General features: G+C 43.4%; 8 protein-coding genes across 14 annotated transcripts; 3 read left to right on the top strand and 5 right to left on the bottom strand.

The window, feature by feature from the left end:
- Nucleotides 1–807: 807 nt before the first annotated feature.
- hmgxb3 (HMG box domain containing 3) lies at nucleotides 808–13,387 on the bottom strand. Of its 3 annotated transcripts, XM_075481282.1 has the most exons (21): nucleotides 13,215–13,387; nucleotides 12,466–12,618; nucleotides 12,189–12,363; nucleotides 9,790–10,281; nucleotides 9,549–9,656; nucleotides 9,323–9,457; nucleotides 8,998–9,242; nucleotides 8,632–8,741; nucleotides 8,456–8,536; nucleotides 8,212–8,294; nucleotides 8,011–8,115; nucleotides 7,735–7,875; nucleotides 6,873–7,180; nucleotides 6,603–6,730; nucleotides 5,248–5,379; nucleotides 4,939–5,123; nucleotides 4,598–4,820; nucleotides 4,235–4,368; nucleotides 3,713–3,832; nucleotides 3,096–3,305; nucleotides 808–2,779 (listed from the first exon to the last, which is right to left on the bottom strand). In XM_075481282.1, the coding sequence occupies exons 2-21, from the start codon at nucleotides 12,603–12,605 to the stop codon at nucleotides 2,219–2,221; spliced, it is 3,816 nt and encodes a 1,271-aa protein (XP_075337397.1). In that variant the 5' UTR covers nucleotides 12,606–12,618; nucleotides 13,215–13,387; the 3' UTR covers nucleotides 808–2,218. The 3 variants fall into 3 exon arrangements, with proteins under 3 accessions (XP_075337397.1, XP_075337396.1, XP_075337398.1); XM_075481281.1 differs by lacking the exon at nucleotides 13,215–13,387 and having other exon boundaries at nucleotides 12,466–13,093; XM_075481283.1 differs by lacking the exon at nucleotides 13,215–13,387 and having other exon boundaries at nucleotides 12,189–12,388; nucleotides 12,466–13,092.
- A 1,097-nt stretch (nucleotides 13,388–14,484) lies between these two features.
- On the top strand, nucleotides 14,485–17,203 carry LOC142397709 (SLC35A4 upstream open reading frame protein-like). The gene is made up of 3 exons (XM_075481280.1): nucleotides 14,485–14,591; nucleotides 16,203–16,301; nucleotides 16,632–17,203. Exons 1-3 carry the CDS (start codon nucleotides 14,577–14,579, stop codon nucleotides 16,827–16,829), a joined length of 312 nt encoding a protein of 103 aa, XP_075337395.1. The 5' UTR covers nucleotides 14,485–14,576; the 3' UTR covers nucleotides 16,830–17,203.
- Nucleotides 17,204–17,295: 92 nt separating this feature from the next.
- On the top strand, nucleotides 17,296–18,700 carry LOC142397708 (putative UDP-sugar transporter protein SLC35A4). Its single transcript, XM_075481279.1, has one exon. The coding sequence runs from the start codon at nucleotides 17,314–17,316 to the stop codon at nucleotides 18,289–18,291; it is 978 nt and encodes a 325-aa protein (XP_075337394.1). The 5' UTR covers nucleotides 17,296–17,313; the 3' UTR covers nucleotides 18,292–18,700.
- A 62-nt stretch (nucleotides 18,701–18,762) lies between these two features.
- Nucleotides 18,763–22,187, bottom strand: LOC142397150 (uncharacterized). The gene is made up of 8 exons (XM_075480493.1): nucleotides 21,867–22,187; nucleotides 21,699–21,764; nucleotides 21,485–21,611; nucleotides 21,276–21,400; nucleotides 19,903–20,022; nucleotides 19,528–19,695; nucleotides 18,925–19,075; nucleotides 18,763–18,836 (listed from the first exon to the last, which is right to left on the bottom strand). The coding sequence occupies exons 1-8, from the start codon at nucleotides 21,936–21,938 to the stop codon at nucleotides 18,763–18,765; spliced, it is 903 nt and encodes a 300-aa protein (XP_075336608.1). The 5' UTR covers nucleotides 21,939–22,187.
- Nucleotides 22,188–29,109: 6,922 nt separating this feature from the next.
- Nucleotides 29,110–33,962, bottom strand: cd74a (CD74 molecule, major histocompatibility complex, class II invariant chain a). Its single transcript, XM_075481273.1, has 9 exons — nucleotides 33,809–33,962; nucleotides 32,142–32,311; nucleotides 31,496–31,584; nucleotides 31,278–31,334; nucleotides 31,108–31,188; nucleotides 30,893–30,971; nucleotides 30,271–30,471; nucleotides 30,111–30,170; nucleotides 29,110–30,013 (listed from the first exon to the last, which is right to left on the bottom strand). The coding sequence occupies exons 1-9, from the start codon at nucleotides 33,895–33,897 to the stop codon at nucleotides 29,994–29,996; spliced, it is 846 nt and encodes a 281-aa protein (XP_075337388.1). The 5' UTR covers nucleotides 33,898–33,962; the 3' UTR covers nucleotides 29,110–29,993.
- Nucleotides 33,963–38,512: 4,550 nt separating this feature from the next.
- Nucleotides 38,513–81,902, bottom strand: LOC142397703 (bifunctional heparan sulfate N-deacetylase/N-sulfotransferase 1-like). The gene is made up of 15 exons (XM_075481270.1): nucleotides 81,741–81,902; nucleotides 53,090–54,111; nucleotides 50,817–51,299; nucleotides 49,950–50,037; nucleotides 49,401–49,555; nucleotides 48,059–48,244; nucleotides 46,848–46,976; nucleotides 45,925–46,107; nucleotides 45,571–45,667; nucleotides 45,153–45,276; nucleotides 44,409–44,583; nucleotides 44,128–44,298; nucleotides 41,350–41,459; nucleotides 40,509–40,611; nucleotides 38,513–40,415 (listed from the first exon to the last, which is right to left on the bottom strand). The coding sequence occupies exons 2-15, from the start codon at nucleotides 53,633–53,635 to the stop codon at nucleotides 40,296–40,298; spliced, it is 2,670 nt and encodes an 889-aa protein (XP_075337385.1). The 5' UTR covers nucleotides 53,636–54,111; nucleotides 81,741–81,902; the 3' UTR covers nucleotides 38,513–40,295.
- A 2,469-nt stretch (nucleotides 81,903–84,371) lies between these two features.
- rbm22 (RNA binding motif protein 22) lies at nucleotides 84,372–89,112 on the top strand. Of its 2 annotated transcripts, XM_075481272.1 has the most exons (11): nucleotides 84,372–84,475; nucleotides 85,720–85,773; nucleotides 85,874–85,903; nucleotides 86,010–86,142; nucleotides 86,250–86,350; nucleotides 86,650–86,822; nucleotides 87,004–87,204; nucleotides 87,366–87,530; nucleotides 87,880–87,968; nucleotides 88,206–88,334; nucleotides 88,411–89,112. In XM_075481272.1, exons 1-11 carry the CDS (start codon nucleotides 84,422–84,424, stop codon nucleotides 88,563–88,565), a joined length of 1,284 nt encoding a protein of 427 aa, XP_075337387.1. In that variant the 5' UTR covers nucleotides 84,372–84,421; the 3' UTR covers nucleotides 88,566–89,112. The 2 variants fall into 2 exon arrangements, with proteins under 2 accessions (XP_075337387.1, XP_075337386.1); XM_075481271.1 differs by having other exon boundaries at nucleotides 88,206–89,112.
- On the bottom strand, nucleotides 88,036–93,796 carry LOC142397707 (myozenin-2-like). Of its 4 annotated transcripts, none has more exons than XM_075481277.1 (6): nucleotides 93,675–93,796; nucleotides 93,347–93,441; nucleotides 92,225–92,382; nucleotides 91,113–91,266; nucleotides 90,344–90,527; nucleotides 88,036–89,617 (listed from the first exon to the last, which is right to left on the bottom strand). In XM_075481277.1, exons 1-6 carry the CDS (start codon nucleotides 93,785–93,787, stop codon nucleotides 89,434–89,436), a joined length of 888 nt encoding a protein of 295 aa, XP_075337392.1. In that variant the 5' UTR covers nucleotides 93,788–93,796; the 3' UTR covers nucleotides 88,036–89,433. The 4 variants fall into 4 exon arrangements, with proteins under 4 accessions (XP_075337392.1, XP_075337390.1, XP_075337389.1 ...); XM_075481275.1 differs by having other exon boundaries at nucleotides 93,347–93,434; nucleotides 93,663–93,748; XM_075481274.1 differs by having other exon boundaries at nucleotides 93,347–93,434; nucleotides 93,648–93,733.
- Between the last annotated feature and the right edge of the window lie 14,158 nt (nucleotides 93,797–107,954).

Here is a 107,954-nt window from a genome sequence, read left to right as displayed (position 1 = left end):
GACCAGTTTGTCTCACCATCTGGGGATCTCGCCCTCTGCCAAGCAAAGCCACGATGTTGAGGATATCTGAAAAATCCCTTCGTATTCTGACTGGTATGAGAATGATAGGAATTCAGGGAGGAAATGTTGATAAAGCCAGAAGAAAGAAAACTCAAGTCAGATGGCTTGGAGAAGCCTGCAGAGTTTGTGCTGCTCCACTTCAGAGCAACGCAATCATAAAACCAAAATGTTGCTGTCATTTAAGATTAAGCTTTGCCACTGTTCTGTGAGGTATACACAAGCAATTACTATTACATTGAGTAGATAAATAGGATATTAGTTGCCAGGGAAAATGCTTGTGCAATGACTGTGAAGTTCTCAGGGAGGTTTTATGGCAGTTTAACCATTTTGTCCCAAAGATGATGAGCATAGTAGCAATATAATCAAAAATTAGGCTCTTTGTTATAAAAGCCGATACTGTAAAAATACTCTTAACATTGAGAACTATCATACCCTCATCACTGACATTACTGGCATGGCTATTTTGAACTTCAAATAATTAATTGAAACAAATACATTTTTCTTTCTCTGCAAGTGCATCTTATTGTGAAGTTTGGACATTCAGGCTGTTACCTGTATGCCTCAGCTAAAGGGAAAGTGCTTTGGCAGATCAAGAGCTACTCAAGACAGCAAAAATATATACTTGCTTTTAGTTAATGCTCGCAAGTTTGTTTGGAATGCTGGATGTGGGTTTCCTCTGAAATGTATGCCATGTGTGTACAAGATGCGATGCCGAGGTGACTGATGGAGGAAGTCTACGGCAAAAAATGACCAGAAATCTGCCATCTTTTAATCAGAAGCCTTGAACAACACCAACAGTATTGCTTTGTGTGCCACGATCGTAACATCAACCAAATACTAACCTCCCTCACAGTCGTCATGATCACTGTTTACATCTTGCAAATCTGGAAAGTTCAGCACAGTCCGAGTCTGCCGGTGTGTCCAAATGTTAACTCCTCCAGTATTAAGGCAATTATGTGAACAACTACCCTGACAGAATGGTCAGTCGTGTACATCAGCACAAGGTTAGGAAACAAGTGTATTTTCGACATTAAAAACCAAGTCTTCCTTTAATAGAGACTGCTGGGACACAGGTTGAAGCTCTGCTGAGGTTTGCAGCTGATCACATGTTTGGCCACAACGACCAGAGGCATATTTGTCAGAGAAAAAGGTAAAAGCACGCGATCCCACAAACGGTCCATCAATTGGTAAGCATGGTGGTGGCAGCATCGTGCTCTGGGTTTGTTTGGAAAACCCTGCAGCCACAGTTGAGAAGGAGCAAGTAAGTTCAGCGTGGATTTTCATTTATATTGAAATCTAAGAAAAAGTGAATCTTCCTGAAGTTCTTTGTGCAAACAAAATGTAATCCTTTTCTTCCAATTCACACAAAGTAAAACCTGCCAATGAGTGGAACTCCCAGAACAGAACAATGCGAATCAAAGCGAAGACCAATCATCACACTGGGATCTGATACACAGAAGTGCAACATATTTTCAGATCCTCACTTCTCAAAACGCAAATATCACTGCAAAAGGCAGCAAGTGGCAAACGAGAGGTAGCAGAGTAAAAAAGCAAAGCAGGGACTTACGTAGAGGTACACAGGAAGGCAATAAATACTCCAAACCAACTGTGGACTCAAAATAGATGAGTTAATAGAAACCTTTTACAATTTGATTTCAGCCAGAGAAAAGCACCCAGCTTTATATCATCTGTACGTAAACCGACTCTTTTTTCCCCCAACTGCTGATATCCTCTGGTGAAAAAAAACAAACACATCATGGCATAGTTTTTTTGTCACAAAACACTGATCATTTTCATATCATGTGTGCATCAGCTTTAGTTACATTTATTGATATTTAACGCAAACATGAGTTTAAAATGAAATATAATAAAAATAAAATTACATTCAATGATAAATTGCATTGTGAAATAAAAATTATTTTTAGAATTTTAGCTATTTTTATGCTACAGGCTAGTGCTTCATGTCAAATATCCTCTTCACTGTGCTTCCTCACTGATGTGAGGGTTACCTTTGCACCATGTCACTTAAAATCCTTTTGATATCACTTGCGTCTATTGTTATGCCGCCATCTTGTGCTTCACAGCCGTCTCTCTCGTATAACGGCACTCCGCTCTTTTCATTCGTGGGATTTTTACAGCCCGTCAAGACCAAACTTTTTTATTCCGACAGAACTATTTCATGCGTCTCTGTCCCTTCTACCTCTGTCTGTCCCTCTACCCCCTTTATTTCATCTTCTTCTTTCTCCGTGTTTATCTGTGCCACGCCCAGTCGATACAGAGCATCCCTGATCACTACCTCTCCAGGCTGGCAGGCCTTCACAACTTCGTTGATCTGCTGGCCTACAATGTCTCTGCTGGTGAGGAAATCCACCAGACGGTTGTGCAGGTAATAATAAGCTGCGTTGTTGAAAACCATGGCTTGCTTGCCCGTACAGCTCGTTGCCAAACTGTCCTCAGATTTTTCTCTGGAGTCGTTGCCAGCGAGATCTGTCTGTTCCTTCTCAGTCAGCACTTCCACAACCAGACTTAAGTAAGGCTCCAGTTCTCTGCAAAGGACCATGGAGTGGTGCTCTGGAGCTGGAGCCTCCGGGACCGATTCTGGAGGACAGACCAGCCAACGTGAGCAAGATTTGGTGATGGGATGGACAGGCTGGTTCTCTGCAACCAAGGACAAGTCAGCGCTGTAGGGTTGATCCTGCAGCTCAGCACATGAAACAAACTGAAAAAAGAAAAAGGAAAAAGTCTGTCTGAGGAAAGAGCTGCTGGACCGTAGAGTTGCTTCGTGTAAATGAACGTACTAAAAGCATTGAGACCAAAACTTGCTTTTCCTTCAGCTGAAATGACAGGTCCATCGAATACAAGTCTATAATTTCAATTAAACTTGATCCTCGTTTTTAACTTTTCAATCCAACCAGAAGGTGACATTTTTCCCTTTTCCGTTTCCCATGTCACTCCTCAATACTTGTTCCAACAAAAAAATAAATAAATAATTCAATGGTAGTGACGTGGCATTTCGTGAATTTAGGATTACCCACCTCTGGGTTTTCGAACGGGTCAGAGAAACAGCCTTGGTTCCGGCCCCACATCTGGGTTGCCACCTCTGGGTACTGCAGGTCTGCGCAAAGAGCCACCCGACGAGCACAGTCACAAACATAAACCGGAGGCCAGTAGCGAGAAGACAGCAGCAGGTCGACGTGATCTCGGGCCGTCTCTCCTCTTACTAAGTACTTTGAAGAGCACACCACCTTGGGATAAGCATAGGAGAGAAAAAAAAAAAGGAAACACTTTCAAAGGCAAACACACAGTGAGAAACCTGAATGTCATGTCCAACTTTATTTGTCAAACAGATGTGAAAAGTAAAATAAAAAAAATTAATTTGAGGCTTTAAGATATAACACTGCTGGATTTACTTGTTTGACATGATTGGCTCGTGCAAGAACACGCCTGCAAGGCGGCAAATCACGTTGCCACATTATTTGTGGACATTTACAACAATTTCACTGGAAAAAAGAAAAAAAAACAAGGCAACATCCAGCAGTTTAGGACATCTTTGAGGACACTGCTATACGAATGCATGGCCAAGCTTATCCCACCAGCCAGAGTCCAGCGCATCCTGCTCCCAGTTATACGATGACGAGGCAACTATTTTCACCTTGTGGGGGCAGACCTTGGACAGCTTGCCAGCAGTGAGGTGTGCAGGGGGTTGTGGGGCAGTGGAGAGGCCGCTATGAACATGGCTGTACAAGTCGATCAGAGAGGCCAGCAGCTCATTCTAACACAGAGGGACACAGAGAGCATGCTTTCGTGAACACAAAGTCTCACAGAGACAAGGGAAATCACACCAAGAGAAGAAATTAGAGTAATAATTAAGAGAAACAGATTTTTGACCAAATTAAAGCTCACAAGCAAAGTGGCACTCTTGCGTAAGACACTGGGTCTACCAGCCCTGAGGTGCAGATGGGGAATTTTCTGCTTTTATACCAACAAGTTATCATGTGATTTGATGATTGGTGTCATCACATTTACTGTAACAGTCCTTTTCTAGCAAGCATGACCAGTGATCATTTTCATCACATTCATTAATATACAACAGTTAAAAACTGAGAGCACATGAAGCATGATGGCCCACTTTTCTCCCTTCCTCACATACACACACACATACACACACACACACCTTGGTGGAGCCTGGGGTGGTGTCTGCCCCACAGCGGTTCAGTATTGCTCTCAACTCGGCCTCGTTATGATCCTCAGTCTTGTCGAGTCTCAGCTGACCATCGTGAATGAGTCGGACCAAAACTGATGGATCTCCTTACACAACAATGAGAACATTTTGATGTAATCCATTCCATGAACACATACATGACATTTGCATCATCACATCACAGTTATCGACCCATGAGCAACAAAGACAGTTTTACACGTTCTCTATGAATTTGCTTTCATATTTGCAACCCTCTATCTATCAGTGCCAGAAACAGTGGCAGGTTTAATGACTGTAAAAGTTGAAATTCAGCAGTTATCTAAAGGAAGTCTGTACCTGAAGGCAGCTGTATCTGTGACAGGAGCTTGTCCTTCTCCGTGTTAATAACAGTGGGACTCCTCATCAGGGGGGGCGTGAAGGGAGCGATGATGGAAGCGTCCACCCGTGTGATTGGGATGTCTGTTGGGAAAGCTGCTTGCTCAATCGCCTCACTCTCCATGGTCAGCCAGAAGTCATCCACATGCACCTCATCTGAGATGGAACATTCGGGCCAGGTAAACTGCAGAGAGATCACCACAGGATGGAATAAAGAGGCCCGGAGCCCATCCCAACAAGCTCCAAGTATGAACAGTAGTTGTCTAAAGTTTGCAAAAGTAGGTCTATCAACAATCCGTCACCTCCACGTTCCTGAGCTCCAGGATGTTGCTTGTGTCCCTCTGTGCAATCTCGAACTTTGGAGCAACACCACAAATGCCGCAGATCATATCATTGTAGTCTCTTACTGTCAGACACTCAAAGGCCCAGTAGCCACTCAGGAGGAGCTCACGAATTTGAGATAATTCTTCGGAACTAAGCGAATGTACTGATGCAAGGAAACAAAAAGAAAGACTGAGACAGAGTATTTATGAAACATATGACCATTTAAGAACTGTAGATTAATATAAATTGGCAGAATGAATTCAAGGAGAGTGTGGGGCAGCGTCTACCTGGATGACTCGGGATGTGGTCGAGCAAAGCCGTGGCCGCCTGAGAGGGGGAGTGGCCGAGCCTGATGTTGGCCCTTATTTTCAGGAACATGTCAATACTTACTAAAAGTCTGTTCCCAATGTTGAACAGACCTGTCAAAGAATGAACAGGGAAAGATCAATCGAATTCACAAAGAAATCTGAGACAGTCCAAACAAGATTTAGCAATTAAAATGATATTATTATTCAAATGTGGCTTCATCATTTCATCTTGTAAGACAAATGTACAAGTGCTAATTAGTCTAGCAGCTTGCAGATCAGTGCAGTTTTGATGGACCAAAAAACCTCTGGACAGAGTTGGGTAGATCTGAAACTGATCTAACATCTGCATTATTGTGTAGATAGACAGGAAAAAAGGAAAAAAAAACGTGCGGTGGCAGATTGGTCTGGCTGAGCAGACACATCAGTTTGAATTTTTGTGCAAAGTTTGCCAACAAATTTGATTACGGTCTTCCTCTCGTACTGCATTCACGAGAGCTGAATGTGCGGATACAGATACAACACCGGAAGAAACATCTGTTGCCTTCAAAGAGGCATATTACCTCCTGATCGGGACAAGCAAATATACGGTGACAGAGCATTGCTGTAACCATAGACTGAAAGAAAGATAAAGTCTGAACTTTTGCAGTTGAAAAGCAGAACATAATATTCACCCAACTAGTTCTTATGCTAAGCTACAGGAAGATAAACTGGTGACAGCTGCTGTTAATAGTAGTCATCCCAAAGCATTGATAGTATTCTGATGCCAAAATGTGCAATGATGCTGTACCTGAAGTATCTACTTATCAATTTAAACAGCTACTTGCTAGTATAAGCTAGAGTACAGATCTTAAATAAAAAAATAAAAATCCTTTGGCAGGTAATAATCAACACTTGTATAGAAGTTGTTAAAGGTTTTGTAAAGAATAAATGAGCCTTTCACAAGGGACGGGGTTCAAAAGGGACGAGGTTCAAAAGGGACGAGCACAGCTTGCAGAAGTGGAATCCTATCTGTATTGGAAGGAAAACTCATCTCTTGCAGTTGTGGTGCCCCCTTTTGGAAAAGACGGTGAAGTCCTGACAGTGACTGAGAAGAATTATGTTCTCGATTTTTCTCAAATGATCAACCTGACCACACCATGACCACACCAGCACTCACAGCTCACCCCCCCCCCACTTTGCCCCGGTTTCTGATCCAGTCTAGCCTCGGTGATGTCTAATCGACGAGCCTTTTGCTGTTTATGTCTGACACACGTAGTTCCTACACAAATAGCGTATCTTTTTGATACTGTTAGTGCTTGATGACCAGCAGTGGTTTTCTGGAAGCGTCTGTTTACCTGGATGGAGGTCGGTGAAGCTGTGCAGGGCCAAACACTGAACGTTGAGACAAACCTTGAGCTGGACAGAAGCTGTCTGTATCAGTGTCTCAGTCAGTAGCCAGCAGTCCTCTTGTCCTGCGACAGTACTGCAATACACAAGCAGTACAATATCTTTATGCCAAAAAAATCCTTATACCAATGCACCGACATAATAAAAGGCAAAAGCAGGAATAATAAGAAACAAGGAAGACAACAAGTAAGCCGTAAAGACTCAACAACTCTTCTCACCTCTGCCCTCCTTTGAACAAAGGGTAGTTACACAGGCCACAGTGAGTAGCTACCGATTCGTAGAACTGAGGCCACCCAGATTCAACCACAGTCTCCGTCTCTGTGACGTTTTCCTGCTTCTGCTCACCCGCTTGAACAAAGACAATTTTAAGACTGTTGAGCTCCTGGATGAGGGAAAGAGTTTCCTGAAGCTCCGTCTCGCTCTCAGGAATCTGCAGGGAGCTGCGGAGCAGCTGCACAGTGCTCTGGCGTTGGATGTCCCTCTGCACAGGGCTCAGGGCCTGATACGGGTCCAGCAAAGGCTCAGACTGAGAGAGGCAAAACAAAGAACAGATCGGTTCAATTGATAAGGTTTAATATTTCAACGTAATAATGCAGTTTATCCACATTTAGAGCTAGAAGAGAGCGCTTTGAAGTGCAAACAACAGGAAAATAGACAGCAGGGGCATGATTTGTGTAAATTTGATAATATATTGATGAACTGCTCTGAGGTGAGATAACCTCCTGCAGTAATTTATTGTTCAGACTTTCAAACTAATGACCTACAACTACTAGCGTTACAGGTAAGATCAATAATTTCTACAAGAGTAAAAAAATCTGCAGCTCAGAGAAACCGATCAGACGTGAACAATATCACAAAATAAGTGAGTGGTAAAATACAAATGGCGACGTTAATTGTGCTTGTTTGGAAAGAAAACATCAAAGATATCAAAGGCCTGTAGTTATCTGCCTCAAGTCTATAGAGGTAGTTCAGGGATCCATGGCTGTGCTGAGGCTCATAAGAGGGATCAAGAGGTCAGCTGAAAACTAATCCTACAGCGTCTGCACTTCAAGCAATGTGAATGAGGTACGTTCTTCTTACCTTTGCAGCTTTTGTATTTTTCTGGGCCAGCTCGCAGCCACATTTTGGGCACACCGCAGGCTTATGTCTGTTCTTATACATATAGTCACAAGATGGATTCTTACAGCGACCTTTGCCTCGTGCTGTGGACAAACCCAAGTCCTAAGACAACAACCGAGAGCAATAATTACCCAAAATGTGGACAACAGAGGACACACGGGCGAAATATTGCAAACTGAACATGGAGTGCGAGCTAATAAAGAAAAAATGTGCGGCGTTAGCAGCAAATATACTGACAAAACTGGAAACTGGGTGTTGTTTGAAAGGCACAACCGACACGACGTTCACTCTGTCAGCCAGTGAAGACGCAGGCTGGCTTCTGCCTGCTAGCACAGCAGAGTCCTGTGGAGAGGCAAGCAGAGAGTGAGGAAACTGCACGTGATCATCATTTTCTATTTGTGTGTGGGCTTTTTGTTAGGTTTAAATGCACGTGTCAACCTGGCTGGCTGTGGCTGCGGGGACTGCCTGGCCGAGCTGCTTTAAAGTGCTGGGTTTGAGACCCGAGAAGCTCTCTCGAGGTGCTGCGGTAAGAAGCACAACCACATCAGGCGAGAGCAGAAACCTCTGAACACACATCCCTTCCTCGCTGTACTACAAAGGCAGTCTGCCTATTCCAATGTGAACTCAACAAACACCTGCAAAAGCTTCTGTTTTTAAGAAATAAAACTCCATCGCTCAGTACCTGTAGATGACTTATTGTGGTTTACACCTTGGAATTTTCCCTTGTCAGGTGGGACAGTTAAGATCTGAATCAAAGCACCACCTAAACACAAGCAAAAATGCACATCCATGTAGAAACAGCTCTTCATTTTTAAATACCAACAAAGCATTTTCTCAGGGTTCCATGTTGAACTTCACCTGTGTTATAAAGGGCAGGGAGGATGGGTCTCACAGGCCTCCTCTGCACAACAGAGGAGCTGAAGTTTTGATTGAGAATCATGGCACCTTTAGGATTGTCTTTTGCGGGTCTTTTTAATGACGGAAGAAAAGTGAGTCGAGTTAGTCAAGTCAAAATAATTTGCAATAGACAGCTGCGAAGTCAACACACAGCTATACCAATATCATGCTCGCTTTGAAAGTGAAATATAGCAAATAACAAATATAAATCAGGCAATTGTGCTTTTTTTAAAAATTAATTTTAAGCCAAATACATATATATAAACTGCATGTACATGAGGACTTTGTTCTGTGTACCAGTCACATAGGACCGGCAGTCAGACTTGCCTTGTTTGAGTTTGTGGTTTGGTGTTGCTGCCCTCTGGTGGCGTTCCAGCTGAAGCTGCACCCTGCTTTCTGGAGCACTGCTGAACTTGCCTTTCCTTGTTGCTCTCATTTGTGTTTGTTGTACAAATATCAGCATTCCCCCCGTGAGCAGATGGTGTTGTGGCTTGACAGCTTTCATCATGCTTAGTTTCAGCAGTCTGCAGCAGCTGCTTGGAAGTTGCCCTTTTCTCTTGCGTCCTCTTTGCCTAACATAATGTACAATTACGGCAAGTGCCTTGAGCCACGCACATAACTGGATGTTAGGAGTGGATTGTTTGACACTTACAGCAGGTATCCATTTTCCACCCAAGTGGCTCCCACATTCAGGACATGTTGGAGGCTTGTGGCGGGTGACATATATAAATGAACATCCGGGATTTAGACATCTCCCTCTACCCCTCCTGGTGTATGTCTTCACAGACTGCCCAAAAAAAACAAGAGGAAAACAGGCAAGCTGATATATTTTTACTGCCCCTAATCAAAATTTCTGGTGCTACCCATGGTTTGTTTACCATTTTATATGAAGGTTTGGCACTTTGCTCTGATTTGGCTCCTAAAGAGATCATCATCATTGGGCAGAATGAGCCAACACCTGCCACAGACTTGGACTCCAGCAGGTTCTAAAGTGAGATAAATAAGCGGAGAACTTTTGTGGCGATTAAACTAGAAAGCTGTATAGGTTTTTAACTTTTAATTGGAGCCCCTATCCTGAATTTCAGTATCGGTACAAGGAGAAAGACAAACGATCCTTACCTGAGTAGGTACGACGGTTACAACCTGTGTAATTTCCCCTTGTGCCTGCTGTGCCATCGCTCCACTGTAGCTACTATTGGGAACTTTGGTCTCATTTTCTTTCAGTGTGAAGCCATTTTCTGTAAAGTCAGCACAGCCCTGAGAGAAACTGGTGTCAATGGAGGTTTTGGATGAAGAAGAGGCTGTACTTCCTTGAAGGGCCATGGACGAAGACACCACTGCTGTCTCCTCTGCTACATGATCGGCAACAATGTGGTGCTCAGAGAGAACCACGTCTCCAGGCATCCCAAGAGGAGTGAACTGGGACTTCTGGGTAAGGGAGACTGAGGGCAAGCATCCTTCAACTGAAATGTCCAGAGAGTCAACGCTCACCACTGACTGAGAGCCTCCTGGCTGATGATTTGCGGAGCAGCCTTTGGGTAAGAGAAAGCAACTGGCTCTGGGTAAGATTTTGCGGAAGCCTGGCAGGTGTTTGCAGGGACTGAGAGATGACTGAGGAAAAAACACAATCGTTCTTAGATTTCCATGGAATAAATGAAAAAAAAAAAAAAAAATCCAACTGGACAGCAGTGAATAAGTGCATTTAGAAAAAGATGTTTTGTCTCTGCTGTGAGAACGTCATCTCATGGATCACTTAAAGGGGAACTGCGGGGCATTTGAAGCGCAATCCCATTGCTAGAGGTTGTGAAATACTGACAGTAGGACACAGACTGGTGCAAATTGGCGCTCCCTGTGTGGAGATAGTGCTGTTTGCGCAGCCTGTCATGCGAGGCTAATACGTGGTGGCTAAGGGGCAAGTGCTAACCCTTCCACGTAAAACAACAACTTGCACACTGCAGAAACGTCACACCACTTTATAAACCATCCGACAATAAAGTCACAAGCCTTACCATCAAAACCATATGCATGGTTCTCACATTACTGGCATGGGGACGTTACAAAACAACTTTATAAACAGCATGTCACTTACCGGTTGTTGGTATGCTCGCGCATGTGAAAGCCCAAAAGAGTCAATGGACGATACTCCCATATACAAAACAATTATCTTCTCTAGAAAAACTGCATTCAAGTATTTAAAACATTACAACAATATTACTGGGCATGTATTGTTGTAATGTTTTAAATACTTGAACGCAGTTTTTCTAGAGAAGATAATTGTTTTGTATATGGGAGTATCGTCCATTGACTCTTTTGGGCTTTCACATGCGCGAGCATACCAACAAGAGGTAAGTGACATGCTGTTTATAAAGTTGTTTTGTAACGTCCCCATGCCAGTAATGGGAGAACCATGCATATGGTTTTGATGGTAAGGCTTGTGACTTTATTGTCGGATGGTTTATAAAGTGGTGTGACGTTTCTGCAGTGTGCAAGTTGTTGTTTTACGTGGAAGGGTTAGCACTTGCCCCTTAGCCACCACGTATTAGCCTCGCATGACAGGCTGCGCAAACAGCGCAATCGCCGCACAGGGAGCGCCGATTTGCACCTGTCTGTGTCCTACTATCATTATTTGACAACCTCTAGCAATGGGATTGCGCTTCAAATGCCCCGCAGTTCCCCTTTAATTATTACTTATTCAATTGTATGATTGGCCAAGAGCATTCATCTCAAAGGGAATTCATGCAGTTGTCTACATGAGTACTCAGTAGTGCATAATCACAAAAAGGGCCCTGAAGTATTCAACAGACTCGAACAAATTTTCATGGCGAATCTGAAAATATTCGCTCTGTCTGGATGCTTGGCACCATGGTTTATCTAAAGCTGTTTCCACTGACACAACACTTAGAATATACATTATTATCTCTCCGTTTACAAAGATATGGGTTCAGCTTGTTTTTTTTTGTTGTAACTTCTTATTTATTACTTGGTGATCAATGACAGCATGATGCTCATTGTGTGAATAATGATCCAGAGTGTATGTACAAAAACGCAGGGCACGCCCATTTAGTTGCTGACGTCTGCCATATGGACAGAGTCCGTAATTAACTTTTAGGCAATAGTTAGAAGTAGATAGCATGAAATATGAGAAAAAAAAACACACTTGAAAAGCTTGAAAGGTCTTATTCTCCTTGTCCCAAAAGCACTGACAGGCATCGTACAGTTAAAATGCTATATAGCTTGTAGCTGCTCTGTTTTTTGTTATTTTTTACTTGTTCTGTGGGTACTGTGGACATGTCACTAGAAAGCACAATTTGCATGTATGATCTAGAATAGAATACACTAATTAAGGACATATGTGTCTTCTTGTATCTTCTTGAGATTTTCTAGTGGGTTTTTTTTTATACTTTTTTGTGAAACACTCCTTTTTAAAACATGTTACGAGCCAGTTTGGTTGCGGTGCTGCTGAAAGGATTTTGTATTTCTTTATAGATAAAAAAAAAAAAGATGAGAATGTGGCTTACGGTATCTATACCCTCTTTCTCCAACTTGGCTCTCTCCAGATAGTAGCTCTTCTCAGCCACGCTGAGTCTTTTCCAGCTCTCACTGATTCGTTTGTTGACCTCTGACTGTGGCATATTTGGGGTTCCAAGTTGCATGATCTGGTGAACATCAAAGTAGTACAGCAAGTAGGCAGACCTAGGACAGACAATCAATTCCACATCTACAATTAAAACATGACAATTGGAGAGAATCCATGTTCAAGTCAAGCCTGCAAGCTCCTCAGGTTATGCGCACTACCTGGGCTTCTTAGGTCTCTCAACACTGTCTTCTTGAGCTTTGCTCTTCCTCTTTTTGGGAACAGCCTCCTCCATCGGGCTGTAGTCGCTCTCCACCTCTTCAGTTACTTTTACAGCATCTAACAGCTTCACTTTGTCCATGCTTTGCAGAGATCTAAGACACATTCGAAAACATCATGTGATTAGTTTGCTGTTCATGCATGAACCTTAAATAAGGACTATGTAATTACAAGGGTAATGATTTCCCACTTCACCATCCCTAAAAGGGGGTAAACTACAACAATAGCAACTTAATGCAACGGTATGGGTGCAGTTTTGCTTCATAATATGCATATGACACTATAACCTCTAGACTAAACGGTTTAACTGTAAGGCATGACATAGCATGATATAGCAGGGTCACTCATCTCTGCTCTGAACAAAATGACAGATTTATCAAGTGCATTATAGCTTATAGGGTGCACGATGTTCAGCTGAGACGAAAATAGATACATGTAAGGCCTATGACTTAGAAATACTACACAATACAGGACAATTGACTGAATAAAGCCCAGCAGAAAAATAGCATTGCCAGCTCGTTTTGCTTATCGCTCACAAGGAAACTAAACCACAACACTCGCAAGTCAAACAAAAAAAAATAAAAAAAATACTGGTTCTTCCTTGCTTTAAAGGCAGGTTTAATGGCATGTGTTAATACTGCCAGCACAGCCAGTCAGTATCCAATGAAATGCAGTCTTATTGAAGCCTTACCCACGATGGCCCGAGGCTCTAAAAACTGCCCTGAACAATCATTGGAAGCCACTGAAGAAGTCAGGCATGGCGTTGGTGGTATTTAGTGCAGGAAGTTGCCTTTGAGTCGTATTATCGACAGAATTTACGAGGTGTAAATGTCTGTAAATGCTCTAAAGTAGGTTCGTTACTCGTCGTGTAGTAAAAAAAAAAAAAAATGGCGGTTTGTTGCCATGGTCATCCAACCAATCACAGGCTGTAATGGATATGCGAAGGCCAATCATGGAAGACGTTTTTGACACGTGAATACAGCTTGCGTGCCATAAAGTGTGGTGTGTGTTTTTGTGTGGCCATAGGTCGGCGCAGTTTCTGAAATTGAGTCAGCTGCCTCTTAGTGCGTCTGATTGAATTAAGTGTTTATGCGGCTCTAAAGCGGTATAACAGGACGCAGGTTGGGTCATTTCTCGAATGAAAAACAATGAGCTAATCAAACTGCTCGTAAATGCTTAACCTAATTCGACGCGCTGTTTAGAGAAGTTAAAAAAAAAAAGAACAACCAGAGATCCTAATGTGTGGAAAGACCATATTTTTTGAGAGACTTCTTTCAACACGCTAATCTCATGATTTTTCCTTTTTAACTAATATACACTGATGGATGACATAATTAAATTGTGGCTACAAAATTATGTTTTTAAACTTAACTGAAATACCTTAATTTGTTGCTTCATGTCTTCTTGGTCTGTTTTTAACCACTGTAAGAATTAACCAAATGCAGTTACAAATAAGAGCAAAATCCGAATATACAATACAGCGAAGTAAACGTGTTATATTAAAAGTAAAAGTTCTGCTTGAAAAATAATTATTAAGTAAATGTACTTTAGTATTGGAATAATGAGATTGAGATTGCAGGGGTCACCCTGAAATCCTCTAAATGATATGCTGTTTGACACATCCAGTCATTAGTAGTGAAACATCACTGTGCAAACACCATGTCTCTTTTGTAGCTGCTGGAGGTCAAACCGATTTGAACCATTTTATGTGCGGTTTGATACAGGGGGGGCATCCAATTCAGCCGAGAGGCCTTTAGATTACTTCTGAGAGAACACAAAAGAAGGAAAAAGTTCTGATACACGTTTGTTTTAATTTTATTAAAATATTTTTTCCCCCTTTTTTTCATTTTAAAACAACAATCAAATCTACGCTCGTTTTTTTTTTTTTTTTTAATACCTCTGAACGGAAAATCCAATGACCCAGACCTTTAACGGTATGTTATATGCCCCCCTCTTATTTTTATTGATCTTTTTTAAAATCGGACCAAACTAATCGAGCTCAACGAGCAGCTCAGTCCTACAAGTCGAATGCTGATCCACACACCGAGCAAACATGGCGGATGACAAGGTGAGTGACTTACTCTGTTCTCTGGCTTTGAACACATCGATTCCAGTTGTTTTGTCAGAAGACAGCCACACCTGGAAGAGTCTGAAAAGTCGTTTTCAATAAAGTTTAAGAGTAAATGATGGAGAAAGAATATTTTGATTGTGAAAGCTCGCTCCGTGCTCTGCTGCTAGCAGCGAGGCAGAAACTGTGCGGTTGTAAGCGGTTAACTAACCAAACTCTCGGGGGGAACTGCTATTGGTAAACTCGGGCTCTTTTTGTAAGATAAGATAAACCTTTATTGCCCCAAAGGGAATTTGTCTTGTACTTGGAAGCAACATACAGTATAGCACAAACAGCCCATACAGAAAACACACAAGACGTACATATGCAGACAAGACAGAATGACAGACTAATAAATAAATATACAAAGAGCAAGAATTTGGCATTTCAGGTGCCTAGTACATATCTTCGGGTGGCTCTCTACTTGAATTTAGCCTGTTAAGCAACTGAATGCTCCTGGGCACAAAAGATGTCAGTGCTCTATTTGTTTTCACCTGAGGCATTCTATAACGAAGACCAGAGGGGAGAAGGGAGTACTCAGGGAAGAGGGGGTGAAACGGGTCATCTAATATCCTCAAGGCCAAATTAGTTGTGTTTTTGTCTGTAATGTGACTAATGCTTTTCACCTCAGTACCTGTGATTTTCCTGCCCAATTTTGTGACCTTGTCCAGCATATTCCTGTTCTGGACAGACAGACCTCCCCCCAACACTGAATCGCAAAGGTCACAACATTTTGAATAAAAGTTAAATAGAATAATCTTAAAATTGCTGTATCAGCCTTAAAACTACGCAGCTTTCTCAGGAAATAAAATCTTTGTTGTGTCTTTGAATATCTTGCCAGAGTGTTAGCCTTCCATGTTAATTTGTTGTCAATGATGGTACCTAGGTACTTATATTCTTCCACCATACCTATATCATTCCCTTGTAAGGTGACAGGTAAAAGAGGGGGCCTTTTCCTAAAATTGATGACCATTTCTTTGGTTTTCAGAATATTTAAAATCAAGGAATTAGTTTGTTTTTTTAAGTGGGTTAGCACAATCAGCTTGGCTGACAGACAGCTTGGCTCAGTCCTCTCACCGCTCTCCCATCTAGAAAAATGTTCATTCATTGCATTCGCCTCTTCAACAGTGTGTGCCGGGATTTTTTGCTGATTATTTTGTCCAATCATAGTTTTAATTCCTTTCCGTGCCATCCGCGAATTATTGTCCAGTAACAGTTGTTCACCGTTTGATTTATATATTCCTTTGTTATGATTGATTTTCGCCTGTATTTCCCTTTGAATCAACTTCCCCCCGCGTCTATCATTTGCTTTAAACGCTCGTTCCTTTTCCACCAACAGTTTTTTAATATCCGTTGTGATCCATGGTTTTGAGTTGCCAAACATTTTTACGCTTTTTGTAGGGATCAGACTATCCACGCAAAAGTTGATATATGCTGTAACTGTCTCCACATGAATGTCCAAGTCGTCACAGTCAAGGGTACGCCGTTGTACAACGGCGTACTCTTATGTTGGAGTTTGTCGTGCTATTTCCTAATAGGGGGTTTAATGATAAGCTGTCCTTGTCACTGTAGGATCCTCTGAAACAGTTAAAAGATCTAACGCAGCTCAAGAATCAGTTGGAGGAGATCCAGAGGCGAGTGGAGAGCGAGGTGTCCGCAGGAATCCCACAGGTAGGCTTTTGAAGGCGATACCTCTTCACCTTTTTACATGAGTAGAAGACCCCGAATTTGTCCTCACATGGTGGATGAAACCTCGTCCTAAGTTATGTATACATTCATCTCAGATATATGTATACAAATAGTAACATTCAAAACGTTTTTGTCTTAGTTTGTGCGTATTTACATGCGTTTCTGTTGCCTGTAAATGCTGCCCTGTGATTTTTGTGTTATTAGATTGTGGACAATATGTCACTGAAGATGTGATAAATCTCCAGGTTCCCTACAAGTTTACTTCTGTGTGCTTAAAGGTCGTGCTATTCTCTTAATTTATTCTCCTTGCAGGGAGGCACCGTGTTAGGATCCCCGTTTCTGAAGGGCTTTTTAGCCGGCTATGTGGTGGCCAAGCTACGCTCCTCCGCCTTCCTGGGAGTGCTGCTGGGAACGGTCACGGGTATTTACGCTGCACAGAGCTACAAAGTGCCCAACGTTGAAAGGACAGTTAAAGAGTACGTGAACGGCCTGAGAAAAGGACCAAAGTGATGTGGGCAGACTGAAGAACTGGCTTGAGACATGTCTATGGATGCAGTCTTTCAACTGGAATTTCACTCTGGACTCAAGGACAGCCTTTTTTCTTTTTGTTTTCTTCTTCAAACTTGTGTTTTTGTTTTGGGTTCAATTTACCACTGCTGGGTGACTACCACTTTTATCTGTCCATCGTTAACCCATCATGCAAGACACTGTGCCTACAACATTTTAAGGTTTATTTCTCTAGATTATGTTACATGACTTTTGCTGCCTGGAGCGGCTACTTGGAATTGCTTGTGTGGATAAAAGGCCATATTTCCTGCTGATGTTCCCAGAAGAGTTATTGTTCAGTCCAAAGTACAAATAAAGATAATATTATGTAATTAGTATTTAAATGGCAGAGAATTATAATTATTCATTTTAAGAATTGAAGATATTTTGCACAAAAATAAGAATCCATTTTCGGTAGAAATCAAGTGTTCATCGTTTATCGTTGAGGATGATTGGGATTCAGAATGTGGGGCCCAGTTCCCCGACACAAATTAAGAGACAGTGGGTGCAGAGGATCAAATGGGGTGCCCTCTTGGGGCTGATGGTCCTCATTTACGGCTCTCACGCGCCGCTCATCACCCTCACCAAGGTAGACGGTCGAGTCCCGTTCAATTCCTCCTCGTGCGTCGTCATGATCGAGTTGGCTAAACTCTTCGTCTCCCTGCTGAGTCTTGTGCTCACTGGAGGCACGTCGGCCCTGCAGGCCGCTCCGCGTCTACTACTCGTGGCCCCCTACGCAGTCCCCGCCGTGCTCTACGCCCTCAACAACAACCTGGTTGTTCTCATGCAGGCCTACATGGACCCGAGCTCATACCAAATACTCTCTAATCTTAAAATAGCCTCCACGGCCCTGCTGTACTCCCTCTGTCTGGGAAAGAGGCTTCGGCTTGCTCAGTGGTTGGCTCTGGGGCTCCTCATGGCCGCGGGGGTGTGCCACAGCTACAGCAGCCTGGAGCTGGAGGACCCTGACGGGGCTGAGGCCAAGGAAGATGCCAGGCTTCATATCACAGCTTGGGGGATTTTCCTTGTGCTGGTGTACTGCTGTGTGTCGGGGCTCGCAGCAGTTTACACAGAGAGGGTGCTGAAGAGCCAGAAGTTACCCCTCGGTGTGCAGAATCTCTACCTCTATGTGTTCGGTGTGGCCATCAACGGGCTGTCCTCCTTCTCCTTTGTAGCAAGTGACGAGAGCTTTTTGGAGGGCTACTCCGGGGTGGTTTGGGTCATAATTGCAGGGCAAGCAGTTAATGGGCTCCTGATGTCCGTGGTTCTGAAGCACGGCAGCGGGATCACAAGGCTGTTTGTTATTTCCTCCTCCATGCTGGTTAATGCTCTGTTGTCCTGGCTCTTCTTAGGTTTGCAGCTCACTTCTTTTTTCCCAGTACCTGTTGGTATGATTGGACTGGCAGCTTACCTTTATTACAAATAGTAGAACATCCCTCAGAGGAATGGCATGTTCTGCTCAGCCTCAATACATCTGATTATAGTTTTTGAGATGAATTTTTAGACGCTTTTTTTTTTTCTGCCTTTGTTCAGTCTGCCTTCTCTCCTGAGACTGGACTGCTTCAGCCAGAATCCAACACGTACTTGATTCGTTAACCATCCCAGCCAAAGTGTTACCAGCCAGCTAATGCCTAAAGTTGAGAAATTTGAATCTAATGTTTGATTTCTGATTATATAGCATTGCAGTAAATCCGTACAGTGATACAGGTAAACCTCATATCTTGACTTAAAGATTTCTGAAGAGTGCTGTTGTTTTTTCTGTTTTGTACCATGCAAAGAACAAAGTCAAAGTGTTACACATCGTGTGAATGAACAATAAAATGTCGAAAGTGTTATTTATTTGACTTTTTTTGTCACACGCTACAGTCGGAACGCACAGATTTAACAACGCACGTCGTCATTGTTGCTGAGACATCAGCTCGGCCATAGGGTCACCCCGCACTGCTAGAGTATCCTTTATCTCTCCCAGCGCTGTAAAAAATGACATGAGAATAAGAGTTGGTGGCACATTTTGTTACATCGGTGCCCGTCTGGGAGAAACTTAGAGGTACACACTGACCTTTTCGTAGTTGTGCGTTGTCAGCCTGCAGTTGCTGGTTCTGAGCTGACAGGTAGATGGCATCCTGCACAGCCTCCAGCAGCACGCTTCTGTACCTGCCCTCTGACATCTTCCTCTGCTCCTCACTTACCTGACGAAATGCTCTGAACACCTGCAGCACGGTGTAACAGATAGTAAAATGTTGGGTTGGGTGGTGCTGCCAAAAATGCTCTACGTAAGAAATGTACCTAGTTTGAACAAAGTAGGGAAAAACAAAAAACTCTTTTATACTGTACAGTTTTAGCTATTTTGTTTTTCAGATATGCAAAAATACTCAATCTCATGTAGCAAGTCCGTAAAGCCTCACGGTTTTTGATTCCATCCCCTGGGAAAGATTAATTGCTGTGACGAGCAAGTGTTGTGGAACGTGCACGTAAAAGCTTCCTCTTATGTAACTGAATAATCTCTAATGGCATGACCCGAGGGATGAGCCGCATTTAAATAGCCATCAGGACCTTATGGGCACCTTATTATGCACCCTCATCAAACATTACACATGGTTGAGTTGAGGAAGTCAATGGTCAGCAATGGTTGAAATCTCTGGCTAACCCGGTGAGCTCCCACCTGCAGGCTCTCCTCCCTCAGACAGTGCAGCTCTGTTTGGTGCCTGTGATGCTGATCCTGTAGGTCTCTCTCAGCCCGCTGGGCCTCAGCACGCAGGGCCTCTATCTGCATCACCAGGACCTGCCTCTCTCTGGTCAGCACCAGCAGTTCTCTCTGAGGGCTTTCTGTCTGAGAGGGCGATGGATGGAACCCGTGATTAAACCATAAAAGAAAAACGCAAGGAAAGAGTAGATTTAAGTTTTGAAACGCATTCGCCCCCCCCCCCCCCCCACCTACGATAAATCCAACCTTGCACTGATTTAAACTGACTCAGCATTCTTATCTGCGATGGATCACACACTGCATGTTAAACAACGGTGTATCTCATTATCTCACCGGTAGCTGCTCCTGTGCCAAGTCTCTCTCCATCTTCGTCACCTCCTCCTGAATTAATCTCCCATGATCCTCCTTAAGTTGCCTCCTCCGCTCCCGTGCTTCACTGTATTCCAACTGAGACTAATCATTAAATTGGCAAAATAAATGTCTTCGTGTGGGTTGCCCACTCTTGCACACATTAATCTTATTTACATGTTGAAAAGACTATTGACTCAGCCTTGTGAAAGTGTTCTCAAACCAGGGGCCGCAAACACAAAGCTTCCCACAAAGAGCAGCTCCCAGGGGCAAGAATTTCCTTCTGAATTGAATCAAATATCCTGTCAAAGATGTTGTTTACAACACATCTTAACCTTTAAGACAACTACTACTACTGATAGCAGTAGGGGGGAGGGGGATTTTTAAGAGGCTTAGCTGTTTGTCATCTGGAAGAGGAAAGGTTGGAAAGAAAATGAGTTAATGAAAGATAAAGATTCTATCGTTCAGGGTTGGTACTTTGGGCTCTTCAGGAAGATGTTATCGGCCAGCTAACCCATACACCGACGAGCCATTTTCCTTAGTTTATATCAAATAGATCAAAGTTTGTGAATACAGCCCCAGTCAGAGGAGAGACATGCAGCGTAAACCCTTCATCCATTGCACACTTTTTTTTTTGTGCTGCCTGTCAAGATAAAAAAAAAAACTATGCCATGAAGTCAAAGGAGCTCACTGCAGACTTTCACTATAAAAATGTGATGAGCCATCAATCATTGTGAGGTTAGAAAACTTTTCCTGAGCTTTGAGTGTTCCAGTGGCATATACTCGATGTGTTAATGCAACACGTAAATTGTTAAACAGACGTTCGGACACCCAAACCGAATACATGCCCAATAAAACAAACTTCTATGGTCCTCTGCATAGACGGAAAAATGACTAATCACACCTGCACTCCCCAACCAGGCCCTTCATGGTAGAGTTGTTAAATGGAAGCCGCTTTTGACTAATCGCAACACGACAGCTTGCTGGAAGTTTGCCCGACGGTATTTAAAGGACCCCAATGGCATGAGGCAAAGGATTCCTGATCGGAAGACCAAAATATTGAACTCAGTGGTCAAAAAAGAATTTGTCTGGTGAATGCTCGGTGCTGCTCATCACCTGGCTGACATCCCTGTAGTTAAGCATGGTGATGGTAGCGTAATGCCACAGGACGCTTCTTGGTGGCAGGGACCGGGAGACTGTTTCCTGCTGAATACAGGGCATGTGATCTACAAAAGTACTACCCTGCTTCATGTCCAAATCTGCAACGGTCAGTATGCAATAAATGAAGGGTTCTGAATACTTTCTGAACAATCAGTGTGAAAGACAGAGACTCTAAAGTGTCAGGTGACACGTGTCACCTGTTGACAGAGCATAGATTTCTCTGCGATGGCCCCAGTCTTCAGGGTCTCTTCCCTGAGAGACTCTTTCAGCTGCTGGATTCTCTCTACCCTCTCCTGGACTTTCTCCACGCTGCCTTTGCCTTCTGCGAATATTAGAGACACACATAATATACTGATCATGGTTGCCCCTCTGGACAAAATTACACTTTTGAACCTTAGCATATTACCTCTAATATGTTGTTCCATTTCCTGTCTTAACTGGTCCTGAAGATATTTCCTTGTTTCTGTGCTCTCTCTGTGGTCAATGAGATGCCCTCCAGAAATCTGCTGATTGCTATTTGAGGATTTACAGCTCTGCGGAGTTAGAGCAAAACACGGGTCTTGTTTCTTATGTTGAGAGCAAGGACGGCTCAATAATTGAGGTAAACGAGCGATTCAAACCTCCATTTTTTCTTTAATCTTCTTTGACTCTTCCCTCCTCTTGTCCCATGACTTATTCTTCACAATCTGTTGTAGAAATCACGCAAACGCAGCACGTAACATTTCCAGCCGTGAGCTGAAAAAGGCCTCGTGCAACACGGGGTGAGAGCTCCGTGTCATGTCGGTTACCTGCAGGTTTTGAGTGAGCTCAGCCAGCTTGTAAATGTTGCGAGGCTCACTTTCCCCCTGTGACATGATCATGTTTTGTAAATCAGTTATGCCTTCGCGAATCTCTCGCTCGGTCGTCCTTGGACTCCAGCACCCAGTGGTGGTTGTGGTTTCCAGTCCTCTCACTCTCTGGGCCAAATCTAAAGCACAAGGTGTCTCATCATCCAGAAGACCTGTAGGGAGGACGTGACCAGAGTAACTTTGACGTCAATTCAACAGCCATTTTTCATTGCTTTTGTTAGGTTGGCGCTCCTACTTTGAGGGTTAATGCAGTAAATGAGGAATGTCCTGGTATTTCCTGTTAAGGCGTCCTTAAGGAGGAGGAGGAGGAGGTTGTCGCTGGCTGTTGCAGCAGAATCTGACATTTGGTCCAAAACCTTCATCAGTGGGCTGACTCTGGAAAACATTCAACCGCTGCCAGTGAATAGACATGCATGCATGAACAACACTTCTAAATTCCTTAGGGCTCAATATTCTGCCTCACAATTGTTCATTTATCATTGATATTCAACATGACTCAAAATGTGTGTGTTTGCTGCTTTCACAACAAATACAGCTCTCATTTTAACCTCTGACACCCAGAATAAACCTTTTAGTCACGCCTCAGCACATTGCTTACCCCGAGGCTACGGTGCCACTGCTTCTAAGTGCATTTCAAAAGAGTCACCCTCAACCCAGCGTCCACCTGTGTGACTCAAGTCGAGCTTCTTTGTTCTCCCCTGAAGAGTCAGTCTTTTGATTCATCACTAAAAATCTTCAAAACATCTCTGGCTGCGGCAGATTCGTATCCTTGAAGTCTCAACTTCTATCACGAAACACAGAGTCGTTGTCTAAAGTCGCTCCTTCTGATCATTGTGCTTCTTTTGAAGAATAACTCCTCAAACTGGGAGATATCAGTCCTCAAAGAGTTTGTCAGTGTCTGAACTGATTGACATGCCTGGTAGACTGTGGGTAAGAATGGCGAGCTTTTCGGGTAAAGACGGGCCAGGAGCTTCATCCCTCAGCGAGCTCATGCTGCAGCTGCATGGTCTTGATTCATGGCGGTCATTCTGTCGTTGTTTGTCAGTGCAATAGGCAATACATCTTTCTCAGACCTTGTGGCAGTGATTCACTTTGTACAGCCAAGGCAGCAAATCTCAGAGAGACTTACGCAAGAACACTGAAAATTGCACTCGCTAGAAAGGGGGTAACTACTATTGCTGAATAAAAACAATCATGAAAACTCATACTTTCATATTTTATTTTCAGCATTTATTTTTTACTGATTGGCAAGATCCGTTCAGATTAAATCTGCATTGGAAGGTATGCCATAAATAAACAGGTATGCATGTTTTCTGATTGATCCCAGGGTGTACACTTGGAATATGAGATGATGGGCAATGCTTGTTGACACAGTTGAGATTTACTTCTCACAGTTCCACCCTTCAGCCCCTCCTCTGTGAGAGCTGCCTGCAGCAGCAGGATTCTTACCACCCTCTCCAGCGTCGCTGTGTTTGTCAGTTATAATCAGTTCATACAGTAGTAATTGCTTGCTCTTTGATTAACTAGCCGTACAGACTCTCAGGAGATGCTGATTTACAGATTTAATTCAGCAAAATGACTGTGATAAGAACAGCATTTGACTGATGTATGGATTCCACTCTAACTCCCGACCTCCCCTCAGTATTGTGAATGTTGATAATTAAAATCATTGATTTTTTTTTCAGGAATAGTGACAACTTATTAATCTGACATAAGGTGTACTATATTACCAAATGAGCACGTAGTATAAATGTTTGTCTACATCTCTGTGATGTGATCGTGGTGTAATGTAACCCATAGTTAGAGATCATGAGATGGCAACTTATTTATAGCCATCCACATGAGATCGCCTCAGCTTTGAGCCATGCATATCCGTGTGAAACCTAGCCATGTGTATTTTTCTAAATCAAATCATGTGTTTTTTTTTTCTTTTTACAGCTAAACTTAACCACATACATTAATTCTAATTGCTTGAACCTAACCATTCTTGAGCAAGAGCAAAGCAGTCAAAGATGGTTATGGAAAATGTTACATCATCACCACCTCTATTTGTCCTCATAGATGTCCAATTCAGGACTTTCTCAAAATGTTGCATGTGAAAGTCAGCGTGTAGCCACACATGTAACTGCGACATAGTTCTTGTGACACATGAGGAGCTTGTCGGTATCGATAAAGGAAAAAAAGAGTGAAAAAAAAAGAAAACAATGTACATTTTTTCAGTTCTTAACTTTTAACCGAAATGTTTTGCTCTGTAACACGGTTTGTTATCGGCTTGGATAGCTTGAGTTCTTTTATCAAATCCCTAATGAGTTCTGTGCTTCACTGCTTCCGCGTGACTACTATGGCATACTGAATTAGAAAATGAAATAGTTGCCTGTGCACTGGACGGAGTGTAACAGTTGACAGCTGAACATTAGGAAATTGCATCATTTTTAGTTTCTGTGGCTCGTGTAACCGATAGCTTACTGACAATGTCACTGACCCTCTGAGGTCAGTCCTGCTGGCTCCTCCTGCCAGGCTGAACAGCTGCAATCTGCTGCAGCAGACATCTGACTCCACCTGCTCCGGATTGAGTTTCCGCTCAACGGCCACTGAGAACAGGGAACTGCATCTGAGGGAAACGCACAGCGTGAACAGATAATGAGTTTGTTCATTCAGAAGTTTGAGGAGAGGGCAAGCTGAATAACACTGCACCAACCTCATCGTTTGGCACGGAGGAAAAATGCGTTATGCAACAGTCCAATCCCTCATGTAATCGTAATACAGCTGGCTTTAATCGCTATATTAAATCAGTTCACACTAGCTGATTTTAATGGATTAGATGACATGGGGTTTATTTGACCTACCGGCTGGAAATGGAGCCACCACTGGTGTTCATTGTGTCCCTGCAGCTTTCATACAGAGCACAGGCTTCTTCTGCTGAACACACACATACCTCACACAATCCTCCCACAAGACTGAGAAAAGGAGAAAGGCCGATCATTTAGTCAACAGTTCAGGCACATATATATAAACATGAAGTGTAAGTCTCCCGGAAATACTGCATTTCAGTATGTATATGTGTTGCTCAGTGGGTCTCGGATTGTCAGTTAGAAAACTACGACACACCTTCCGAGGACTGGATGTGGTACAAATTGTAAAGTCTGTTTGTTGAGACTCAGGAGATCCACTGCGCTGCCGTCTGGGTAAAACTAACACAAAACGTTATCCTGTATTCTTCTGTGCCTGATATGATTTGTGACCGTGCCAGTAACAAGGAAAACAAACCTGAAGAAATGACACAGAGATGAGGAACTCTGCTGTCCCTCCTGATGTTAAAGAACTAAACAGATTTGACAAGACCTAAAATCAGAATCAGAGTTTTAGAATAGTAATAAGCCAAAAAACACAAAAACCTGCTTATGTATGGTGTATTTTGGTTTTGGACTCCACCTGTCTGATGATACTGTGGTCAGTCAGTGCTCTGGTCATTTCAGTGTTGACTCCACATAGCAGTAATGTTCCATTATACCCACTCGATACGGACCCAGCGAGAGGCTGCAGGACCTCAGAGTGGAGACTCTGCACATTTAAGGTCAGGTTCTTAGTTCCAAGCATTATAACATGTAGTGGTGAACAGAAGCAGAGAGGTTTGGGTAGAATGGAGTACAGCCCAAATGGAACAACTGCATCGGAGGTCAGAAGCTATTTTTTACCTCCACGTTGTCAGCAGCAACAACTTGGTCAAACGCGAAGGACTTTGTGTCCTAATTGGAACAAAATAAAATCACTTTTTGGCAGGGAGAGTTTTCAGATAAAAACTGCAGTCTGAAGCAGTAAGTGCAGTAACTTTTACCTCATTCTTTGCAGATTTGTAGTCAACTCCATATCCATCCTTGCCAACAACTACACGATCTGTGCTCTCTGAGCATTGATAGACATGTAAGAAATATATTACATCATCACTTACAACACTGCAGATGTATAGATTTCTGTACTTGCTTCACCTGAGTTTGCGGTGAGAATAACCCCCACTCTCACTCTCTGAGCTCCTTCACATATCTGGGAATGCATAGAGATCAGTGAAGGGTTATCAGATGTTCAAACACACCAGCCTTCTTTCTTTTAAATCCCTCTATCTTCGCCTTAACTAATGTAAAAAGGTATATATCGTAGTGTAAATATATACTTACTGGTGCGCTGATGTTCATTGTAGCCATTCAATGCGTATAGCAAACGCAGCCACTGGCTCATCTGGATATAATTACACAGGGCTGAATTATTCATAAGCCAGAATCTACTTTCACTGGTCCAAGTGATCAGGGTACAGTTACAAAGATGGATAAAAATGTCTCAAATGGGCTTATTGATGGGCAAAATCATTAAAAAAAAATTCCAGTAATCTTCAATATGTCATTTAGGAGACACTGAACACCGGTCAAGTATCTTCATCACCTCTATCTATCTATCTGGTATAAAGCGATTTATCTTTAACTGATTTCACATTTTGTTGCCCACAATGATACCAATGTCTGCAAATGTATCCTTTAAAAGGGAGTTTTTATTTATCAATTAATCATTTTATCAACCACTAATAAATTGTACTTGATGTCAATTGCATATAATGAGTATTTAGAATGTTTTACCTGTTGTGATTAGATATATGCTTTACAAATCTGTTAGATATCATGTCGGGTTGTGAATATCTTGTTTCGGGAACATGTATTTTGTAATCAGTCGATTAATAAATGAATAGCAAATTAACAGTAAAAGTGAAACGCTAAAAATAATAATATACTCTCAAAATTATACAAAAGACACACAGAATTACCACAAAATATGCAAACAAAACTGAAAAGATACAATATAAGAATATGCAGAAAAGGCCAAACATTCACAAAGTGATGTGAAATTATACACAAGAGTTAAAAAGCAGCGACAAAGAAATCCCCCCAAAAAATTTGCAAGACAAATACAGACGCCATTACATTTGTGTGCAGTTAATTTGTGTCTCCTGTGCTTTTGGATCTTGCTCCTCTGCTGTGTGTTCCCGTAAGGTTTCCTTTGTTTTATTCTTCTGTTCGTGCTTAAACCTTATCTCTACACAATAATAAATACTTTATTCATCAATAACTTTACCCCCCTATATAGGAAGCCCAGAAAATTGGACGCCCACACTGATGTCTGCCGCAAAGATAACAAAATTAAAAAAATGTCCAAAGTTATTTGTGGTGTTGTGTCCCAGAGCTCTACTTGACATATTTTCAGATACAAATTCATTATCTGAGCCCCCTGCTGCACTGCTGGTGTGTGGCAAAGAAATTCTCAGGCAAGTCTTCCGCAGCGACACCATCTGCACCATCCTGGAAGATGATGGTCTCACCCTCACAGGGGTGCCTCCCTCCGTAGGGAACATCAGAGCTGCTCCAATTTGCTCACAGCTCCAAAATCTGATAACAAATGGACCTTTTTGATTGTGAAAAATCATATCATTGTCCACAAAATCGCAGTGTTGCTGAAACAGTCGAGTACAGTGGCTAAAATATCAAGATCCACGATTTCAGTGGGCCCTAATGGAAACATTTTCAAATGTCTAATTGTAAAAAATAAAATCCTTGTGTTTCATTTTTCTTGAAAATGGTTTGTAGTTTAATTCCCAGTTCATAGCAGTTAAGTATCTCGTGTGTGACTCCTAATAAACACGGTGTAAGGCAAATGTAACAATAAAAACAAGTCAAAGTTGAAATGTCTCGTCTGGATCTACCTTCTGATTTTCTGATAAAGGTGTTACCACATTTACTCCACAAATCTTAACAGGAGGAAGATATGTGTTCAAGGATGTGCAGGATAACCTCCATGCATGAATGACTTCCTTACAGTAATCTCAATGGGCAGATCTTCACTACCGAGATGAAGCTCCTACTGGCAACTCTGAAGTCTGAGCAAACAGCTGTGACAGAGCAACGTGGTTTTGTGTTCAGTTCCTGTTAATTGGACTTTGCATATTTTGTTTCTGCCTCATACGTATGGAGGATGATTCAGGTAACTTTATTCTTGTTAACCTGACCGTGTGGTGTTTTCTTTTCAGTGCAAGAAGAACTATTATGAGTGAGGGGTGGCTGTGGCTCAGGAGGAAGAAAGGTCGTTCACCGGTAAGAGGGTCGGCATTACCGCCCCCAGCTTCTCCCGTCCCACATGTTGAAGAGTACTCTGTCACGCCCGAAAAGGGGCTGTACACACAAAAATAACCCAAAAGCAGATAGGGACTGAGTGGGAAGATCAAAAATCACTTTATTAGGAGGATAGGCTGGTGTGTGTGTGTCCAAAGAGAGTGGAATCCTGTTCAGGTGCTCACTGGGGAGAAACAGAGTGTCAACTAAAAGCCAGCCAATAATGGAGGCAGATGGACTACAGGTGTGCAGACAGGAGCATACCAGACTCCGCCTGGACTTCCTGGATGCCTGCTCGCCCCGCCTAGAACTCGGAACACGCCACAACCTACTAGTGACTCATGACATTCTTCACCATTACACCGAACCTCACAAAAACTGCTGATGCGTTTATTGGTGTGTGAGTGGTCAGGAAGGTTTTAGAAGCCCGGTATAAATGCACTCACCATTTGAAAAAAAAAAAAAAGATTCAAAACAAAGGCCGAATATTTCAACTTCTGACCCGTATCGATGACAATGACATCTTAAAATCAATGATTCAGACTGCTAGTGCTTCATTCTGAACAAAACAAAGTAGCCTAACCCGCTGGTTACCTTTTCAGGATCAAAGTTTATCTAATGATGGATTTTATTACATAGTTAAGCTGAAGCTTCAAATCTTAATTTCAGCCCACCATAAGAGTCTCCACTACTGTTTTCGCTGCTTTCTGCTGTCTCACATGCATGCGCATCTTCCTGTTGACTCTATGGCTCCTTTCCACCCTCTCTGTTTGCACTACTGAAGTACATCCCGAGACCGTCCTGAATTCTGACTCAAAGGATGATCTGAGTTTTGGCACAATAAGCAGATCAAAGAAGTGTGGAAGAGTGGAACCACAGACGCATACAAACCACGAAGAGGCCACGAGGGACAGGTGTAGTTCAGATTATTGTTGCAGTTGTTGACAACAGTTGAATTCTTTCCCAAGTGTTAGTCAAAAACACACTGTCATTATTCTCCAGGAGTTCTGAGAAGAAAAAAAACTAAAACACTGTTACTGCATCTAACCATATTTTATTCAAGCATTATTTTGTTAAAAGCTTTTACATTTAATTAATCACCGAGCAACAGGACACATATAACAATGCAGTTGTAAGGAGAACTTTATTTAGCTTTCACAACACAAACACCTTCTTAGAAGAAAAACTTTCTCAAATATTCACATCCTTTTAAAAGATAGGTCCAACCAAATCATAAATCTCTCAACTCTCCTGGGGCTCAACTAGTTTGATTTAGTCAAGCTTTAAGTTATTACATGACTGATTTTTTTTTAATCTTTTAAGAAAAAAATCCCTTATTCCCTTCACTTTGAATAACCCACAAACCTCACTGTGAGCAGTTTTCAGTTTAACTAATTTAATACTTCTATGAAACCTGTCTTCTTGTAGATTTTTGGAATATTAAGAGTGACAGGGAACACTGTTTCTGCCAAGAGTTATATCATTTTACAGTCCTCTATGCACCACAAATAAGCATCCATGTCCCTGCTGTGTGCTTCACTGGAGGCAGAAATTTAAAGATGTCTCAACACATGGCAGGTGAAACTAGAATGAGCTCAGACTCTTGTGATTTGGGTGAACCAGCCCTTTAAGCCTTCATCTGAAATCAACTCACTGAAACACTTGTATATTGTGTTTATTGTATATCAAAAGAAGACACCCAAAATAAATCTGTCACACAGGAAAGAAATTAAAGATACTGAAAGCACCAGAGTGTGAGCAGCCAGCAAAATTACAAGAATCAAGAGATTAAATGTGGAGTAGTTAATTGGGAATTTAAACTGCTACAGTTGGCGAATCAGCTTCGAGTTTGAGATGACCAGCTTCACATGTCTACAAAGACATGAAAGAAAAGAAACATCCCGCTTCATGCTTTGGCTCATGCTTTGGCCAACTCCTCTGTAAAACAAAACAGAAAAAGAAACCATGTATTTCAAACCAAAAAAAAAAAATTCTTGCAAATGTACAGATGACGAGACTTGTCCTCGACACTCACCTTCGCTCATGGTCTTCTGCATGAGCTGGGGTGCAACCATCATGCGGCGAAAAGGTACCCCTAAAATAAACCCAATGAGGAAAGAAAAGAGGAGTCAGTGAGTTATCGTTTGAGACCGCCTCACGTGATAAGATGAAGCCCTTTCATCTGTGTCCTCTACCTCTGCGACAGTCAGGGCGGCCTCGCATGGTGGTGCCCTGGATGGGGTTGCCAGACTCATCGACACACCAGCAGAAGCCAGTGGCGTGCCAGCACTGCATGGGCTTGTAGTGGCCCTGCTCGTCACACTGAGGCTTGTAGGAACCGATCTTGCCGGCTCCAGGTGCGGACTCCAGCTGGCATTTGGTCCTGATCAGAGAGGCTGTTTCGAACATCCAAAGGTTTGAGAAGTTAAAGAGGGCTCCGTTTGCTCTTAAAATGCAGGTGATTGTGCCGCATCATCAACACGTGGATAATTTCTGAAGATGTCAATTCTTTACTCAGTTAGACGAGTAAAGCTCTGTTCAGAGATCAGAATATCTACCTACATTCCAAGCTGTGCAAAGTCTTTTTTAAAACATTGTACATCTTGTTGTATCAAATATGTACTAAAAGAACAATAATCCAGCCTCCAACTCTTTCTGTCTGACATTAATATTATTGTAGTTAGAAATGATAGCCACAGGGCCTTTATTGACCCACCACTGGATAACGAAGTTCAGGAAAATCAGTATGTATTATCCCAGTCCCTATCTGGCTCAGCACATTGGTTTAATACCAAAAGGAAAGAAAGGTCCAGTAACCTGGCTGAGGAGTAGGGGCTGCAGGCTTCTGCTGGGCCATATGGAAGATCAGCCAATAACGCATCCAGGACTCAAAGCTCTGCGGAGTGCAACATGTTAAAACAAACATGGCTGACGGTATAATTTAATTTGATTCTTTCCCGGTTTAGTGTCATTGGTTCGGTCATGAATATGTGTGTGTGTGTGTGTGTGTGTGTGTGTGTGAGAGGCTTCACCTGCCACTCGCTCTCATTGGTCTGGTGCTTCAGGTTCTGCAGGTTGGCCAGGAAGGTCTCATTGAACTGCGGCAGACTGACCTGCTCAGAACACATTAGGGCCTTAGAGACAGCCGATCGCCAACCTAAAAACATAAGCGACAATGACGAAGCACAGGAGTGCAACATACCTGCATGAGATCCATCAGCTGTTTCTCCACACTCACAACAGCAATGTCCTGCAGTTTCTGGTGGGAGAAGTCATTCAGAGTGTGTAGATTCCCATTTCATTTTATTATGTATGGACAGATTTAAACATTTGCTATTCAAGTCGGAAATAAAGACAATCACTGCCATTTCAGATACAGTTAAGAGTTTTTTTTTTTACTAGCAGTAGACATAAACTTACTGTCAAGGGTGTCTCGGAATCCTCATCTGTGAAGTCCTTCAGCAGTGGCAGGCTGTTCATAGGCATGGCCATCTTCATTGGGGACATGGCTGGAAAGCAGCAAGAACAGAACAATCCCTTTGAGACTCAGCAAAGTAACTAAACACTGCATTAGATTAACGTATATAGCTGGAAAAATAGAGCCCCACAGAAACAAAGTGAGAGTTTAAATGAGATCTGAAAGCAATAACACAACATAAATAAATCATTTAAAGATATCCTGGACTTAAGACAGATCACTAGAAAAGTGAAACTTATTAATACAATTGGATCAATCGCATGACTTTGATTGGAAAATCTGCATTTTTTTCTCTCTACATCCTTTATGCTCTCGGCAAACAAACATAAAGGATATAGCATTTATTATGATAATTGGAAATGCCACTGCTTGGGAGTCTCAACATTAAAATTTCAGTTCTTCACATGAATCACCACACTTTCATTTCTCTGTCGAGCTTTACAAACAGAACTTCTTTAATTCTAATTTTCACTTCCCCCTCTAGCCCTCCTCCTTGCAGATGACGACTTTTAAATGAAACATCCTTATGGTAATACAGCTCCTTCTCAGAGTGATGAGTGATGAGATGCCCCCCCCCCCCCCGTGTACCATGGGAGGAGCGTGCCATCTGTTTGCCCATTCTTTCAGAGCTCTTCTGAAGTGTGTGGATCTGCTGCTTCTGATCGAACACCACGTAAGCAGTGAAGACCTGGCTGGCCAGCAGCAGACATGCCAATGTGGTCAGGCCGGCTATCTTCAGAGCACGACCGTTGGAGCCCCTGCGAGAGAAATGGGAAAAAAACACACACACACAAAAACGGCGGTCACTTACAGAAAATAAATCAGCAGCAGAAGGAGTAACAAGTCTGCAGGTGGGGGTGGGGACGGCATTATGGATGAATTACAGAAAAAAAGAGAAACTACTCTGAATTCTAACTTCCTTCTTATTAAACTTGTTGACCTGAGGGGATTTCCAAAGTTGTGCGTTTTGAGTATTGAAAGCAACAGCACTGGTAGGTGTAGTTTGACCACTACACCCGACTGGTCTTTTGTTTTTGGGTGGGTGAGTGACTTTTAACATTGCAACTATTCTGCTGTTCTCTCCATTTTCCATTCTCATCCATCCTGGATCACCTTCGTATGCCTTTTCACCTTTTTCAAAGTGGTTTCTATTATTGCCTTACGATTCTCACAAAGTGAAAGTGAAGTGAGAAAACATTACAAAAAAAAACCTCATCAACACATCTCAATAAAATAGAAATGTGCTTTCATACAAGCCGATGATTATACTGATGCACTGATATTTGGTCACTTAAATACCCTTTTCTGCCACTTTTTAATTTTTTTTTTTTAAACTGTGCTGATTAAATAAATAATAATTTTTTGTTTTACTTTTCAAACTGCTTATTTTGACACCTTGCAAGTTTAGGAAATTAATTAAAAAAGACTAAATATTACCACTGTTTGTATTAGTAGCCTTTAAGTTAGATTTAAAAAATCCAAACTCCTTTTCTGCTGCTTTAACCAATAGTATGCGTGCATCACTCGTTACTAGGCAGGCCTCTCCTGGTGTCAGGCGGAAGTATACGCAGATTTAATTCAGAGCCTATTTGAGATATGAAGATATGTGTAAACTGATTTAAAGCTTGACAACATCAACTGTACTTTCACTATTCCATAAACAATTTTGATATAGAGACGTTAAATGACGTCACATAAACTATATAACCTATATGTAAACAATATCAGCACATCAGCTGGGTTTATTTGAATAAGATGTTTACAGGTTACTTCTAATATCAAGTGCGACATTATTAGACACATAAATAGGAACCACATAGCATAGTTTTTTGTCCGAAATAGCAAGCATTGTATTATCATTTAACAACATTTTTCATAAATTATCAACCAACCGGAATGACAACGTCACTGGTTGCTAGGCAGACACTTTTCACTGTGGTACTGTAATAATTATCCTAAGGACTATGCAAAATAACTATGTTCGAGATTTTTAAAATGCCATAAAGGTAATCCTTATGTTCATACATATAAAAGGTAATAAAGAACAATGTTTTTGTTTTTTTTTCTGAAAAGAAACCACAAACCTTGTACCTTGTATCGTTCAATTAATTGAATGAGAAAAAAAAACATCAAAACTTTTCAGTCTGATTATTATTGATGATCATCATTATTATTTTATTTCAGTTGAACTTAGTGAGAAAAATACCCTCAGCGAGCATTGTGAGTAAAATGTAAAGATGATAGGCTGTTCTCACCCTGTTGGGACTGCACGGCGAACGAGGGTTTCCTCACTGCCTGCCAGGCTTCCACTGGCCAGGGGAGCATCATCTACAGAGTGATCCATTCCTCTTCTGAGTATGTCGCAGCTTCTTCAGGCACAAACTAAAGGAAAACTCAGCAAGTCTACCGCATAATATACCTTTGGAATAAGGAAGTGGCATCACACAGGTCCTACACAAAAAGTTAGAAGACGCTGTGGGATGGATAAGCGGGGTGAGCTCTGATTGGTCAGATTTCACATCATCACTTGTTGATAGAGGCAGACAACAGGGCAAGTGTGAGTTGGTTTACTCATAGGTTGTAGTTTAATTTTTTTCTTTTGAATCATTTGAGGTTTTATTGTGTTTTTTTTTATGACGGTTTGTTCAGTGAATTATTTTAGTGCTTCAACCTGTATCTAGATAAACAGAGCTGTAAACGGTCAACTTTTCAGTCTATTCCTTTTATAGACTGAAAATAAACAAGCAAGTGGACAAATAATATGCCTTTCTACACCTTATTGCTTTTACCTGCAGCAACACAGTCTTTATTCATTATTCATATTTTTTTGGGGTGTTTTCCCTGAGAAGAAATCAAAATGAATAAGCATGTACAGCACATAGCCTAAAGCTTCTCCCCCAAGTCTCACATTGGGATAAATAATAGTATTTAAAAAAATAAATAAATAAATCTGAAGTTTGTTTTCTTTTGCTGTTCAACAGATCTTTGCTTCAAACCCAGCAGGTTCCAGAAATCTCTGCACAACAGCACCAGTTTTATACCATTATCATAGCTAGGTCTGACACAAAAAAAGTTTTATAATGTATATAAATTCAAATTCAAATTCAAAAATACTTTATTTATCCCAGAGGGAAATTAAATGTTGATGTAATTTAATTAAATCAAGGAGTTATTATAGATGCTGATGGCTGGGGGCAGGAAAGATTTCCTGTAGCGGTCCGTTTTGCATCCAAACTGAAGAAGCCTTTGACTGAAGAGACTCTGTTTTCCGATAACAGTCTCATGGAGAGGATGTTCAGGGTTGTCCATAATTCTCTTGATTTTATGCAAAATCCTTCTTTGCATTATTGTCTCCAGAGGTTCCACAGTCGTCCCCAGAACAGAACCAGCCTTCCTTATCAGGTTGTTGAGTCTTTTTAGGTCCCTGGTTCTGATGCTGCTGCCCCAACAGATGACGCAAGAGGAAATGACGCTCTCAACAACAGACTTGTAGAAGATCTGCAACATCTTGCTGCAAACCTTGAAGGACCTTAGCTTCCTCAAGAAGTACAGTCTGCTCTGTCCTTTCTTGTAGATGGCTTCACTGTTGTGTCCAGTCCAGTCTGTTGTCCAGATGAACACCAAGGTATTTATATTCCTCAACCACCTTCACTTCTTCTCCCATGATGGAAACAGGGTTTGATCTGACCCTGTTTCTCCTTAAATATACAATCATCTCCTTTGTTTTGTTAACATTCAAGATGAGATGATTGTTCCCAAACCATGCCACAAAGCGGTCAACCAGCTCTCTGTACTCAGCTTCTTGTCCATCTCTGATACACCCGACAACTGCAGAGTCATCTGAATATTTCTGTAGATGACAGGAGTCTGACTTGTACTGGAAGTCTGAAGTGTACAGAGTGAAAAGGAATGGTGAGAATACAGTCCCCTGTGGTGCTCCTGTGCTGCTGATCACCTGGTTAGACACATAATTCTTCAGTCTGACAAACTGTGGTCTGTTTGTCAGGTAGTCATTAATCCAGGTGATTGTTGAGGCCTCCACCTGAGTCTTCTGGAGTTTCAGACGAAGCAGATCAGACTGAATTGTGTTAAATGCACTGGAGAAATCAAAGAACATGATCCTCACAGTGCTGCCTGCTTTGTCCAGATGACAGTGGGTTTGTTGAAGCAGGTGTATGATAGCGTCTTCAACTCCAACTCCATGGCCATAAGCAAACTGCAGGGGGTCCTGATATGTGCTGGTTTGCTTACACAGGTGGGTCAACAGGAGTCTCTCCAGGACCTTCATGATGTGGGATGTCAGGGCAACAGGTCTGTAGTCATTGATGACTGAAGGGTGAGTTTTCTTTGGTACCGGAACCAGACAGGATGTCTTCCACAACAGTGGTACCTTCTCTTGGGTCAAGCTAAGGTTGAAAAGGTGTTGCAGAATCCCACAGAGCTGCTCTGCACAGGCCTTCAGGACTCGGGGGCTGACACCATCTGGACCTGCAGCCTTGTTCCGGTTCAGTCTCTCCAACTGCCTCTTCACCTGACTTCTAGAAACAGAAAAGTGGGAGGGGGAGGCAAAGGGGACAGCAGCATCTCCTGATTTGGTTGAAGACAAACTAGTGGAAGCGGAAGAATCCATGACTGAGGTGGAGGTGGAGATGTTACAGGAAAGCTGTGGGTCAGAGGAGGGTGGGATGTCTCTTTGGCTGGGAACAGGAGGGGAGGATGGTGAGCTTGTTCCTGAACTGAACTTGTTGAATAATGTGTTCAGCTCATTTGCTCTGTCCAGACTTCCATCCATCCGATCCTCCCTCTGCTTGAGGCCTGTGATCTTCTTCATTCCTGACCACACATCTCTGATATTGTTCTTCTGCAGTTTACTCTCAAGCTTCTTTCTATACACCTCCTTGCTCTCTCTGATCTTGACTTTGAGCTGCTTCTGTATACTCCTCAGTAACTCCCTGTCTCGCTCCCTAAAGGCTCTTTTTTTCTTGTTCAATAGTTCCTTTAGCTCACTGGTGATCCAGGGTTTGTTATTAGGGAAGCATCTCACTGTTCTGGTGGGGATGGTGTTGTCCACACAGAAGTTTATATAGTCAGTCACACACTCAGTCATGGCATTAATGTCCTCTCCATGTGGCTTACAAAGAGAAATCCAATCGGTTGTATCAAAACAACCCTGTAAGGCTTCTTCAGCTTCCTGTGACCACTTTCTAACAGTCCTTTTTGTGACAGGTAGTCTCTGGACAAGGGGTTTATATGCTGAACAGAGAAAAACAAGGTTGTGATCTGATTTACTCAGGGGAGGTCTTGATTTGGAAATGTATGAATCCTTGACATTTGTGTAAAACAAATCCAATGTCTTGTTTTCTCTGGTAGAGCAGCTGACAAACTGTTGAAAAGTTGGCAGTGTAGCAGAGAGTGAGGCATGATTGAAATCACCAGATATTGCCACAAAAGAATTGGGGTGTTGTGTCTGTATCTTAGCAACAATGGAACTGATGACATCACATGCAGTGTCGGCAACAGCTGAGGGTGGAATGTAAACAGCCACCAAAACAACACTGGTGAACTCTCTTGGCAAATAATATGGACGAAAACTTACTGCCAATAGTTCAATGTCAGGACTGCAGAGACGACTCTTCACAGTAACATGTCCTGGGTGACACCATCTGTTGTTGACAAGTACTGCCAATCCACCCCCTTTCCTTTTCCTGCTACTCTTTAAATCTCAATCTGCTCGTACAGTCAGGAAGCCCGGCAGAGAGACACTGGAGTCGGGGATATGATCCTGCAGCCATGTCTCAGTAAAACACATAATGCTACATTCCCGATATTCTTGCTGAGTCCTTGTCAAGGCTAGAAGTTCATCCAACTTGTTAGCTAATGATCTTACATTGCCCATGATGATGGATGGCAGAGATGGTTTGAACTTCTTCTTTCTCTCTCTCCTCTTTGCTCCTGCTCTGCATCCACGACGCCTCCTTTTCAATTCCAGTGGGATTTCTGGCTTCAGTTGTCGAATTATTTCTGCTTTTCCAATGTTAATCAGCTGCTCCCTGTTGTAAACCACCCTGTTGCTATGGTTATGCATCATAACAAAAAAGCAAAATATACAAAAGTATTGGGAAAAATCAAACCAGCTGCACAGCATCCAAGGCAGGAAGGAACAGTTGTCGTCTTCAGCAGATGGAATGCAGCTCGGCTTTAGCTCAGAGCATTGATTTGATGACTGCAGATTATTCAGAAACTTCTGGGTTGGTTACGCTGTACGTTTTGGGCCATCGCCCATCTGTACAGCGAAACATGTCCAATCAACTTAGCTGCATTAGACCCCAGCTAAACAGACGGTATATCCCTTTCAGCTTTAGAATCTATCTGTCCAAATATGCCCTCTGTTGAACACTCAGGGCCCAGCTCCACTGACAGCCATGCCATCATACTGCCTCGGTGCGTTTTACAGATGAGGCTGTGCGTTTCAGATCATTTTTCAGTTTGTTGGATATTTCTAAAGTGAAAGAACATGAATGGTTTTCAGGATACAGTGAATTCTCTGCATTTGTCAAAGTGTTCTCTTCATGGATGATCATTCATCAACCTCCTGAGGTGTTCTTCGCTTGGCTGGATACAATTGAGGCACTTTTCCTGCACTACAAAAGTAATTCTGATTATAACAAAAATAACAAACAGCCCACTCCCTGTCCATGAAACATTTTACCTCAATTGTCCAAGTACATTTTATCCCTGAAGTATGGGGATCTACTGATCACAGAGGTATTATTACCTAACCCTTCCTTGATTCTGGAGTCCCTGGAGTACCCTATAATTAAAGCAGAGAATCAGCACTTCAAACCCACATTCATGGCATGAGTGCTGCCTGAAGACCATTTGGTAAACAGCCAGAGACACAGCTTTGTCAGCGTTCGGATATTTCCAGGACTCAAAAAAAAAAAAAAAAACGATCCAACTACTGAAAAATACAGTGGTGTTTTATTTGCAAATTAAAAAGCACCGACAATATTAGTTACACTGTAAAAATTATAGACAACAATTACAAATCTTTATCATACAGTCCAGGGGATTAGTACCATCGTTGCTGTTATGCGTCATCACGTAATACTTTATATGCAGAGACTCAGTACCTTTGTACATCAGTTGGCAGTGAGAGGACACGAGAGGAAAAAGTCTAAGCGACGCCTCCGCACGATGAAAGAGTCCAAACTGCCCTCAGTGCAGCACTGACGTTTCACACTACGACAACGGGCTGATGGAGCGCAAACCCAAACACATTCAATAATTTAGGTCTACTGAGGGTTTCGCATTATGTACATTTCAAAGTCAGGAAATGATTAACCAACATGTGCATTGTTATTACGTCAGAACAACATACAAAACTATTGCAGTAAGAGCAGCTTTTTGTTATCTACGCTTGACATCTAGTTGCAGTGATAAAACGTTGACTGACAACCAAACGTCCCTGTGTCGTCACCGGGCAGACTGTCCGTTTGCCTGGTGACCCAACTTCCTAAACCTAGAGCTTTTTACCCACAATTTTAAACTTCTCCAATATATTAAATGAAAATGAAAAAGAAAAAAACAAAAACAAACAAACAAACAACCCCCCCCTCCCCCAAAAAAATATACATTTTTGACAAAAACCCCCAATGCTGAAAACAGATTTTGAAATGTACACCGTCTGAATCTACAGGACCAGAGTACTCAATTAACATACAGTAGCTAGCTTATGATCTTCTTCACAGATTGTAGTAGGAGCCATTTAGTTAGTGTGCTTTCCAGTTTCCTGTACGTTCGGAAGCGACGCTCACTGGAGCGCCTTTGTGCTTTCAACATCTATTCCTTCTGTTCCCGCTTTGGCCCATTCGCTGGTCATGAAACTGACCAAAGAGCAGGCCGAGCCAAAAACAGTATACATAACTGCACTGTACACCCTGCTTATGTGAAAACAGCACAGCTAAGATGTTTTAGTTTTGGTACATTCTACAAATTTGCATTTCCATCAGAGTCAAAGAAACGTTAAAATCAAAGAAAACAAAAGAAAACAAAATTAAAAATAAAAAGGAACCCTCAAAAGTCCGTGTGGTGATAGTTTGAAGAAGATTCTGTCCTGGCACTTGTAAATGCAATAACTAGATTCTACCAAGGCTTATTGAGTAAGGCTACAAGATGCGGCCCGAGTCTACTGCACATGTCCCACTTGCTTCTCATACAAACACTTATATCAAAATGAGTTTAAACCGCGGCTCCTCTCATCATCAGGCTGCCATCCGCTGAGTCAGTATCATGTTGCTCCAAACGCCGCGTGTTGTCGCTGGAGTCACACGCGATAAGTGTTTACAATTCCTGTCGCCCATCTTTCAGGACCGATACTGCGGACGACTCAAGGTTCGTTTTCCTTTTCTTGAATTTCCAGCAACAGGTTCACATGATGAGAGGAAGTTTGATTAAGGAGTACGGGACTGTGGTTATTAACACTGAAGTTCCCCCGAGTGCATCAGCGGGTCCTCCCAGTGAGACGTGCGCCCTTCAGGGTAGCTTTGTTTTGGAAGATCAGTTTTTTTTGTTGTTTTTTTGTTCTAGTTTGATATCCCATCCTCAAACTTGAACAGATTGCAGTATCTGTCGAAACAACTCGGGATCTTCAACATTTCAGGCCACTTGGCCGGTGAGCCCCTGCAGAGTCGAGCAGCGGTGCAGCGTGTGGAGACGTTTTCTTCCCCCGCGGCGGTGCTGCTACCTGGTGTGGACCAGCTCTTCTCTGAGCCAGCTGGGCAGCGGCTGACCCATCCTGTAGAGCAGCTTCGACAGCTCAATGTTGTGATCCCTGTAGTACTCCCTGAGGAACTCCAGGGACTGAAAGAGACCAGCAGTTGGATTAAATTAGCTTTAAATGAAAAACGTATCGAAAGCAAAATAAACTCATTATGAAGAGGAGCATGATCATACCTCAGGGTCCATGTCAGGGTACCTGCGTCCTTTACTCTTTCCCAAACACTTGGTCTTTCCCCCCTCCAGAAGCTGACACCAGAAACCTTTCTTGGGGTCAAACCTGCAAGTGAGATATAAAAGAATGTGCTAAGAACTGCAAAAAAAACCCCAAAAACACTCAATTCAGAAAAAAGCTAACCAGTCCGATATATTTCCTCTCCACTTCAAATATGTTTTAGCTGGCATTTTCTTTGTTTTGTTCTCTGTTTCTATGTCGGAATATTAGATTCGCAGTTTGCCACGAGAGAGAAAATTTTCAGAGTTTCTCGGAGCTCCCCTCAAAGCTACCCCCTCCATGTCCAATAAAACCTCCATGTCCACTAGTTCACATGTCAAAAGTGAAAATACTGAACCCCCCAAACTGCACCTCAGTATATAAAATCGATGCACACTTACAAACGTACACTTAGAACATGTAAAATGTGCAGCAGGTTGAAAGTTGGGGAATGTGGCCTGTACAGTGCTGTGGGTGGTCAATATGGCGAGAAAAGCTCTAAATAAATAAAGACCATTTACACTCTTTATGAACAGAATATTGCATTCATGTCGATGGGAACTAATAAACCCGACACACTGTAACAAAAAGTCTCAAAAGCCTTTACAGGAAAACTGCTCCACAGTGGATGGTTTTTTAATGTGACAAAACAAGAAACCTGATGCTGCTTGGTGAATATAATTAAGTCCTTCACATCTAACTTTGCATTGGAAAACAGAAAACAAAGCCGCAGCGTGGATCCAGCTCTACATCGGCTTGCAAAGTTGAAACGGTCACTAAACAAAGCGACTGAGGGATACTCACGCCAAGATCTTGTGGTAATTGATGGCGTTGGCGAGGGCAAGAAACTTCTGGATTTTATCCATGATGGAGGCAGGCTCAGTCTTCAGCATCTGTCCGTCCAAAACCAACAGCTGGGCAGCGATGAGAACAGGAGAAGAACAGCCGTGCATGTAAAAGCCACAAAACAATGTTAAAATGTTAAAACAGCTAGCTTTTTAGCTTTTTCTTTTCCTGATCCACGATGCGCCCTTTGGGAAAAAAAACAAAAAACAAAAAACAAACTTCTTGAATATGTTCTCCTAAAAATATTTCTTTCGACACCGAATCAGCTTGTAGGAAGTGAGCTCATCATCACGGCATTCCACACCTTTGAAAAAGTAGGAAATGTAGACGATCCCTTTGACAAGCACACATGGCCATCATTAATATGAGACTTGATTTCCTCCCAAAGTGTGTTCTTATGCAGAGTAAATTGCTGTGTGAAGGCGCGCACACGGTGCCGCCACACTGCTTCCAATGCAGTGGAAATCGCTGTGGGTTCATATTTTTCCGTCGCGTCTTTGCACTGCACGACGTTTGATTCAGAGCCCCTACATCTGCTTCCAGGTCTCATGATGAAGAGTCCATGGGTTCTAGAGGTTTGCCGTTTTCTTTGGAAACAAATTAGTCAGATGTTTGTGCAGAGTTGCAGATGCGCCATTTCGAAATGTCTGCCAAAATTCTCTTCCACAGAACATCTGGCGCAACAAGCTACACCCTCACACAGTCTCCGGAGAATCCAGTAAGTGCGGAATGATTCTGACGTAGTCCCCGAGGGGGGCAGGAACGCCAGGTTAGGAACCAAAGATCTAATGAGTTCCAAGGTAAAAACAAAAATGACAAGCTCCTCAGTCACGTATCTTTTCAAAATGTTACCGTTCATTTTTCTTTTTGCACTCACTGCATCTAGAGGGATATTTTTCATTAGGGATATTCATTAGGGGTATAGTTGGGAAATTTGATTTATTCAAACCTGTATTGAATGTTGGAAACAAATCTACTTTTAGAACAAAAAACAGAATAGTAAGCTTCGTCTATAAATATAAATAGCTTGTTCATTGCATCAAATAGCAAAACAACGGAGTTCGTCCCTCTCTCTCTCTCTGTGTGTTAAACCGTAGAAACTGCTGACAGTTTTCCCTGGATACTGTGCAGAGCTGAGCTAATCAATAAGAATAAATCAGGAGTAAAATTAATTATATTGTCAATTATCTGTAGATTATAGGGTTCAAAACATAAATATATGCGTGCGTGACTGTCCCTGTAATATCATTTCATCGGGGGGCTGGATAGTCCAGACATTGAGTGCCTAATTGACCAAGTTGTTGAAATCTAATTGTCATTTTTGACAAGAACATGTCAAATCATTCTTTAGAATTGCCAACATTTAATACCCCTTAGAAACGCCGCAGGGTCATTTTTCTACCTCCCGCTGATGCAGCATCAACAGTGCCAGAGATGACATTTACAGAGGCACTACTTTGTTCCTTTTCAGCAGTTTTATCAAGTGTAGGTATACTAAGACTAAAACCTGCATGTAGGGACAATCTATCTTAACAATACAAACACTTTGGGCTCGGGTTGAAAATGTCAAATACTTACAGCCTGCACAGGTAGGCTGGGACCACAACAACGCGTTCAAAAAATGTTTAGAAGAAGAAATCAATAAAAAAATATTTATTAGCCAGAGATTTTGGATCACAACCAATAACACATCCGATTATTTGATAACTGACAAATAAAGGTTTTATATCGAACTTATTGAAATTGGGGGAAAACTAAGACAAAAATCAACCAAGAGTGAGCTGCAGACTTCCGAGCCAATCCCCTAAATCCATAGCAAAAAAAACAAAAAGGCTTGAGATAGATTTTGGATGACAAAAAGTCTGATTCATGCAGTAGCCCTCTCCCCACATCCAGCCCACACTGTACCTTTTCATCGAGCGCCCGCCGCTCGCTGCGAGCTGGCACTTGGTGCTTCTGGTGGTTTTTATTTTGGAACGCTTTTCTTTGACGCCACAGTTCGTGGTGTTATTTCTTCGCCTCAGCACAGCTGAAAGGCTGGGCACTTTTGTTGCTTTCATTGGGCCAGAAACACGCTCGCTGTTCAGCTGTTTACGGAGCACAAGAATGAACGCACACCTGGTCCATTCTGCCACCACTGCAGCACCAGCAGAGGACGCGTGTTCAGTACGGCCTCTTCTGCTCACAGCTCTGTCGCCTAATCAAACTAATAAAGCCGATCCATAAATGTAGAAATGGAATATCTAGCACTCGAATCAATGCACCAAATCAGCCGAGCCCTGCCGGTCATCACGCCGCAGGCTCAACCTGCCTAGCAACAGCGGTGGCTTACTGAAGCATTGCTGCGTTGTTTTCTACGGGGGTTAGAATGACCTCCTGGGCGGTTTTAGAGTGGAACAAATTTGGACAGTTTGGAGCTCCAAGGGCTTGTTTCTTTCCTTTGAGAGACTCCCAAAAGGGACCCCTCTTCCACCAAGGTCAGCTGGATTGAAAATACTCTCTGTAAGGAATATAAAAGCGAGAATAAGCCTCCCTTACCTCCGCAACAACTGGTTGCCATGAATCTCAATTATACCCCACTGGAATTCATTATCTTTCTCTCTCTCTTTTTTTTTTTAAATATCTGACCCTGAGGAGATCTGGGTTGCTGAGAAATATTCAGAGCTGGTGTTTGCTCACTGATTGCACATTGCCCACCAACTGACATACATATGAAAAAAAAAACACCCGTAATACCTGGCTGGAGTGGTAGAAATTGAGCCAGCGCTCCAGGTGGACGGCGTACCAGCCTGGCACCAGACAGCGATTCTGGAGGACCCGTAATTTGACTGGGGCGTCGCGTCCAGCAGTGATGACTTCCCGGAAGGAGTATTTCAATGCCACCGGGTCATCGTGCGCTCTTTGATGCTGTGTGAAAAAAAAAAAAAGAAAAAAAAAAGTAAGACTTGGATGGCTTAGCATGAAAGATGCAGACGTTAACTGAGGATGTGTGAAATTTAGGGCCGACCGTGACAGACCTGGTACCAAGAGTACGCTCTGTCCGCTGGGTTGATGAGGATGGTGATGATTTTAGCTTTGGGCAGGAGAGCGGCAGCCCTCTGAGCAGCCACCTCAGAGTCAAAGTAGTTGGCACTCTTCTCAAAGTAGTAGTCTGAACTGGTGTTGGAGGGAAGAGGGAAGTATTCCATATACCTAAACACACAACAAACACACACACACACAAAGAAAATCAATGCGTTACAAGCAGCCAGAGCTGCCCAAACTGGATAACTTCTCGGTTCACTGTGTGGGTGATCAACCACACAGACGCACAACAGCTTGCCACCCCACTTACAAAAAACATCTAACATTGTGTAGTTATACAACATTTGGGGAACATTCAAGTTTATTTAGTGCGGCGTTCTTTCCCAGAGCTGAGGCCAAGCACAAATGTAGCTTGAAATAAATCAAAGCAACAGGTAACGTTAAACGGCCCTTTTCTTAAAAAAACCCCAAACAAACTGGTTTTAACTGGAAAGTCCCCAACGAGGTAGTTTCATCCTGGAATTATTTGCAGTTTGGTTTTTACTCTGATGAGAAAGTCACAGCAAACGTGTCACTATTCTACCCACAACATTCAGAAACAAAGAAAAACAAAACAAGACGATAAAAAATAAATAAATAAAAAGATATGAAGATGAAATATATTCCTCATACTGTCACAGCACTCATTTACCTACTGCTGGTGCGCAGAACAATTGGGTGAGGCTGAAGCGTCTTACCAATCGATGCCTCTGTGATAGTTATGCCCGTTGAAGAACTGGATCTCCTCAAATGTCTCCTTGCTGGGGTAGTTGCTGGTCAGGTCGGGGTGCATGCCAAGAAACAGGAAGAGCGCGGTTGTCCCTGAGAAGAGAGAGAAAAAGCAAGCGGCATGGAGCTTTTTTTACATTGTACATTCATGTTAGTATGCAATATCTAAATATGTAGCATTTTACACGCGTGTTCCCTGCTCGAATATAAACTTAATCTAAAACAACAGCTTATTTCAACAAACCAAACATACTGAAAGCAGTCATAATCAAAGAAAGCTTATCAACATTATCATCACATCGTTCATGGCACGACACGTCTTTTGAATGACTAATCATTTTTATCTCCGTCCTGCAGAGGGTGTTAAAGTGCTGCATCTTATCTTACCAGTCTTCTGAGGCCCAATGACGAGCAGTTTGGGGAAGCGGTCACATGTTTTCTCCTTGGACCAGATGTCCTTGTGCCTTTTGTCCTCACAAGGATCCTGCAGCCCACCAGAAACACAGAAACAATCCTTTGTTGTCTTAAAAAGATCCTGCTCACCGTGTACAAGTCCCAGCAAGAGAGATGGCGGGCGGAATCGAAACGCTTCGCGGATGCAACAGTAAGCCCTTAGTAACGATACCCCTCAGCAGCCATTGACAAAGCATTGTACGTGCATGTGAAACAAACACATTCTCAACATATCAAGAAAAAGAAATGTAAAGAACTTCGATGTAAGAAAAAGTCTCTTCATCCCACCTGCCAGAGGGGATCTCTTTCGGATGGGAACAGGGAGAAGTACTTCTGAGCCAGCTGGATGGGCGGCAGCGTCTGCATCTTCAGGTTCGTCCACGTCTTGACAAACATCACCAGGCTTTTGAAGGTGTACAGGCCGAGGCGGTCGTTACCGTAGTTGGACAGGTGGGTCATGAAGATACTGATCTACGAATTGGAAAGAAGAAGAAGAGTAAGGTGCACTGAAGGGAGGCAAGTTCACTTAAACTTTTTTACCACCCATACTTTGTTCAAATCTTTATTTAAAAAAAAAAAAAAAAAAAAAAACGACATTCGCTGTACGACGTTAAACTAAATTGAATGTGAATGAAAGAAATGTGTGTTTTCATCATGTCACAGTAAATCAGGAGGTCTGAGAAATTCCAGTTTTTGTTGCATACTGACATTTTCTAAATTGAATTATACATTTAATTAAATCTAAAAGATGGGGAGATTAGTCCATCGTGAAAAAAAAAAAAAAGCGAGAAAGTGAATTTTCCTTTGTATTACTGTGCATTAAATTTGAACCGACTCGCAGGGAAAAATGGACACAAGAAGACAAAGATGAAACTGCAGAACCAAACGTTCCACATTTAAACAGCCGTAACGCCCCGAGTTTTTCCTTCTTTTTTTTTTTTAGCTGCAGTCTAAATAGAGGAAGATGTCAAACAAAACACGCTGACAAGTACAAGCAATTTACAACATCTTATTTGGCTCTATTAAAAGGCTCTTTCGTGGGAATGTTAAAAAAAAAAAAGAAGAGGAAGCATGACGCACACATCGCTGCGTGAGCCTGTGACAAGTCATTGTCCTGTCCCTTGTTTAAAATTCAATTTGTACCACCAACTAAATGGGTTTCCAAGTGTGCGAGACAAAAGCGGTGCTATTTGGACGAGAAGTTGACTCACAGGGTTCAGCAGAACAGTGAGGAAGAGTTCCCCTCCATTGATGAGCTTGTCCAGTTCATTCGGACTGCCTGGGTAGTCTTTATAGAAGATGGTGTGTGTGAATAGGCCGCATGTCTGCCTGGGCAACACCTGCAATACAAACAAACACACACACACACACACGCACACAAAGTCACCAACCGTAAAAGGAAAAATGAAATACATATATTTATTACAAACTTGAAAAACAGAAAGGATCACAGGAAAAGCATGCACACAACCCTCCATCAGCACTCCGCCGAGAGTGGAGCTGTCAGTACTCCAGGCTGTTGCCCCACACATTGTTTGCTCTCAATAACATTCATATTATGCAGCTCATCTAGCCAAAGTAAACCTCTTATTCACTGAGTCTATATGGAAATTCATGGAAATGCATTTACAGTTTGGAGTGTCTGGGGAACCGAATATCAATCATCAGCCGGCAGTGGAGACCGGCCATTCAGACGGCGCTATCTCAAGGACAGGAGCAGAGCTCTGAGACCACACAGAGCCGGCTGAACGCCAGCACTACAAAGGAAGTGGACTGTGGGGCCGCACTGTTTCTTATCAGCGCTGAAGGTCAACCTGGGAAAGAAATGGATAAGAATTCCTTTTTCCATATTCTGCGCCCCTGGAATCTATTCAAATTCAATTTTGCTCTTCCGGCGGTGTTATTCAGCACAGACTAAGGCTGAATAAAGTTTTTTCGGGCGTTGACATTTCAGAGATTGGTTATGTGCGTGCACTTGCTTTTGCTGTTGCCAGAGATGTCAGTCTTCGTTTTGCTGCTGAGGCCTGCGAGGCAGCACTACCCAGACAGGTGTCTCATGCAAGACTGCTTCCCTTGACTACATTATCGGTTCCCACTCCGGAGAAAAACCCAGCAGGACAGAAGAGATGCCTGCCTTTTTCAGGACATCCGTTGCCTCGACGATACGCGGTAAATTAAAATGAAATTCCGCTCGCCGTCCTCGGAGAAAAGACTAAAGAAAAGCATGTGTGTACGGACCAGAAGGTTGTGGAATACATTCAAAGGAGGATAAGATGGAGAGATGAGGCTGGATAGTGTAGGTGGGGGAATAGGCAGCGGAGAGCAGACGGCAACAGGCCAGAAGTAAGAAACTAATGAGGCTTCCTGAATGCCTGCGAGTGTAAAAAGAAAAAAAAAAAGAAAAAAAGAAAAGAGGACTTACACTAATACCGCTGTGGATGAAACCCCTCCGAAAGCGAGCAGGCTTCAGGTGTGGGTATTCCTCAGTGCTGGTGACCTTGATGCCCCACACCTTCTTCCAGGCGTCGTACAGTTGCATGTGTACAGGGTAAACGCCCGAGTGGTGAGGAGCCACCGCGTAGCCCATGTTAGTGGGGATGCCATGCTCCTGGAGGTGAAAGGAAAGGATTTAAACAAGGGCACGAGTCCTCAACATCTGTCAAGTGCTTTGGATGCTAAATTAGAATCCTTTTTTTTTTCCTCCCTCTCTCTCTCCTCCTGAAACCACTGGTGGATTCTGACATTCCTCAGCTAGATTCACTCCACCTAAATAAGCACATGAGATTCACAGGAAAAAACAAACAAACAAACATTCAACTCATCTAATTGCTCGCAGGTTTTTTTTTGTCGTTTTATTTAATCTTTTGATCAGGGCTGCATCGGGGGACAATTATTTGTGGATCTACAGAGCTCGGAGAAGTGACTGAATGTCAATACCGTGTCAAACAGCCATGGCTGTCAACCTGACTGAATCCATTTTAACCCTGTCAAAGTGTCACTGTCCTTACGTCAGTGTGAGAAGAACTAAGAAAAACCAAGAAAAATACTGATGCACAAAGAATCATTATTTATCAGTTCATTATTATTAGTTAAACAGGACATGCTGTGCTTTTCGAACAGACAATGCTTCAGAACTTGTCCTCTTTTACATGATGAGTCTTTGTATAGTGGCTACTCTGGCAAACCTGGGGGGGTTAAAGAGACCAGTCAGGAGTAATCAGTATAATATGGGCTTTTTGATGCTTGTGCAAACCTAACAATGAAAATGTCACATTTCCACAGGCTACTGATAAACTTGATGCCCTTTAAACAATGTCGTCATCTTGCGTCGGTCTTCGCTTCCTTTACAATGTATGAAAGACGACCAGAAAAAATTGTTTTCCGTTTACGCTCGAGTATTTATCGCCAATAAACAGTGTCATTAAAACGACAGCGTCAATAGCAAAGGACCATCTAATTTCAGTATTAATACCACATCATTACCAGGAATAACAGTTTTTCGGTCTTTCATTGACAATGCAATGAGACGCAAGACATGACCTTTGAAATCTATTTAGAACCTCTAATCCTCACCATGACGACTCCTTCTACTGTTCATCTGCTGTGGTAGGGATATCTGGTTTACAGGTCAAATCTCTTCATTAGATAACATCCAATGAAAAGCTTGCACATCCTAATTCGTAAAACTTACAGAAGATGGAAACAGTAAGATGGGAGTGCTCACTGGAAGCTGCGATGTGACCCCTTTACCCCCGATGACTCACCATAGCAAATTTCTTGTTGAGCAACATCTGCTCGGCCAGCACGGACTGGTTGTGGAATAGATGGGGCTGCATGTGGCTCCACATGTGAGGAAACCACCAGAAATCCTTCACATAGGAAAGCAGCAGGTCATCCCCTTTGTCCTCCTCATCGGACCCTGGATATGACGGAGGACAATCAGATGGGAGGGAAAGAGGAGAGTGAAGCAAACCAGATGGGTTGATGGGGAAGGGGGAGTTTGATGGGGAAGAGGGAGGGGGGTGTAAGAGGAAATTGAAGAGATAAAAATGGAGAAAGACAGAGGAGAGGCAAACGTAAAACGGAACCGGTGACAAAGAGAGGAAATGAAAGTCAGCGAAGCAAAGGGGGAGAAAGTTCAAGTAGTTGAGTGAGGCATGTGAAAAATGAGTAACGGAATAAAAACACAGTCGGGGAATGGCGGGGAAGAAAAGAAGAGGTGAAATCAACTTTAAAGAGTCTCAAAGTGTTTTTCAGCCTGGTGCATGCGCCTCTCTCTGCCCGAGCTGACGGCAACAGAAGCCGCGTCTTACCAGCGTGGAAGAATTTCCCTGAGAAGCCCAGATTGAAGGTGAAGTTGGGCACGTGGGTGCGCAGCTCCCTCTGCGTCTCCAGCAGGGCCTGAAACGGTGCGAGGGAAGAAGAATGAGTCAACAGGTGACGCGCTCAAACCGGTGCGGCATGAGATGACGAGGAAACGTGAACGCGCGGACCGCCGCGTGCCCACATGCATCTTTCATTTAGCGAGTTTCTCTCAGTCAACATAGAACATCCACTCCCAGCCTGCCTCGCTCCTCTCCTCCATTCCGTTTGATATTTTGCTCTCCTCTGATTTGGGTGTTTGTTTCATTTGATCTCCATGACTGAATGAGACTCCCTGCACTCTCTCACACACACACACACAACCCCTCGCTCTCAGATTTCTCCATCTTGTCAAAAGTGTGATTTGTTTCTAGAAGCTTGCTGTTGGGCTGCCAGCGAGGAGGGCTTGATGTCTCTTCCATAACTTTTTATTTTACCCTTTCTCATACCCAGTGCCTCCACATGCGAGTCTGCTCTGAGCGGACCCAAGCGAGCAGCTTTTCAACATTCTTTGTATGTCTCTGGGCCCCTGAAATATTCATCGCAGTGGCGTTTCGGTGACAGTGTGAGCGGTGGGGCCTGTCAGCTTTGAGCAGCCTACTGGGACGAATGCATTCTAAAGGAGAAGAGGAGCGAGAAGAAGGGGTTTCTGCGTGACTGGCAGAGAGGATAGCACACGCCATGTGTGAGGGCGTTGGTTTTTCCTCTTTCTTTTAATGATAGAAAAGGGTATTGAAAACATTGGTCGATAAACAGACTAGTGGTTTCCATTTCTATTCTGATATTTCTTTTATTCTGGAACACGTGCGCAAACTCACCTTCACGTCGGGCACCTTCATTCGGGTGCCCTCTTTGCCAACAAAGATGTCATCAATATCCACTAGGATGTAGCGCTCCAGGGACAACGAGAGCCTTTTCCCGGTGAGGAAGGCCACCGCGTCCACAAACACCAACTTGTGCAGCCAGAAGCCCAGATTGTTGCCAAACAGGACCCGCTGGATGCCGTCGTGAAGCCCCAGGTCCTGCACCACCGACGGGAGCATAGCAGCGTTCTGCCCGATCGATGCCACACTCTCAGCCGACTGGGTCTTGGCCAGCAACACGGGCTCGTATGTAGAGTGGTTGGACTGAAACACGGTCCAGTCGTCGCCCGGGAGAGGACCTGGCAGGGGCTGCCCGGCTCGAGTGATGAAGAGAAGTGGGGACTTGGGGTTGACCGTGCAGTCCTTCAGACCCAAGTTGGAGTGAAGAAAGAGGGGGAAGCCTTTGAGCTGTGCACTGAGCAGACTGTTTTCATTGGCCTGATCAACACAGAGAGAAATGACACAGATTCATCAGACACCACAGTGATGAATACTGTAATGCTTTGGATATAATTCCCCAATTTCTCCAGTCATGTGTGAAATAAGGAACGTCGGGTCTACTCAGATGTGAAGGCGTGACGCAGCTCCTTCCCGCTAAGCTCAATCTGCTGTGCTCTGAGTTTACAGCCTTATATAAAAAATAAAAAAATAAACTCCTGCAGAGACTGAGGGTTATCATTGCAGCTTCCCCGACCGAACTTGTTGTTCTCCGATTCTCGCCTTTTTTCTTTTTTTTTTTCCTTCTTTGCACTTCGGCACTTTGAATTTTACCACCTCGTGTGGCGACGGCATTATAAGCATGACGCAGAAATGGATTGTCAGGTGGCTCCAAATGACTTCTGTTCATCCACTGCAACTGGCAGATTAGAGCCTGACAGATGTTGAATTTTTTAAATTTTCACAATATTCAAAAGCTTAAAAAAAAAGAAAAAAAACCCACGATTTTTATTTCAGACCAGTTTGAATATTGGCTCTTTTTCCACACTGGTTGGAGTCCCACTGCTGTGGGGGTAAGTATGAGATTCGCTGCAAAAAACCCAACCGATTTCATTTGAATTTTATTCTTGCCTTTGATTTACGACTGATGAACACACTCAATGTGTGGAAAAAGTCTTTTGAAGACCCAGAGTTCTAACTTCATAATAAACCTTTAGAAAGCACTAATAGCAGAAACCCAAATAGATGTAGACGGGTTCTGCAGAGTTAATGTTACATAAAGACTGCACGAGTCAATTATAGAAATGGAGCAGAAGGAAAATTCCCTCCATCTTACAGCTGGAGTCTCTTCGACCCTTTATAGAAATAACACATCTGTCACTGCAGCGGACCTCTGAAACGCAGAGTGAGATTCTAACAAAATTGGTTTGAGTCGACAACTAATCTGTTAAATCAATGAGTAGCATAGAAGGATCTGATCCAAAGTCCGTCAAAATAAACATATCTGATACGCAACCTTTCACTCCGGTTAATAAAAAACTAACTGTTGCCCAGGGATGTGCTTAAGACAACCTTTTAAATCATACTTGCACCTGTGAAGCCGTTTCTAAATGACCTTGAAAATATCTTGTCACCCACCAGCTAACGTAAAGATAACGACGGGCCAGAACTGCGTGAAACTGTGTCGCATCAAGTTCCACCAAACACAGCAACGCTGCTGTGTGACGGGAGCCATTGGGATGCACATCCTTGTTCTCCTTCCTTCTCTCTCAATAGGTAGTAAATCCCACCAGGCTAACCTTCATCTACACCACCCTGCAGCGCCAGCCATGCCTCCACACTTTCATTTCTATATTCTCTCCATGGTTGAGATACGGTGATTAAAACCATAAGACCTGAAAACTGGCCTCGGGCAACAGGGGGGGCCTTCAGGGACAACTGACAGAGAGAAGGAGAGGAGGAATGAGAGACAGAACTTGAGAAAGAGGAGGAGGACTGAAAAACTAGAGAGACTAAGACAAAAGCAGAGAAAACATTTGAAAAAAAGGAAATTAACAGACTCTAGAAGAGTTGAGGAGCCCAGATTGAAGAACAAAAGAGGAAAACAGACATAAAAGGAACAGAAGTGAAACATAAGAGTGCGGAGGTACTGAGTGACATTAAACCAGGCATGTGTTTCCAACTCTGTAAATCCCATCTCCTTAGAGACGGGGGAGCCAGATGGACAGGGCAGAAGGTGTGAGTGAGAGGAGGGAGGGAGGGAGGCACAGGGAGTGTGGTGTTGTCCTAACCTTGAAGAAGCCAATGATGCCCACTCCATACTCCACACAGTATTTGTCCAGCAGCTCGCGGTTCCAGGCATCCAAGTTGACATACTTGAGAATGTTCTCGTAAATCACGAGTGTGAAACGCCCCCTCTCTTTGTCTGTTAGTGTGGGCATGTCCCCTTTGCCGGGAGAGATCTCAGTCCGGTACCTGAACCGGCCAGACTCCAGGATGGCCACGATCTCCTGCCCCAGTTGAGAATACTGGCTTTCCACAAACACCAGAACCACAGGATCTGTCCTGGCCCCAGTGGGATCCAACCCGGGGCCCCCTGAGACGCTCCGCAAAGGCAGCAGCCGGGACGGAGTGACCCTCGGGTCGTACGAGTCGGCGGATGCTCCCTCGGCTCCGGACACGCCCCCTCCTGACGGCTCCGGCTCCCTCTTGACGCCATAGAGGAAGTAGGAGAAGATGAAGACGCTGACGGTGCAGAAGAGGAAGAGGAGGAGCAGGGAGGTCTGCAGTGGGAGGAGGCGGACCAGCCGACGGAGGTGTGTCACGCATCCCAGCATCGTCTCTCGCCGCACCGCTCCGCCCCACCGGCCCAACAACACGCCTTGGGGACGGTCTCTCTCGGTGTGGGTGGAAAAGAGCGCGTAGGAATTATTCACAACAAAGTCGCCGTTGTTATGGAGCTAAATACAAACAGCATCAACGTAGCAGCTGCAGCAGCTACTGGAGAAAGTAATGAGACGGTCATGTCGGCGCTCCCTCATGTTGCAGCACTGCTTATGTCACCATGGCAGAGAAATGGGGGGCCTTGGACCGCTGGTACACGCTTGTGCCCCGGAGGGAGGGCTGGCAGACCGAGTCACTGAGTGAGAGAGATGATGGAAGACTCCATCACCTGTCCATCACGCAAACCTATCAACCATATCCATTCTCGAGTCTGTCCCCGTCGTTTGATTGGAGAATAATCTCTTTGAGGAAGGCAAGGCCACACAGGTCATCTCAGCAGCACCATTCCCCCAGAATCAAACCTCCTGACCTGTCAGAGCAGAAAGAAAGAGAAAACCCAGGTTGAAAATATATAGCAGCATGGCATCGGCTCCTACAGACAAACAGGGCATATTGTATTCATTTGATGTGTGGGTTAAGCAGTGTGTGGGAGATTTGTGTAACTGCTGGTGCTAACAATCCAAAAGTTCACTATAAAGCAGTCCTTGCAGTCACCTACTCAAAGTAAGAGCTGCCAATTTCCCCCTACACACACACACGCACCTAATCTCTGCCTGCAAACTAAAACACACATACATTTTTTTTCTTTAAAAAAATTAAAAAAATAAATAAATAAATCCCTTATTCAAGCAGCCTCCTCACAATCAATGGGCAGCATGTGAGTGACAACAAAGCTCTAGGGCAAGCCAAGTCCAGATTCAGTCCGGAGGAACAGTGGGACTTCATACAAGTGAAGCCATCACCCGCGGGTACCCTTACCTTCCATTTTCCCTAAAAAACCCTCACAGCGGCGAGACAAAACAAACTCATGGAAGGAAAAGCAATTCAAGAGCAGAGGCGTGGGCAACAGTGAAAGACGAGCATGGCAACAATAGGAACCTTTCCTCTCTGAGAATATCTCTAAGCGCAATATGCATATCCGTACCCTCTGGAGACCTAACATAATATTCCAGCCCTTTAGTCTATTTCCATCAAGCCAAGTGTGAAAGGACCAGGATGCAGCATGAGAAGGGTGTGAGCTAGGCACTTACGAAAACATCTTTTCTCCATTTAGAGTGCTGGTGAGAGAAATGAGACGGCATCATTACCTTTGCATGGAAATCCTCTGACCATTAGGCTGGAGAGCGATCGCGGAGCGCAGATTTTTTTTTCTTTATAAAGCCCTGGGCACCACATTAGAGAAAAATCCTTCTCAACACAAAAGGCATTTGACACTGACCACCTAACTCATCAAGACTCGGACACAAATGGGCATAGAATAGATGTAATAATGCCATTCAGAGGTTTGCTAGCTGCACCATAAGCCGAGGTTTAATTAAAGGTGAAAAACATTACAACACAAGAGTGGTCATGATGCCTTCAGCATAACAGAATATGTTAAAGATAATCCTCTGATTACTGAAGTGATCACTCACCAAGACACAGTGTGACAGAGAGGGGGGGTTAAAAAAAAAAAATAAGTAAATCAGGCTCCGAGTATCCCTTTAATGTAATCAAGGCCATCATTCTGGCAAATATCTCTGCACCCTCCACCCTTCAAGCTAAGATTAAGGACGCCTTTAATCTCCCCACGAGTGCCGAGGTGGAAATGGCACTTCTTTTTCCTCTGAGTCGTGTCCAACTTTCTTCTTCGCAGTGATGCAGAGCGTAATGTAAAGACAGGCCGTGAAAACACAGTGGGCGTTCCGAGAATGTATCACAGCAGAGCAGACAAAAACCAACAGCCCCAGCCGCGTCGCCATCCCCCCGGGTACCCTGTTTGTTCATTTCGGAGGGAGCCGGGGTTCGTGCCACGGCATATCAAAGCATGATTAGCCACAGGAAGTGACTCCCGCCGGAAACAGTGAGGCAGGAGAAGAGACGACGGGGACAACTTTTAACGCGCCACAGAAGCTTTACTCTCCTTTTCTATTTTAGACTTCTTGGCCAAAGAACTTGTGAAGCCACTTCAAGAAGAAAACTTGATGCTAGATGCAGTAACAGGAGATGATTAAACATTATGATTGATCTCCCAGCTTTATCATCTTTTGTTTTTTAAAGTAGAAATACATCTTTAATAATCATTGGCAGATATTACAAAGCAGCTAAAGCTAAATGAGAAAATACTTTGTACAAGTACAAATACAAAGTCCACCGCTAGCTCTTTAGTTTTGATGATGAGCTGAGGACTAAAGTACACCGGCCTGCGAAACAGTCCTCCACTATCTGATACGTAAAATTAAAATCAGCATTTGATCAAAGGTCAGACAAATTTGTGTTTGTGTTTTATGAGAGTTGGATTACCCCCGCTAACAAATATCAGCTGAGCGCACACACAGCTTCCTGCGACATATGCTGGAGAGGATTAATGTCAGCAGATGCTCAAGAAGCACCCAGATGTACAAATCTATACTTTTATTGATTAAAGAAATGTTACAAACAATCATAATGCAAGTATTGCTAAACTGCCTCGCTCCTTGAGGAAAAAGAAAACCAAATCATTGATATACTCATTTTCTGTTAATAAGCACTCAGACTCGAGACGTGCTATCTTTGCCAAACGTCTGCGAGGACACAATAAGCTCCGCTGCGACTCTAATGACCCCGCTGACACGACTTGGGAGCAAACTTAATGGTGACAAAACACACACAGAGCAGAGGCTCGCAAAGCCTCACTTCTTGCCCAATTCACAGCAGAGATGACCGCCTCCCGATGCTGACCTTCAGACTGAGATGCAGAGAACTACAGCTGACGGAAGGGAGGACGAGGGCGTGAGAGAAGGACGGTGGAAAAACCTCAGGGCCTTGAGTGTGAAGCACTGACATCGGGCAGGCTAAACAGATTAGAATACATTAGACAATGATGTGGATGCAGCGCTGAGTGAACAGAATAATGGCTAATGGATCTTATGTCAGCATACCCATCTCACCCAATACATCTTCCACTTGCTGTGCTACATATACTTCAGGGGAAGCCATGCCCACTTCAATGCTCTCATCTCCTCAAAATAATTGATACAAAAATGCAAAGAGGGAAGAGGACATGAATATTTCAGTTTTTTACACAAGCCAGTGAGAGGTAAAGCCAGCAGTTGTGCTGGTAAGGTAAGGAACAGCGAAAAGGTTCACAGAGAAAAGGAGCGTTTCAGATGGCCAAAGATGCCAAAGCCTTAAATCATGCATTAAAGACAACAGGACAGACGAACATGTATCTGCGAGCCAACCTCTTCATTCTCAGCGTTGGAAGGAGCTCCGACTGAAAATGAGCTATGTAAATTGCACACGTGGACTCAAAGTCTCCCGAAATAGAGGTGGCAGGCAGACTGTGGAGAGGGGGGAGAAAAAAAGAGCCGGAAAATGAAAGGATCGAGGACAGGGAGACAACAGGAAAGGACGGGCAGTAGGAGAATAAGGACAAAAATAAATAAATAGATAAATTAAAAAATAAATAAATAAATTTAAAAAAAAAGTTAAAAAAAAAAAAAAAATCAGCCCCAAGGGCTGCCATCAATCTCAAAGCTTTCAAAACCTCAATTAAAATATTCCCCTCGTTATTTTACAGCAGCTGAAAGGTGGCGAGAGAATGAATTGGAGGCATAAACAATAGCAGGTGACGGCCAGGAGGATAGGCCAATGCTTCTCTTCGGGGTGGGTGGTCACTCAAACTTGCTGGCTTTACTGCTCGGGAAGCAGGCCAGAACCATACTGCTAGATTAATGAGAGATGAAGAGGGGCAAGGGAAGCGGAGGCTGGTCCTCAGCTGTATCAACTCTTGGGATAAACAAGGCTGCGTTTGGCCATATGTAGCCTCCTCACACCTCCTGTTCCCCGCTTCACCTCGCTGCCTCCCTGGCGCCGCCGTTGCACTTTGTTTAAAGTGTGAATAAGACTAAGTGGCCCAGGGATTTGTGAGGAGAGTCAGTACATTAACACCATCAACCAAAGTCAGACTACCCATAGGTGCTCCCTTGGACAAATAAACTTTTAAAGGATAGCTGGACCCTCTGCAGCCCTCTGCAGCCCCCCCCCCCCCGCTGCTCCTCTCTCCAATCTGTCCCCTTGCTGCTGACTGACAGAAATAAACGATGACCCTCTGTGTTCAGTCGCCACAGGCCTTGGCAACCACACGTTCTCCATGGAAACGCTACAGATACGTCGTGTTCAGAGGCACGGAAACTGTACAGAAGGAAGGGGCAATAATCCATAGGACACTCATCAAAAGGCTGCTGCTGTTGTCACTTTTCTGTCTTAGTCTGTGTATTGATGTGGATAAACCAAAGGGGCCTCAACCACAAAAGAGACCGACCCAAGAGACTCATTAGAAGGTCTACTTGTTTGTATTTATTCCCTTAACGGTGTTCATGAGCTTTTTTTCAAACACTCGGGCCTTACAAAAAAGACAAAAACAAGTCAAGTCTGACCATATGAAACGTTTCAGCGGTGCATGGGTCAAGGTTAAATGGGGAAGAAAGACGCAAATGTAATCCCTAAACTGTAATCCTTTTAATCTCGACACTGCAAACAGTACCAAATGTGCTTATACCAGCTCTGTCACTGTGTGAGATGCCTCAAAGGGATTAACAAATGAGACACATTAGAGTGACTACAGAGCATTTCCAGCAATATATCAGCAAATAGGTTGAAATGGTATCCATCCTTACCCACTGTTCTGCTTTCAGAGGGCGAATTCTGCTCATTTAGAAGACTAAAGGCAACAAACTTTTCTTCCCATTTAGAGGTGCCATTTAGGGCTAGCAGCCGATTGTTCACAGCTGCTAGCTTCTACCGCGAGCAGGGAGAAGCAAAGCTAAGGCAAATTTCCGCATTTGCATTCAGCCTCCTACCCTTTCTTGCAGGAGATTAAACTTCAAAAAGCAAAGAATTTTCATATTTCTTTAGAAGCACATCTAAGGTGACAACAAGCACATGAGAGGAGCAAGGACTGTGCTTCTTAAAGAGGTTACATTTAAAAGCCACTGTCACAGATTTTTTTTTTTTTTCCTTCCCTCTTATAAGCCAGCCTTGGCAATCATCAATATAGAATCAATCAATCTGAAACTTGAATTCCATTTTTTTGTGCATTCATTGTGGGTGCTGCGATTCAAGGCTTAGGCCGTGAAATAGCGTGGAAAGAGGCGCCGTGTCCTCACTCTGGCTTCCGCCTCCCACCCTTCAGCCAATCTGAACGCGCATGCAGGCGGCTTCATTTCAGCTGCAAACATCTATGGAGACATTTTCCCTCTCTCTATCTCTCTCTCTCTGAGTCTCATCAATTCATTTCTTGCCGCTGCGTGAAGGACAGCAGACTCGGCAGGGAAATGTAGTTTTGCCTCCTAATTCTCCAGAAAGTGACTTTCAGGCAATTTATCCGAGCAAACCATGCGGCTGAAATATCGCATCATTTTTCAGCAACTCAATTTACTGTCCCCAAGACTGAGGCAATTTCACAGAGGAAAAATGCCTTTCCTCAGCTCGTCCCAGCCCCTCCAATTACATCTCAAGGCCCTACTTGAAGCTGGCGATCCCAGCGCTGTCGTAATTGAAATGATTGCAGTGTTATTCTTTGACACGGTAATGGGACAAAGAGTGAAAGAATCCTCATCTAAAACAGACACAGGGAGAGCAATCTTTCCCTGAGAGCAATTATAAACAGAGCGGGAAGACAGCAAAAGTTCATTCGGCAGTAATTAAAGAAAAAAAATCTTTGCACCACAACAGATGACACAGCAAGATCCTACTCTTCGACTTCCACGAATACAGATATCACAAGGGTTGGGAATAAAATATACATGGCACTGCCGAGTTATTTTAATCTTAGATAGGTACCCTGAAACCTGCAGTCTACTTTAGATCTCTAAAGGAGGAAGAGGAACAGAGGGACCCGAGAGCATCGGGAGGAGTCAAATGGATTTTTTCACAGTGGGAGAAGCAGCGTGGATGAGACACTGGAGCCATGGGAAAACTGTTTCTGGGTGAAGACGGAGTGGAGAAGGGTCACCGGGGAATGGAGTGGAGTGGAAACAGTGGAAGTAACTTTGTCGATAGCCTTGATCAGCTCCACACACACACACACACACACACACACACACACACACACACACACAGATGTGCACTCAAACCTTCCCTCACCCTCATAACCACCCGCAGCCTGCTGCCACAGTATATCTAACTATAGACACTCTGTGCCCCATTTACAGACACAGGGACACTGGATGTGGGCAGCGAAGAACACACCATTAAAATACGAAACTCATTTAAGACAGACAGTGGCACCATTGTTGCATGCAGAGTGATGTCTGAATTAACTACCCACTAATTGATTTGATTCACGGTGGACAAATTATCCAGATAATGATCGCATAACAAGAGAATTCACTGATGAAACCAAATGGACGGAAATAATTGACCTCACTTCGGAGACCGTGCACATGACTTCATCTTTGAGTGACATTGCAGACTATTAGGAAGCAGGATGAGTGATCCTACGGTGCAAGTCATCGAAATAAATTACAATTTCTTTCATTTTAATATCTTTTTTTTCCCCGCATGATGTCATTAGACATCATGAATATGGATGTTCTGCAGGGCTGAAATTCTGTCAGCGACGCATTTATGTGTGGAAATTGTAGAAGTGGACCCCCAGACTCCTTCAGAAAAATAAAAAATAAAAAAAGCAAACTTCAGAGAAAAAAAAATAAGCACACTCTATTGGATTTCTGAGGGTAGAAATCATAGAGGCTTGTAGTGCCTCGGACATCCAAAGTGAGGCAGAGGGAGGTGGTGGCAGCGGGGGGAAGGGGTCGGCCATTTATCATTTTTGTCAGTCCTAGTAGAAAAAGGAGGTGTGTGTGTGTGCGTGGGGGGGAAGGGGGGTGGCTTTTATATAAATTGAGTGTAGGTGGAATCAATGTGGCGTTGGTGGTGAAAGCAGGGAGGGATAAGGGAGCCAGATCAATGCTGGTGGGAGTGACTGTTTGTTTCTATTGTTTATCCACCGTCATCTCAGGACACGACTGAAGGACAAGGAAGCATGGCGGACAGCACAATGTCTCCGCTGGGACGGAGGATTCGTAATGGGCCCCCTTCTCCTACAGATATAGTGCACATCACTCAGAGGTGAACGTCAAACTGCTCGGGGACGAGGCGCGTCGGTATGAATGCATGAGGGCCGGCGTGGGAGTTGTGGGGCTTTAGGAGGAAGAGGCAAGTAGAGATAACTGCGCTCGTCTGCCAGGGTCTGCCAATCAAATCAAATACGCATTCAGTCAAATGAACCCATGTGGGGCTCTGCAGAAGGTCTGGCTACAGCACAACAGCTTTATTAGGGCTCTCACACCTGCAGCGGTAATAGATTCCCTGACCTGACGTGAACCAGAACGGTATCAAACGGTAACAGTGGTTCGATGACCAAAAACCAATAAAAAAAAGAAAACAATCAAACTAATAATAAATTCCCCAGGTGTGCTGTAACACAGGCCGCGGCGCTCACATAAACAACATGACCGTCTAATCTATTCAATCTATCTGAGGGAAAACGGCCGAGTGGACGTATCGTGGCCTGGCAAATGGGTGCGTAGTGGTACAATACCTGCTCATGAAATCATGATGAGCGAGATTCTGGCAAGTGAAATTCAGGTACCATCAAACCCAGGGGAGCCCTTTCTCTCTCGCTCTCCGTTTCTCACCTCCCTCTTCCATCTCCTCTCCTTTCATGTCCAGATAAGAAACGGCCCGCACTGATCTGTCTCTGATTCGCGCAGCAGAAATGCGTTCCCATGGGAATATCGCGGTGCGGAAGAAAAGCTGACACGAGAAATGAGATTCTGTTGTGCTGCCCATATTTTTGCCTGCGAGATCAAACGGATAGGATTTTTCTCCCTGCATGAAGAGCCCACTCGTGATTATCAGCTTGCTTTCAAAGCACTATCGGGAACAGCAGAAATTTGTATACAGTGTGTGTTCTATAAACAGACGGCACACATTTCACACATGCCCCCACCCCCACCTGCCTGGAGGAAACTACAAGTGCCCAAAACAGGCAACCGACCTCATGACTGACTTATTGCAGTAACTTAATTGCAACCCAAGTTGTAGGCCCAGACTTGAATCCCATTATAAATCTGATCCTCAACTCCAGCTTTTCTCCTCTCTCTGAATGCTTTGGTTTTTAAAAAATAACTGCAGTCACGCTCTCCTTAACAGGCCACTTTACCCCCGAACTCGTCTTCAAGGATTTATTAACTGAAAACCGAGAGTGGATGCAATTTTATAACAGCAGCCAGTCTTCAGATGTATTCAGTGGTGAGAAATACGTGATTAAGATGCAAAAATCTGCAACCACCAATATTCCCTAAAATAAATATATATATATATATATATATACGCCTCATAGTAGGAAAAATTTATGTTATAACCAACAGACAAAAAATACCAAGAACACATCTAAATCGTCCCCTGTAGTGCAGTAAATTCAGTCCTTAAAGGAGGTCAGGAAAGCTGTACAGCGGTGTATTCAAGGCCGTCCACAAAACCTGCCAACCTCTGCACTAAAGGACCTCGAGAGGCCAAGAATCCACAAGGTTTCATGACTGTACATTCAACAGCTGCTGAAATCTCAACTAGTGTTTGCCAGAGGACATATGGACAATCTGGAGCAGAAATGGGTTTCAGATGAGGGCAAAATGAAGCTCTCTTTGGCCGTCGGTGCTATGTTAGATGTCATCATAACTCATAATTCTACCATAAAGTCTGAGTGCTGTAGAATATATAGTGCTTGGAGCTTTTCCCCTCACCTTGGAGCACCTCTTCTGAACAAGAACAAAGACTGCGATTTTGGAGAAGATTCGAGTTTCGGCAAGACAGCCCCCTTTAACAAAGTCAATGGTGACCGTTTTAAGACGGCAATGTTTTTGTCTAAAAGTAGCCAAAATCAGGCTCCAGAACTTCAGACAACCAAGACTCCAGCCAAGGCATCTAATCTTGCAATTCATGAAACTAAGCAGCTTTGGTGCAGTTATACGATAGGCCTGCAAGCAGTGCTTCTCAGAGGCTCGGACTGATTGAGAAGCCAGGCTGATGGGTGACGGCACAAAGCAGGCGTTGGCCCCGGTTCACCAACAACCAGCTCGCATTTCCAACCGATTTCCTCCGCCTTCCCTCCCAAAATATAGTCAGCACATAATGCGTCATATTCTGTATTTTGTTGGATGAAAGTTCATTAGAAAATCTGCCAGAGGCCAACAGCTTTGAACCTAAACGGCCACGACTGAAAAGGAAAGCTCGTTCATAAGTTTCCGGGAAAGACCCTGATACATGCAGACACACACCTGTTCTCACGTCAGCCTGCAGCTGCAAACATGGAAGAGAAATATAAAGCTGAAAAACTGCAACAATGATTAATTAGAAAGAAACCAAAACAATTAGGCATCATGTTGGTTGGTTTTTACCTCATACCAATAGTGTAGTAAATAAAGACGGAGGGTGAACAGTTTGAGGCATTTTCTAGGGCAGATTTTCAATCTCCCCTTTCGCACGTCTTCCAAAGTTCTCGAAAATAAACACGGCTCTGCCACGGCTCACCATTATCTCGTTCATAGCTTCGGTCTCAACTTTGCCGCTGCTCGACACTCAGTTTCAGCTCCTTGCTGAAGCGCTCTACCTGTGCCCAGCCAAGCTTGCTTACGCTTCCTCTGCTCTCATCCTGGACCAGAGTGTGAGGCATGCGTGGGTGTCACAGAGCTGACAGGTCTATCTGGGCTCTGTCTACTGTGCTGGCTATTCCCATTTCCCCTCTTCTCTGCCGCCTCTACAGCTGCTGTGTATCCGACTGTGACACCTCACACACACACAGATATCAGCTTACTGAAGGGGGTAGCCGGAGGCTGTGCACATGGTCAATCTTTCACAGGCCTACATGCATGGTGAATTGTCTTGGAACACTTTTAAACCAAAACAATATTTTACTCTTCTCCCTCAGAGAGGGAAACGGGCCAAAGTAGTGCAGGAAAAAAAAAAAGAGAAAAGTTAGTGCGTTTATGTGGGAAGAGAGCAATGCATTTCCCCATCCGTTCAGCCCGTCAGTGTTATGGATTAAAAGCCACCGCCAAGCATCGTATACAAACACATTCCGCCTGACGGTTTAATGGTGTGCATGTATACACAGTACGTGCTCGTGTGGGCTCAAGTGCTGACATATGTGTGACTGTGCGCATGAGGATCGGCGATGGCTACGGGTCCTATCGCCTGATCACAAAGGCCGACTGTCACATTGTGTCATGGCCTTGTAAAACCTAAAAATCTGTCTCCTGCTAGCCAGCCATAACAGGCCAGCAGCTGCCAGAGACGATGCAGTCAGGCACACGCCGTCACCATAAACCCTATGTAACACATTTCTCATTTGATACGCCTCTCAGCCATTTGCTCTCCTGAGCAAAAAGCCGTTTCCACAAAGTCTCTCTCTCACACACACACACACACACACAAATGCACTCCATCTGCACAGGCACACAGATTGGTGGCACGTTTTTTTTCTCTCCCCCCACAGGCTCTAACAGGTGTGGTGAAGGAAGAGGGGGTACGAGGGGGAAAGCTGATCCAGTCTTGAAGACTCCACTCTTGCCAAGACATACTCGTCCCAGAGCCACCCTTCACCTCCTGAGGGGAAACTTCCAATCAGTTCGACGGATCAATACACCCTAGCCTCAGGACTTGAAGCTTGAAAGCTAACTAGAAGCACTTTAGGAGAAGGGAATCTGTATTGATAACAAAGGGTTAATGAGAACGTCTGTGCTTCTTGTCATTTTTAAAAATGGAAATGCATGGCTTGGTCAGTTAATTGATACAAATTGGTAAAGCTTCTACAACTTGACTAATCTTAAAGATTTACTGTGATCGCTCCAAGGTCCGCGGTGTTGTGTTTTCACACCAAACGGCGGACACAAAGGGTGAAATATAGCCGAGCGAAATAATGACAATGGCGCTTCAGCACCGTGCCACTTTAAATCAGTGCAGTATGAGCCAGACAGAAGGGAAAAGAAAGCAAAATGGTAAATCTTTTATCCGCCCGGCAAGTAACTGTACGGAGCGCGGTAAGATTCAGAATGCTACGACATCTTTGCTCCGGCATCAATTATTTAGCCCGGCCTTTGCTAACCCTTTAATTATACATCAATGTTAGAATAACAAAAGGCCAAGGACGCTTAATGTGTTCCTGCTTGCAAAGGTGGTGACAATGAAACCGGATGGAGGAACTTTAGCCTTTAGGTAAGAGCTGAAAGAAGCAAAAAGTCCTTCGGGCCGCTTTCCCCCTGCTGTCAAGCTGTCATCTATGATGTGTCCACCTAACCCACTGTGTGAGTGGAGATCAAAGGGTTAACTGAAACTCTGGCCTATAGCCTTGTGCTTACATTATTCAACAGCTTGTTACAACAGCCTGTTCTCTAATCTCACACACAGGGAGTAAGAGCTGGAAACTCCGGGGAGGAGAACACTGGGGACAAATGGCCGGATTAAGAAAAAAGGGATGACAGAGAGACCGGGAGGCTGGAGAGACCAAAGATAGAAAAGAATAAGGGGAGGACCTGAGGGACAGGGGGGGGGTAAAAAAAAAAAAAAAAAGGTGAACTAAGGGGGTGGGGGGGCTGACTGGGATGAAAAGAGGTATTGAGAAAAGGGAAGGATGAGGAAGTGGTGAAAGATAGAAAGCAAGCACAGGTGGATGAAACGGGCAGAAGAAGAGGCTCGTTTGTCCAAATCTGCCGGTTGCCAGAGTTCACACATCTAATTTATTAGTTTAACTTTTATCTGAGGTAAGCAGCATGACCCCATGAAATGCTTTGTTTCCAGTCCTTTCACAGCACCAAGGCGGAAAATAACACGATCCATTAACCTTCATCAAAACATGAAGAAGCATTGGAATATAGTGATGTGTTGTCCCAATAAAAAAAGAAAAAAGAAAAGAATAGAAAAAAATCTAATTTATCCCTCTCTTACAGGGATCTCTCTCTCAATATTTGTCACTCGAACATCGTCTTGTGGTTCGTTCAAAACAAATAATGTACGCTGTTTTTATTAGTCTTCTGAAGCAGCGCGCGCGCACACACACGCACGCACACACACAAAAAACAACAAAGCAAAACAACATCCATCAGATGAGCACTGAACTGACAGCAACCATGTTTAGGGAGCACCCTGTTTATAGTCCCAGACTTGCACCGCTGCTCAGTGAGCGGGCTTCTTTGTTCATTAATTGATTGGCCTCCCCTGCTGGGCCTCAGTAACTAGGTTACACAGATCCATGAAAAAAAAAAAAAAAAAGCAGGATCTGCCCCCCACCCCCCACCCCGCCGGTGAAAAGCGGAGGATAGATGGAAGACTCCAGGGCTGGAATCCGAGTGTTAATATAACTAATGGAGTGAGCACGGCACTAACTTTATTGAAATCACCCGCATCTAATTAGAGTAAAGCAGCTGACGGGAGCAGAGAGGGACGAGGAGGGAGGTTAAATTCCATTATGCGACGGTGATGTCAGAGCCGCGTCCACTGGAAGGGTGAGGCGGCGGCGGCGGCGGAAAGGTGAAGCGACGTGATGTGATGTTCACTGTCCAGCTGACGCAGCTCGCTCTCACATCCATCACTTTGCTCGCTACGGAGGCAGGGAGGCTCTCCTAAAACAATAGGGGCAGTTCAAAGAGAGTTCAGAGGGGGTCACTGGGACATTTGCTCCAAATTAGGAGCCAGGACGTCTGCGCTGTCCTTTACGATTAAACCAGATTATACATAAAACTTACAGACGTCTGGGAAAAACTCATAACCCAAAATGCAATATACTGGCTGGCGGGGCTGCCATGCAAGGGCAGGAATAGATCGCCGTTTTACTCGTTACCAAAGTTTCAGCCTTTTGTCTCTCTGTACCAAGGCCAGAAATTTAAAAAGACACCCAGGAAACACTCCCCCTTTAAAAATCAACCACTCACTGATTGCAGGGATCCTGGCAGATAGCAGATGTGATCTGATCACATAGTAATTTCCTCTTTCTCTGCAGGAGCTATAATCGACGGGATTCAGGGAGTCTCTTCAGTCGACTGATCAAATACCGGTTAATGACAATGAAACAAACAGACCTTCTATTCTCTCATGCAAATCTTACAATAAAGCCTTTCAAGTTATTGTCAGAAATGGTTTTGAGCAAATAAAACCAGTGGTGTACTTCGTGGCCTGCACAATGAGGACGACTTGTTTGATGAACATTAGGTTGCAGCTTGCTGTCCAAATAATTCCGCTTGAGGGGTTGTTTGGCTCGTAACAAAGTTTTTTTTTTTTGCTTATAGTCTATTGTTCCGTGTGGTTCGAAACAGCGAAGCAGAATGCTTCAGGAAAGGCGATCCGAGTTGCACGCACACAAGAGTAAACAATTTACCTCATGGAGAGTCTGCCATCTGTAGCCAAACTGAAAGCTGGGAACTGCTCAGTCTCAACAATCAGCTGCTCCATCAATCCGTCTCAGCACAGACTTTGAACACAAAAGAATGATATCTGCTACTTTACAATTTTATAATCCACAGTTTATCATCTGTACACGTATCAGTAAAACGTGCACCTATTGGTAAAGCCGGCATTTGATTTCAATGTCACCTTTATGATCATCAGTAGTTCATTATATCCCATGTTTGGGTTTCTGTTTATTAGTTCTTGGTCAAAAGATTTCCCAGTCAAAAGCTTGAGGCTGTTGGGGGCGGGGGGTAAACCGCCATAGACAGCACGCAGAGGCCGACCTCAGACAAGTTACCGTGTCCATTAAAACCATGAGCAGGATGAGAATGCAAACCAGAGTTCAACACGAGGACAATTAAAGGAAGAACTTGATTTTTGTTTTTCACCCTAGTAGATTAAAAGATTTATCAAATTCCAACAGCTGAAACTGAATGTTGGTTTATGCAAATAAATTGCAGCGTAGTTAAGTTAAACTGCCGCTGCAGAAGAAACACCATAATCCAAAATTAGATTTAAAGAGACGTGAAAGCCTCCTCTTGAACAATAAATGCTTCGCCCAGCCCCGTTACTCCTCCAGTAACAGAGATGGAGACGTGCAGGGCCCCTTCCTGTCTGCACGGGACCAAACAGCTCAGGCAACGGAGGGTCCACCATTTGCCCTTCATACCTCAGAGGATATGAGTTTCCATCAAACAGTTTATCCCTCAGGTGACAGCCAGGACTGAGCTCCATCCACTGACAGAGATGAGGGCGTGAGGTCGGAGTGCTTCTATCAGATAGATGAATACAGGCACTTTGTGTGCTGATGGCGGGAAATGTTGGGGATGACTGGGGTGTGGATGTCATCTGCAATGAGCTGGAATCTGAAATAAAATCAAACAAGGCCTGAGGCGGCCTCGTTTGAAAAAAAAAAAAAAAAAAACGGCTACCAGGGTATGAGTCTGCAGAAAATTTTGCTGGCAAAGCAGTTCTCAGCCCAAGTGGGGTGTGACAGCTCGCAACATGATATTAATATATTATTAAATCCGCCCACCCCCGAGCAACGGAGCCGTAATGCATTAAGAACTGCAGCGAGGCTGAAGACCCAGAGCAGCACAACATTTGACCACTTCTCACAAAAAGATGACTTCAGGTCGCATGAGGATACTGAAGCAGAGATGAGGTTAATATAACTGTGACTGGAAGCCAGAGGGAGAGAGGAAGAAGCAGAAAAGGGAAGATATGAGAAAATGAAAAATAACTGCAATGCACTTTTCTTTTTTTTATTATTATTACTTTGGGCTTCAAATGATCTGCTCTGCAAATTGCAAAGAAAAGGCAACACACCTCCTCCTGACAGCTCCTCTAATGGCGTTGTTTTTAAAACCTTGATCACTAATTCATTACCTCTGATTTTCCAGTAACAAGCGTTGAAGCTTTTGCCATCAGTCGTACTGAGAGCAAGAGGCTTCCGAACCTAATCAGTAAAACCTACGAGCAAGCTTTCGTTTGGCAGAGGACGAAGTCAGAAACAGAATGATTGCACCGGTGGGCAAAGTATGAGCGCAACTCCAAACCCCCGTTCTTTCAGACTCTTGAAAATGGTGGTGCGTTATGGAGGAGGGGAAGGTGCCAGGTGGTAACGAACGCTGAACATCTCCCATTGAGATCCTTGTCAGAATGTGGATGCTGTCACCAAGCGGCGCGCCATCCAAAGCACATGACAAGTATCCAAGACCAGAATTTGAAATCATTTTCAGCACCCGTTTAATCAACAACAACCACCACAGTGGAGTGCAGCGGGGGCGGGGCCCATTTTCTTTCTTTTATCGGGACCTTTCCACAGATGCCAGTTCAGCCCCACCTCTCCACTCAAACATGAAATCATACACAAGTCTAATTACCCGCGTTGTGTCCCTCGATGACTCCGCCATTTCCTCTCACAGGGAAGATTAACCACCACAACGCTAATATCAGCCTCCACATCAACACAATTAGGTGAAGAGTGAAATGCGAGGCATGTCGTCACAGCTCCCAAGCTTCATTAGGGCAGGCAAAAAGACAACTCGATGACAGACAGGCTGCTGCGTCAGCAGGTCCGGGAGGCACTTGAGCAGGTGTACTTGGCAACCGTGTCGCCATGGGACGCGGGCAGAGCTCGTCCTGGATAATACAATATGGATAGGTTTATTGTTGGTAGCAGAGGTTATAAAAAGAAACTCGAACGCCACTTTACACTGAAGACTGCCCCTCTTGGTTTCACTCGGCTCACTGTTGGCTCGAGCTCGGCGGGTACCAGGACGTCGTCCCATTAGCAAAACCTACTCATGAGCCTTAAAAGGTGGGGCCAGAGCCAGCAACAGCTGACACGTCTGGAAAGAGGATAGCATTACAATCTGCATGGTTTAAGAGTGGATGACTATTAAACCTAAGATGCTTATCGTACAATGCACACAAAAGGGTCGGTTACAGGCCTTGAGGTGAACACTGCATAAGAGAATTTGCCAAACCAGGTTTTCCACGTCGTCTAAGTCTAAGTTGTCAAAGGAGGCAAAAACTCAGGAAAAGAGAAGCATTAAAGCAGCCTGACCTGGATATGTTGAAGACAATCCATTGTTTCAAATAGCTTCCAGATGTTCAGTCCTGTTGCATACTTTGGCAATAATTTGTCATTCTTTCAATCTTTGGGCTTCCTATTAGTTTTCCCCCTCAGCCAAGCCACCACCCAATGCATCCTGAGCGAGCAAGTGAACGTCTGAATTTTCTCCCATTTCTCTTTAAGTATTTTATGCAGAGAACACAAAAATGCCTTGAAGCAAGCCAAAAAAAAAAAAAAAAAAAAAAAAAAAAAGAATAATACATTGATCTACAAATTGTTTATACCAAAACATTTGTTCTATTACGTGTATTTGACATTTCGTGGCAGGTTAATTACGTGCAAGGCCAAAAAAAAAAAAAAAAAAAAAAGGAGCTGCATGAGATTACACTAAAACCAACAATATACATCATAAAATACGTTCGGCTACACTAATGGCGCCCCCACTTCAAGACCCCATTCGTCACTCGGATGTAAACAAAACAGTAGCTTTGCCATCATTAAAACTCTAAAAAAAAAACTGACCTACAACCAACTAAAATGCATCATGCTAAAAACATCCAAGTTGGGTTTTTTTTTTAGTTCCGTCAACAGTTTGCATTCAAGAATAGTCTAATAGTCTTTTTTCAAGAGCAAGTCTTAAAGGGATAGTTCGCCTCTTTTGACATGAAGCTGTATGACATCCCATATTAGTAATATCATTTATTAAATTTGACTTACCCCCTGCTGCGTCCTGTGAGCCGAGTTCCAGCCTCGATTTGGCGTTGATGAAGGTAGTCCGGCTAGTTGGCTGGGGCCACAAAAATAAAGCGTTTTGCTTCTCAAAACAATATGTGTTCAAAAGAGTAATACATTTGCATCACAAAATCGTTCACCAAAAAAAGTCAGACCTCACAATCGCTTGGCGCTATTTCTCTCTACCTTCGTATCACTACGGGCTGTGTAAACTGTGCAGACCGAGCAGTAAACACTGTAACAGGTGCGGCTGTGGGCAGGTGGCTGGACGCATTGATATGAAGGGAAAGAAAATAGCGCCAAGCGATTTTGAGGTCTGACTTTTTCTGGAGGGACGATTTTGTGATGCAAATGTATTACTCTTTTGAACACATATTGTTTTGAGAAGCAAAACGCTTTATTTATGGCCCCAGCCAACTAGCCAGACTACCTTCGTCAACGCCAAAACGAGGCTGGAACTCTGCTCACAGGACGCAGCAGGGGGTAAGTCAAATTTAATAAATGATATTGTTAATATGGGAAGGCATACAGCTTCAAGTCAAAAGAGGCGAAGCATCCCTTTAACCCCACTCCTGAAGTCGATGAACAAATGCAAGATTATTGTGAGCATGTAGCTAGCTGCTCTGGAATTTCAAACCTGTCGGTGTGGGATTTGTATGATAAAAACAAGTAATCTGTAACGGACAGATAGGTCATTTCAACGGGAAAGAAATATACAGCATGTAACACTGGATGGATGTCAGCTTAAATGTTAGAGCCGCGACATTATGAGCGAAGTGGGTTTTTAGGATGACTTTAGAATCGGCTGAAATGTGCGTGACGGGTTAGATTTCAGACGGGTTTGCTGATCTCCTGAGAAGAAAGTCATCACTTTCCACAAAATGAGATATCAAAGACAAAACGGTGAAATCAAAAAGTTTCAAAACGTTGACTGCCAACAAGGGTTTAAAACTTGAAAACAAACAAATTTCGCAGTTACATTTAACTTGGTAAAGACCGTGCATTGCAATATCTACAGGGGTTGTAATTTTACTACTGAAAAGATGATAAAGATTGAGCTATTTTCCATGAGGCCATTTAAGAAAAAACACGTATGTGCACTCATATTTGAAGGGTGCAGTAGGTTATCAAATATTAAATATAACTAGTCTGGAAGAAAACAGCCTAATGAAGAATTCTTTATCGCAGCATCCAATATTAACATCTAAATATACGTGAGAGAAGGCTTCAAAGTACAGTCAGATGGATCCATCTATAAGCCAAATCCTTGCAGTCTCCTATGTATTGGTTTTCAGCAGAGAGATACAAGCAGATGTTGTAGTGCTGCCGCGTAATACTTCAGCATCTTGACAAAGATGTCTGGATAAGCCTTCAAAAGTTATTGTTGCTGGAACATTCTGGGATGTTTTCATTTAGACCTTTAGACAACCTTAAGGCCCCCGGCAGGGAAAACTCTTTTGCTGCACCGAGAACAGACACGGACAGGAAGGCAGAGATGGCCTCATGATCGGATATGCTGTCAACTGACATTAGAGCACACGGCAGATATTTACAGCTTTCTGGAAACATCTGCAGACTCGAGGAGGCAGCCGGGGTAAACAACATGCTTACGAGCATCTCGCACCCCTGTAACCAGGCCTGTCAATGGCATATATCAGCGTCGTGGCTGTGATGAAAGAGGGCCGAGCGGTGGATAATGCCGTGAGGTGCGAAAGGAAACTTTAGAGAAGGAAGAGAAAAGCATTAAAAGACTGAAAGTAGAAAAACAACAACAAATGCATAGCTGATTGAGATGCTTAGTTCAAAGAGCTCCTGTTAAAAATAAAAAATAAAATGAAATTACGCAACGGAAGAAATAAGTGATGAGATGAGCCCCTGAACAGAAGCAAAGCAGAGTGGAGCGGAGCAGAGAAGAAAACATGCAAATGGGGGGTGGGGGGGGGTGAGAGCCAGAAGAGAGAGAAACTAACAAAAGACAACAGAACACAGTCGGAACACAGTGGTGCCGAGCACAACACACCAGAACAGGCAGTAATTGTGTTGTGCGGGACTGACCCCAGCGCATCCCAGCAGGCACTGCATGATGAATGGGCCTGACTATGACTACATCCCCACACCGCCACCCGCCCCCCTCTCCTCAACCCTCACATGCTCTTTTCTCTCTCTCTTCTCCGTCGCTACTATTAGCCCTCCTTCTGTCCCTCCCTCCCTCCCTCCGCTCCCCTGCTCTCCCCAAAACCACACTCTATTCAGCGGCTGCCATCCCACAAGATTAATTTGCATTCAGGGCACTTAGGCCTCGTATTGTGCTCTGACACAATGACATATTACAGTGCACAACGCACCTATTACACATATAGCCTAGCTTGAGGAACAACGCTATTTTCCTTCTTTTTTTTTTTTTTGCAAAAGATGTTATGATAGAGTACAAACGTGTGGAGAAAGGAGCGTGCAGGTACAGCTCGACTGGTTACGAACACAGAAAGTCTCTGACAGACGAGTCACAGTAGAATCATTACAGGAACAGTTAGATAACCTCGATTAATGATTCACTAGAGCCAAACTAATAAAGTGGGTCAGACTGTGTCGGCAGTGGTAGCAGGAGCAGAGAGACCTTCAGGTTAGGCTGTGCATGAAGAGCAGATGGGGCTAGTAAAAAGAAAATTAAACAGAGAAAAAAAAAGCAATAGAGGTGTTGGTGTTACTCGACTGTAGACCCCGAGGAGAGAGACAGTAATGCATGGGAAATGGGCTTTTTCCTCCAGCTTTCTTCACTCCCGTTCTCCCTTCCACTGCTCCATCATGCCCGAGTCCATGGGGAGAAGGAAAAATGGGAAGAAGAGAAAAAAAAAAAGGAGGGAGACCAAATTTAATTTGCTACACCGTCTCTCACCATCACCCACTCTGCCTGGGGGGGAAAAAGAAATGGATTCCGGAATTTAAAAAGATGACAGAAATAAAGAAATAAAAACAGGCCACTCAAGAGAAGGCGTCAGAGACAATGGCACAGGGGGTGGCTAAGGGAAATGAGAGCAGAGTTTGAGGGGGAGCGGCGGGGCGGGTAAGGAGCCAGGAGACTGTTATGTAGGCCAGATATCAACTGTGTGGTTTTCATGGACCAGCTCTGAGGCCTGGCCATCTGCAGAGGCCACAGGGTTACTCAAACAATCAGATCAGGGTGGCAGATAGTAGCCACGGCTGATGGTAGGACATACTAACTTGGAGGTGGCAGAGGGGTTAACAGCCCATTAGCTCACTCTCTTGCACTCCCACAGGAGGCGCAGTGTGGACCTGTGTTGGGGGCGTGCGCCTTTTCGCCAAACCCCATAACGCACCTTTAGGCTATTACTCAACAAAGGGGAGCTTAGTGGAGTGACGTCAGTACAGAAGCCTCTGTAGGAGAGGAAAGTGGGAATGGAGGGAGTGGACAGATGAGATGGGGGGGTGGGTTGCGGATTACGGTCGAGTCACGTTACTCCCCTCCAGCTCTTCTCTACCTGTCACATAAGCACTTTGAGGTCTCAACTGTAAAGCCCGAGCCTTGGCAACTTCAAATGGCTTCAAATTTGCTCGGGAGGATCAGAGGCAACGAAGGGATAAAGAAAAGAAAAAAAGAAAAGAAAAGAGGAATCTCGAAACCAGCGGGCTTGTTCGACGTATAACCGCAACACCGTGTTGTGGGATGTCATCGTTAATATCGCTTAAGTTCAGTCCTGCAGCTGGAGAAGAAGTGGGGGCTGCAGGGAGCCAAATAGCTGGGTTTGAGCAGCAGCAGAGAGTTGGGGGGCCATTACCAAGAGAAAACAAACACAGACCTCTGGCCAGGCTCGCACAGCTCGGTCCAGACACCTGTGTCCCATTCACCGCACGTATCCGGCCACTTAACACTTCACAGAGGGGGCAGGGTACTGTTTGTGTTTGCAGGCTTGCACAGCCCACTAAAGTTCTTTTAAATTTAGCTCCACAAAACCTTCAAGCTCCCCTGTAAGGACCAAACGCTCGCTGCAGTGGCACGTTCCGCCGGGAGCAGCCGGCCGTCACGCCGCCCGACTGTCACAACAGACCCCACTCCAAGTGGCACCCCCCCCCCCCGAATAAAAGTGGCTGAAACCTGGCGAAACAAAGCTCATTCATTCTGCTGTCATTTGCAGTCTTCAGACTTCCTTCTGTCTAGGCCTGCGCTGTGTCTGCGCTGACCTGGGGGTTGCCAACACCTGTCCTGCACACACACTCAAAACACACACCAGCTCCGACATCTCCCTACCACCCAGGATGGATGAGACAGCAGGCTGGCCAGACACAGCACCGCCGCGGATCACTGGAGGGGTGCACTTGGAGCTGCCAGCAGCTCAACCTGGGGTCAGCACCATTACAATTCCTTCCACTCCAGCAATTCAAAATGGAGAGTAGGTATGTCATCAGCTACGATCACTTTGTCCAAACAACATACTGATCTGAAACGGAGATTACCCACATGTCTGGCCAAGCACTTATGGCTTCTATTCAACAATTAGGTTAGATGCGAGCTGATTGGAAGCATTAATACCTGCTTGCATGCCACAATGCTTTGCTTACAGTGGAGTTTAATGCGCTCGCAGATGGAGGCCGACTGGACACCAGATGACGTGCTGCGCCGTGGTGGTTTGGTCTGCTTTAGGGCAAAGAGTGAGGGGAGAGGTGAAAAGAAGAGGAGAACAGGGGCAATGAGCACCAGATGCCCCACTAAATTCTACTCGATCCAGGCGTGATGCCATGACACTCCAGCCTGGTGCACTCTCGCACATAACACGGTAAAAGCGAAAGAGCGTCTCTCAGACCTGCCTGTTTCCATGTGCTGCTGCTGTCCTATCTTACAACGCTTTCTGTCATCACAGGCTAACAAAGGAAAAATGAAACCTTTGCATGACCTTGTGTAGGTGTTCGCTCCTCGCCTTCTTGAGAGTATCACTACTCATCACGACAGCGCTGCAAACAAACTGCCTGGTAAACACAGAGCATGGGTTCCCAGACAGCGGCAGGTCACAGCTGCAATGTTTGGGCCTCAGGAAGAACAGTCAAACAGAGCAAGCACAGATCACCACAAACTGCAAAGTAAGGACGCCGATTACGGTCTCACTCGTCATTAAGTGCGTACACCCAAGAGCAGTTACTGGAATCTAGCACAGCAGACCTCTGCTTTTGTTGATGTCGCAGTGTTCAGCTACGGTAGTTCTAATCCAACACTGCCGACTTCAAAAAAGGTACCGGTTGCGATTTTCTTTCTGCAGCGCCGAGCTCTCAGAGCCACGCAACGTGATGAAAACACATAAGCCACGGGGCAATGACCTCTACAATAAGCTAAACCGCCGGAAGTACAGATTAATGGCAACCATTACACTGATTACCAATTTTTATATCACTCTTTGCTAATTTTCCTACTTATAACCGATAGCATACACAAACAACGTTGTCCCCTTTCATCAGTGCAGTGCAGTACGGTAACTGAACCGTGACTCCGAAGCTCCCCCAGGTTCCAAGACTTCTGTTGGTCCAATAATAAAATGTTTCAGCTTAATGGACAATTCCCCCCCCCCCTTTTTTTTTTGTTTGTCTAACATGAGGCATATCAGAGACTCCATATTTGTGCCCTGACGCACCAGATGGTTTGTAACCCATAACCATCTGCAAGGTCAAGCCCTTCAATAAAAACCATACTGAGCAGGTGATTGGATGAAGCCTCTATCGTGAGTGAACTTCGACCAGGCAGTTAGTAGGAGCCAGTATTATTGACTGCCGTTACACCTAAAGCTCACCTGTGGCAGCCAGCATGTTGGCGCTTTGGCCACAAAGGGATTATACTCCCCCTCTCGTTACTGTGATTTTTGCAAGACTGCAAGACTTTGCTACTCAGCGATGCATCTTTTATGCGTTACCGATCAGAGTATTTTCCATATAAAGCACGTGTTTCATATTACGAGATGAAAAGCCATTCTGCTGCCTTGACTCGCAGCAACTGAAGTTCAGGAGAAACTGGCAGCTTTTTGATTGTTCTTTTTGTTTTTTTAACTCACTTCTATGGCGAACAGCCATTCAAAAATCCTGCTCCATCGGGTTTAAAAGAAAAAAAAGAAAGAAAACCTTCAGAAGCAAGACATTATCGACAGACAAGTAGACAGAATGTCTTTATGTTGTACAGAAGTACGGTTGAGAGAACTATTGCACATTGATCTATACACAAGAAGTGCATGGAGCTCCTGGCAGCCTCACAGCCAGAGTGACACATTTAAAAAATAAATAAATAAATCTATTCGTCACATTAAAATCGGTTTTTAGAAACGCAACACTGGTAATCTTGAAAACTGCTGAATATCAGATCTGATAACCACCTCGGCTGATAACAAGAGGACACCTTTACGATCTACGATGAATGTACGCTTGTGGAAATAAACACCAACAACTTCCCTCGTCTGCCCTCAACTTTTACGTCAGCAGCGTAAATGGACTTTGAGGCGGTGTAATCGGCCAAAATGCACTTTTCCGTAACACATCTTTCGGTAATATGAGCGCAAGGGCTCACGCCCTCACGTCCTGTATCTGTTGGGCACTGTATTCGGCGTGAAGCATGCATGGGCAAGGGTGCCACCCGCTTCTGTTGGAGCACGTGTGTGGTATCTGCAGTGCAGCCACACTCAGACAACTGCATAAACATACAAACCCCCTCCCCTCCCCTGCCACCTGTCCTCCCCCTGTGTTCACAACGCTGAACTTTGGATCCACTGATGTGAGTTTAAAGTCCACTGTACACAGACTGAGGGAAACATTTGCACATCCACCGGTAAATGTTTTATCATCTCTGTTCTCTGTGCATCAAAAAAAAAAAAAAAAAACCTGCCGTGTACATCTCAGTGTCAGACAAGCCCCACACAGAGACTCATACCTCCGACTACCAGTCTGAAAAGGAGCCGCGCAAAGGGCTAAATGGACAAAGGAGGGAGGGGGGAAAAAAAAAAGAAAGAAAAAAAATCTAATCATATCTGATGACTGATAGCACTTACGATGAGAATGGGGTTAGAATATCCAGCAGTGAAGAGGTGCGTTCCCATTACTGCATCTCTCCATCTCTGAAAATGGCTTCATTAACAGGCCAGTGCCGAGAGCTCCCTCGCCGAGCACACCAACGCGCAATACCCCGAGGGTCCGCCGGAATGGCTGAGGTGAAGTCCATTAACACCCGACAGCTTGCTTTTTGACCACTAAATAAAACAGGGCATTTTTTTGTCTTGTGCCCTGGCAGTAGAAAATAAGCCTTTGAGCCAAAGGCAGGAGAGCACAGGATCCTGAAAACTCAACTCGAAGCAGAAAACTAAATGTGACGTGTTGATCTATAACCAGGTGAAGTTGTGAAAGTACATACGAGGTGCCCCTCATGTCGTACACTCGGAGGAAACTGCGGGTCCAATCAGAATGCACCGGAGTACAACATGCTGAAGAAAAGGGAACTTTTTGCTTTTATGTCATTCCATTTGACCTTATTATGGATCAAAGTGTCCCTTAAATGGCAAAAACGATCCATATAAACTGCGGTGAAGGGGAGTGAATATGACGAGCTATAAAAAAAAATATTTAAAAAAAATAAATAAATAAATAAAACAGGCTGTCTTCTGCTAGGAGATAAATCCATATCTCATATGACCTCTCCTGCTCTCCTGGCACACTTTCTGATCCCCCAAGCAACTAGAGCTGGCCAGCTCTGAGCCCATGACAGCTCTTACTTTCCCAACACTTCAGTCCCAGTGATGTGTCACCTGATGAAACGCTAACCCCCCCGGTCACCATTATTCGTCTGGATACAGGAGCCTGTGGAATGTATCGGATTCCTGCCTCGGGGGGTATGTACCTTGGAAACATGGTCCTACCTTGGCCAGCTAGCCTCTCCCACTCCTCCCACTCCCCCCCCTCTCTCTCTCTCTGCTTCCAGTCAGTGAAATTCCACCAGAGGCCTGCTTGATTTACACCGCCTCATCGGCCATTTGTCATGTGCTCTCATCTGATGTATGTCTAATAATGGCAGGACACTTTAAAAGTTCTGGGACTGTTCTCCTGTTGCCTCCTTAATGTTGTAGCTTGAGCTCCAATGTAACTTTGCTCATCCACTGTTGTTGCTGGGTCACACTGTGTGTTGTTTGTTGGAGGAAAAAAAAAAAGAAAAAAAGAAGAGGACGCACAGGAGCGCAGCTAGAAATCCAAAGAAAACACTATATTTGTGCTCTGGTGCAACAACGCTAGAGTACATCTCTCCTCTCCAGAGAGCAACAGTTTTGCCACGCAGTACTAAGAACCATAGTATAGAGTATACGAGAGTCACTGGCCTGTGTAATCCAGTCCAAGGAATTATGACAGTGGAAAATCATTTCCCTGGGCCACGGATAGGAGGCCATGGCTAATCGTTCGGTAATCTGATCTGCCTGCATACTGTAGCATTCAGCCGCGCAGCTAGCCTAGCCAGCCAGTCACACATGTGGACACCCCCAGTGCCTGCCAACTGTCTAATGGAGACTAGCACCATTCAAAAACAACTCTCCAGGTTTTCCTGAGGATTACAGATGCTATCGGATCATTTGCTAATACTCGGTTTTGCTGAGCTGTTTAAAATGTATTTACTCTTCTCCTACTCTCCCAATACCCCTTACAAAAGCACAGCTTAAGCCAAAAGAACACCACATCCACATTCAAGGCAGAGAGGCTCCGATGCAACCTACTTTACAGGCGTACATTCTTGGATCCTAGCATTTTAATCCAAAGGCTTCATTGTACGAGCAAATATCTGCGTTTGTCTGTCAAACAGCGGGATATCTTGGGTGCAGTTCCAATTGGAGATTCCAAAGTCTAGTGGAGCAAGTGGTGTAGTAGTAAGGTATGAATAACAACCATCGGGGGAAGTAGTGAGACACAAAGCAGCACTTTTACCCAGCAGAAAAGGTTGGGAGGGGGGGGGGGCTCCAGTTTAGGAAAGATGCTTGGCTTTAGCCACACTCTGAAGAGAGGTCTGCTCCCCACACACCGAGAGTGCCTACAAGGGGCACTGACATGGAAAAATACAAGAGCTGACATGTTGTGGGCCCTGTAGCTCCCGACAATTACTCTGTGTAGCATTAAATGTGATGGTAGAGTTACTGCACACAATTAAGTTGACATCCGCCTCTTCGAAGAGATTACAGTAAAGGCAGTCAAAGCTCTGATCGACAAAAAAAAAAAAAAAAATTCTGTTTCCTTTCCAGCCCTAAAATCTGAACCCACGAAGCGATTGTTCCCTTATTCTGACAAAACCAAAACAAACGGTGCTCAGTGACGTGATGCCGCCACACCTGCGGTATCAGCCTGCAAGTGTGTTTGTGTGTTGTAACCCTGTTGCACCGTTCTGCAGGTACATGCCAGTGAACAGAGGCCGATATTTGATCAAATGGATGCGGCAGCCTTCATCAACAGAAAGCACTCGATCAACAGCACGTCTGGCAGCCAGTGGGAGCAGTCAGATGGAGGTTCAAAACAAGCAGGCCAACAGTTGGCAGGGATAAAACACAACTTAAGATACAGCTCTCTGCAAATTTGACAAACAAATGACAGCAACCGTCCTTTTTTTTTTTTTTTTTTTAAATGTAATCTCCAAATGGAATAAGCCTTTTTTTTTTCCTCTCCCCCCTCATATTTGGTCTCACAAATGCAGGGTGGAGCCTGCGATAAACAACACATGGCTTGGGAATAAACATAATGCAAAGCACTGGTCAACTAAATCTCATGAAAGCAGAAGGACAGCATGTTGCAGTCGCAGAAATGTGTTCTGCAGCTGAGGGGGAAAACGCAGGGAAAAGTCCTTGTGACTTTGCCAAATACATTTTGAGTGTGAGTCATTCGACTTCAGTAATCTCTTACTCACTAAGGGGTGCGCTTGCACACATCCCCAGGCAAAAGATTTCAGGCAGGTCTGGACTGCCCCCCCCCCTTCCTCCCTCTCTCTCTCTCTCTCTCCCTCCTTTTCTTTTATTTCTTTCTTTCTTTCTTCAGAGCAGAGTCAAGTGTTTATAGTATCTAATAGACTCTCCATTTTACGCCACAGAAGAGCACCAAAGCAGCCTCATGCAATATTGCAGGACGCCGCCGCCCGGCTGGTGCAATCTGAAATTAAACATTAAATTGAGATCTTTGCAGTTTTAAAAAAGTGCCCCACTTTCTCGACAACTCAGTTTGGAGAATCGCGTGGCACAGTCTGCAAGATATACCGCATGGTTTTGTTCCCCCCACACGCTCAACTCACGACGGGAGCATTTTTACTCCAAAAAGAAAAAAAAAAAAAAAGGAGCCCGAGGTTGAATGTTTGTGTATAGTGAGCCAGTGAGGGACTCCTACAGGTCGTAATAAATCTGATGCATCATCTCACAACACAGAGCCTGTCATCACAGCTGATGATCGAGTCAAATCCCACGAAATCGTTTAGGCAAATGAGATAGTGTTGAAACGATCGTCGCGTGCCTATTTTAGGCTTTTGTCACGTGCAGACTTGCAGTAACTGGGTGGCAGAACCTTTTAGGTGTCAACCTCTCAGTGGAAATCGAGCCCACTATCGTTTGTCCTTTTAACTGCGAGAGGTTGTAACGGTGAGGATATGGCTACACTGTGGATCGGATTCCTAACACTAACTTGGGGAGAGCATTTGATAGGAGACAACAAGCCGCAGCTGCTGTAAAGTTAGAAAAACAAGTTGCTCGGCTGGGGCTGATACCCGGGGCTGCATTACGGGACTGGACTCCATAAAGGAATTCCGGCGTTAAGTCACAAAGCAGAGCAGCGGGACACAAGCTCTATCCCGGGCACAAACTTCGACCAGACCCGCGTCAACAACAACAAAAAAAAAGGCTAGCTTTCCCCCTCTCCGTTGCCTTTCCAGACGAGCTGAAAGCCGCGCCGAGCCTCAACTATACCGCCGATGCTTTATGTTTCCAGCCACGGTGAGGGAGTCAGGGCCGGAAAAAAAAAAAAAAAACTGGCCTCATCTCCGTCTGCGCCAGGCGGCGAACACTAGCCCGGCCTGGGAGACCGAGTGGCGGGGCTCCTCAGACGTGCACCGAGCAGAAGCAAAAATAAAAAGCACCGCGAGCACACTCGTCTTGTGTCGATGTACTCACCTTGTCCGAGTTGGATTTGGGAGAGACGCGAGCTGGCCGGGCTGAACGCGGGTTTGAAGCACGCTGGGCGCGTGTCGTCGTCTCGGTTTGCTGTCGGCCGTGATGTGGAAGCGGCGCGGCGGTGGACTCGGCTGGGAGAAATCGGGAAATGTGAGAAAGCCCCCTATCTTTCTGTGCACCAGCAGTAGCCCATAACTGTCGTTAGGAGGCGCCAGTGCGGCGCATTTTTGGTCTCATGTGCGCATGCATGCATGCTGAGGTCCTCAAGAGCGAACATATTCCTGCGGGGGCTTATCTGCATCCGTGCTCTGCGGTGCTGGGATTAGAGGAACCTTGACGTCCTGTGCGCCACGACTCTTGTAGCAATTTGATTGTTCGGGGCGGTTGGAATTATCCTGAAACTTTGAATGATTTCCGTTCATGTGCCCGGGGGGGGGGGGGGGGGGGGGGGGGGGGTCCAGTTGGGATCGATTTTTGTCACCACAGCATACAGATTACACACCAAGGCCACGCTGCAGCATTGAAAAACGCCTAAATCAGTTTGTTAACCCTTCCTGTAGATCAGAAATCACGATAACTACCATATAAAAGCTGAAGGCTTCCAGAAACTTAATTTGTATTCTCATTATTTGTTGATGTGTATTATAGGGTACACAATTGCGTAATTCATAGTGATGATTGTGGCCACGGCTGCTCCTAACATGCATTCAGGTCACCAAGATGTCTCACTGGGCCACAGACTAATACACCACCGGAACCATCGTCGCCACCAGTGTAATTTCATGAATGGGGGCTCTGACACGTAGCGGGACACCTACACATCTACCAGCCTTGTGACTCACGAGGTCGGTGATTTTGATTATGGAGTGGCTAAATCCAGGACAAAGCCTTTCTTCAAAACCCGCTTCGGTTGTCTCATCCATGTCACATGATAAAGAAGACAGGATCACATGACTCATTAAGGAAGGTGATGCCCATGGGGTTTACTTTCGTGTTCTACCACAGCCATTATAACTACTATTATAGAATCTGTGGTTCTACTAAATAGGAGGAAGTCACAGACTGTGTGCCTCCTTGTAAAAAGACAATAAGAGTTGCGGGCCAGTAGAGATGTCCATTTGACGGCTTCCTTTAAAAACATGATCACAGAGTAAGCAACTGATTTATACCAAAAAATAATAATACATTTAAAAAAAAGAACGACTCTCCAAAAGACATCCAAAATATTGGGGAAATGTAGATATTTTTAACTTGGAAGGGGCCCAAAAGAAAGCTTCCTCAGCATTCCAGGCCTGTAATCTCTCCCTCTGAGTCCACAACCTCTTTTAGAATTTAAGTAAACATTCAGGATTTAATGCCCTGCCATAATCTTCCATATCCTTTGCCGCACTAATTGGGGTTTCACACAACAAAGACACACCGACTTGACTCGGACCAGGTGGATGGATGAACTGTAAGTGGACAATTAGCTTATACAAGCTCCCGCACACCTGCCAGTCAGTCGCTCGCACACAAATGGAAAGAAAACAGTTGCATTCCTCATCTGTTTGTGAGCAAAAGAAGCCTTCAAACACAAATCCATCAAATAGGGTCTAAGATTGATCTTATTTGACAGCACAGCGTCATATTGCTATTGACTGATTATGTATTAAATGGTTTACTATCTGCAAAAGAGTAAATCGTAACACAAACACAGAATTGCACATCTAAGATGCAGATGCCAGAGTTCCTTTTGCTTCTCACTTACCACTGCCCTATATTCATTTTATATAGCTGCAGACGGGATGAGCCAGTCAAAGATTATATCTAATCCAGAATCTGTAACTAGGTTAACCAACCAAGCAACTATAAACAGCTCGGTGTAATTAGACTATAGTTTGTATGTCAGTGGATATTTGTTACATTTTCATTGTATCCTTAATGTCAGACAATTTGTGATTATAAAAGCTTTTTAAATGACATGAACTCACAGAGCTTCCATAATACAAAGTAAGTTACTTTGCTCCTCAGTTTTGTTTGCTCAGTATTTGTGTTGTTTGCAAAATAAAATGTGTTAACTGTCAACCAAAGTGCTGCACGGCATTAAACAGACCTGGCATTTCAAATTATCATTTAAGATGAGCTTTGTATTTCTGTAAATCAACTGTGTTTTCGAGGTCGCCTTTCATTATTTAACAAAGAAGCAGCAAAGACTAGCAAAAAAAAATAAATAAAACGGCATCACACAAGCTGTAGAATAAACACTGTAAACTTGTGGTTAGAGCCGGTGTTGTTTTTCTGTAATTTCATCAACTGAGACAGTTAAAAATCTTTATCAATGTCTATTGAAAAACAGGACTGTTTGTGATGCAAACGCATTTGTGACAGTGCTCTTTTTTTTTTGGTATAAAGATGATTTATGATTAATTTAAATTTTAAATAACTCCAATATCTCAAATTCAATTATATTTCTAAATTCAACGTATTACGTTTCTAATTATAAATAATGCCATGTAATTTGCAGTTAATACCTGACTGGAGTTTAAAGCTATCTAACCCTGTGTGAGGATCATTTTGTAACCCTCATCGTTTCTTGAAACAGAGCGACACCCTAAGGTGGAACCTGGGTCTGTGCCGCAGTGCATTCTGGGTTTACGCCTCTTGCGTTCGTTGTTTGGCCCGCTTGGCTCACACTTTGCAAAATGGCGACTTCCCTGGGATCCAACACCTACAATAGACAGAATTGGGAAGACGCGGTACGTAAAGTCACGATTGTATTATGCACAACCACGTCTGTAACTGAATGAAAATTTGTATTGGTAACATTCCGAGACTCAACATCAGAATAAAATCTGCCAGTTTGGTACGTTTGGTAGCTGATTAGCCTTCCGCTAGTTAGCGCTGGCTAATTGTAGAAGCGTGCTTGCTACCTGGTTTAGCTTCCATCAACAGTCATAGTAAGCCACACTGTTGGCGTGTATTACAATCAATAAACTGGATTATCGTCAGTTTAAACAAACTCAAGCCGTAAATCGTGGGTATAATTTGGGATATCGTGTTCTTGACGAATGTTGTCAACCCATACACGAGCTGTGCTAGTTTGGCTAATAAAGGCTAGCACTAGCAGGCTAAAAATGGTGAAAGTCAAGTTAAGTGATAAAGTCAGTAATGAATGTTAAACACTAAAATAGTTATACCACGATGGAAATGCTTATTGCTAATGAGTGGGAAGGTCCCTGAGATATTAGTACGTATATAATAAAGTTGTAGCTAAGTGAAACGTTAGCATATCTGCCTGGCGCTTATAGGAAAAGACCTCAGGTGCTTGCCTGGTACGTCAGCTTAAACTTTAACGTCAGAGCCGTGGAAATGTAAGAAAAACTGTCAGCCATTACAATTTTATAACAAAAATACCATTGCTTTGCACAGTTGTCGTTGATAATTTAACAGAGCCTGTGGTTAACGTTAAATTACTTTGCCGTTTTGTGGAAAATGTTCATGTACTTCTCTAAAATGTTATAGAATTGTGCATCGAGCAGTGGTATTATTGACACTTTTAAAAGTCAGAATCCCTACCATATAGGGCAACAAATCAGGTTCCTCTCTTGCATCTCAGCATCAACAGGCCATTTGACTAACGTTGGTTTTCCTCATACACCAGACTTAAAACTGTAACCCTAGAATATGAAGTTGACGTTTGAACCTCAAGAGCTGCTTATATTTAGATGTTTGGCTGATGCTGTCAGAAGGATGGATTAAAGGGAAGGTCGTATTCAGCAGCTTGCACTTGGATTGAAACAGCATCCTTCAGCAGATGGCAAAGTGGGAGAGAGCTACTCTGATAGCACTCTCTGTATTCGCACATGTAAATTTGCCAAGATGCCCAAGCACAGGATGAAATGGAGTTACTCCTCCAGAGAACTTAAACAGAGGCTGTTGCACAGGCAACAGATATGGGGCTTGTTTTACTGATGAGCATCTGTTGTCCCTTATTTTCCAGGACTTTCCTATTCTGTGTCAGACATGTTTGGGAGAAAATCCTTACATCCGTATGGTGAGTAAGCGTTCCTGTGTCGACATTGTGAACAGTCATTTGCTTACAGTTTATACAAGTTTCCGCGCTGGTGTAAATCTGTTCATATTTTGCTTTACAGACCAAGGAGAAGTATGGGAAAGAATGCAAGGTGAGTTTTTACTTCCATTTATATGGTACATTACACAATAAAGAATGAGCTTGGGAGATATTTCTTCTCAACATTTAAATATTTTTTTTCAATGTTTGCCTGTCAGATCTGCGCTCGACCCTTTACTGTGTTCAGATGGTGCCCGGGCACACGGATGCGTTTCAAGAAGACAGAAGTCTGTCAGACCTGCAGCAAAATGAAAAACGTTTGCCAGACATGTCTTCTGGACCTGGAGTATGGTGAGCCTCCAACTGTCCCACCCCCTACGTGGCCCAAGTGCACATTTTATGGGCCCATGGCTTAAAACTCTGAATATAACCTTCTTCTTACATGTTGTGTTTGGCAGGTTTGCCGATCCAGGTCCGAGATACCGGGCTTTCTGTCAAAGATGAGGTTCCCAGGTCAGATGTGAATAAAGAGTACTACACACAGAACATGGAGAGAGAGGTATGGTTACTTTGCGTTAATTGCGTAATATAAGTTTTATTCAACTGTAATAACGTATACTAGTTATGTACAACTTGCCATCTAATCCTAGCATCCCTTCATACAATATGTGATTCAATTATTTTATAATTTTAGATATACTTAACAGAATGTTTAAGGTTGCAACATGCATTGTTGCTTTTCTGTTTTTTCTTATTATTCAACTGCAGTACTCAGAAATCAAATCTAACAAAAATGAGCAGAACTTGGATATTTCCTGTTTCATCCATGACCCATCATGTGTTTTTTTTTTTTCATAGATAGCAAATACCGATGGCACCCGGCCGGTAGGTCAGCTCGGTAAGGCTACTAGCTCTAGTGATATGTTGCTCAAACTGGCCCGAACCACGCCATATTACAAAAGGAACCGGCCGCATATCTGCTCCTTCTGGGTGAAGGGAGAGTGCAAGAGGGGGGAGGAGTGTCCTTACAGGTGAGTAACATGATGGCCGGCTGGTTTGGTTTTAGCATTATGCTGTACATCAGATACGTTAATTTCATATATATTGCTTATGTAATTCATATAATGTTTGAAAGAGACGTTAACATCTTCTTATGGCTAAAGAGGTTGTTATATTCCTGCATCTGTTGTAATTTATTCTGGTTATCCACAGGCACGAGAAGCCTACAGATCCCGATGACCCTCTGGCTGACCAGAACATCAAGGATCGTTTCTATGGTATCAATGACCCAGTCGCTGACAAGTTGCTGAAGCGGGCCTCAACTATGCCCCGTCTGGACCCTCCAGAGGACAAGTCCATCTCCACCCTCTACATAGGAGGTTTGGGAGATACTGTCACGGATGGAGATCTCAAGTAAGGCTTTTATTGCAAATATTTACAAGTTCTATTCTTTTACAACTTCCAGTGATGACTTTTTTTTTTTATATCTCTCTTACTTAATTGCTTATATACTGTGTCCTGATTTATTTCTTTTTTTCAAACATTTGAGCATTTTTGTATTTGTGTTACTGCAGGAGTCACTTCTATCAGTTTGGTGAAATTCGAACCATTACCATCGTCCAAAGGCAGCAGTGTGCGTTCATCCAGTTCGCCACACGGCAGGCAGCTGAAATGGCTGCTGAAAAGTCCTTCAATAAACTCATCATCAATGGACGCCGGCTCACTGTCAAGTGGGGAAGGTAAGACTCTTCTTTGCTCCCGTGCTGCCCCACCAAGTAGAGCCATTTAAAAGGATGTGCTGTAATTTGCTTGTTAAATGCCAGGTGGTGTTCAGGGAGCGTGAGTGTTTGCAACAGCCTGAAGCTAAGCCACCATCACTGTTACAAGTGTCAGTAAATTAGTAACTGCAGTGTTTTTACAAGGTGATCATTACTGTAGAATCGTTTTACCATAATACCGAAACAGTGCTGTGCAGTACTCGGAGAAAGGTCTCCTCTTGATAATATTTTGCTGCTGCACACCTTTTTGGGATCTGTAATGAAATGATTTCTAACACAGATGGTGTGTGTGTTTTTTTTTTTTTTATAGGTCTCAGGCAGCCAGAGGGAAGGATGGTGTCAAGGACGGTGTCAGTGAGATGGGTACCAGACTCGATCCCGTACCTGGTCTGCCAGGAGGTGAGTCTGCGGTTTTAATTTCTGTTTGTGTGCATGTGTGTGCAGAAAATGACAGTCGCACAAAGTGTAATTTAAAGTACTGTTTAATGTCTACACGTGATTACAATGTAATTATTTGTAGGAACAGTTTTCATCCTTTTGTTGAAAACACTTCAACCTCTAGTCATGCAGAAAATATTACGGCAAAAGGCATTAAGGCATGCTAAATAAAACACCCATTTTATTCCCTTGTACCAGCTCTGCCGCCACCACCAGCTCTAGATGAAGAAGCTCCAGCAAACTACTTCAACTTAGACCCTAGCTCTTCTCCTGCTGTCATGAATATTACTCTGCCGCCACCTCCAGGCATCAACCCACCTCCTCCAGGTAAAAAAACGGTTTGTGATCAGTCAATCATTTTGGCTTTGGTAAAGTTGGATACTAAACATACTTGTGTCCTCAGGTTTTGGCCCCCCAATGTTTCACCCCTTGGGTCCCATGGCACCACCTATGCCCCCACCTATGACAATGAGACCTCCAGGGACAATTCACTACCCGTCCCAGGATCCTCAGCGAATGGGCGCCCATGCCGCACACGGCTCGCGTCACGGTGAATAGCTGCGGCAGTGAAGTCGCGCTGTTATTAGATGTCTTTCAGCCCCACGTGACAAACCTGGTCAGACGTTTTCACATAAAAAGCTGCTGCGGGTCCAACGACTGCTCCTGGAAGGGTTTCGGTTATTTCTTATTAATTCCACCCAGCAGCAGATGAACTGAACGAGCACAGTCTGTTTAAAGCTGATGAGTTTGTCACTACTTGCATTTAGAAAGTAAACAGAACTTGAAGGCAGAAAAAGACTTCAAACATGAGACTACTGGCCAGTGTGACCGGGGCCGCGTGGAGCCATTGTACATGTGCAACCAAATTCTTGTATTAGTCTCATCCTGCATATTATCTCGCATGGAGCTGAATACTGAGGAGCATTTAAAAATGTTTTAAATTAGTTCATTTTTGGTTACATTGACCTTTTTTTCTTTCTTTCTTTCTCTTTTCTTTTCTTTTTTTTATTTCACACAATTCTAATATTCCACAGCTTAATGACTTGCGTTATTGTATTGCTTTGTTTAAATGTTTTGTCATTAAAATGACTGTTTTGTTGCTGAACATCTGTGTTTTATTCAGCACTATATGTCAGTGTTTTTCTGTTATTTGGTTACTGAAGAAGTAAAGTCAATGTGAAATGACAAATAGAGGGCTTATCATACAGTGGCGGCATTCTCCCAGACTTCACTGACTGCGTATAAAAAACTTATTCCATCAGTCTGCCTCAACTGGCCAAAACACTCGGCTGTAACAAACCCTTTAATATATCATGCGAGAGTGTTGTATTTCCCTTCTCCTGCAGTTCCTCATAATCATCAGAAGGATAATCTTTTTAGCAGAAGAGCTCCGTGCTTCAGTCTTTAGCTTATCAAACTCTTAGTTTCATAGTTCATTAGATTCAGGATTGTAGTCGGTTCCCCATCCCCTGGGTGCTCTGTTGAAGTTGGGCCGTCTGCACATGCGGCCCAGAGCGACGCTCGGAAGGTTCTGGGCCTCCTCTGCCTCAAATCCAATCACTGGGATCACCCTCTTGCTGGCTATAGCACCCCCAAATGGCTTTGGAGATCTGGGGAAATCAAAAAGTCTTTACTACACAGCCTGTAAGCATTGTGTTTGATGATCCTCGCAGTTTGTGACCCTAGTATCACTCCTCGCCATAATGAGGACACTACATGCAATGCTTTAAACTGGAAGTCGTCAACTTCTTTTTCTGCTGTGTCGCTGCTCTGAACATTTGAGTTAATCTTTAAGGCTACGTAATTTCATAATAATCCAAAGGATGTAAGAGGATCCCTTCGCCAGAGGTATAGTTCCAGTTTGGATGGTAGAATCTGCTTGACTGACAGCTTTAACTGGGTAGAGTTTAGAGCTCGTCTTTCATGAAGTATTCACTTCTCCATCTGCCCGAGATTAACCTTTGTTCTGCCATGCTAATTTCACGCAGTTTCCCATGTGGTGTGAGAAAAGCGATTCCCTCAAGTGTGTGACCTGTCTTGTGGGCCACATAAAGCCTGTGGACCAGTGGATCGTCTGTCAAGGGCCAGACTTCAAAATAGCCACTGCACTGCTGTAGTCCAAGGAGGTGCGAGCCAGAGACCGGGTTAGTTTTCAAACTGTGGAAACATGGAATGAAGCCGAGGGAAAAAGATGATGGAAAACCCGGTTAGGTCATCCGTGGGTCTGTTTTTACGTAGATGGGCTTCAGTGCCCGCGCTTTAAACTCGACACCATTTGATAAACTGGGATTGGTTTGAATGGATTCGGAGAAGTCGACGGGACATGTCTGATTTACCTGTTGAAGCACCTGTAGTTGGCAGGCTCCAGTCTTAGTGGGATCTGTGGCAGCTGGGCATTGAGGGCATTCAGGAGTTCTTCACGGTCTCCCAAAGCTTCCGTCCAAGGGGAGCAGTAGGATTTGGGGATTACTGTTGTGTTGAATTTTTCGTGAGGGATCCCCTTCAGCGGGCCAGAATATCCTGACCCAAACAAACAAACAAAAAATTTCGTAGATGAAAGTAGCATCTTACTATGAGTGAGGTGGAAGGCATTCGGGAAGAATTTTTAAATACTTTTGAAGTTGTACAATTTGAAAAGGTGTTGTATGTTGAGGAAAAAGTAATTAAATGAAAAGCCACATGGTGAATAAACGAAAAGCAAGCCGTATTTCAGCACAAACAGATAAATTGGACATCTAAATCTCGTTGATGACACTCCCGTCAACAATAGGAATGTCGGTAATTAGATCTCGGTGTAAATCCCTGATTATAAACAAGGCTTAGTTCATCATCAGTCAGACTATAAGCAGTAGGCTACCTTCAGCTAGGCAAAATACGCATCAGCTGTCAGCAAAGTCCACATATAGCTGCTCTCCACAAACTGCCAACTCCCCTGGCTCTGAGTGTAATGAACCTAATACATGTTCATTTCCACTGGAAAGGTGAGCCCTGGCAGATCAGAGTGCAACGGTGCTCGTGCATTGCCCAAGCGTTCGGCATTGCAGAGAGCTACTCGTGGCTTGTGACAGTCTGTGGCAATCCTTTCTTCACTGTGCTACCATTTACCTGGAGCCAGGACATCGGGACTGCCCTTCTTTGCTACAGTCTTCTGAAGGTTCATGAGCAGGCTGTGCTTACCAGGGATGGAGAAAGCCTGGTTCTCTTTCCCGCCTTGTGGCTCCGGCACTATTTGTGGGGGCGGATTTGCCTCCAGGTGAACCTAGGATACATGCTGAGTTAGGTTCCTGTGAATGTATTTATTCCTCAAATGACATCGCACGCCTTATTAAATGGAAAGTCCTCTCGATTTACACATTTCAACATTTGAAGGATGAATGTATTGCAGGAAACACAGAAGTGTTTGTGTCGACACTGACCCTGACAACGGACTAAAAGTTGGGTTGTTTTTAGCTTCTGCTACTTCGCTTTAATCAAATGTCCATTGACACGCATTATTGGATGACTATTAGTCCACCCACGAAAAATAATCATGAGTAATCAGCTAAGCAAAACTGGAAAGATCTAAGTACATATTTTCCTTTTTTTTTTTAATGCAGATTATTTTGGATTTTTCATAACTAGGGTGGACTGTGTGTCTTGTGGCTGTTGCAGTTCAATAAAAGAAAAAAAAGAGGAGACACTGAGAAAAGTCAAATGGACATTAACTGCATGTATTAGCACCTCAAGCATCCAGAGATGCTGTTGTAATTGCTATTGATTCGAGCTTGCGCAATACGTCAGTCAGCCAACATAAGCACACGTGTATGCTGACCTGGGGATTTTTTTTTGTGACTATAAATAATACAGAAAAAATAAATCTACTGGGCTAAATTGGAAAATGTGTTATCTCATATTTGTCCGAATGACTCCCAAGTTCGTTATTTAAAATGTTCTAAAGCTATCTGCTGTATCAGCAGATTGCATCACAGACAGTGGTGCTTAATTAAGTGGTGTCTTCATAGGAAATTGCAAACTAGTTTTTAGAAATACATTGCGAATAAGTTAATGAACAGTAAGCCCATTGGTGTCCCTTCTTGTGACAACACTTAGGCCTACATACCGTAACGTATACTGGCCAGTATTGGTTGGGTCTCTATTAAAGATGTATCAAAATCGTAGCCTCATAATCTATGTTATGTAGGTTGCATGGGAGGCATCATCATCTCTGTGTTCCTTACATTCATAATGTAAGGACCATTGGCAGCGTTCTCCAGTGTGAACTTCTCTGCCCTTTTCTGTCTCTCCTGAAACATGCGAGAGCCTCGATTGGACATAAGGTTGAGCTCCTCCATCATCACGTCTTTGGGAACGCTGATCTTCTTCCCCAGGCTAAAACCTTTGGCACAACAAAACAGACAAAAGGAGCGAGTGCTTTGGTGATTGATAACACCTAATATCCTTGAGGCCAAAATCCAGAACAGAGAGAAAAATGTCTTTAGTGCTTTTTGCCGTGGACTCTAACCCTGGATAAATACTTCATGAGATTTTGATGTTAGTGCAAAGGCGATGATAGGTAAAACATTGCAAAAAGAGAAGTAACATACTATTGAGGACCACTGGCAAATTAATGTCTCCACTGCTCTTCTTGTTTCAGCATCAAACAGCTGAGGAGGACTGATATAAAAAAGCGAAAGCATGTGCAGCATCACTAAATATCCTCACAGCTCTGGCTCAGGGTCTCTTCTCATGTTATGGCACAGCATGGTGGTGGGTCTAAAATAGCCGCAAGATGATGTCAAGTGGTGTGTAATGTTTGTTGTGCTCCAGAGTTGCATGGGTAACTGGGCATATAAATAGGATCTTTGGATGAAAGACTTGTGTCAGAGCGGATGGCCCTTTTTACTCGCACATGATAAGTGTTGGGAGCGGCCTGGGCATATGCCCCCCTTGAAGAGCTTCCTTTGATCGGCCTGTGTAAAAATTCAGCAGTGGGAGTCACATTTTGCTGATTTTTACGAGACTTGGTTTCAAAGATTATATGGCTGACACCACTTGGAAACAAACAGTGCCGCTGGGATGGTCCCTGCTGGAATGTTTGGAGCAATTTCAACAACAGACTGGCACCCCCGGGATTTCAGCGGATCGCCATCCAGTTGTCTCCAAGCAGCAGAGCAACACACTTTGAAATTAGGCTCGGTTATTCTGACACACCCAGCTGTGATCTCACAATACGGCAGGTGGAATGTGTGTCTACATGCATAGAAGTCGATGGTATATGAAAACCACTTGTCTCATCTACTTATATGACAGTTGTGCCGCGATATACAGGAGCAAGACCAGTGTATTCTATACAAACTTACCTCCTCTGGCTTCCTGCGACAGGGCCTGAGCCTGCAACATCCTCTGCTTAGTCAAGTCACTCAGGCCTGAGTGCATCATCGTGTGATTCTGATGGACACACATTTTGATTATAAGATTTTTTCTAAAGCAAATTTTGTGTTACATCAACAAGTTACCACACATCTCATTTAATGGCTTCAGATTTAGTGACAAAAGTAAGATAAATTCAAAGTCACACCACAGCAAATCCATTTCTCTTCAGGACGGCATGTCTGTAAAGTTTCCTTGTTTACTGTTTACTGCCCCCCCTCCATTCCTTACCTGTATTCTACCCACCTGTTTACCGTCTGTTTGAGCTCGTTTAGGTGGTTGTGTGGTTTGTCCAGCACTGGAGCTGGGATGCTTCCACGCTCTACTCTGACACTCCTCAGCAGAGAGGGAACAGTCTGTATCAAACTCATCTCAAGATGCCTTCAGTGCTTACCTCACTGAGTTTATTTTAGCCGAGGGGTAAGAGAGTGAGGATGGATTGTGGGGGTGTTTGGGAGGGGGGTTTATAAAAAAAGCGATCAACGCGAAGGGGCAAGTACAAATATTTACATGCTGACCTAAGGCTTCTTGGATGATAAAAATTGTCTGTGTGTGTGTGTGTGTGTGTGTGTGTGTGTTAGCAGCAGCTGTCAGGACTCTGACACACAGAGGCCAAGCATCCAACTTCCTCCCAGTAAACACAGACACACAAATACAAGCACTTTTATGGGATTTGAAATTGATTGAGGTAGCTGTGATCGAAGGCTGTGACTGTGTTTCCTTGTTCAGGGACAGAAGTGGAACTCTGTGGCAGGTTGCTGTTCCCTTTTCTGACTGTGGGGGACCTTTGACATCTCTTTCTTCCAAAGTGCTCTGAGTTATGGGCATTACAAACCTTGCAGATATTCAGTGGGGTAACGTAGAATGTTTTCTTTTTCATACCTCTGTACATTCATTCATTTACTGATTTAGAGAGAAACCCCATGTGTGTTCTGTATAAATTCTTCTCTTTTATTTCACCCTGTAAGTAACGGCCTTTTGAATTTATGTTTGGTTGCCCTTTTTGAAAGCATGAGAGATTTTATCATGCAGCTTTTTCCCCCACAAATTAATTCACTGGGCTTAGCAAGAGCCCGGTGGGAAGAACATTTTCTTTACCCCTGCTGAGATTAGATATTGATTTTGCACCTGCCCTGCTCTGCAACACCAGTATCACTCAGCGGGAAGCCTTGCGGCCTCTGAAAAAAAAATTGTGAAGTCATCCTGAGTCACAGAAAATCATCTGCAGATGCACAAGAGACGTTGAGGAGTTGCTGCCCATTTCAGGTTTATTTAAGAGTCTTTGTCAAGAAGCAAAAGCAATTTTGCTTCACAGAAAGAAAGCAGAGCAGTTTGTGGCCGTCTTTTAACAAAGAGCGTGTCCTCTTTTGTGCAGCTCTGTCTTTGTGATGAACATGAATGTTTCACTTCCACTTTGGTTCCTTCAGAACTATTCCTTAAAACTGCACACGGCACTTTAAGTTAATGCGTGTCTCTTAATGATTCAGTGACGAGAAGATGAAGAGAGAACACCTGCATCTCTGTCAATGGAGATTGCGTTTAAGGCTTTACGCAACAATACATTTTACACAAATTAAGTCTGCATGATTACTGTAGCAAGCATAAAGTATAATGATGGGTACACAATTTGCGTTTTACCAATAAATCAATAATGTTTTTACCTTCCATTTCACAATTGACTGCAGTGATAGGCCTACATTACACAGCACGCAATTACCAGTGTAACAACAACCAGGTATAAAGACACACAGAGAGCTGCTCTAATGTATCCCATGATTTTAGATTTGTGAAAAAAGTATCCTGTAAACCTCAATGGCAATATCAAACTCTGACAGCTCTGCTTTAGAGTATTACCAGTTGTATGATACTATTAGGACTTAAGAGGTGTATTTGCTTACAGCAAGGAAAGTGTGTGATGAAAAAAAATATACAGTTATTATAAAAGTCGTGTTAGGCATCCAACCAAACGCAGAAACAGACTGAGCACAGGTGGGAGTGTGTGACAAAATGAGACAGGATGTTGCTGCAAGTGTGCGAGCTCAGACAGCCTCCTCTGTAGTTACAATAGGACTAGAAAAGAAAATCAGTGCAATCCCAGTTCAAGGCTTTTATCCGCCGGGTGAGCCAAGGTTTCAGGTGTTCCCACGCATCTGATTGCTCTTTCACCTACGTTTTCTTACATGAGAGCTCCTTATACTCTTAATGAAATTAAAACAAAAACCAAGCTCTAAATGGCCTCTCGTGTGAAGCTGTTTCTCTCTGTAGATTTATTTAGCATCAATAACTGGGGCTCCAGAGACAACTTGTCCAGAATGTCGGCGAGACTCAAATGATGGTGCTTAGCTCTGGAGAAAAAGGATTGAGAGTTTTTTTGTCGTGTTGCAGCACACTTGCTAAACACGTGATTAATCGTCTATCATAGACGTCATGAAAGACAAATGTCTTTTACGTCGAGGTTATGATGTACATCATGAGAAGAAACCAAGAGCTGTTTATAATAAGCTGCAATTTGTAAGGGAGACACACGGTCTATAGAGCAGCTGCAGGCACAAACTGTATCTTGCCAAAACCCAAATTAGAGCTTGGAAAAAGAGCTTTTTCCTATCAGGCTCGTCAAAGCTGGAATAATTTACCTGTCATCAGTAAGGAGTTGGGCAAGAATAGTTTGGAAAATCATCTAAAGCTGAGGTACCTGGGTTAATATTCTTTGATTGCTGTATTTTGTCTGGGTGATGAAGTTCGTTGTCATGCTTTGTTGTTCTGTGGTTTGATAGATAAACAGGTTAGCTTGTGTTTTCAGTGGATTTTTTTAAACTGTATTTTATTGCTTTTTTCTTGAAATAAACATCACTGGATCACGTTGCCGCTCAGAAAAAAAGCTGACCGAAGTTGGGGGGAAAAGACCAAGAATATCGACACTGTGGGTGGTGAGAGCCCACTTCATACCATGCCAGCCCGCAGCACGTGAGAGAAGACGCTAACAGATTTTCCCTAATGAAGGCTGAGATTACAAGCAGGCAATAACAGATACGGGGTTTGACCATCACACAGTGCACCATAAAAAGCACTTTGTTGACAAGGGAGCCCACACTCAGCACTTTGAACATAACTGGCAGTCATTCAAGGCTGAAGTTTGGAGGCAACTTGGAGACGGCACCAACAGACTTTTAAAGGAACATTCAAAAATAACCAAGTGGGAGTTGCGGCTGTGTAGGAATGTTTGATTTCATGTTATTGGTCTTCTGTTGCACAGCAATTATTTATCATATTACTGTAGTAGAAAATCAAGATACCAGTTTGTGACCTCCCTCGTCGGTGGAAAAAAGCCATAAAATGATACTGCTCCTATTTTGTTTCTGAGGAGACCGTTGTGTTTTGATTCTCACTTTATTTATCCAGTCAAGGTGACCTGAGATCTCACACTCACTTACAGCAGCACCCAGTTTCATCTTTAATGCACATCCTGGGAAATTGCCCAGTACTTTGCCAGTATTACGTTGTTGGCCAATGTGTTTGGTGTAATTGAAAAATACATTCACGTTAGTTATTCTAGAAGGTGGCGACTTATTGCTATTTTGACCTGTTTTTTCTTGGATCTTGCTGTCATCTCTCAGGTCTTCATGATTATGCAATTCTTCTAACTGTCTCTTGCTACTTACAAAATCTGATGTCAGTTTTGGAAGTTTTTACTTTTTAATGTCTTATCACTGTGTCTGTAATGCATTATAGACACGATTAGCAGAGGGAATGTCAGCGCAGATAGCAACTTTCCATTATCTCTTCAGAATGTGTGTTTGTGTCGAATAGAGAGCGTTGCACAACCACCAAGCACTGACAGCTGCCAGAAGAATGATTCAATCTCATTCAGACTGAAGGGCTTGTGTTATAAGACCACTTTAAAAATGGTTTGCCCCGTTGGTCCATCAGACGATACCTTACTGGCTGAGTGCAGGAGAAAGCAAAAACAGCTATATTAAGTCGTCTTAAGTCAGTGTGTTCACATTGAGAGCTAAATGCATTGGAATTCATCTTGCAGCACAGAAGAAGTCTTCATTCCAAACTTTTCTCATTGCCTTTGGTAGGGCTGCTGGAAGTCAGTCAGCTGGGGAGCTGTGTTGACAGTTCTCAGTTTGAGATCCTATCCAGACAGGAGTAACACACAAGCTGCACGGAGTGTGAGCAGATGTTAGATTGCACTATTTTGTCACCCATCAGGTACAATGTCCACAGTAAGACGTGACACTCTGTAGGTGTGCATGTATAAAATAACATTATGATCATGTTTGCGACATCATTAGTTCCTGCGTGCAGACCCTTTGCACAATCCTCTATCCACAAATTTACAGTTTTGATACCAAAAATCTCTTTTTTCAAGTGCCTCTGCGGGTGTACAGCGACAGAATGATTGCACACAACACAAAGGCAGCCACTCGAGTGACAGGCTCACTCTGCAATTAGCTGAGGAACTCCTGGGGTGTCTACTTCCAGGGTTTGTAGGGAACGATGGCTACGACAGAATCCCCGAGGTGACAAGAGATGTCAGGCTCAAAACTGTCAGAGCTGGGACTTTTTTGCTTTTTTTTTTTTAATTGGGTTTTCACACGTTTGTGAATGTATTGTGTTTTTCTGTTTGTGTCTCAGCCGACTGAGACACAAACAGAAAGGGCTGCATGTGCATTGGCCTCCACAATCTACACAAATAACTGCTCTTCAGAAACAAGGTTCAGCTTCCAACCATCTTTCTGTCTGCAGGAGTCTGGCACTGCTATCAACCTGCACAGCAGGTCTGTGACGGGGGTTTGGGAATTGACCACAATGTTGGAAAGCATATTGAAAGCTCTATGCTTCATCTCTTTAGAGATACATGAAATCCTCTACCTCAGAAACACGAAGGAGCAAGTGTAGGGGCTACATAAACTGCACCATGGGTCTGCTGAGGGGTTTGGAGAAACAGTTCTGGCACTGAGATCTGTGTGGAAGTGATGCCGGAGCAAATGGTCCCATTTCACCATTAGGTTCACAGTTCCTTTTTTTTTTTTACATTTAGTGGCAGGTAGTAACAAACGATATTCATTCTAAAAGCACTCTTGCAGTATTTACTCGGGTCTTTTCTTTTTATGTACATTTTCACTACTTTATTTAGCAATAAAACAAATGACTTTTATGATTGAAAGACTTGACATCAAAAAACAGATCAAACCAGTGGTTGCCAAACCTTCTTGCTTGTGGACCATTCCAAAAAAAGTGTTGGCTTTTATAGGCTTTTCGCAAAGTAATGATCTGTTAAATTCTTCCTCTCAGCTTAACTTAAAAAAAGTACGCGTCTGTGTGTCTGCACAGGCTGAACTTTAACAACTCAGCCCACCACTTTGTCATGAAGGAGGATGAGGAGGAGTAGGACATTTTGCTCATTTACCTCAGACCTCTCCTCCCTTTAACATTATCTTGTGTGAACCTCTTCATATTACCAAGTGCCGGTTAAGAATTAAATCAAGTTACTGCTCACTGGTTCAAATTCTTTAGGATTTGGTGGTGCACAAGCTTGGGCCTGGTTACTGTCCTTCCAAATATGGATAATGAAAATGTCAGCTGAAAACAAAGCCAACCATCAAAAAATGAATCCAGTGGAACCCCTCCTGTAAGGAATTTGTTGTTAATTTTACTGAGCAAGGTCAGCTTTTTCCCAGTGTTTTCTTAAGCTAAACTGTGCCAATCAGCTGCCGCGCTCAGCTACCGCAGATAGGAGAGAGTGGTATTTATGTTTCACCAAACTGCTGTTTAGAAAATGAAAAAGTACACTTCTCAAAATGTCAGGCTATTCTTTTTGAAATGCTAAATCCATTAGCAAATTATCTCCTGCTGAAATCTTAAAATTCCTCTCTAAATGTACGTCCTCTTGGCATTTGCTTGCTCCTCTATCAGGCAGTTACGTGGGCCAATGCAATGGAGAGCCGGGGTGATGGGAGCCGCTGCCTCAGACAACAAGGGACAAATAAGATTCATGCCAGAGTGGGAGTCCCATCGTCTTTCTGTGAACCCCTGTGTATGGCACCGCTCACGAACACACACATACACAGATAAAGATCTTTATTAAAAGGCTGCCGCTGAAAAGTAAAACATTCTAAAAAACAGCAAGAGCTAAAGTGAATTACAAAGCTGGAAATAAAAGCCTGGGCAGTGAATCAAATCAGAGGCCCATTCTAGCAGCACTTACCATGCATGAAATGAGCTGCTAATTAGCTTGTAATGAGACAGTGCAGCTCTTGTGAGCCTAATGGGGACCCATTTGCAACTGAGAGTGGTTTCCACCAAGTGCATTACCAAAAACATTTCCCTCCTCTTGGAAAACATTTTGTTTTGCAAGCAAAATGCCCTTATGCCTGTATCGATCCAGCTACTGAAACGTTAAATGCCACATTGCGCTGCTTGCATTATTGAAGCTGCGGCTATCTAAAAATAATATAGCCCATCATAACAGTCTCTCATTTCTACCATTTTTGTGAGTGACATTAATCATTTTATTGGTTCTGTAGTTGCCTTGTGGCCTATTAAAGTTGGGTTTAAACTATTGATTAACTTCTTCTATTTGAACACCGCCGCCGCTCTGCACAGTTCCCATCCAGTATACAGAAATGGTAACAACAACAAATAACCAAAATTGTGTGCATCATTTTGTGCAAGACTTTTTAAAATGCTGTTTTTATAACGGCAGCTTCATCTGACAAAAGTACCATTCAAATACGTGAAAGACGACGTCCGTGCAGTGAATTTTGGCTACACTTGAATCTGAAATGAATTCCCACAGAGGAAGTTAGAAGCGGGAGAATGTCTGAAATGATTTCTCCCACAGTCCACAGAATCGTGGCGTCTGACATGCTTCGGCCAATAAACTGATTCCCCTGACGTGTTTGTAAACTTGGAAGAGGAGAGGTAAGCTATACCCATAGCTCGACTGAAATGTAAACGCATAGATGATTATAAAGGATGATTCCTAAGACAGAGGTAAAAAGGGCTGCTCAAAGGATTAGCAGGTCTGACACAGGATTCTGGAGAGAAGCACCTCTCTTATTATCTTCTCAAACCTTACTCGTACTTTTAAAGATACAGAATCCTCCCTAATATGGTTCACTTTAATTGGCCCTAATTAACTTTAGCAGAAAGTAAGATCCAATACATCACAGGGGAGAAGGCACTAGCTGTCAGAAAAGCATGATATAGCTGCACGAGGGAGTTAGGAATTCTATAATGAGACCTAATTTGAAACTTAAAGTCATGCATGCACTGAAGCAGCTAAAAAAAAGAGAAAATGGCGAAACTGTCCAAAAAAAAAGAAAAGATTTTATCTTTCATTTACCAGAGAACAAAGGGAAGCTTTTTTCTCTTGAACTCTTTCTAATTGTTACTGGGCACCCAAACACATGCAGTGTCTGTTAAGAGTTTTTATCTTTTTGGTGCAAAGACATATACACACAAATGATGTCCCATTAATCCCTGACATCTACGTCTGTTAATGTGTGTGTGTGTCTGCTGATCAACCCTCTCTTCTCTTCTCTTCTCTTCTCTTCTCTTCTCTTCTCTTCTCTTCTCTTCTCTTCTCTTCTCTTCTCTTCTCTTCTCTTCTCTTCTCTTCTCTTCTCTTCTCTTCTCTTCTCTTCTCTTCTCTCGCAGGTTCTCTGTGAGTGATGTAGGGAGATTTACTTGCAGGTTCATCCCTCCCACACAGGTGCTGTTTATGCACAACACCATGCACACATTGTTTGACACGCTCAGTGAGAAGCACAGCATCTTTGCACAGCATCCTATATGTAATACACTTTATGGCTCTGCTGGGTAAGAGTGGCAGTCACTGTGCTTTCCAGGTTGAGACCATTGGAGATGCATTCAGGGTGGTTTCAGCTTTCAGGTTTCAACTCTGGAGAAGTTTAAGTGTCACACCCATGACAGCTCAGATATAATGCGCTCCACATATAACCTAATTGACTCATCAAAGGGACACAAACTACAGTTTAGTTATATATCTCGTTCGGGTGATGCAAATTCAGCTCTGCAGCGACACCTATGAGCACCTTGAGAAGCTACATCTGCAGAGGGAGGGGCGTCATTACTGTCAAGGCCAAGGATCAAAACTGTCACCATAGCAGCACTGCATTCATCACATGTAATCAACCACTGCATGAACATGTGATCGGTCATCAGTTAAAACATATGCGAGTAGATGCATGTCATGTGCACTCTACACAGTGTCTGCACGAGACCAAGATTGAGGCTTCAATTTGTGAAGATGAAAGTTTGTCCCAGTTTTTATTATCTGCAATCAGTCAGGATAAATACTTATTGAATTTCAAAAGTTTAAAGAATAAGAACTCACAATGTTTTGGCTCTAGGGAGTCAGCACACTTAGTATTCATGGCTGGCAATTGCAATTTGATTGTTGATTTGCCGTTTTATCGTCAGGCCTGACTTTGTGGCTGTACGTTCGGTGATAATGCCAGCAGAGTAACTCCCGAAGGTGTCTGAGGCGGCTGATTACAGGTGCCAATCACAACAAAGCCAGAGTGATTCATTTGTCATCAGGGAATTGAAAATCCTTTCATTTTACTTCCAGGAGAGAGATATTGTGCCTCTGAGCTTGTGTCAATGAATATTTTTGCCCCTTCTATGTCGGGTCTCTTTATATTAAAACCCAAATCTTTCTCCCACCTTTTTTCCTAACCGTCATCCTTTTTTAGTTGAATGTTAAAATTGAGACTTATTGCCTGAAAGGAAAAATGGACGATGCTTGGAATGGTCTGATAAACGCAGACCATTAGCATGGCTCCCATCTGAGGCCCCGAGGCCACAAGTGATGAGGAGGGATCTGTAAAGATTCTGCTGAGACGTGCGAATGTTGTAGTCTTTGATTTGCTTCATTGTCACATTTGTCAGTCCTGATTCCTTTAGGCTCCCTCTGTCTCTGCCCCCAGGTCTTCCCACTGGTAGCAGGGGAGGATGAGGATGAGGATGATGATGAGGGTGAAATCAAGTCAATCTGCACGTATCATTGAAAAATTGAGAATTCTGGCCTTTCTCTGGAGGAGTACCACAGTTAGGAGAGAACTGTTTACGAGTTGAGAAAGCATATCTGATCGGAGCATTCTTAAAATGCTCATATACCTCCTGACTTTGCTAGCTGTTGGTGTTGTTTCACACTCGCTGATTTGTTTGTAGGTTAATAAAACAAACTTTTCTGACCCCAAAAAAGGCTTTCGAGAACAGTCTGAAGTCTGTTGAACTGGGTTAAACTGAGTCTCATGCGAGAGACTCCAAAAACTGCCATGTGTGCCATTTAGTTTTATAAACCATCTGATTGTGATGTCACCCTAGCGTATGCTAGCTGATGATATAGCTAGTACTTTATATCTTCAGCCTAAAATTCCCAAAAGTTGGGATGCTGTATAAAATTATAAAATGTCCAAATCTCACAAACCTAAATTTGTCTAACATCACACCATTGAAAATCTTTATGACTGATATTAGCTTACCTTGAATTCAAATAATTTGCAATGTAATTGTGTTTTTTCCTGATCATTGAATTCTGTTCTTAATTACATTTTATCCAACGTCCCAAATATTTGGACTTCTGTTTCCGCACTCTGCTCGCACAGGCATGCAGTCTTTGAATGTTACTTTTGCTGTTCGGCTACTCCAAGCTATCTCAGATGACGTGTTTGTACATAAACGAGACTGTAATGGCTCAAACGTGTGCTAAATTGCTTAGAAAACTCTTCAGTGCTCACTGAGATCATTTCAATAGCTCATTAAAATCTCTGTTAACTTTACAAGTGAGCAGACACTTCTCTGGTCCCTTCCTCACGAGTCAGCTCAAAACAAGTGCTATTAAAACACGAAAAGTGCAGATTCACCTGAAAATTTCCAAAACTTTACAGCGCAGCCTTTATAGAAGTCTGTTGACACTAATATTAGTGACAAAGAAGGCTAAAAAATTAATTCTGTATGAAATATTTGAAACCAACACTAGTTTCATGATATTTCACTCAGCATCCCCTCACTCTGACTGCCCCTGCAGTGAGGATGAGGGTAACTTCCCCTGTAGAGGTAAAGTTTCTATGTGTCTTGTCTGAGTGACAGAAAAACAGAAACTGGTTCACAAGAGACTGCTCAACTTAAACACACTGCATTATCTGCATCAACAGGCCAAATATGGCTGCAGGAAGCAGGCTAGTATGTTTTTGGAAGAGAAATAAACGTGCACCCCCTAAAGTAATAAGTGGGCCAAAGGCCATCTGCACGATACTGAGCCTGACCACAGCGCAGTCCTATGGACAGATGCAACAAAGTTAAACACGTTAACGTCACATAGCGCAATTCATCAGATCAGAGAAGTGGTTGTTTGGGGATGTTCTGCTGCAGGCAGAGTTGGTGATCTTGATCCAACATGGACATCACTCCATCTTGCTGTGTCATGCTATACCTTCAAAAACTTGGCCAACACAGACAGTGACCACACACACACACACCTCTAAGCTGCACAAAAACTGCTTGGAGAATGAAGAGAAGTACGGCATGCTGTCAGTCATGTCAGGACCAGCCCTGTCACCTGATCTGAGAGAAATGCTTGAATCACGCAGCCAAGAGATGCAAGGCTGCTTTGGGAATATCCTCAAAAAACAGAAATGTCCTGGTGGCTATTTTGAAGAACCAAAGCATATTTGGAACATTAAACTTAGTGTTAAATCATGTTTTTTTTACCTTCAGAGTTGTTCTTTTTATTTTTCCTGAAAGTAATATATCAATAAAATCTATTAAAACCAAAGCTACGCTGCACAACTTTACCATTTGCAGATGTATTCATGCTATAGAAGGAGACTGTATGTTTTAGTATTAAAAAAGGTTTATTGCTGCTTGGCCTTGCGGGACACGAGCTCCTTAAACTCCTGCACTGTTTGTTCTGCTGCACGATGTTGATGTGACATCTTCTTCACTCTGACTCCTCTCTGTCGCTCCCCTCTCTATCCTTCATCTTGAATGTATCAACTTATTGTTCTGCATCAGTCAAAAACACAGCCGACGGCACGTTGAAATCATTTGTCAGCTCAGTGAAAATAAATGGAGATGGCTGCTGAGTGCAGTGTGGATCTATTTGCTGTTGTTTTTCTTGATAGTCATTCACTCACATATTTATTTTTCCATACACTTTAAACATTTTCTTTTACCATCATTCTCCTTGGATTCAGATGCATGTTTTTTTCTGCATATTACCTAAACTTTGATAGATGCTGTAAAAAGAAAACAAAATTTACAAGACAATCTTTTCTGCCATTTTATTTCAGTTTAAAATGCGTTGTAACTGTGGCTTTTGTGATTGCCTTGTTCTCCTTCAGTCCAGTCAGAAATCAATATCAAATCACATGGGAGTTAAACCATAACCATACATCACTTTTCCCGGTCTAATTTGTCAAACAACATTCCCTACTGACTGGCTTTCAGATGAGCTGCACTTATAGGTAGCGTCCTCTGCATCTTGGCTGCATCTGTTGGCTGTTTGTGGGTCTTTAAACGATGAACCGATGGAGCAATGGAAACAAATGGCCGACAAGAAAGCCAGCAGGAGCAGGAGGCACACAATGCAAAAAATGAGGACAGTCAGGATGGTGTTTAATTCCATGTACTGCTTCTCCTGTGGGAGAAGTGTGGTTGTGAGCCCGAGGTTGAGAGGTATTGGGGTGGCTTCGACAATGGTGGGCAACAGAGTCTTCACAGAGGCCAGGTGGGTGACATCTGGCATGATGGATGGGTGTGTTTCCTCAGTGCGTCAAGATGATTTAGTTGTCTCCTGAGGAAGAAAAACATTTTTTCATTTTTTGTTCACAATGATACATTATTAATGCCTAATGTTAAGACACTATTCAAATGGTTTTTAAAAGCAAAATAATGTATTTATGGTGAATTTTAGCATAAAACAATGCTTTTGAGTCACTAAAATCAGATGTTATTCAATACTAGGTCTGTCAAACACACTCTGACGTTGCTCATTCAAATAGCATATTTTCATGCGATGTATCTCATACAATGACATTCATTTTCTTTGTCTTTTGTCCTTACCTGCAGTGTATTGTTGCAGTATTTCTGTCCAGTCTGTGTGCAGGCTGTGCAGGCTATCATGAAAAACAGGCAAAGGCTTTCTTTTGGTAAGCAAAGCTTGGGGAAATGACAGAAATGGGGGGAAATAGAGGGAGAGCTGGAAGGAAGAAGAAAAGTGGCTGGAGGTCTGCGAATAACAGGCGGGGTTGCCACGGCAACAGTTGCTGAGGGGCCACCAGCACAGGAGTGACATCATCACCGTAAGATTGTGTTTTAGGCTCTACAGATGGAAATATATTTATTTTCTTTCTTAAACCAGTGGGAGAGGAATCCGTGTGAAATATGTACAGAAGTGAGCCTCTAAACTAAAGTGTGGGCCATTCAGCTGATTGATTCAAATTAATTAAGTCTATCATTTAGTGGAATATACTGGCAGGAATTAAGTGATGTACCTAACCTGAGTTTTGCTATGCCAGAAACATTTTATAGAGCTTAGAATGGGCCAAATCACTTGTTTGCAAATAACAAATAGAGACTCCTTGGCAGCTATGAGGCTGGTCAAACCCTCCAGTACAGCCACCTGTTGGTAAGAAATGCAGCACTGAGCACGCCGTCTGGTCTCTTTCTAACTATAAAGCCCCCTTCTCCACAAGGCATAATTGGTTGCGGCACCCCCTGCTGTTCTCCCTCAAACAAAGTTGAAGCCCAAAAATGGGACTTGGTCCAAATTTTAGTTGCCATAGAAACGGCTTAATTATTCTTCCAACATTCAGTAATTTTATCAACACTTAACGAAAAGCCCAAAAAGCATTTTCTTTTTCAGAAGAACCCAAAAATATCAGACAAATGGGGAAAATAATTGATTTGCATAATTTGATGTGGAAAAGAACACAGAATAAAGCCTGCCAGCTCAAATGATTTTAGAGTGCTTTCAGGTGGTTAATTACAGCTCCAGACAATGGAAATAAGGGATCCGTTTCATCAAAATGCAGATGAGCAGAGCCAACATGGAGCCTGGAAGTCAGTTATAAAGGACAAACAGGAGAAGAATTATTCCAGGGATGTGTGGGCCTTAAAACCTGGAGGGTCTCTGATGGCTGCCGTCCCAGGAGAGATGGGCTGACCAAGGAAGAGCTCTGAAATCAGTGATTCTAACAACCTTTTGCAGATCACAAAACAGATATTGAAGCAGGATTTTTCCTTCAAGTTGTTCACACAAAGTAGACCGTTTGCATTTCTGCTGGAAGCACAAACAGCAGCCACAGCTGGATGTGAGATGTGTCAGGTGGCGAATTGTCTCAGTGAAAAACAACAATGACAAACACGAGACACGCTGCTGCCAGACAGGCAACATGCAATGTAATAGTCCCAGAATTAACATATAAAACGTTTGAGCAAAAGTGTCCCTGCTGAAAATTAGCCGGTCTCTCTCTCTCTCTGTTACTTTGTTCTGCCATGCCTTATGCAAATCTAAACTCTCTTATTTGTAAGTCTTGCTGTTCAGTTTGTCTCTTCCTCACAGTACAATTGTGAGTAAGTGCTTGTCATTGTGGAGAGGAAATAAAGCAAGGTGACAGCTGAGCAGAGGCTGATCGGCTTGGTATTGTTACTCATGTCACTCGAGGAAGTATTCCTGTGTTTTCTGTCTATTACACACAATTCTAGGAGCGATTTTTGGACCATTATTGGACCCGTTATGTTTACCATGCTGCTCATGTAAATAGATCAGTTTACAGCCCCTAATCCAGAAATGTTGTAAGGCTGTCTACAGCGCAAATAAAAACAGAAGTCAATGCTATGAAAATCTCTAAACCAATATTTTATTCACAATGAACATAGAAAACATTTCAAACGTTAAAAGTGAGAAATTTTTGCTATTTCATGCAAAATATTAACTGATGATGGCAAATGGATGACGGCAACATGTCCCAGAAAACTTGGGAGTGGGCAACAATAGGCCAGAGAAGCATGAAGCACGAAAAAGGAACAGGTGGAGTAAATTGTCGTAGCTAATTGAGTTAATTGGCAACGGGTCAGCCACAGGACTGGGTGTAAAAAGAGCACCTTAGAGAGCACAATACATTTTTGGACGCTCAAGCAGAATTTCTGGAAAGAAAGGCATGATTCTGTGATGAAAACTCACTGCATGAGCTCAGGAACATTTCCAGAAATCCCCGTCTGTGAACACAGTTCACCATGTCCTCCACAAATTCAGGTGAAAGCTCTATCATGCAAAGTAGAAGACATATGTGGACATGGTACAGAAACACAGCTGTTTTCCTCTGGGTGAAAGCTAATCTAAAAGGGAATGACGCAATGTTGAAAACTCTCCTGTGGTTAGACGATTAGAAATGCAAAATTCTTTTTGGAAATCACATACTCCTAACTGGAGAGGAGAGGGACGATCCAGTTTGTTATTAGTTTAAAAAACCAGCAGCACTGATGGTACGGGGTAGA

The sequence above is a fragment of the Odontesthes bonariensis genome, chromosome 13 (assembly GCF_027942865.1).
Source record: "Odontesthes bonariensis isolate fOdoBon6 chromosome 13, fOdoBon6.hap1, whole genome shotgun sequence".
Lineage (NCBI taxonomy): Eukaryota > Metazoa > Chordata > Actinopteri > Atheriniformes > Atherinopsidae > Odontesthes > Odontesthes bonariensis.
This window is presented reverse-complemented; position numbering and strand designations above follow the sequence as displayed.

Coding starts and splice junctions, on each gene's coding strand:
- LOC142397707 (XM_075481277.1), bottom strand. CDS start 93,787: ATGAGTTTGATACAGACTGTTCCCTCTCTGCTGAGGAGTGTCAGAGTA. Junction 92,383..93,346: donor GTCGCAGGAAGCCAGAGGAG/GTAAGTTTGTAT, acceptor GTTGTGCCAAAG/GTTTTAGCCTGGGGAAGAAG. Junction 91,267..92,224: donor ATGGTCCTTACATTATGAAT/GTAAGGAACACA, acceptor CATGTATCCTAG/GTTCACCTGGAGGCAAATCC.
- cd74a (XM_075481273.1), bottom strand. CDS start 33,897: ATGGATCACTCTGTAGATGATGCTCCCCTGGCCAGTGGAAGCCTGGCA. Junction 31,335..31,495: donor ATTCCGAGACACCCTTGACA/GTAAGTTTATGT, acceptor TTCTCCCACCAG/AAACTGCAGGACATTGCTGT. Junction 30,472..30,892: donor AGCCCCTACTCCTCAGCCAG/GTTACTGGACCT, acceptor TGTTCGAAACAG/CCTCTCTGATCAGGACCAAA.
- LOC142397708 (XM_075481279.1), top strand. CDS start 17,314: ATGATTGGGATTCAGAATGTGGGGCCCAGTTCCCCGACACAAATTAAG.
- LOC142397703 (XM_075481270.1), bottom strand. CDS start 53,635: ATGCTGGGATGCGTGACACACCTCCGTCGGCTGGTCCGCCTCCTCCCA. Junction 45,668..45,924: donor AAAGAGATCCCCTCTGGCAG/GTGGGATGAAGA, acceptor GGTGGGCTGCAG/GATCCTTGTGAGGACAAAAG. Junction 44,584..45,152: donor TATCACAGAGGCATCGATTG/GTAAGACGCTTC, acceptor TTGTGTGTTTAG/GTATATGGAATACTTCCCTC.
- hmgxb3 (XM_075481281.1), bottom strand. CDS start 12,629: ATGTGTCTTAGATCTCTGCAAAGCATGGACAAAGTGAAGCTGTTAGAT. Junction 7,876..8,010: donor AACACCCAGTTTCCAGTTTT/GTCAGTATATTT, acceptor TTGTTGTCTTAG/GACTTGGGTTTGTCCACAGC. Junction 5,380..6,602: donor CTTCACCGACCTCCATCCAG/GTAAACAGACGC, acceptor ATTCTTTGACAG/GTCTGTTCAACATTGGGAAC.
- rbm22 (XM_075481271.1), top strand. CDS start 84,422: ATGGCGACTTCCCTGGGATCCAACACCTACAATAGACAGAATTGGGAA. Junction 85,774..85,873: donor AAAATCCTTACATCCGTATG/GTGAGTAAGCGT, acceptor TTTGCTTTACAG/ACCAAGGAGAAGTATGGGAA. Junction 86,351..86,649: donor CACAGAACATGGAGAGAGAG/GTATGGTTACTT, acceptor TTTTTTTCATAG/ATAGCAAATACCGATGGCAC.
- LOC142397709 (XM_075481280.1), top strand. Junction 16,302..16,631: donor TGTCCGCAGGAATCCCACAG/GTAGGCTTTTGA, acceptor TTCTCCTTGCAG/GGAGGCACCGTGTTAGGATC.
- LOC142397150 (XM_075480493.1), bottom strand. CDS start 21,938: ATGATCATGTCACAGGGGGAAAGTGAGCCTCGCAACATTTACAAGCTG. Junction 19,696..19,902: donor TGGCACAGGAGCAGCTACCG/GTGAGATAATGA, acceptor TCGCCCTCTCAG/ACAGAAAGCCCTCAGAGAGA. Junction 19,076..19,527: donor TGAGGGAGGAGAGCCTGCAG/GTGGGAGCTCAC, acceptor ACCGTGCTGCAG/GTGTTCAGAGCATTTCGTCA.